Source organism: Lepidochelys kempii, chromosome 3 (assembly GCF_965140285.1).
Source record: "Lepidochelys kempii isolate rLepKem1 chromosome 3, rLepKem1.hap1, whole genome shotgun sequence".
Lineage (NCBI taxonomy): Eukaryota > Metazoa > Chordata > Testudines > Cheloniidae > Lepidochelys > Lepidochelys kempii.
The window spans coordinates 17,543,113-17,687,291 of NC_136382.1; the positions used below are offsets into that span (position 1 = coordinate 17,543,113).

Below are 144,179 nucleotides of genomic sequence, written 5' to 3' on the forward strand. Positions count from 1 at the left end.
CATAATATTATAATTAATAGTAATGTACTAAATTGAATAGTTCAGGAAATATATAGAGATTATATCAAACAGATTTTGTGTTGTACCTCCTTAAAGACAATGGGATTTTAGTTCAATATGGAGTAACTCCACTGAAGTTGATGAAGTTACTAGGGTTGCCAGGTGTCCGATTTTAAGGGGACCTGTACAGTCTCTGGTCGGAAGTATTGACTGGACACCAGAAGTCTGGTTACCACAATTCTGATGTTGCCCCCCGCCCCCCCACACACACTCAGCCAGCCCAAAGCCCCTTTAAAACCCGAGCACTGGTCCCAGAGCTGGAGGGACCCCAGCTGTTAGTCCTGGCTGGGTTGCGGAAAAGACACATCCTTTTCCCCTACATGGGCCGCTCCCAGGGCTGGGTCAGACCCACCTCCGGGAACCTCCCCCTGCTGCAGAAAGCTCCGCCCCCTGCTTCCTGCCCTCATCACTCCTTGCAAACTCTTTGCCTCTGAGCCGCTGCTGGACAGAGCAGGAGAGACATGGTCTTCCTCTTCTCTTTTTGGTGAGTTGAGCCTTTGGTTGGGGGTGGTTCAAGGAAAGAGCAAACGTAACAGCCCCTCATGTGCTGGGAAACTCCCCTTGCTAGTCCCAGCAGCTCACAGTTGTTTTGCTTTGCTGGGGGGGGGTGGATTGTTAAAGGAAGCCTCTGAACTTTCAATGTGAAGCCATTCTATCAAAGTGGCATTTCAGGGCAGGATATTGTGGAAAATGAAGGGCTGGAGCCCCTTCCAGGTGCTTGGGCTCTGCCCTGGAACACAAGTGCTGCTAAAAATGGAAGGGTTTGTTTGGTCTGAAGCGTACGCCAACAATGGCAAGTCAAAACCAGTTTCCCTTCTCCCCATGGCCCCCCTCATCCATCCCATTTGTAATTGTCTCTTGCTAGTATCTCCACTGCGGCTGGCAAGTCCATGTTGTGCCTGTTTGACAATGTATATGCTGGTAAGTATTTGGGGAAGAAAATTTTGACCACAGCTGTAGTGTCCAGTTTTGAGAGATTGGAAAGTTAGCAACCCTAGGAGTTACACCTGAGTCACACTGTGTAATTTAAGAACAGAATATGGTACTGAGATGGAAAAATAGCTGATCAAATGATACTGAACTACTGTATTGCATATACATTCCTATTTTTCCCCACTAAAGAAAATGTAAGCGTCTGGGATGCACATATAAACCCGGATAAACATAAAAGGTTGGTGGGTAATTTCCTAAAGAGAAATAGTATGGAATAAAAAGATGAGAATAATAACCCTGAAAACAGTATCTTGAAAATCTATTTAGTATCAATAAAATTATGCATGCAAAATGCCATGCATTCATACCTATTTTGGCCCTAAAAATTTTTACTCTATCAAGTAATAATTTATGAAATACCCAGTTCTGGACCTAGGGTTAATCCCGTAGTTCAAACATAAGTGATCAAGGATTAGATTAGCTGGAATGGGAAAGTGCAAGGGGTAATTACAAAATGAAAAATGTCCTCATCACAACCTCCCGAACAGTTCTGCATAAAGGCAGCAAAATGTTAAAGGCCAAAGTCTGATCTTAGCTACGCTGGAGAATTTGGCTCTATGTTTAAATGGTGGAAAGACAAATTTCCAAAGTTTTCTCCTTTTCTCTTCCACAAGGTACCTAGAAATGTTTATGAGAATGCAAAATGTTGTTCACTTTAATACAATTAATGCCTTTTTTAAAAGGAGGGAATAATTAGGACACTCTTCCTGACAGAAGGGATGAACACTTGCAGTTTTCACAGTGAGAGACCTGCATTTTTGGAGGGAACATCCAAAAATGTCCCCCAAATGTCACACTTGTTCCTTAGAGGTTCAGGTTTAGTGGGGAAAGACTGCCAGGTACTGGTGAATTTTCTTTTAAGGACTGGAAACTACACATCTTAAAGGTACAGACTGAAGTCAGTAATGCCCTGCAATTAAAGATGGGTCCAAACCAAAACCTAATATTCCCACCATCCAAACTTTAGTAGAGGTTTTTATCTGGATCTCAACTTGTGCAGATGGCCCCAATGTCTTTATATCTTGGGCCAAACCATGGGTCTAGGTGCTCCTGAACTTTGCATATGATCTCATTTGCAATTTGGACCCATCTCTTTTTTGTACCATAAGGCCCACGATTCCTCAAGTCCTGCTGCAGGCAAGAACTGCTATTGTTTTAATGGGAGTTTTGCCTATGTATAGAATATAGAGGTTGGGCCAGTGTTTAGCAAATGGTAATGGAAACCTCAGAAAAACAAAGAGGGGAAGGGAAAATTGCATTCCCTGGCCAGAGATGCAGTTAATGAACTTTCAGAACCAGGGAACAGATGGCTTTTTGAGGGTAAGTGGAATTTCCCAGATTCCCTCTAAACATAAATCAGTGCAGGAAGGGAAGACAGGCATCAGGGAACAGAGAATAAGCTTCTTGTAGAAAGCCTTCTAGAGAAATATGTGAACACATGCTCATCAGTAACTGTCTTTGCAGATCGACACTAAAATCTAGAGTAAGCCAACCATGAACACAAATATGTGCAAGTGTATCACAGTTCCAGAGGTAAACAGCTCAGACATCTTTTAAAGGAATCCTAAAGTGGACATAACAAACATTCCCTATAAACATTTCATCTATATACTGTCCAGACAGATCCCATATATTCAGGAAGCCGTCACTCATTGATGAGACAAGGTGGATGAGGTAATATCTTTTATTGAACCAACTTCTGTTGGTGAGAGAGACAGGCTTTCAAGCTTACACAGAGCTCTTAAGCTTGTCACTCTCACCAACAGAAGTTTGTTCCAACAAAGGATAGTACCTCATCACCTTGACTCTCTAATATCCTGGGACTGACACAGCTACAACAACACCGTATATCACTCCTTGACGTGAAGCTAGATTGCATTTAAGAGCGTATAAAACAAGCCCTTTTAAAACACTATTTGAGATGGGAGACATACATGACATAACTGGGTTCAGAATTTGGCCTTAAGTGTTAACTTAATAACTGGCTAAGTCTCTTTTCGTTCTTTTTCTTGAGCTTCTAAGCTGTATAGTTTACAAAGCAGGGAAGGTCATACTGTAATACTTTATGGCATAATTCTAGTGTCATGCATTAAGTGCAGATTTACTACCTTCTATTAAATTTCAACAGCCATAACAAAGCCTTATGTTGCAGACATTCAATCAGACACGCAAATATTTAGTAATAATAATAATCAACACTCCCCCAAGGGGCTGATCTGGCTCTTTACAGCTAGAAGTTCATTCAGTCTCACTCAAACATTAAAACATTCTTTTTTGAAGATTGTAAAAAGCATAGTCTACTGATCATTTTACTAACGGAAGTAGAGAACCCCATATTGCAGAGACCAGCAAATAGGTACCTTTGGACCTTGAACCAAATATAGAAGCCAATATAGTGCATGCTCCAGAACTGATTCAGCCACAGCATGATCACATCACTGAGTCTACAGTATGTGGTCTGTCGTTACATCTAAAGCTCCTGCTTGATTAATATTTGGCATTTAATGTTAACACTGAGAACTTAGGAATCTAGAGGCTAACACTGCAGTAATTTCAATTACCATTGTAGTGGTAATGGCCTGGGTTAGTTTTACAAGATCTGTTAATGGAAGGGGAATTCCAGAATTCACAGGTATCAAAATATATTTATACTAATAACCATCAGTTATGAGGTCCTTGATAACCACATTGGGAGAAAGGTCAAATGTCAGTTTTCAAGAAACCAAGCTTTGAGTTTCCAAATGGCCTACACTTATTTCCTCTTCCATATACCCATATATCCAGTACCTGTATCACATGGCAGTATAGCTTTACCATCGGAATTAATGATAATGTTTTAACTGTGGTATATAGTTACACATTGTATATGCAAGTTGGGAAGTACTTTGGCTGAGACTGATTTAAATATCTACTTCCCAAGTGCATAGGTTTACTTTAACCAACCCGCTTAAGAAAAGCAATACGAAAAATATGGCATTTTTACTCTCCCCTACATTTCTTCTTTATTTTTTCTCGTTTGAAACCCTTGTTGCTTTTTGCGGGGCAACTTTATCAAACCATCCTAGCATACACTATTTTCTTCTTGATAACTCTTCCCCTCCCCAACTTCAGTGTTACACGGGGCAGATTGAACAATTCACATTTAGAGATAGAGTTTTAAATTCAAGACCACTTGAAGGCCCATAGACTCTTCCTTAGTGGAGAATGAGAATTCAAAGACATTTTTTTAGATTATTTTCACTTTTGCTAGTTTGTTTAAACGAGTTCACCTTGATGTGTCATGAAATACCCCTTCTTGGTCTTCGTTTTCCTTGTTATACCTGGCCAGCGCAAGCAGCTGAGATCTTTTCTCTACTTTCCCTGCATCTCTGTGCAACGCTTTGTAATATATCTCTATCTGTATTATTTTTTCTAAGCCTTTCAGACTGCTGTTACATGATCAGGATTCTCCTGAATTTCTATGCATTCAATCTCTTCCCGCTCCTTCCTTTTGGCCCGTTTCTTTTTCTTGTGGTGCTTTTTGGAGGGTGGGAAAAAAGTTAGGAAGACGGGTAAAATAACAAAACAGTGCAGTAGTGTGCAACTGCTGGTGAGCAGCAAGCATTTGAACAGTGTGAAGGTCAAGTTTGAAGGCACAAAGAGAAGGGGGACCAACCCAATAAGAAAAGAAGTAACATTTTGCAAAATGGCTGTCCCGTGCTCTTGGAGGGAGTTTTTTATACACTGAGTTCGGGTGTGCTCAGTTGCTAGTACAAATGTGTAAAGCAGGGGTGCACAGTGATCTATGGCAAAATTCAAAGTGTAGATAAGGCACAGTATAGAAATACAATCCATGTCTACATTCCATAAAGTCATCAAGCCTAGGACACCCAACTCTATTGAGGTGACACTGAGAATTAACCAGAAGTTTCCCAAAGGATGAATAACCAGGAAAAAGGTCAGTATTAACACCAGCAGGATGCCGAAGCCAGAAATCAGGACAGGCATAGTTACTGATAAACCATAGTGGTCCATGAAAACAAAGGTAGGATTGAACACGATGAATTTGATGCTCTGTATTAGAGATAGTGGCCTTAACTTCTCCAGCAATTCCACCACCTCCCTTTGTGTGTTTTCACTAGTCCTGGCCACCAGATACATGCGGGAAGCAATGATGTTGTTCTCGTCTCCAGCCTTGGAGAAAATTATGTCATTTTTGAAGTGCTGGAATTCGGATTTTTTTAAAAAGGAGCTCTGGAGGATGCTGATAAAGTCACTTTTGTTGGTGGTGCTGATGTTGCCAACTCTCAGGTACTGATAGTATTGTTCAATCCAGGACACTGTATTGAAACCATGGCTCAGTGTTTTTAAGTCTTCTTGCACAGTGCCATTCCAATATTCAAGAGGTTCATAGATGTAGAATCCTATCACAGGACTGTAGTTGCTGAAATACTTCTGCTGAATGAGGGCATAGGAGACGCTTGGAGACTCACTGGCTAGGAGGTTGATGATGTTGGCCCCCTCACTGATCTGTAAGCACCCCATAAAGGAGAAAGAGGCATAAATGAGATACAGTATCACTACAAATGGCTTGACGTAGATGTTAGTAATCCATTCATTGTAATGCTCTCGTAGGAAATGCTGGATGAAGTGATTCTGGTAGGGGTCAGTCTCATGATGAGAAGTGTGCTGATGGCCGTCGCTCATCATGGTTTGGAACCACATAGGTTTCCTTTCCAGGTATTCTGCTGAAGGGATTTTACAACAGAAGATACTGTGGTAACGGTTCTGCTCCAACTGCCCAGCAAAGACCAAGCAAGAGCCAAAGAAGGAGAAGATATAGAAGTAGTTCAACAGGATGGAGATGCACATGTTCTGGCAGAAAACTTTCACAGCCTCGATGTTGGTGAAAGGACTGGCACCCATGCCAAAGGCTATGAAATACAAGGAACTCGTCATTGTATAGGAGACCATGACATCGGAATAGGTATCTGCTACCCTATCCTTGAATGGAAGGTTCTCTCTGGTTCTGCGCCATCCTGAAAGAAGTTCAAACACTCCCTTGGTTCCATGACCTAAAACAATAACAATAACAACGTATAAACACAGGGTTCCACTTTTCATTCTGCAACGTTCATGTGAACTTTTGGCAACTACGTTTTAGTAAACAGACTTTTAAAAAAAACATTTGTATCATTTTACTAGTTAAATACAAATAAAATTTTCAGATCTGTAGGTCCAAAGTTAGACACTTTAATCATAGTTAGGTACCTAAATAAGCTGTCTGATATTCAGAGGGGCTGCTTGCCCAGCATCTCAGATAGGAGCTGATCCAATGCCCTTTGCAGAGAATGCAAAGACTTGGGCTCAAAACAAAGTGAATTGTTTAGCTGCCTAAATATGGATTTAGGTTGCCTATCTTGAAGTGTCAGAGCTTAAAAATGTTTTTTCAAATAATTATATATATATATACATGCACATACATTTTCTCCTTGTCTACACTTCTTTCTTTCTCTCTCTCTGCTATTCGGGACTGACCCTGTCAGGTAACGAGTGCCCTCAGTTCCCATGGGAGCTGAGAGCACTCAGCACACAGTAGGAGGTGCTCCAAACCTCACAAGAACAGGTTCTTATTTATTGTTTAATCATGGGATGCATTTTGGGGTACATTTTGTATTGAACATGGAAGGTCATTCCAGCTATGCTCCTGGCAACCTTGGTTACTGAATATCGTCAGTGTTCTGGGATTCCCCAGCTATCAAATTTTGGCACAAATTGTTTGGCTAAGATTTAATTATTGTTTTTAAATGACATCTTTAGTGAATCAGGTTAGAAAAAGTTTTTTTTCTCTGTGGAAATTGTCAACATTTTGTTCAAAAAAGCAAAAACCTGAATGCAAATGGTTTCTTTTCTTTTCTTTTTCTTTTTTGGATGAAAAGTGATAAAAATTCCAGAGAATGTCTGAAATAAAATGTCAATTTTGGAGCTTTTGGTTTTCCAGAATTAATTAACATTTTTGGGGGAAAGCAGACACTTATTGTGAACATTTTAGTTCAGTCAAAAACTCAATATTCTGCTGAAAACAATTTTGATGGAAAATTTTTGACCAGCCCTAAATCTTTAGCTGTCACTGTAGTGAAGAGAAACTTCCACACACAAATTGAATGTGCCATTTTGAGACTGTGGAATTAACTCCCACCAGTACTGAGGACTATCACAAACCTCACCATCTTCTGCTCCAAGTGCAAGGTGGACTTCTTCAACCAGCCTTCTCTCACATAAACATACAGCAGTGTGTTAGAAAAATAACAACACAGACAAAATCAAAGTGCTATGAAAACAAAACAGTCCACTGCACACACAATTGTCCTTTGGGGAGAGCAGGAGAGAGAGAATGAATCACATGTGACAAATGTGTAATTGTAGCATAATGCACCGCTGGAAGGTGCTCAGATATTATGGTTATGAAAGCAGTGTAAGAAATTATATAGAATAGAATGTAACCCATATGGTCTCCTTGAGTCTGAAAAAACCCTAAAATAATGAATGAGCCATGTTATGATCTCACAAAACATTGGTTTCACAGCATTGTTGTGCTATTTTAGTGATTATTCAGCAAAAAACATTCACTTTGGTCAAAAAGCCACTTTTCTTTGAACTAAGATTTAGATGAACATTTTTTGACTGGTTCAAGTGTTTGCTAAGTGCTAAACCAGTGATGCCGCACCTTTTCCATAATTTGGCCTCCTGTTACAGCACACAAATATTTTGGGACTGTCTTACAACTAGTCATAAAGAAAGGGATGGTAGTTGCAACTCTGTTATGACTCGCCCCCACTCCCAGTTGAGAAGCCATGTTCTAAACTATCTTACATCAAAGCCCTAAGCCAGTGTCTGCTGATGTCAATGGAAAGTCTGTCATTGAATTTATGGGGCTTTGAATCAGTAGACTAAAGAGAATTGCAGACCACGGAAGCAGACATACCACTGGACAGAGAGAGAAAGGTGGAAATTGGAAACCAGTAGAAATAGAATGTTGATATATATATATATATATATATATATATATATATATATATATATATATATATTCACTGAGCATAGCAAAGGAATTATAAACAGCAAGACAGGAGGAAAAGCCCTTGTAATTGTATCAGAAACACGATGATAGGGAGACCCACAGTTGGTGACTGGATAACGAAGTGTGCTGAAAAGTCTGTTGGGTTTATATTTTTATTTACTTTTTTCTTATCCACACACTACTTCTGGTGCCAAAAGCAGACCCTTGACAGCTGTTCCGGGCAGGGAAAATTACAGCATAAAATGTCAGGTGCTGTGAATGTTCCCTGTTTTACTGGGGTGCACTGTAAATCAGTGTCCCCCAGCGATATGTAAACATTTGGCCTCACAGAAATTTTCTAGTTAACAAAAAATCTTAATCGAAATGCTCCCCTCCTGTTAACTTAATTTTGATAACTGGTGACTTTTACATTCCTGGGTAAGTTCATGATGAGCCAGGTCAAAGTCGCAGGCTACTTATTGCACATTATCACACAACATTCCTGGGGAATTAAAAATCCTGTGCACGATATTTTAAAATTCTGCATATTTTCTTTGTCAGAATAACACAGAATAATCACACCAGTTTCAATTATTTTTGGTAATTTATTTCACAATACCCATCAGCAGGTATGTCTGTAACAATACAGACAACAACAAAAATTCAAGAAATGCTTTTTGACAAATAGATTCCTTACTAGGCAAATTAATACGGAACTCTGAGTAATAATTCATTTAAACTACAATACAGAACCATATTTCCCACACCCCCTCAGAAGCAGTGCAAAGGCTTGGGGGAATCAGGGGTAACAGCGGAGCTGAGGGAGAGGGACATAAATTGCTGGGAACTTGGGAGCCTGGGTGGGACATCCCACATGTTTTTCCCTGCCTCACGACTACCTTTACCCCCTTATCTTTGGTACTTGATTTCTGCTATTTTCCTGATGACTAAATATGCTAATTTTATTTCCCATATGCTATCTAGCAACTATCATTTTCTGCAACACATACTTTGGACTATTCCGGTTCTTATTGCTTTCTCGCTGCTCAACTGGGGCATCATCTATACTTTATGAGATGGGTAAATGAAGCTTGACTTCTCATCAGGTGACATAGCAGAGCTAGGAGGCAAATGAGTGCGTGAGAGCTAAGATCTTTGTTAGAGCAAACATTTTGTTGTTTTGTGTGAAAACAACCAGCAAACCTTTTTCAGAGTCAATTCTTCTCTGGATTGAATCCCCCATCGTATATGTGTAACCTATATTCTTTGTTCCAAGAAGTATACATGTTTGCCTTTTCATGTCACAAAACGTGAAATTTTGATGAAATGGCTATTTTCCCATCAAAAGCAACCCCTCCCCCCCAAAAAAAAAATCCTATACTGGCTAATTTCCACATGTCATTGACACGGACCTGTGGTGGTCCAATCAGCCTCTATTATTTTTTTCTGTAAAATGGTTCATTGCCTTCCCCTGCACTTAGCAAACAGAGTCATTTTCACACACACACGTGAGTGAAAGTTCAGATGATACGAATGGCATCTGGAATTCGTAACAACATGATTCACAGCACAAATATTTCACCCTGCTCCCATAAGCCCTCCCAACTCTTTCCCCCTGCCAACTCCCAGTAGAACACTGAGAACTCATTTATGGATTCAATCCTGCAAGGTGCTGAGCACTCTGGCCTGATTCAGCAAAATACTTAAGCACACACTTATCTTTCACAGATTAATAGATTCCAGGACCAGAAGGGATCACTGTGATCTTTCTAGTCTGATCGCCTGTATAAAACAGGCCATAGAACTTCTCCAAAATAATTTGTAGGGCATATCTTTTAGAAAAGCATCCAATCTTGATTTAAAAATTGTCAGTGATGGAGAATCCGCTATGGCCTTGGTAAGTTGTTCGAATGGTTAATTATTCTCACTGTTAAAAATTTACAACTCATTTCCAGTCTGAATTTGTCTAGCTTCAACTTCTAGACATTGGATTGGGTTATATTTTTCTCTGCTGGATTAAAAGACCATTATTAAATATTTGTTCCCCATTTAGGTACTTATAGACTGTAACCAAAGCACCCCTTTCCCTTTGCTTTTTTAAGCTAACTAGGTTGCTCTTCTTGAGTCTAACACTATAAGGCATGATTTCTAATCCCTTAATCATTCTTATGGCTCTTCTCTGAACCTTCTCCAATTTACCAGCCTCCTTCTTGACACCAGAACTGGACATAGTATTCCAGAGATGGTCAAACCTTGCCAAATACAGAGTAAAGTAATCTTTCTATTCCTACTTGAGCATCTCCTGTTTATGCATCCAAGAATCTCATTCGCCCTTTTGGGCACAGCATAGTACCGGAAGCTCATGGCTAGCTGATTATCCATCACAACCAGCAAACCTTTTTCAGAGTCAATTCTTCTCTGGATTGAATCCCGCATCGTATATGTGTGACCTATATTCTTTGTTCCAAGAAGTATAAATGTGCTTTTAGCTATGTTAAAATGCATATTGTTTGCTTGAGCCCAGTTTACCAAGCAATCCAGATCACTCTCTATCAGTGACCTGTCCTCTTCCTTATTTACCGCTCCCCCCATTTTTTGTGTCATCTGCAAAGTTTATCAGTGATGATTTTATCTTATCTTCTGTGTCATTGAAAAAATGTTCAGTAGCCAAGAACCAATCCCTATGGGACCCCACTAGAAAAACATCCATCTGATGATGATTCCTGGTTTGCCATTTCATTTTGAGCCCTAACAGTTAGTCAGTTTTTACTCCATTTAATGTATGGCATGTTAATTTTAAATCTTTTTAGTTTTTTTAATCAACATGTCATGTGGCACCAAGTCAAATGCCTTACAGGAGTCTACGTGTATTACATCAACACTATTACCTTTATCAACCAAACTTGTAACCTCATAATAAAAAGATATAGTTAGGCTGACAGGATATATTTTCCATAAACTCATGGTGACTGGCATTAACTAAATTATCATCCTTTGATTCTTTATTAATTGAATCACATATCAGCTGCTCCATTATCTTGTCCGGGATCAATGCCAGACTTACAGGACTATAATTACCCAGGTCATCTTGTTTACCCTTTTGAAACATGGGCAAATTTATCTTTCTTCAAGTTTTCTGGGACTTCCTTAGGGTTCCAAGTTTTATTGAAAATCAATATTATTGGTCCAGCAAGCTCCTCAGTCAGCTGTTTTGAAACTCTTGGATGCAAGTTATCTGGACTTGCTAATTTAAAAATGTCTAACTTTAGTAGCTTCTATTTAACATTCTCCTGACATACCAGTGGAATGGAAAGAGTATTATCATATGATTTGACTACATCATTGTTTTTTTCCCCAAATACAGAACAGAAATATTTATTGAACACTCCGGTTCCTATCTTTTCTACATTATTATTGATAATTCTGCCATTTCTATCTAGTAATAAACTAATATCATTGTTGTCATTCTTTTTGTTCCTAATATACTTTAGAAACTCAATCGTATTGTCCTTAAATCTGCTGCCCATAGATTTCGCCTTGTGTCCCTTTGCTTCTAATTTATATTCATTACTATCAACTTCCCCTTTCTTCCATTTCTTTTCTGTATATTTTATAGTTACCTTCACTTCCTCTCTAAACCAGGTATGCCTTTCTTCTTCAGTTGTGGCTTTTGGGGCATCACATATTTGGGGCATCACATTTTTCTTCTTAAATTCTTCCTCTCAGCTTCTTTGGCTCATATTTTCTTTTGTTTTGTGACACTGGCCCTGTTAACGTATATATTTCAGTGGTCCGAGCTATATTCTCTTTGCACATTATAAATATGATAAAATCCGGATCACTTGGACTTAAGGTACGATTACATTTTAGTTATGTGATCAGTTCCTCTTTATCTGTCAAGACAAGGTCTAATATAGAATCCCACAGTGTTGGCTGCAATACTTTTTGAGTTAGGAAATTGTCATCTATCATATTTTGAAATTCCAGTGATGTTTTAATACATGAGACATCCAGCATATAGTATTCATATTGAAATCCCTCATGATCATACCACTTTTCCCCCTACATACTATAGAAGAAGCTATACCAGCAAAAGTTACTTGTATAGACCTGCCTTTAAGGGCTCACTTTACTATACAATCCTCTCCACTACCTATCCCCATTCCAGTGATTCTATCCCAGTTCTGCCTGGGCGGGGGTGGGGAGGGGAATGTTTTCTACATTGTGCATCCTTTTAATACTCCTTTTCCGGAAACTATGCAATTCACAGAGCCTCAGGTGTCAACTGATTGCTAAGTGGCTAATCATTCTTTTACATTTGCAGCATTTAAGACCATTTCCCTCTGTTTAAGCAGTCGCACAGACACAGCTCTTGAATACATTTCTGCATAGGTCATAACACCTCTCAGCAGACATGTCCAGGGTTTTCATCTGATAAGAAGAATTTTGTACTTATAATAGCAATTTTCAGCTCTATAATGCTTTGCAAATATAAATCCTGTAAGCCCCTTAGATCCTCCGGTTGGATAAGTATTAGTATCCTCATTTTACACGTGGGGATACTCAGGCAAGTCACTTAACCTTTGCCTCAAGTCATACAGTGAGAAAGAGGCATTGATGGGAATAAAGCCCCAAACCCACTCTGCCATAGAGTAGCTACAGGACAGGTGACATATGACATATATAGTAGTAGTGTGAGACTGGGGCCTTACAATGCTAAGCACCGTACAAACGCATAGTAAAAGACAGTCCCTGACCTTAGACTATGAATGAAAAATGAAGGTGGGCGAATGGACACATTTCTATTACCCCACCCCCATTTTACAGTTGGGAAACTGAAGCCCATTGGACTGAAGTGACTGGGGCAAGGTCACAAAGGCAGCAGTAGCTGTGAACCACAATATGCGGAAGAGTGAGGAATTGAACCTGGTTCTCCTAGAGCCATAGTGCAGTGCTTTAATCACAAGCTCAGCCTTCCTCTCTAAAGAGGGATCCTGCGCCCCGCACTGGAAACACCCACTAGCGAGTGCAGTAAAACACCTCCGTTTTATGAATGTAACGAAGGAGACATTTCGAACCACACACACACCTGGAATCATACGCGACAATATGTAAAATCCAGCCAGAGGCCCAGTGACAGCACCCTGCTGAAATCATCATCACACTATGGACACTTTCCTTTCTCTCATTTGAGATTGCTCCAGATCCTCAAAGGTATTTAGTCTCTTAATGTCCTTGGGTTTCAGTGGAATTTAGCAGCTTTTGAGGAATGGGGCCTTTGTGACACTTTCAGGACTGAATATATGCAATACTTTAAAAATACGATGAAATAGACTTGCAGGTGCATTGCCCTCTTGATGGCATTGCGTGTAGGATAACACCCACTAATGCTGATTGGATTTATACAGACACACTGAGAAAGGTGCTTGTACCCTGCTGTGTCTCTCTTTCTTGAAAAGTATGCAGTACAGAATTGCTCTTTTAAGTCACACATCCCTCTAATAATAAAATGGCTAGTTAAAAAAGCTGGCTTCTATAGCAGGAATGTTAAATGAAGCGTAGTGAAATATCATCCAGCAGAACTGCACATCTTTACTGAAGTGGCCCTGCAGGGAAATCTGTCTCAGGACATTGGTTTTTCTATAGTTTAGCACTTTGAGCAAAAAACCCCCCACCCTGAACACATTTATGCCTAAAAGGTTTTTCTCTGCCTTAACATACCTGTGCCAGCCTAATGATATTTTGCATGCCTGAATGGATGGTTTCCAGCTCCTGCATTGTATTCCACTTCCCATGTGAACCCCAATTAGAAAAAATCCTGGAATGAATTGCCTTGCACTCTCTGACAGAGGTGAGCAGTAGGGCTAGTGCTGTCATCTTTGTTTTAAATGTTTGCATTTATTTCTATTAGTGTTGATGTTTCCTGAGGTCTTTTGAATACCCCTCAGAGCCATGGAGGGGCCCAAAATCATGCAGGTCTCTTCACTGCATTTTAGGAGTTCTTCACTGATAGAGATACCATGAGCAATTCAAGTTTTAGTCCTTGGGCCAAATTCAGAAGATGGAGTAAGCTAGACTCCCCCTTACACTCACTTGAGGGTGAGATTTTCACAATTGCTCTGCTGTCGTTGGGAATTTCACTATTAGAGAGTCAGGTCAACAATGAATACTTCCAAAGAGCCTACTCTCAGTTTCCATTAAACTTATTTAAACCCAGTCTACCGCTGTGTAAGGAAGGCTGAGCTCCCACACTGAGGAGCTGGAAGAAGATGTAAGTTAAAAGAGCCCTCATGCTAATTTTACTTTCACCTACCTATGGATCCCTGGTATGTAAATTACACCCCCTCACACTGCCAGATATATCAGTAAGGCAGGTGACAAGCAGTGAGTGTCACTCTTCCCCTTCTTCCCATTTCCTGCTCTCTTACTTTCACCAGCTCCCTTTTCTTGCCAGTCCCTCCATCCTGGTTTTACCGCCAATTAAAAATAGCAACAACAAAAAAAAAACTACCAACTACAAAACGTGTGACTAAGAAAACGATGCCAATCACCACCATGTCCATTTGCTTCGGTGTTACAGCCGTGCCCCCAACCTTCCATTTGTTTGTGTTTCTCAGACTGTGTGCCCGCCAGGGGAAGGACTGCTTATATGTATATCTGCACAGAAACAACACAATGGGGCCTTGATCCTGATTGAATAATAATAGCAATAATACACAGAGACTGGGAGTGGCTGGGTCATTACACATATTGAATCTATTTCCCCATGTTAAGTATCCTCACACCTTCCTGTCAACTGTCTAAATGGGCCATCTTGATTATCACTACAAAAGTTGTTTTTCTCCTGCTGATAATAGCTCATCTTAATTAGTCTCTTACAGTTTGTATGGCTACTTCCACCTTTTCATGTTCTCTGTATGTATATATACATATCTTCTTACTATATGTTCCATTCTATGCATCCTATGAAATGGGCTGTAGCCCACGAAAGCTTATGCTCAAATAAATTTGTTCATCTCTAAGGTGCCACAAATACTCCTGTTCTTATAATGAATAAAGGAGGCCATGTCATATTAAAAACAGTTGAAATATTTACTGTAGATGTTAAAAAGCAAATGTTAAATCAAAATCTTCAAAGTCAAACCCAGCCAAGGCTTGAATGGGAAAAGCATGCAAGGAATCAAAGTGTACAAAATCTTTATGTCTTTGCAGGTAGCACAAGACTCTAGACGATAATTTAGCAACTTCGATTTCAAATCTTTCCCTAGTTATAGCATCTACAACCACTTTTTGGAACTGCACTGCCATTGGTATTGGGTATGAGATCAGGCTTTAGCGCTGGATTTGAACCAATGACCCTGCAGAGAATGTGTTACTAACAGAACCATGCTGGCATTTTTCTGTATTCAAGGTTAGCCTGGCACTTTTTGTTTTAAAGTCACATTTTGCAACCTCACAGATTTTGGATGTTCTTTCTTTCTTTGTTCAAGGAGTACTAAAATACCTAATCATAAAAACCACTCTGAGTTGGAGTAGATCGAAATGTAGAGTACAGATGCAGATGGATTTGTTTAACAATTACCTTGTCATGTGATTTACGTTTGAATTAATACATACAGCTTGAAAATTGTATATATCCCCGAATACCACTTATTTTTCTGCTGTGCCTTAGCAATGATTAAAATCCTTTTTTTCTTTTTCTTATCTATGCCTCTAGATTAACTTTGTAAATAGCGATTATACAAACAGAAATTGTCATCAGATGATGCAGCTTTAAGTGACACATAAAGAAACCTGAGATGAATTTAGATCAAATTACTAATGAATTAATTATTTATTCATTTATGCCAATACCACTGGACAGATTTGTGAAGCTGATTAGAAGACTGAAGCTGCTAGGTACAAAATGGATCTATAACTAGAAAGATCAGGAGGAAGATTGGGAATTTGAGATTACCAATGGGGTCACAGGAAATGGAAGCATTTAAGTATCAAATTGGTTAGTCCATGTAAAATAATGTGATGCAATCTATAAACTCTGATCATAATTGAAGCAATGAGTTTGGCTATTTACTGTTCTTCAGTTCTAGTAGGCGGTAGGAAAATTTGTGGTATTCAAAGAAAAGCAACAAAAATTATCAAGGGGCAGGAGGAGAGATTAAAAAGAGCAAGTCTGTAGAGCTTGGCTGAAGGATGACTGAGATATTTGTGAGTGTGACAGGAAGGAGAACAGTCCATACATTTTTGAAGGATGTATTCACAATGGAAGGGGAAGAACTGTTTAGAGCAGTAGTTCTCAACCAGGGGTATGCAAATGCCTAGGGGTACACAGAGGTCTTCCACAAGGTACATCAACTCATCTAGATATTTGCCTAGCTTTACAACAGGCTACATAAAAAGTACTAGCAAAGTCAGTACAAACTAAAATTTCATACAGACAATGACTTTTTATACTGCTCTATATATTAGACACTGAAATGTAAGTACAATATTTATATTCCAATTGATTTATTGTATAATTATATGGTAAAAATGAGCAAGTCAGCAATTTGTCAGTAACAGTGTGCTGTGACACTTGTGTATTTTTATATCTGGTTTTGTAAACAAGTAGTTTTTAAGTGAGGTGAAACTTGTGGTATGCAAGACAAATCAGACTCCTGAAAGGGGCACAGTAGTCTGGAAAGGTTGAGAACCACTGGTTTAGAGGTATCCAAAGAGGAAGGGTATAACTAGGAGCAATGGGATAAAATTAAGGGAAATGTTAACTGCTATTCAGATTAAACTTTCCAGTAATGAGATCCATTAGTCTGTGAAATAGTCTCCCTCGGGAGGCTGAGGTTATCCCATTGCTTGAATAATTTAAAGCTAGACTGATAAAGCGTTGTAGGGAACAATCTCCCATTGGCAGGGAGCTAGGTTTCCAGCTCTGACTTCTATGAGCCAGATCCTCAGCTGGTGTAAATCAGCATACCACCCTGGAGATCAATGGAGCCATGCTGATATATACCAGCTGAGGATCCGGCCCTATGACTCTATAATCATCTTGTTTTTGTGGCTTTCATAATATACCAACTAGTCTAATGAAGGCTGTCTTTGGTGCATAAAATTGGTGTGTTCTTACAATGAGATGGCCAGTTCAAGATAGCTCTCTCAATGTAAAATCCTACTGGACACAGGGCACCAGTAGTTGTTACTCCCTTGATCCAGCTAGTCAAATCAACCTCATACCCCTCACCTGGAGTCCACCTCAGGTAGCGACACTGATGTAAAATCTCCAGTGCCTTGTTTCACACTGAGATATCTATCCTGAAGTAAAACCACTCCCCCTGTGACCCCATATGCCAAGTTGCAATGCTCAGAGTGGAGAGCTGGGTCCAGCCCCATGAGGCAGGAGCTGCCGGCAGTGGGGGGTGGGCTTGCTCTCCAGCTCACAACCAATGACCCATCACCCCCCACCACCCTCCAATGCAAAACCTGGCTCCACCACTGAGTGCACCCCAGAGTAGGTGAGCTTTTCTGGGCAGCCTGGAAAGTGAGGTAATAGTTTTTGAAGTTTTAAATGATTATTTGTATTATGGGAGTGCCTATAGGCAACCACCATCAGGGACCCATTGTGCTAAGGGCTGTATATATGTAAAGCAACAGGCAGTCCTTGACTTGAAGAGTTCTAAATTGACAAGACAGACAAAGGAAAAGAAGGGAAACTGAGTCAAAGACACTCTCCCCATAGCAGAGTCAGGACTAGAACACCGCTCAGTTCAGTCCCCGCTCCACTAGACCATTATGCCTCACTAAAACACATGTACATAAATAATCATAATACTGTAGTATACATGGTATACTGAAGATTTCACCTTGATGGGTCTCAAAGTGTCATAGTACCGTGCATTACAGATAGCACAAGTAGTCAAGGGGATGGGGGACTGGGACAACTAGCTGAGTGGGAAGGTTGGGATGGATGTCTGAAGGAGGCAGGCATCCTATGGAAAAATAATATGTGATCATGTTATTAAAGACTGTATCATAATGCATATGCAAAATGCCAGAATTAAGGTCATACAGACAACCTTAAGTCTGGCATTTCCTAACTTCTGAACGCTTGATTAGCAACTTTAGTAATGTATTTTTAATGGAAGTTTTATGAGTATCCTCCTCATTCAATGTGTGGCCCTAAGTGTTATTTATTGCACACCGTTCAAATCCTGCACTCGACACAGAATTATTAATAGTCCCCTTGGTGATTCTAAGGTGGTCTCACCACGGTGTCTGTGTGCATTGCATACATCAACGAGTTTATCTTCACAATATTCCTGTGAGATTAAGTAATATGATCCTCCCCATTTTACAGCATGGGAACTGAGGCACTGAGAGATTAAGGCTAAAATTGTCAAATATCCACTAATTCTGGGAACCCAACTTGAGACATCTATGCTGTTATTTTCCAGAGTAATTAGCATTTTTATAGCACTTGATATGCTCAAAGCACAGCGCCAATCAACTTCAGCTGCAGCTTTGAGTGCTCAACCCTGTCAGGTGTCTCACCCTGGGCACCCAGAAAATGAGAAAGACACAATTAGTGACCACGTGGGAACATTTTGATTTAAGTGACTTGCCCAGCATCACACAGGAACTCTATGGCAGAGGCATGGATAGAATCTTAGCCATGAGACCATCCTATCTCTTTTTGCAAGCCTGTGCCCCATACATTACACATCTTCCAGCTTCTGCAACGAATGAGGCAGGGGTCCTACAAGTAAGAGCCTCTTTCACTACACAACCCTAAATAATCTCCAGATGACTGTTGAGTGTGCCTGGTGCAGAGCTTGGAATTATATTGAGGAGTTCCTTCCTGGAGAGTAGTCCCATGTTCAGTCCCCTGGACTCATCACGCAGCTTGATCAAATCCTCCTATGTAATATCAGTTGCATAAAACGGGCTAGTTTAGCATATACTGCAGGGCAAAACTCCCATGGATTTCAGTCATGTGCGGTGTTGGCTTTATAACCATGAGCTGTGTTGGCTTGTGTAAACCTTGAAAATCACCAGCCCTTCCCCACGCCACACACACGCTGCAGTTAGCAGCATTTAGCAGCTTATTGATAGCTTATTAATATGAATGAAACCTGACCATTAGCAGTGTGTCCCAACAGGAGATAATTAAGTTTTTGGCAGCATTCTAATAGCATCTGAAAACTGCTTCCATTTTCTCTGTGGCCTCCCTCGTTAGGGCAGTGCGTTAGGGCAGTGTCAGTCTGATGAGTTGTCCACCATTCTTACATTTTATTTTGAATGTGTCCTTTCCTTCTGAGAAACATAAGCTGGGGGTGGGGGGGGGGGTGGGGAAATGAGGGAATAAGGATTGGAGTGGGAACCCTGTCTCTGTTGTTCTGTGTTTCACAACAACCTGCAATAGAGATTCCTAAGGGCTAGTTTACACACACGTTTTGGACCAGTATAACTATTTTGGTTAGAGGTGTGACTTTTTACTGACATAATATACTGGTACAAACCTAGTGTGGATGTATTATACCAATATAAAGGTGCCTTATAGCAGTATAGCTTATTGCCCTTCCTGTACAGGAATAGCTATGTCAATATAAAACATCTTTATATTGATATAACTGTGTTCCCACTGGAGGTGCTGGTATCATTAAAAAAGTATAGTTTTCTAGCATAGGCGAAGCTTTAGGTTTAAATAATATTAAAAAATACTGACAGTTTTGCAAGCTGAACAATTGATTTTTGCTTGGGCTTGTAATATTTGAGGATGTTTGGGTCTGGAATTTTGATTCAGGCTCATCTCTTTCTTCCATTTAAAGAAACTGTCAAGCAGGAGATTTTTCCCTGTAAAAAACCCTGTACAATGAAAAAAAATGAGGGGAATAAGGAAATTGATGGACTCATAGGCTTATACACTTTATGGCCAGAAGGGACCATCATGATCATCTGGTCTGGCCTCCTGCACATTGCAGGCCACAGAACCTCACCCACCTAATCCTGCAGTAAGTCCATAACCTCTGGCTGAGTTACTCCACAAATCTTGATTTAAAGACTTCAAGTTACAGAGATCCACCATTTACTCTAGTTAAAACCAGCAAGTGACCCATGTCCCAAGTTGCAGAGGAAGGCAACCCCTCTGCCCCCAAGGTATCTGCCAATCTGACCTAAGGGAAAATTACTTCCCAATCCCAAATATGGCAGTTAGACCCTTCGCATGTGCTGAGACCCATCACCCAGACACCTGGTAAAGAATTTTCTGTAGTAATTCAGAGCTCTCCTCATCTAGTGTCCCATCTCCTGCCATTGGAAATGTTTGCAGATGCAGATGGGCTATATGCCATTGTAGGCATCCTCGTCATACTGTCCCCTTCATAAATGTATCAAGCTCAGTCTTGAAACAAGTTAGGTTTGTTTGCCCCCATTACTCCCCTTGGAAGGCTGTCCTAGAACTTCACTCTTCTGATGGTTAGAAACCATTATCTAATTTCAAGCCTAAACTTGTTGATGGCCATTTTGTACCCATTTGTTCTTGTGCCAACATTGACCCTTAACATAAATAACTCCTCTGCATCCCTGTTTGTCCTTCTAATGTATTTATATAGATCTATCATATCTCCCCTTGGCCTTCATTTTGTTAGGTTAAACAAGCCAAGCTCCTTAAGTCTCCTCTCATAAGGCAAGTTCTCCATTCCTCTGATTATCCCAGTAGCCCTTCTGTTCACCTGTTCCAGTTTGCATTCATCTTAAGCATGGGAAACCAGAACTACACACAACATTCTAAATGCGGTCTCACCAGTGCCCTGTACAATGGTAATAAAACTTCCTATCACTACTGGAAATACCGCGCTTGATACATCCTAGGATTTCATTAGCTTTTTCCCAGCTGCATCTCAATGGCAACTCATAGTCATCCTGTGATTGACCAATAGTCTTTCTCCTCTTTCGTTGCTTCCAACTGGTAAATGCCCCACATATAGCAAAATCTCTTGTTCTTAGTCCCTAAATGCATCACCTTGCACTTTCCACGATTAAATTTCATCCCATTTCTATTACTCGAGTTTACAAGGTCATCAACATCTTCTATAATATTTCAGTCCTGCTCCATATTAGCAATACCTTCCAACTTTTATCATATAGATTTTATTAGCACACTCCCACTTTTTGTGCCATCATTAAAATGTTAAATAAAATCTGTCCCAAGGCCAATCCTTGAGGAACTCCTCTAATAACCTCCCTCTAGCCTGAAACTTCACCTTTCAATATGACCCATTATACTCTCCCCTTTAGTCTTCCATTCTCATGTTAATCCCCATCTTCTCCAGTTTAACTAATGATTTCCCATCTGGCACTGTATCAAAAGCTTTACTGAAATCCAGCTAGATTAGATCTACTGCATTTCCTTTATCTAGAGAATCAGTTATCTTCTCAAAGAAAAAGATCAGTTTGGTCTGGCATGATCTACCTTTTGTAAAACCATGATGTATTTCATTCCAATTACAATTTAACTCTATACCTTTAAGTACTCTTTCAAGATTAGTTTCAAGACCTTGCATACAACTGAGGTCAAACTAACAGGCCTGTAGTTTCCCAGATCATTTTTTCCCCATTTTCTCTGCAACCTTTCCCTACAATTTTTTCTCCTTGCTTGTGATGCAGGGTTCAGATTGTTTCTGCAACTTGGACTTAAAATAATTCAAAGCCTCCTCCACGTTCAGATTCTTGAGTTCTTCAGTCTAGTCAACTTCCCTAACTAATTCTCTTAAATTTGTAAAGGTTGCCCTTTTGAAATCAGGGACCCTTATTGTAGACCTATTTTTGTTTATCCTTCTATTTAATTTAAGCTGAATTAACTCATGATCACTAGAACCAAAGTTGTCCTCTACAGCCAGTTCTTCTATAGGTCCTCGCTACTTACCAATACTTAATCTAAAATGGCATCACCTCTTGTTGGTTAGGTGACTGTCTGGTGAAGAAATCTGTCATCTCTCACATCCAGGAATATCTGGGCCCTCTCATTATCAGTAGCATTTGTCCGCCAGTCTATATCTGGGAAATTAAAGTCTCCCATAACCACACAATTCCCAGTATCATTTATTTAATTAAAATATAAGAGGTCTATATCCATTTCCAAATCAGATCCTAGGGTTCTGTAGCAAACCCCAAGCAGTATCGCAGTGGAGCTTCTGTTACCTTTCTTCCCCAAAGTGATTTAGACCGAAACAGATTCCACGTTATCCATTCTGTCACTTCATATTTATTTACAGTATGCCTCATCATTAATATACAATACTATTCCATCACCTTTCCTTTCTTTCTGTCTTTCCTGAACAGCACACACTCTTCTTTACCAGTATTCCAGTCAGGACTATTATTCCACCATGTTTCCCTTATCATATAATATCTGGTTTCACTTCCTGCACCAGTAGTTCGAGTTCCTCCATGTGGTTACCTAGGCTTCCTGCACTGGTATACACACATCTTAGTTATTTCCTCTTGGCCTCACCCAGGGTCATAGAATCATAGAATAACAGAGTTGGAAGGGACCTCTGGAGGCCATCTAGTCCAGCCCCCTGCCCAGAGCAGGACCAATCCCAACTACATCATCCCAGCCAGGGCTTTGTCAAGCCTGACCTTAAAAACTTCTAAGGAAGGGGATTCCACCACCTCCCTAGGTAACGCATTCCAGTGTTTCACCACCCTCCTAGTGAAAAAGTTTTTCCTAATATCCAACCTAAACCTCCCCCACTGCAACTTGAGACCATTACTCCTTGTCCTGTCATCTGCTATCATTGAGAATAGTCTAGATCCATCCTCTTTGGATCCACCTTTCAGGTAGTTAAAAGCAGCTATCAAATCCCCCCTCATTCTTCTCTTCTGTAGACTAAACAATCCCAGTTCCCTCAGCCTCTCCTCATAAGTCGTGTGTTCCAGTCCCCTAATCATTTTTGTTGCCCTTCGCTGGACTCTCTCCAATTTTTCCACATCCTTCTTGTAGTGTGGGGCCCAAAGCTGGACACAGTACTCCAGATGAGGCCTCACCAATGTTGAATAGAGGGAAACGATCACATCCCTCGATCTGCTGGTAATGCCCCTACTTATACACCCCAAAATGCCATTGGCTTTCTTGGCAACAAGGGCACACTGTTGACTCATATCCAACTTCTCGTCCACTGTCACCCCTAGGTCCTTCTCTGCAGAACTGCTGCCTAGCCATTCAGTCTCTAGTCTGTAGTGGTGCATGGGATTCTTCCGTCCTAAGTGCAGGACTCTGCACTTGTCCTTGTTGAACCTCATCAGATTTCTTTTGGCCCAATCCTCCAATTTGTCTAGGTCCCTCTGTATCCTATCCCTACCCTCCAGCGTATCTAGCACTCCTCCCAGTTTAGTGTCATCCGCAAACTTGCTGAGGGTTCAATCCACACCATCCTCCAGATCATTAATGAAGATATTGAACAAAACTGGCCCCAGGACAGACCCTTGGGGCACTCCGCTAGATACCGGCTGCCAATCTGACATGGAGCCATTGATCACTACCCGTTGAGCCTGACAATCTAGCCAACTTTCTACCCACCTTGTAGTGCATCCATCCAGCCCATACTTCTTTAACTTGCTGACAAGAATACTGTGGGAGACCGTGTCAAAAGCTTTGCTAAAGTCAAGGAATAACACGTCTACTGCTTTCCCTTTATCCACAGAATCAGTTATCTCATCATAGAAGGCAATTAGATTAGTCAGGCATGACTTTCCCTTGGTGAATCCATGCTGACTGTTCCTGATCACTTTCATCTCCTCTAAGTGCTTCAGAACTGATTCCTTGAGGACATGCTCCATGATTTTTCTGGGGACTGAGGTGAGGCTGACCGGCCTGTAGTTCCCAGGATCATCCTTCTTCCGTTTTTTAAAGATGGGCACTACATTAGCCTTTTTACAATCTTCTGGGACTTCCCCCGATTGCCATGAGTTTTCAAAGATAATGGCCAATGGCTCTGCAATCACATCCGCCAATTCCTTTAGCACTCTCGGATGCAACGCATCCGGCCCCATGGACTTGTGCACGTCCAGTTTTTCTAAATAGTCCTGAACCACTTCTTCCTTCACAGAGGGCTGGCCACCTCCTCCCCATGCTGTGTTGCCCAGTGCAGTAGTCTGGGAGCTGACCTTGTTCGTGAAGACAGAGGCAAAAAAAGCATTGAGTATGTTAGCTTTTTCCACATCCTCTGTCACTAGGTTGCCTCCCTCATTTGGTAAGGGGCCCACACTTTCCTTGGCTTTCTTCTTTTTGCCAACATACCTGAAGAAACCCTTCTTGTTACTCTTAACATCCCTCGCTAGCTGCAACTCCAGGTGTGATTTAGCCTTCCTGATTCCATTCCTACATGCCCGAGCAATATTTATATACTCCTCCGTGGTCATTTGTCCAATCTTCCACTTCTTGTAAGCCTCTTTTTTGTGTTTAAGAGCAGCAAGGATTTCACTGTTAAGCCAAGCTGGTCGCCTGCCATATTTACTATTCTTTCTACACATCGGGATGGTTTGTCCCTGTAACCTCAATAAGGATTCTTTAAAATACAGCCAGCTCTCCTGGACTCCTTTCCCCCTCATGTTATTCTCCCAGGGGATCTTGCCCATCAGTTCCCTGAGGGAGTCAAAGTCTGCTTTTCTGAAGTCCAGGGTCCATATTCTCCTGCTTTCCTTTCTTCCTTGTGTCAGGATCCTGAACTCGACCATTTCATGGTCACTGCCTCCCAGATTCCCATCCACTTTTGCTTCCCCTACTAATTCTTCCCAGTTTGTGAGCAGCAGGTCAAGAAGAGCTCCACCCCTAGTTGGTTCCTCCAGCACTTGCACCAGGAAATTGTCCCCTACAGTTTCCAAAAACTTCCTGGATTGTCTGTGCACCGCTGTATTGCTCTCCCAGAAGATATCAGGATGATTGAAGTCGCCCATGAGAACCAGGGTGTGCAATCTAGTAGCTTCTGCGACTTGCCGGAAGAAAGCCTCGTCCACCTCATCCCCCTGGTCCGGTGATCGATAGCAGACTCCCACCACGACATCACCCTTGTTGCTCAGGCTTCTGAACTTAATCCAGAAACTCTCAGGTTTTTCTGCAGTTTCATACTTGAGCTCTGAGCAGTCATACTGCTCCCTTACATACAGTGCAACTCCCCCACCTTTTCTGCCCTGCCTGTCCTTTCTGAACAGTTTATACCCATCCATGACAGTACTTCAGTCATGCGAGTTATCCCACCAAGTCTCCATTATTCCAATCACATCATAATTCCCTGACTTTGCCAGGACCTCCAGTTCTCCCTGCTTGTTTCCCAGGCTTTGTGCATTTGTATATAGGCACTTGAGATAACCCGCTGATAGCCCCTTGTTCTCAGTATGAGGCAGGAGCCCTCCCCTCTCACACGCTCCTGCTTGTGCTTCCTCCCGGTATCCCGCTTCCCCACTTACCTCAGGGCTTTGGTCTCCTTCCCCCGGTGAACCTAGTTTAAAGCCCTCCTCACTTGGTTAGCCAACCTGCTCGCGAAGATGCTCTTCCCTCTCTTTGTTAAGTGGAGCCTGTCTCTGCCTAGCACTCCTCCTTCTTGGAACACCATCCCATGGTCGAAGAATCCAAAGCCTTCTCTCCGACACCACCTGCGTAGCCATTCATTGACTTCCACGATTCGACGATCCCTACCCCAGCCTTTTCCTTCCACAGGGAGGATGGACGAGAACACCACTTGCGCCTCATACTCCTTTATCCTCCTTCCCAGAGCCACGTAGTCCGCAGTGATCCGCTCAAGGTCATTCTTGGCAGTATCATTGGTGCCCATGTGGAAAAGCAGGAAGGGATAGCGGTCCGAGGGTTTGATGAGTCTCGGCAGACTCTCCGTCACATCGCGAATCTTAGCCCCTGGCAAGCAGCAGACTTCTCTGTTTTCCCGGTCAGGGCGGCAGATAGATGACTCAGTCCCCCTGAGGAGAGAGTCCCCGACCACCACCACCCGCCTCCTTCTATTGGGAGTGGTGGTCGTGGAACCTCCAACCTTAGCACAGTGCATCTCATGCCTTTCAACTGGTGGAGTCTCCTTCTGCTCCCTTCCCCCAGACATATCATGTGGGCCACTCCCCGCAATGGTACCTGTGGAGAGAACATGAAAACGATTACTTACTTGTGTCTGCGTTGCTGGTACATGGACGTTCCCCCTTCTTCTTCTGGAGGTCACATGTTGCCAGATTTCTTCACTGTCCTCCTGTCCGTGCTGCGCAGCCTGCTCTGAATCTTCAGAACCTTGTGCCTGTAGAAGCATATCCTGACGTCTGTCCAGGAAATCTTCAGTTTCTCTTATGCAACGCAGGGTCGATACCTGTTGCTCCAGACCTTGAACCTTCTCTTCCAATATGGAGACCAGCTTGCACTTTGTACAGACAAAGTCGCTTCTGTCCTCTGGAAGAAAGACAAACATGGCACATCCAGTGCAGGTCACAACAGTTGAACACTCCATATTACCTTCCTACTATGAGCTTCCTCAGGAGATGCAGTAATTACTCAGAGAAGTCATTAGGGTGTAAGCCTCAGTGGGCTCACTCCAGGCGAACTCCCAGGTCCTTGCCTGATTAGGTACAGTCATTTTACTGCCAGTGTCATCGTACCTCTTGTTTGCCATTCTTCTATCTGCTATCATTCCTTTCTCCATTGCTGTATCCTCTTTTACTTGATTTTCCTCCTGCCCAATATTAGAATCAGACATAGAGATTACAAGGGCTTTTCCCAACTATCTCCCCTAAATTACTAGTTTAAAGCTCTTTTAATCAGTTGTGCAAAGCTCAATCCCAGAAATCTATTTCCTTCCCTATTCAACTGGAGTCCATCCCGTGAGAACAGTCCTCTGCCTGTGAATGTTTCCCAGTGGAAACATCCCAAAGCCCTCCTTCTAGCACCATTGCCTGAACCATTTGTTGATCATCATAACTTCGTCTTGCCTTTGCTCTCCTCCCCTAGAAACAGGTAGAATCCCACTGAAAATCATCTGAGCCTCCATTTCTTTAAGCATCTTCCCCAGCCTGGTGTAGTCTTCTTTGATGCCGTCCAATAAGAATCTACCAGTATCATTTGTTCCCACTTGAATGACAATCAGTGGATTATTTCCTGCTCCCATTAGGATCCTCTTCAGCCTTAGGTCCACATCCTGTATCTTAGCTCCCAACGGATAATACACCCTTCTGTTCTCTGAATCAGTTCTGGTGACAGGCCTGTCTGGTCTTCTTAGTAGGGACTCTAAAGTTATATAAATCTGCCTCTTCCTGGTGTTGGTGCAATTCTGCAGCCTCCCCTCTTCTGTTCTTCTTACTGGCTACAAGTCGTCTCGTCTTCTGTTCTCACATGAAATCTCCTGTGAGTCATCCTCTGTCCCCCTGGGTTCCAAACTCTGGGTATCTCCTTTGTCTCTGCTCTTCTTCTTATAGGACTAGCCACTCTTCTCTTCTTCCTTTTCTTCCCATCTTTCATTACTGCCTGCCTTTCCCTTTCAACTGTTAAAATTCCAAATGCTTTGACTGTTCTTTCTCTTTCCATGTGTTTAATACAGGTTAAAACATATTTAATGATGGTTACAATGGGAGCGAGCCAGTGATAATTTGAGGCCAAACTCCTGAGTAGAGCTGTCTGAATAAAAAGATTTATCAGTTCGTTGGCAATTCTGAACAACTGAAAGAAAAAAAATTGTTTCAAGTTGAACCAAAACCAAAATTTTTGAAAAATTCTCAGCAAATCACAAAGGAATAAGAAATTTGTTTTGGGTCAAATGAAAAATTTCATTCAACCAAAAATGAAATGTTTTGTTTTGATTTTGAGCTTTTTTTTTTTTTTAACATTTGTGAATTATTTTTTAAAGAATATTGAAGGAAATTTTAAAACAAAGAATTGTTTTGAACCAAAAAACCTTACATTTAAAAAATTTTTGAAATAGTTTCCCCCCCCAAACTTGAACAATTAGGCAAAATCAATACAAATTCACAAAATATTTTGGTATTGCTAAATCTACATTTTCTGCACAAAAAAATTTCAGCTGAATAATTTTGCCCAGCTCCACTGAGTACATTAACTGTTTGATGGCAAAGCAGTAAATAATAATTTTAAAATACTTGGGTCAGAGAACCCACTAGCTAATAATGGCTTTACTTCTGGAAGTACGCTAGGTTCAGAAGAAAGAAAATGTCAATTCACACTGAAAGCAAGGTATTGATTACCCGTATTGATCATAAACCAAGGGCATACTTCACTTTATATTACATTATGCCAGCAAACCCTTATGAGTGGTGCTTAGCAGTGTGCATTCATTGTATTGAATTTGCTCTGAAAGTTAATAATAATAAATATGAAATAAACATATGTATAAAACACCACAATTTAGATGTTTAATACACAACAAACTTGTATGTTGTTTAAAAAAAGAAATTTTAAGCTTGTCTGCCTTCTAATAGTGCCTGTATACTGGTTTATTTTAGATGATTGATTCTAAGAATACTATTTATTCATCCGAAATATTACATTGTAACAGTTTTCTTTCAATTTTAAGGAACTAAATGATGTTCAGATTTTGTCATGAGTTACCATTATGAGACTGAACCAGATATCCATATGGGTTCAATCCATAGCTTTTTAAACTGGAAGATTATTATGCCAAAAGCATTTTTCATTCATAAGGATCTCATAACACTTTACAAACTTATAGTGATACTAATTGCAAAGCACCAATGTTAAAAGAACATTATGGGTAAGGTTAAAATTTTTACAAAACTCGAAATATTAAAATTCAGGTTCTTATTGTAATATTAACTCAGTCATATTACACATTCTTTCTGTTTTATGGTATACATTTTTCAACAGAAGCACTGATATATTAATATGCAAATGTAACCAGAAAAACAGAAATAGAAAATATTGCATATGTACAAAGCAGCTGAATTAATATTGCTCTGGGAATCTGATTTACATACAACTTTATTCTTGCATTAACATACATTACATTAATTTGTTTTGTAAAATAAAAGGAGAAAAACAAGAAACTTGATGTGATTAATAATGTTCTCATTTAAACCCTAGGTATTATATACCGTTTTGCAGTTGCAATATTTTATTTAGAAACAGCCTTGTCTACTCTTGCAATTTTATGACAAGTCTCTTTAAATAAGGCACTTTTCTTAAAGCTCCATCTCTGGAACTCATGTGAGGATCTCTGCTTTCATTTAGAAACAAAAAATAAATTTCTAGCTCTCATGATTGTGGAGAGAAACATCTAAAAGTATGAACCTTAAGGACTCAAAAATTAGACGGCAAATAGAAGAACCCACATTTATAGTTTTCAGAAATCTCCTTATTTTTAAGCCAATCTCATCATTTTGGGGGGCCCGACTCATGATTTTTGAATGCTAGAGGTTGGCAATACTGGGAAGGCCATGTGGAGTATAAAATAAATCCTAGTGTTATTCTTTTAAAATGTACTTTAAAAATAGCCTCTTTTTCACCAAATGCCTATTGCTACTGCGAGGTTGCAGTCAGATAGCTCTATCCAATGCTGACGACTCTGGAACAGCAGCATAGAGAATAACTACAAATTCTGTCTTCTGCACTGGCCAGAAAGTTTTGCTGAAAGTTAGTTTCAGTTGCACTGAATTTTATATTCACTCACACAATTGTTTTTGCCCTTGGCTTGCATGCTTATCCAGTGGGGGGAATAGAAGCAGACAGTATGATTTCATCTCACCAGTCAGAACTCAGTTTAAACTGAGGTCTACCCAGTGCAATGGTCTCTGACCATTCCTAGCCTGCATCATTGTGTGTTAAGTGTCTCAAGGGTTCACAGGCTTCTGATAGGTGTGTGCATAATCTGGAAATATAGTTTGGAATAATTTGTATAGAAATATAGTTTGTATAGAAATATATAGTTACAAATTACTGGACTCCATACACATCCTTTGGTGTGGGCATTTCCTTAACAGCCCTCAGTTTCTCTGGATCTGTCTGGAGTCCAACAGATGTATGATATAGAGAACTTCAGTTCTTCTCAGCTTCAGCTTGTCTGCATTCAGCCTACTATTCTGTTCTCAGCACCTGCTTAGCAGTTGTTGCAGCTTGATATCATTGTCCTGAATTGCTGTTTTTCTTGACATCTCCTCCTACAATAAGAATGTCATCAGCTACAGTCTTTTAGCCTGGAAATTCTTCTAGTGTCTGGTTCAGTGTAGACTGGAACATATCTGTGATGGGCTAATGCGCATAGGCATCTGTACCCAGCAATATCTGAGAAAAGATGTGGCAAAGGTTGCCATGTGGCTGGATAACTCAACTTGCTTTATGCGCCAGAACCCATTCGTGATATCACAGACACTGAACACTTTTGCCATAGATAAATCAGGTAGTATGTCCTCAATTGTTGGTAATGGGTAGTGACTTCTTTTCAATGCTCTGTTAAGTGGCTTTGGATCAGTGCAGATTCCCAGTTCATCTGACAGTTTTCTTATCACTACTAGGCTGTTGATCCACTCTCTACCAGTTTTAGCATGTGTAATGATACCTCTTTTGTGCACAGTTGCCAATTTCTTCTTCTGTGGCTCCACTAGGGTTAATGGAATTCTACAACTCATTAGCTTCACATGGGCGGGGGAGTCTATTTCTAACCTCAGCTTGCCCTCTAGGTATCCATCTCCTTGAAATATGTCCTTCTATACTGTTAGAATGCTGGAGAGGCCCTATCATGACTGTTCTTCCACTTGTCTCACATTGAGGATATTCTGGTGTTCTACTGAAATCGAATCTGTTGCTTGCAGTGCCCTGCTACCCAGCAGTCTTTGGTACTCCTGTGTACTTGTTCTGCACTAGTGGCTGTCATTGTTTTGATCCTTTCCCTGCACAGTTCGGCTGCCCTAGCTGTTTGGGAGGCATTTCTTTAGGGCTAGATCTGCTTCTCTAAACAGGTTGTCCTCTAAGTTGGAAACCCATGCCTCAGAAATGATCCTGTCTCCAACTAGCAAATCTTTAAAGTCTTCAAAGTTACAGGTGGATGCCAGAGTTCTCAGCTCTGTAATGTAAGTGCTTCTTAGATGCTGGGTTTTTTTGCCCAGAACCATCTATAGTCTGTCTCTTTAGTCATGGTACTCATCAGACTCTTTTATCAGCTGTTCCAGTGTTACAGGCATAATTCCCTGCCACAGTGCCTCAATCGCTTCTCATCCTTTTTCCCCAATGAAAGAGTAAAACTATCTTTACCTTCATTTTCTCATCTTTATCCGCTATGGTCATCTCTGTATATAGATTCAGTCCTTGCTTCCATGCTTGTGCAAACTTTTTGTTTGGAAATCTAGCATTCCCAGTGGTCTGAGTCCCTCCATGCAGCCTGCCTGCTCTGTCTCTAGATGCCGCTTTGTTTTCCAGTTAATCACGCTCTCTTTGTTGCTGGAGGTCTCATTAGACTTACCACTGCCATCACATGGCATGTGCCACATGCTGGGTAGTAACATAGAGGATGCTATGTTATAAAAGTAAACACAACTGAAGTTAGCATTCAAATCATGTGCACCTCAACGGACTTCGTGGTGCCTCCTCCAAACTCTTCCCTCCTTCAACTTGTGCTCCTTCCTACAAGTTCCACGCAGGTTGCTACAGTTGCCACAGTGTCATGGTACTTATTTTGATATATAGAGAACTGTGGGTTCACTGATGTCTGTTCTGCTCAGTTGATTGTACGGGGCAATCTAACTCTATTTATCTCTTCCTTTCTGCAGACTCCATCATAAGAGGCAAAGAAGAGGCATTAGGGTGGGGAGGAGAGGAAGAGGTAGCCTCACAGGAGATGGAAACAGGACAAGGAAGGAAAAGAAGGGGAATCCCCACAAGGAGGTAGAGGGACCCATTAAAGATGGGACGGGAGAATAGAAGAGGCCACTGTAGAGAGGGATTTGGGAGGAGGGGGACTGAGTGGGGGGAATAGATCCCACGGAATGGGGCTAGCAGGCCACTAGCCACACTGCTATCAACATGACTCAGTAGGGCACAACTGAGCCATGAAAATGACAAAGGGGAGAGGGAAGGCAGGGAGAGTTTGTGGCTTGGGGAGCATCGTGAAGCCTCACGGTCATCTTCATAGATATCTGATTTCAAAGCAGTGTTGCCACAAATCATGAGCTTTTGAAGACTGTGGAGCCAAGAAGTTCCAGCCATCACAACACAGACAGCCAAGGGGAAAGAACAGCCAATCACAGCTGCTGCAGGAGGTGGCAGAACTCTTCCCTCTTCTTTCAGGAGCTGCAAGAAGTTTTGTGGACTGTGTGTGTGTGTGGGGGGGGGGGCATGTGCAAGAGGGAGCAGCCAAAATGATTTTCACAAGAGGGAAGGGAAGCAGGGAGCAGAAAGAATCCAGCAATACAGGGCAGCCCGGGTCCCTCCTCCCTGTGTGCCCTCCTGTGAAAAATGGCTTGGAGAGATCTTTTTTGCTCCTTCCCCTTCTGCTCTCTAATGCTTCACCACCGGGCCTGGGAAGGTGGAGAGGAAAACTCCCGATGAGCCATTCTCCCCTCAGGCAGGGTTTGTGTGTGTGAAGATCCCGTTGGAGCTGCCAGGCCTGGGAAGAGGTGCAGGTGAAGGAAATATGGGCTTGGGTGGGAGGAGCAAGGGGAAGATCTAGGGCTGATGGTGTATGGGGAAGAGGTGTACAATTATTGTATGGCTGGGTGTGTAGATTTGATGTGGGACTAGGGCAGATGTGGGGGCTGGGGCACAAACTTAATTTATTATTATTTCTCCCCCTTTCCTGGAGTAGTTGCAGCAGAGAGACAAAGTGATTTTTCCCCACAGCCCTGGCACCGTTGCCCATAGGCTGGGCTTTTTTCTTTCTGTCCCTCATGTCGAGCCTTCAAAATGAAAAGATGTTACTTAGCACAATATTATTTTATTGGGATTATACAGCAGCTAAACCTGAACTTCTATTATTACTGAACAGCAGAAAAAGCACGTTTCTTTTTCTAAGTATGTCCATTGATTATGATCAGTTTTTTGGGGGGGAGGTTGTCTCCTGTTTCCTTCCTTCCTTTCTTTTGATAGTTTCCTGAGAATCTGATACATGAGGGCTAAATTGTGCCCTTGTGTCTAAAGAGGTGGGGGAGTAGGTAGCCTACCCAACCCTCTGCTTAGCTGAATAGGACCCACCGTGACTTTGGGTCTGGGTCTGGAGCCTGGGCCAAAGCCCACTGAAGTCAATGGGCTTTGGAGAAGGCCTCTCCTCTTCTCTGGATATTGCTTCTCCAAGCAAGTGGATGGGGAATGGGTGGGAAAAGCCTGGGCTCCACCTCTCCCATTAGATGGACAGAGCTGAGACCAGGCATGAAGGCAAGGAAGCTGTATCCTCTCAAGGGATGAAGTGACCTACAAGCAATTTAAGCCCATTGCTTCTCATCCTATCCTCAGAGATTAAGAAGAACAATTTTTCTCCCTCCTCCTTGTAACAACATTTTATGTACTTGAAGACTGTTATCATGTCTCCTCTCAGTCTTCTCTTCTCCAGACTAAACAAACCCAATTTTTTCAATCTTCCCTCACAGGTCATGTTTTTTAGACCTTTTATCATTTTTGTCACTCTTCTCTGGACTTTCTCCAATTTGTCCACATCTGTCCTGAAATGTGGTGCCCAGAACTGGACACAATACTCCAGCAGGAGCCTAATTAGCACAGAATAGAGCAGAAGAATTACTTCTGGTGTCTTGCTTACAATATTCCTGCTAATAGATCCCAGAATAACGTTTGCTTTTTTTGCAACAGTGTTACACTGTTGACTCATATTTAGCTTGTGATTCACTATGATCCCCAGATCCCTTTCCGCAGTAGTCCTTCCTTGGTGGTCATTTCCCATTTTGTATGTGTGCAACTGATTGTTCCTTCCTAAATGGAGTACTTTGACTTTATCCTTATTGAATTTTATCCAATTTACTTCAGACCATTTCTTCAATTTGTCCAGATCATTTTGAATTTTAATCCTATCCACCAAAGCTCTTGCAACCCCTACCAGCTTGGTATCATCCGCAAACTTTATAAGTGTACTCTCTATGCCATTATCTAAATCATTGATGAAGATATTGAACAGAATATTGTGTTTATAGTTTGTTTTTAATGAATATATGATTTCCAATGGGACTTAAGGGGTATAAGGGATTTAGGCCAGATTATTAAAGGTATATAGGTGCCTAAAGATGCAGAGAAGAGGCTAGTGGGATTTTAAAAAGTACCTACATGCCTAAAGCCCATTGATATCAAAAGCAGTTCGGTACCTAGGTGCTTTTGAAAATCCCACTAGGTGTCTGTCTTCATCTTTAGGTACCTAAATATCTTTGTAAATCTGTCTCTTAGACACTTTGAAAATGGGACTTAGGCTCCTAAGTCAGTGAAGCATTTTTTGGAAATGATACCCTGAGAACTTTTGTCAGAGTAAAAGCTGAGAAGGTGATAGGAATCCATATGCTGACTAAAAAGAATATGCCAAAAAAGTTCCCAGCAGTTAATATTTCCATATCTTCCTAGCTGCTGAGTTTCTCACTGGAAGCCTGATTGTAATTCAGTGCGGGCTTCATCTAATGAAGAACTCCTGCTTAGGACAGTGATTAACAGTCCATATTGAAAAGTCCACAGTGATAATTCTGTGGCAAAAACTAATCAAAGGCCATAGAGTTTTATCTCATACACTTTTTAAAAGAAATGCATTAAGAATGTAGCCTAAGGCTCTTGGAATACTAGTCAATATGGATTTGAAAGTTAGTATTGAATCTTAAGGGCCCTCTCTATGCTATAAAATGTAGCCAATGTTCTTTCTATTAACTGAGAGAGCCTGATTCATTTCTTACTTATATCTGTGTAACTCAGAAATTCTCCTGAGGTCAATGGAGTTTCATTGACCGGTATAATCAGGCCAGGATGCTGATTTGGAGTGCAATTAAAAACTAAATATCTGCCATGGAGTAGACACATGTGGCAGGGCGAATCTCTCAAGGATGCAAGCAAATTCTCATGTTGAGAAAATATGCAATACTTTAACCATACATTTTGAAGAAGGCTCATTGGCACTGAACATCACATATCCTTTTTTTTTTTTTTTTTATGCCGAGGCAAGACAGTTACTGGAGAGTGATAACTAAGGGTGTGACATCTTTCCAGGAAAAGTACCGTGTGTTAAAGAGAAGTACTATATCACCATGTGTAAGACATAAAAAAAAACAATCTATGCAGATAGGCTAATCACCTGCCTTAGACATCCATTACCTATGGGGAAGTGAAAGTAAAAATAAGAGGCATCAGATAGAAATCACTCTAACGGCCTTGTATTTTCTTCCGCTCATTAAAATTTGCATTTCTACCATAGGGGGAAATTCACTTCTGTGTTACAGCCCAGCACAATGACTCTGCACCACCTAGTTACCACTTAAGCCCTATCTTGAGGGCTTGCAGAGAACTTGCAAGGTGCATAGGCCCTCTGCCTAAGGGTTAATGTCCAACATAATCAGCATCTTCAAAGGGGTTTCTGAAAGATGAGGAGGCCAAGTCCTCAGTAAGGAAAGACCTATTTAGTCCTTTAACCCTTGCTCTGACACCTCAGAATTATTCCCTACAGAACATTATCTCATGCTTCTCCAGTCTCCTTTTAAATGCCTAAAATAATGTATCTTTCCCTATATATCTTTGCACAGTCAACCTAAATTTACCTTTATTTAATTTTATCCCATCCATTATATCATCGGTATGGTAGAAGAACCTACACAGAACAGAATAGGTATGAGTGATTACTTTTTAACTATGAGTTACGCCTTTTACCACAGTAAACAATTCCTCTCTCTCCTTGGTGTTTACATCCTAAATGTGTGTTTCATTCTGTTTTTAATTTTACTTTTGATTACAGATGGCCTAGTAGTTTGCAGAGGATGGAGATGAGCCAGTACTTTTGGTCTATGTCAAAATCAATCTCAGACATAAACAGACTAGTGATTCGTGTATTTGTAGATTTTAAGGCAAGAAGAGACCATTAGAACATCTAGCCTGACGTCCTGTATAATTTAGGTCATAGAAGTTCACCTACTGATTCCTATATTGAGCCCAATAACTTGTGTTTTGCTAAAACACATCATCTAGAATGTCATCCAGCCTTGACTTGAAGGGTTCAAGAGATGGCGAATCCACCAATTTCCTTGGTATTGTGTTCCAGTGGTTAATCACCTCACTGTTAAAAATGTGTGCCTTTTTTCTCATTTGAATTTATTTGGCTTCAACTTCCAGCCTTTGGTTCTTGTGGCTTTTCACCCTACATTAAATTGCCTTTTAGTAGCTGATATTTTCTCCCTTGGATGATATTTGGACACTGGAGTCTAATCTGTAAAGTTCTGCAACCAAGCAAACACAGGTAGCATAGGGAAAAATATGGTGATAAAATCTATTAAATATTTCTGCTGATCAACTTGATGCAAGTGTAGTCCAATGGGTAAGGCACAGGTCTGAGTCTCTGAAGACCTGAGTGCTATATCTAGCTCCATCACAGTCCTGCTGTGTGACCTTGGGCAAATTATTTCAGATCCCCATGCCTTTGTCTTGTGTAATTAGATCGTAAACTCTAAGACTGTCTCTTAGTAGGAGCTTTTACAGTGCCTGGCAAAATGGGACCGTGATCTGGGGGCCTCTGGGTGTTACTATAATGTAAATAATAATAGGGTATACCGTGGTAGGGAAAAAGCTGTATGGATGAACATTGTTGCAGACAGGTTTGAGAGGCACTCTTAGTTTGAGAGGCACAACTGTTTCCTTGTGGAACAGATGGGACTTATAGAGCTCAGATGGGATACATCAAACCAAAAGCAACATCAGAGTTCTGGCTGAGTTGCATAAGAGCTAGAGTATGTTATTATTTTTTATGAGCTCTTTATGGTCATGGTAACAATTTGTTCAATGAAGTGAGATGAGAAGGTGAAGTGGGTGGTTGGTGATGTTAAATATCATCCCTCTGTGCTCTTGGTGGAGGTATGCCATTACCCCCCCATTAATGCTACCGCACATCACTAGTTTCCAGAGTCTGGCAATCACTACCTCCTCCTTGCTCACCCAGGAAGACATTTACTTCTCAGTGCAGTGTTCTTCCGCATACACCATTTAAGCCCAAACTTATATCAAAGAAAGCAGCCAGTTTGGTCTGGCCTGAGCTGTCATTCGTTGGGAGCTCACGCTGTCCCTGTGCTGTTCTCTCCTACATTATATACTTTCAGAGGGATTCTTTTATTATTTGTGGTCATATTTTTTCCAGTTTTGGGCCCGATGATGTACTCATTCCATATATACAGCTTGCATTGAGATCAATGGCAGTTGTCAGGATAGATTGATTATGGGATCAGGCCCATTGACTTTCAACTACATGATGATATTGCATGGAAATCCATTTTTTAAAAACTATATTTACTCTTTAAATGAAGACTACACGCTGTTAGTTCAGACACAAATTGTTGGGATTGATGCAGGAATTACTGGGTGAAATTGTATGGCCTGTATTATGTAGGAGAATAGAATAAATGATCATAGTGGTCAGGCTTTTAAATCCATTCACTTACTCTTTTTTAGTCATCTGAGACCTCATCTGTTCTCCTTCTTACTGGTTCTTTAAATTCACCTGCCAATGGATTATATCTCATGCACACACATATGCTCAGGTTATCCAGGTACTCTGTCTGCAACCAACTGTCATTCATTCACTCTATTATCCTATCCCTCCTTAGCTTGCAGCTTTCTCCTTACATTTTGTTGAAAATCGAGACAAAGCAACAAGGGGCCTAATCCAAACCTCACAGAAATCAGTAGGTAGAAGCTTTCCATTGACTTCAATGAGCTTTGGGCCAGGCCCCAAGATACGACTGTTTGTTCTCCTTCCTGATTGTGTAGTGATCCTTCCTTTTCCCTGGTATCCTAGCTCTAGTGCATTTATAAAACTTCTTGTTTCCTTTGACTTCTTTAACTCACCCTACAGTATTACCATTTCGCCTCTCTAAAATGGTCTCCACAAAGCTTTCAATGACACCAAATCCTCAGCTGTTATAAGCTGGTGTAACTGTCTGAAAGCCAATGGAGCTACACCAGCAGAGGATCTGGCCCAGCTAGTCATTTTGCTTTGTCATGCTGATACATGCTACATCCTGTATAATTCTCTTTTGCCCCTCTTTTATTATACATAGTCCTTCAAATAGTCACCTTAGTTTGTTGTTGTTCCTTGTGTTTTTCTGCTGCAGTGGAATTGATTTCTGTTGTGCATCTTTTATATTATACCTTGGAAACCTTCCTCTACATTTTTGCTCTCTTAATAATTTTATACTTAGGAACCTGTCTATTGGTTCTCTGTCTCTGGCAGATTGTCCTTTTGGTGCAACTGAGTACTAATAAACCTCCCTTTTGAATTTACTACACAATCATATGTTAATGATCACTCCCTCCAAGTTTCCGTTCACCTCCAAGCTCTTAATTACTTCCTCCCAATTAGTCAATAACAGCTCCAAAATTGTCTCAAGTCATCTGCTTGCTCAATTTGTTGAAACAAGTAATTAGCAAAGTTTGGTAATTTTCTTTGATTGACTGAATTTCAATGTATTTTTTCTCCCAACAACTGTCTGTGTAATTGAAATTTCTTGTGACTTCCTCATCTCTGATCATATTTTCCAGTACAAACTGAGCAGCACCTTCATTCTGACTTTCAGGTCTGGAAAATATGTTGTCTTTATTTGTATGTTGCCTAATGGAAAAACAGTAGCTAGGTTGCAGGCTTTAAGAAGGTTTCTGGGCAGAGTTCAAAAGTCTAGTAAACTTTTTTGCAAAGATGTTATAGCACTAGATGTTTGGTTGCAGGAAGGGATTTCACGGCATTATGCTTATGGGACTGCTGCTCAACTTTGCCCTGAGTTGAAATAAAAGACATACGCAGAGAGAGAGACTATCTTTTTTTTTCTTTTAGGGAGGAAGGATGGTTCTGTGGTTAAAGCACTGAACTGCAACTTTGGTGATCTAGCAAATCAGCTAGATCAATCAGCAGCTCTGACAACAACTGCCTTTGTGACCTAGTGTCCTGTTTGAAAGGGGACTATGTTAATGCCCCAACTAGGTACCTTGTAGTTCATGCTAGCAGTGTTTACATGAGACAGTGGCAGCACAAGAGTTTATTGCACACTGCAACTCACACCTCCTTGGTCTGCAGTGTGGGGGCCATGGAGACAAGCCCTTAATCTCTATGCAGTAACAGAGAAGAATATTGGAACATGTGGGGCTTCTGGTGAGTGGTTGCAAGTTCAAATTCCCATCTAATGTGTCACACAGATGGTGAATATTCTCTTCTCTTTGAGTACCTCTGTAGGACACTGGACTTCTAGAGCAGGGAGGATATTTTTAAAGGTTGTAGGTCTGAGTCTCTCTTACAGTCAAGGAAGGAGAATTCCCTTGGCCTAGGAAAGGCGGTGGGAGTCAGAGGAAAACATGAGTACTTGTCTCTGCTCTTCGTCACCCAAGGAAGCACAATGAATAGACAGTACCATTGTGATGACTCTTGAAGCACCTTTGTATCTAAAGAAAAGTAGTTGAAGAATGTACCCACATACGCTGAGTGCATATTGTACAAATATGCTCAATAGCATGTAGAAAGTGACAAGCTGTTTTGAATACCTAACTCCAAATCGTGCACACATTGTAATGATCAGAGCCTAATTGCTGTGGTAGCTTGTGTGAATTTGGGAACAGAAGTTAGGATGGCCCTTCCCATCAAACATTACTGATGATAGTCCAAACATCATTATTCAGATTTTAAGATCCTCACGGCAGGAACTATCATTCTGTGTATTATGTGCAGGGCTAAGCACACTATCCAGGGGTAACATGTAATAATGTGGTTAAGAAATATAGTCAAAGATGAGACAAGAAGTAAATCTCATGTTAAGAAAACATGGACCAAAGGCCCATAATCTACTGGTTGACTACTGCTAGGAATTCACTCTCGTTAGAATTAGCAGACAACAGTGAGTTCTACTGCTGAATTTCTGATTGGCCTTCTAAAACATTGCGTTACACTTTTTTTTCTTGTGTAACACATTCTTTTCTTGTGTTATACTTTTTTTCTTGTGTACACTGATGTGAATCTGCAGAAACCAATGGAATCATGCTGGTGTAAAATCAGAATAGCGCATTAGCAAATTAGGCCCATTTTTCTCAAAATCCAACTAGGAATTTCCCATTACTTCTGTTTTTCTGGATCTTACCTTGAAGCTTGCATAATTAAGTTATTGTAGTGCAGTACTGAATCTCCCTAGGTGATTGTTTTTTTTACAAGCTTTGTATACATTATTATAAAAATTACCTCTCTCCTAACTGAAATGACTGGAAGCCAAGTTTTTCAATCAATATTAAGCAAGCATTTTCCTGAGAGTTCAGTGGACATTGACAGCAACTTGCACAGAACAGGAATATCAGGAAGAATAAAAATGAACGGAAAAGTTTAACTCAACAAACTTGGATGTGCTTTGATTTGTAACCGATGAAAAAGAACTATAGAGGCTCCCCCGTCCCCCCTCCCCCGACCCATTCTTTCCAATTATGAGATGAGAGAGAAGACCGAATGTAGTTTTTTCACCTCCTTGGTCAGCATTTCCTTCGCTCTAATTCTATAGCTCAGCAGAAATACAGATTTGTAGCATCTCCTACCCTTTGTATATTTAGAATGCATACAAGTCACGAAATATTGCCAAAGCACTTTTAAAAGAGGACCTATGTAAAATGAATGTCTCAATATTGGACTTTATACCAGAAAAATACATCGTAAATAGTGAGGACTGGTCTAGAAAACCTGCATTTTAGATTTAAATCTCTCTCTCTTTTACTGCACATATCAACGGTAATACAGAAGCCCTTAAGAGGCAAATCATGTTCCATAATACTGTCTTGTGATGCTGAAATCCACAGAAGAGAACATTCCTATTCCAATTCTTCTTTCTCCTGTTGAAGTTTTTCTACTGAATAATATTAAATGATGTTCTAATTATGCATAGACTTAATATAAGAGGTTAAATCACCATATGTGTCATTTTTAACATAATGGAAGCGTAGCTTTCACAAGTGACCTGGCAATAATTCTTATTTAATATTTATATTAAAGTGGTGTCTAGAGAACCTAATTAGGATAGGCGCCCCATCATGTTAGGTGCTGTACAGACATATATGAAGGCAAGGGTCCCACGCTAAAGAGCTTACAGTGAATTAAAATCTTTTTTTGCATACATGGAGAAAAATAAAGCATTTGACCTAGTAAATGAAGCCACTGACAGAGAAGAAAAAGGCTACGTCTACGCCTATGGTAGCCTACAGAGTACAGACGCTACATGTTTACTAGCTATATCCTACAGTGAAAGGCTCTGGCAGCGGGGAGGCCACAGGGAAAGTCTCCAGCAGCTCCACCTTTCCTCACTGCCAGAGCCTTTCCATACAGCCGGAGCCTTTCACTACAGGGGAAAGGCTCTGGCAGCGGGTAGGCAGCAAGACACAATATTGCTCAAACAGCAGTGTAGACATGGGAGGCACTGCTGGGGTGTGTAGAGAGCCTATGTAGGGTATATACACCTAGGGGTTCAGACGTGTGGGGCACTCTATTCTAATCACCTGAGCCGTTCTTCACTGTCTACCCATGATAGCTTGGCAGGCAGTGGGTGTACTCTATATGTCACCATAAGTTTAGATGTACCTAAAGAGATACTTGCATCACAACAATGAGTTGAATAGGCTCTAAAGTGCATGAAAAGGTGCAAAGTTACAAGAAGGGAAGAGATTACTTTATATGACCTGGAGGATGGCATGGGCTGCACCCTCAGCAAGTTTGCAGATGATACTAAACTGGGACGAGTGGTAGATATGCTGGAGGGTAGGGATAGGATACAGGAGGGCCCTAGACAAATTAGAGGATTGGGCCAAAAGAAATCTGATAAGGTTCAACAAAGACAAGTGCAGAATCCTGTACTTAGGACGGAAGAATCCCATGCACCGCTACAGACTAGGGACCGAATGGCTAGGCAGCAGTTCTTCAGAAAAGGACCTAGGGGTTACAGTGGATGAGAAGCTGGATATGAGTCAACAGTGTGCCCTTGCTGCCAGGAAAGCTAACGGCATTTTGGGCTGTATAAGTAGGGGCATTGCCAGCAGATCGAGGGGAGTGATCGTTCCCCTCTATTCAACATTGCTGAGGCCTCACCTGGAGTACTGTGCTCAGTTTTGGGCCCCACAAGAAGGATGTGGAAAAATTGGAAAGTGTCCAGCGGAGGGCAACAAAAATAATTAGGGGACTGGAATGAGGAGAGGCTGAGGGAACTGGGATTGTTTAGGCTGCAGAAGAGAAGAATGAGGGGGGATGTGATAGCTGCTTTCAACTACCTGAAAGGGGGTTCCAAAGACAATGGATCTAGACTGTTCTCAGTGGTACCAGATGACAGAACAAGGAGTAATGGTCTCAAGTTGCAATGGTGTAAGTTTAGGTTGGATATTAGGAAAAACTTTTTCACGACGAGGGTGATGAAGCACTGGAATGCGTTACCTAGAGAGATGGTGGAATCTCCTTTCTTTGAGATTTTTAAGGTCAGGCTTGACAAAGCCCTGGCTGGGATGATTTAGTTGGGGATTGGTCCTGCTTTGAGCAGGGGGTTGGACTAGGTGACCTCCTGAGGTCCCTTCCAACCCTTATATTCTATGCTTCTATGATATGCAAAAGGCCTAAACAAAAAATCCAATGTGAAAACATCTCACTAAGTTCACAAGTTTCCCCTGCAATACTAGAGTATTGGTATCAATTCATAGGCAAGAAAATGCACAGGACATCAAGAGCTAGAGAATCATCACCCTGTTTTCAGCCTTACACAAGATAGTCAAAAGAGTTGGTCAAGTTATTACAGATATTTCTCAACAACTCACCATACGTGCACAATAAATTACATCTTAATAAGACTGAATACTTCAAGACAATGTGGATGGTTTTATGGGCTATGACAGGGAAAAGGAGAGTTCAAGGTCTGGACTAGATGGGGTATTTCCAACTGAAAATTTCCAACTGAAATTTTTTAAAAATTCATTTTTGTTGAATTTTGCAGCAGAAAATTTTGACTTTTTTAGAAAAATTACTCACTGAATATTTTCATTTTTTGGCAACTGAAAACCAAAGATTCATGCCAAAACCCAGAAAATTTTGGCCTAAAAAATTGTGATCATTTGAGAGTGAAATTTCTTTTTCTTTTTTTGAAGAAAATTTCACAAAATTCTCGAGAAATCAGACACTTTCCACACAACATTTTCATTTAATTGAAGGTGCAATTTTCCATTGAAAAACACTTTCAGCAGACAATTTTTGACGAGCCCTAGCCTGGAATGAGAAGGCGAGGAACTGTAAAATCCACAAAACACATATGTCTGAATAATTGAATGAGGAGTGGTTTAAACAGCAAACTTCACGGTAGTATCCAAACTCATAGCTGAACAGCAGTTTCATAAGCTGGGAGCCTCAAAATTCCTTTCTGCCAAATGGCATCAGCCTGCTTGCAGAAAACCATTCACTAGATTAGGAATCCAATTTAAAGGAGGGCTGCAACCTGAATATTGCATTTGTGTAATACTGATGTTTGCACGTGCAAATTACATTTGTGAGTGTGGGAAATGGGAACATATACAAAAACTGCATGTGTAAGAGAACAAGCAAACGAAGAACCAAGTTCAACTCTTGGGCTTTGCCAGCGTAAAGTGATGGACCCGAGGCTACACTCATAGTTATTCCTGCAATAACAGAAGTAATTGCACAATCACGACAAAAGGAAACCAAAAAAATAAAGTAAAAGCAAGCAAAACTAACAAAAGCCTCTGAGAAAAGAGTTGCCTAACCTTGGAGAGATGAAGAGCAGAGACCACTATCAAATACTCTACAGACATCTCTTTTGTGAATCTTACTTCTTCATGTGGCACTCAGCTATAACTGTAATGAGCATCCTAGTTATCCCATAGGGATAAGACAGACATAATAGACAGTTTTGCCTTGCAGAATCTATGCTGGTTTGACATTGTTTGGCTGGTTATTGGACCAAATTTTGGTGTAAATCTAGTGATATCAATGGATTCCTAAAAAAGAGCAATAGCTCCTTCCCTTCTCCACTCCCAATGACTGATTTAAAAAAAATTAGTCTATGACGGTGATCGAACGAAGAGCAATTTGTGTATGTAACCCTTCTACTCGTCAGAGTTGGCAGCAACAAGGGCCGGGTTCAGTGTCTAGGGGTTCCATTCCAATAACATAATGCAAAACTGGTTCGAGCCCCCACCCAGTGACCTGGGACAAATATATACCACCCCCACTGGGCGCCTCTAAGAGGCAATACTTCCCCTCTCGCAAACACAGAGTCTGAGTGTAGCAAAAGCCTTTTAATAACAGAGAGAAACAATGTGGTATTACATTGGGGGAACACCACCAACAGGATTCATAACACAACCCATGAGCAAAAACCCATCCCAAGCAAATTGGGCTGTGTCCTTTCCCTTTGGTTCTTGAGACCAGCAACCCAAAAGTCACCCAAAGTCCCAGAAGTCCAACAACGCAAAAGTCTCTGCCCCTGGTCAGTGCAGCCCCGGAGTTCGAAAATTTATCTGCAGAGTTTTACCTCCCAACCTGGGTGGAGGTGGGAGGGTTAAGGGGCACCTTACATGGTCCGAAGCCAATTGCCTCTCCATGGGGCTCCGCTCCGCTCTACCAGCCATCACACGAATTGCTCTGCTCTGCCAGCCCCCACCCATGAGCTGTTCCAGCCATCCCGCAAACTGCTCCACTCCACTCTGTCAGCTGCCCCAGAAACTGCTCCACAACATATCTTCAGGCTCCCCAACTACTTAACACAACACTCAGTGATTTCAGCTTGTAGGAGGGGAGCTTCAGTGCTGGTGTACTATTAGCCCAAAGTGAAATCAGCTCAACAGCCTGTAACTAGACTCCTAATGGAATCAAAATTAGCTCTGACTTTCTACAGTGGAGGGAAAAGGCAATACAATTAGGATGTGAGGCCCTCACCACAAGTCCATCCCACCATGCACTAATACCTACCCCAGCCTCTCTCAGTTTTGGAACCCATGTCCTTTGCCTAGCAAGTGCTACTTAGTTGATGGCGAGTCCCTCCATCATAACAAAAGCCAAGTACAGTTCCACTGTCCTTGATTCACATAATCAGGATAATAACAATTTATTCTTCCTGCCATGATAACAGAGAAACTGGGGATCCCACAGCAGCCAAAGTGACCATTTGGGCAGCTATGGGCTCATGCTAGGTGGGGTGGGTGTGCCTATGCAAATGAGATCAACCCATGAAGTTCTTTTCCACAACTTACCACCAGATGTCAGGGTGGAGCTCATCCTGACTCTGCTTACATGTATGAAACCTGAAATTTCTGTTGTGAATTTTATACTAGAATGTTCCAGAAAAAAATTAGACAAAGAGTGCTAAATTTCAATGGAGAGTGATTTTTAATTGTTTAGAACAGGAACAATATTGACTAACTCAGCGGTTCGCAAACAGTGAGTCGGGAGCCCCCAAAGTGGGTCAAACCCTATTTTAATGGGGTCGCCAGGGCTAGCTGAGACTTGCCGGGGCCTAGGACCAAAGCCCAAGCCCAAGCCTCACCAACCAGGGTTGAAGCTGAAGCCTGAGGGCTTCAGCCCTGGGCATTGAGGCTCAGATTACAGGCCCCCCTGCCAGGGACTGAAGCCTTTGGGCTTTGACTTTGGACTTCCACCCGGGCGGGTGGGGGCCTCTGGCTTTGGTCTCCACACCTGGGGTCATGTCCTAATTTTTGTTGTCAGAAGGGAGTGGCAGTGCAATGAAGTTTGAGAACCCCTGAACTGAATCTAATAATTGTGTAAGAAAAATTCAGTCTGGAGTGGCTGAGTGTTGTAAACTTGGTGATGAAATATATTAATTTCCATGAGAAAATGAAGGAATTTAAATCTCATTTTGAGTGAAAAAACTACTTCCATAATAATCTATATAGCTGTTAAAACATCATCCATTCCATTCGGTTAAGTTTACCGGTACAATTGTCCATTAAGTGCACATCTTAACATTTGAAGATTGGGCTAGATTCTGCTCTTGGACCCAAGTTCAGGAAAGCATCCCTATACAAGAAAGCACTTAAACATGTAGTGCTTAAAGTTAAGCTAAAGAGCTTCCCTGAACAGGGATGGAGTTAAGACTGTGCCTAAGTGCTTCCCTAAATTGAGATTTAGGTTACACTGGCCAAAAGCCAGAGTAAATCTTCTGAAATCAATGGAGTTAATCTGGATTTACACCAGTGTAAATGAGAACAGAAACTGGCTGCATGGATCCAGCTTTATACCTGGTGTCAATCCTTTGTTGTCAAAGGGGATGTCTATACTGCAAAGAAAAACCTGCAGCACTAAGTCTCAGAGTCTGGATCAACTGACTTGGGCTGACGGGGCTTGGGCTGTGGAGTGAAAATAGTAGTGTAGAAGTTCAGGCTCAGGCTAGAGTCTGGGTTTTGAGACCTTCACCTCTTTGCCTAGCTGCAAAGCCGAGGCTGCAGCCCAAACCCAACATCCACACTGCTGTTGTTAGCCCCTCAACCCATCAATTTACTCGGGTTCTGAGACTCAGTGTCATGGGTCTTTTATTTCAGTGTAGACATACCCAAGAAGCTATACCAGGGTTGGAATTGGCTCATGGTCTTTGAAGGGCTGAGAGAGATTCACTGTTTTGCTGAAAATGCTTTTTCCTCCACTGTTCCAGTAAAATTAAACATAGTCACTTTTATTAAGAATTCATAGAATTCTTCATGCATTTCTTTGGTGAAGGCCTGAAGTAAAACATTTATGAGCACTATTTAGAGACCTAAAGTGATTTTCAAACATCTGAAATCACTGGGAATCAAGTCAGTATCCTTAAGTTACATGGTTTGACTACTGGAAGAATTTTTCCTTTTCCTTTGCAAGTATATTGAATTTAGTGTACTTATAAAATGTTTATTAGGTTCCTTGCTGTTCTTTTCAGTCTTTTGGGACTTTAATATCTTCTTAAGATGTGCCACCTGCCAGATACATCCATTGTTTGTAAAATTTATGCATTTCTTTCTTCCTGGGAAGCATAAAAACATGTTGAATTTACAGCAACTATTAAAGATATTTCTGCATTTGAAGATGTTGCTTTCTTTTCTTCTTGGCTCCTCCTCCTTCATTAAGATTTAGAAAGAAGACAAGTCCTCACTCACATGGACAAGGAGAAATTTGATTGTAAAGGTAATTGAGGCAGCACTGTCACTAGTTTATGGCTTTTTCTTTAAAGTCGGAAACAGGTGGGTTTTCTGTTTGACAGCTCAAAGAACTCAGAAAGGTATAAATGCAGCAAGTAAAGAAACTAGATCTTCTCAGCTGAAGAAGGGATGGTAATGCCATTTGATTAGTTTATATCAAAATGCTAATATTGTTTAGTACTAGAATTAAGTTCCATCTAGAAGTAAATCTTTGGCCAATTCATTGTATACAACATGGAGCTCAGACATGCTGAAAAAATTCTCATTTTTAATCACTTTTATATAGTCTACTGAATAGGAACATAGGGCCAAATTCACCACTTCTTCTTCTTATTATTATTAACAATTTGTATTATTCTACCACCTAGGAGCCTTAGTCATGGTCCAGACTCCTTTGTGCTAGGTGCTATAAAACACAGAACAAAAAGACAGTCCCTGCCCCCAAAAGCTTACAACTTAAGTATAAGACAAGAGACAACAGATGGATGCAGACAGATGGGGAAGCACCAGGAAACAAAGACACAATAAATGTGTATAAATGGCCATGGCCCTATTGATTCCGGTGGAGTTGTACCTGTCCATGCCAGTGGAAAATCTGACCTATAAATTCTTCCTTCTGTCATCAAATGACATTAAATTAATAGATCTAAGAAGCAAGCCATCGGATGTTCCCCAATAGAGCTGAATGTTCAGTGCAATGACAGGAAGATATGGATGCAGCTACCAAAAAATGGTCTATTACAATACTTGTATGGGCTTTTGTTCTGGGATTTTAGCCCTGGATTTTCAAACTTGGGTGCCTAAAGTTGTGCACATGAACCAGTAATTAGGAACTTAATCCGTCCCTGAGCACTATTTAACTTCACTGGAATTGGTGAGCGCTCAGCACCTTTTAAAAATCAGGATATTTGTTTTTAACTTGTGTTCACTTCAGTAAAAGGGAATTATGCCCTCAACCTACTTAACTGTCAAAAACTTTTGTAAAAACCCAGCTCAATTACTATCAGTGGTAGCAGGAAAGTAAAGAAGCATTTTTTTTCCAGCTAAATCTTCATGCTCATGAAACTGAGCTATTGATAACAACAGGGGAAATAATTGGACTCCCACATATTCAATGAGAGAGAGAAATCTGAGAAATGGAAACGGTGAAAGGGACCTAAGGGTGATAAGAGAAAGCAAAGCAAGCAGGCATTTGTAGTATGATATGGCTGCAAACAAGGTAAATGCCATTTTGGGTTGCATATGCAAAAGCTCCAGAGTGCCTAGATCCCCTTTGAAAATGAGACTTAGGCTCCTAAATCATTTAGGCATTGTGATGCTGCAGGCAGCAACCTCTATATACCTTACCAATCTTGGCCCAAGTGATGGGACAAGGAAGTAATACTCTGTCTGGTGAGATTGCACCTGCAATATGGCATTCAGCTCTAGACACGGCATTATCAGAAAAAAAGAAACCAGTTGGAGGGAGTTCAGAAAAAAAGCATCACCAGACAGAGGGACTGACTGATGAGTAAACATTAAGTTTGAGATTTCTATAGGGGCCCACTCAATTGAAGATGCATGCCTAACTTCCTTAAGTCCCCTGGGAAATCCCAGTCTAAAAGTAAGTATGTGTAGCATGCTTAAGAGAAAACAAGGGTGAGGTGTGGAGGGGGGTGGTTTTAGAAAAGCAGCCTATAGATATCTGAATGGCATAAACACCAAGGAGAGAGCAGGACCCAATTATGCAATCCTGACATTGGAGTAATCCCATGAATTTCTACCCCATGTTTCAATGGAATATTTGTGCTTTTCAGTTTAAGGGCTGCACAGACAGGCCTAGAGTGGATGTAACTAGGAGAAACGGGGTGACATTATGAAAGGAAGGGGACAAAGCTTCCTGGCAGTAAGCTGTAGTATGCTATAATTCTATGGTGGCACTTAGCCAGACCCACACACAGAGCTGTGTTATAGGGCATTGGAGCCCTCGCAAGAATCGGCCACTCATTATGCACCAAAAGGGCTGCAGGAGAAGGCCTCGATAATAAAAACTGTTATGATAATAATGGCATGTCTTGCTTGGGGTGGTTGTAGAAACACCTACTTGAAGCATGGAAATACCTGGAAAGGACCCATTTTGAGATTATTATTATTTGAAAAGTGGTTTGTTTGTTTTAAAAGGGTTTTAGGAATAAGAAGAGTATGGCCTGAATTTTCTAAAATGTTCACTGATTTTTGCTTGCTTGCCCTGAGACACCTTGGACCCGACTTTCAGAGGTGCTCAGTGCCTGCACTTCCCATTGAAGTCAATGGAGTTACACCAAAGGAAGATCGGACCCATTATGTTTCTAGTTCTTTTCTTGTATCATTGAGATGGTGCCATGAACTCGGGAAAGTTCTATGGCCGTGTAATGCAGGAAGTCAGACTAGATCATCTCAATCTTAAAATCTATGTATAATATTTTCCGAAAAAGCCCACAGTTTCTGCAGCTTTTCTTTGGCAGCCCGTGGAAACGACCATTTTCAATTCTCTTCTCAACACATCATCCAAAACTGTAAAACATTATAACCTTCACAGATGAAACAAACCCAAACAAAGCTAAACCAAATTAATTCTATCACCCCGTGCTGTGCAGTTTTGCAGATTAATGCTTCTGGATGCTAGAATTTATAGGTGCTGTTGTGCAGCTTAGTTAGTGTTGTTACCCCAGAGAACTTGCTCCAACTTTACCTGATCTCATATTCAACCACTGGGAAAACTGCAGTGTTCTTCAAATGAGACAATATATTCCACTGAATAGTGAGAAATGTATTTTTTATTGTGTTTTTAAAATTGTTTTGCCTTCTTATTTGGTAGGGTAACTATATACAAGCCTGCGTGTGGAGCGTAAATTATCCATGTCTAGCTGCACTAAGTGTGTAAAGTTTATTGCTGTTTGAAAGGAACTGAACTGTTTTGCTATCAAGCAGAACTCAAATTCAGGGACACCCAGGATAGTATTCCCAGTGGTGACTTTTACAGTAAATTTAAGATTCATAGATTCCAAGGCCGGAAGGGACCAGAGTGATCATCTAGTCTGACTTCCTGTGTCACATAGAAAATAGAACTTCCCCAAAAAAATTCCTAGAGCAGATTTTCTAGCAAAACATAATTTAAAAAATTGTCAGTGACTAAGAATTCACCATGACCCTTAGTAAATTGTTCCAGTGGTTAATTACGCTCACTGTTAAAAATGTATACCTTATTTCCAGTCTGAATTTGTCTAGCTTTAATTTCTAGCCAGTGAAAGATGTTTTTCTGACACAAAACCATTAAACAAACAAAAAAGTGCAATGGCTGAACATATATTTTGTGTGTGTTTACCAATGGTAATCCTCATAACACACCCAGCTCATTATCTGCAAAGTACAAGGCACAAAATAACAGCTTGCCTGCCACCTGCCTTTTCTAGGACATTTGCTGATGTCACTGTCCAAAATTAAACCCATCAATACTGAGAGATCATGGGCCAGGGTCCCTGACTGTGTAAAATGACATAGCTCCATCATTAACTTCAGTGGAGTGACGATTTATACCACCTGTGCATCTGGCCCTAAGGTGCTACTCTAATAGACTGGAGGATTTATGTCATTCATCATCATAATCATCAGAGATTTCAGTTTGGAAGGAGTGTCTGAACAAAACCCAAAATAAATCTGGCAGGGGAGCAGACTTTTGACTCCCAAATCCCCATCATTGGCTGGGGGGGGGGGGAGGGGAGAAGGCACATGACCATGTTTTATTTTCTTTTTATTCTTGACCTAATTCTTCTTCGTTATTTATGTGACTGCCCAAACAGTTTGACTCAGAGTCTGAAAGCTGGGGGCTAGATTCACAAAGAAATGTAGGTGTGCCAATGCTCTGAGTCACCACACCTAAACTTTCACTTTTCAACTTTTCAGGTAGAAAAATCACTGGGATTCACAAAGCCTGAGTTCACCACTAAGGGCTTGTCTACATTGCTGAGCGTGGGGTCGATCTAAGATACACAACTTCAACTATGTGAATAGCGCAGCTGAAGTCGACGTACTTAGATCTACTCACCGCGGTGTCTTCACTGCAGTAAGTCGACAGCTGACGCTCTCCGGTCGACTCCACTTGCCCTTCTCGTTCTGGTGGAGTACCGGAGTCAATGGGAGAGCTCTCAGCGGTCGATTTATTGCATCTAGTCTAAATAAATCGACCCCCGCTGGATCGATCGCTGCCTGCCAATCCAGCGGGTAGTGTAGACAAGCCCTCAGGCTCTCTCTATACTAACTGGGGGGAGACAGGCACCTTAGAATGGGAGCCACAAAAGCCAGAATACAGGTAGCTCCTCACCTAAAATAGCCAATGGGATTTGCCAAGCCAAGGGTTTTGTCCTAAGTCCTGCCCCTCTCCTGGAGATAGGCACCTAATGGTAAACTGCAGGGAGGTGGCTCCCATGGGCGGCCAGTGACCCAATTACTGGGGAACGCTAGCCCCTGGCCCCTCCCCTTGTGCCTAAGGCCCCTCCCCTCTCCCTTCCCTTGTGCCCTCCCTCCCCCGCAGGAGCCTAGAGCACCCCCACCATGGCCCACAGCCCCAGCCCCAGCACACCAGGCAGCATGGCTGTAGTGTCCCCAGTGCTGGTGTACTAGGCAGCACGCCCTGGAGCGCCAGGCAGCTGGGCAGCACGGTCTGAGTGCCAGGCATGCAGCACGGTCCAAGTCTCCGCAGCAGACCCCCCAGCCCCAGCCAGCCTGGGCCAGCAGAGCTCAGGGAACTGCAGGAGGGGGACTGGGAGTGGAGTGTGGGCAGGGCCACACCAGGCTGTTTGGGGAGGCACAGCCTCCCCCAGCCTATGATACCCACCACCCATGGCATCTCCCTCTTATATGGATTCTCAGTTACAAACCCTATCTTGGCATCTATGCTCCCTCATATCTTTTAGCCCTATGAATAGGGTACTCACCTGGAAATTGGGAGATTCCCTGGTTCAAGTCCCCCTTCCACCTGAGGTAGAGAAGGGATGTGAACTGGGATCTGCCACTTCTGAGGTTTGTGTTCAAGCCACTGGGCTATGGGACAGTCTGATAGGGGCTGGGCTGGGGGGGTCCCTGAATCTGTCCTGTTGAAGCTGTTCCACTGTGTGTAAGTAGTTAAGAAAAAGCCATTGACATAGGAGTACTGGATCCTGGGTCTTCTGCCCTTGAGGTAGGTTCTCTAACACTGGGCTACAGAGCCGTTCTCATGCTTCTGCTCTTCCTTTCTCTCTCCCCCATCTCCACTCAATGATTGTTTTATTATTAAACCCACATTGCAACAGTTTCAACAGGAGGGACTGAGGGAGTCCACATCAGAATAGCCCAAAGGTTAGGGCACGCCCATAAGAGGCAGCAGATCCCAGCTCAGATCCCTTTCCCCTGTCAGGCAAAACAGGGACTTGAACTGTGTGGTCTCCCTGTCTCCTGCCGAGTACCCAAACCACTGGCTAAAAGTTATGAGGAAAGGCCTCGTCCCCTCCTCACATGCTCTTTTGTATAAACTCACCTATAGGCACATGCCCTGCAGGTGAGTTAGGTGAGGAATGCCCATCTTCCGCTTCTTTGTGGATCACACTAGGGCTTAGGCATCCAGATGCCTGGCATGGGGCTGCAGGGTGCATGCTCAGAGGCAGAAACTTAGATGCCTAGAGAACTTTCACTGCAAAACCTTAGGTACCAAGTGAATTTAGCCACCTAAAGTGCTTGGGGGCGGCTGTGCTGTGGTTTTTGTGAATCCAGGCGAGGCCTGTGTCTGGGATTTCGGCATTAAAGTGGCAGTTAGGCGCCTAAGCCCTTTGGTGACTCTAGCCCCAGGTGACGACAGCTATTACTGAACGGAAGATGGCATTTAAAAAAATAGGCAAAGGTGGTGATTATGCTTCAAACTGAGTCAGGCCCTTTCTTGTGCTGGTCTCGTGCAATGTAGGCAGACAGCATTTGTCCTCCCTGACCCTGTGCTAGCGGGACGAAGGCTTCTGGTACATCTGTCCTTGGAAGCTGACAATATTTAGGACCACTTCTGGAAGTTTCTTTCTTATAAATTACATACCATCACCTGTACGTTGTATGGCATAGGAATATTAGCTCATTAACCTGAGTGCTACAACAATCTTATATTGTAATCACAGACATCCTAGGTTAATAATGACCTTGCCTTTGCCAGATTATCTAGTTTCTGTCCCTGCCAATAGCAACCAAGGGTTAAAACATGTTTATGACACATAGTTAAAATATTGTGGGGAGGGAATGTGTTCATCCAGACAACATAGAAAAGGTACAAGCAAAAGGTAGACAGTTGGAGTACTGTGACTGCTACTTATTAAACTGGGCAAAATCCATTCATTGTTACTTTGTCCTTCCCCTAAGACTCTCAGAGTGTTGTATCCATGTGCCATCCTAGAGGCCTCTATTCAGTAAGAGACTTAAGTATATGCTTAACTCCATTCCTATTCAGGAAAGCACTTAAAGGCATACTTAACTTTAAGCATGTGGTTATATCCCCTTGACTTCAGTGCATAAAGTTACACATGTGCTTAAGTGTTTTCCTGAATAGAGATGCTTTCCTCAATGGAACCCATACTTAGGGCCTGATCCAACATGCACTAAAGTCAATAGTAGCCTTTCCACTGATGTCAATAGGCATTGGATCAGGCACTTCGATTGTAAGCAATTTGGGGCCAAGACTGTCCTTTTAATTACGTTACATTTATGTTGACCTACACAGCAGGGCTCTGATTCATGACTGCGGCCACCAGCGGATACTACAATACAAAGAAATAATAAATAATAATAATAATACAAGTTATACAAACATTCATTCTTAAAGTCATAGGGTGAAATCTCTACTCCACTGACTCTCTCAGACTTCCCGTGTAATACAGGTTATGTTTGTATTGTGGAAAGTGCTTTAGTCTCCCATCCTGGGTCACACACAGTGATGCATATGTACCCACTTCTTCCGTAAAAGCCCAGGTGTACTCCTCTTCCAGCTTTGCTGCTATTGGTCGTGAGAGCTGCAGAGTATAGGAGCAAGAGTGAGCTATGTCAAACCAAGCAGGATGCACCCTTTGGTTTCCCTCATTGTGTAAGTTATGTCCAGGTCAAGTTGCAAATTGAGAAAATGCAAGCTGTTTTTGTTGATAAAACAAAACGGCACCAGCAAGAGGCGAAGGCCTGAATGGTTTTCCTTCTCCTTTCACAAATCTGTTTTTTTTAAAAAAAGAGACAAGCTTCGCTAATTTTGCTTTATGTGCAAAACTTTTCACACAGAAATGCTGGTGACTCGGAACCTAAATCACCACATTCCAGTACATGACCACAGATAATCAGCAAAAAAAATTTTTAGGTGGTTGTTACTTTTTATGCAGTATTTGACTCTCTAAGGATAGTAATTTATCCTAAATGTTAAGAATCTGCCCCTAAATTTGTTTTCCAGTATTAAACGTATCACAGAGCAGAGTGCTCTCATGAAACAGCACATATTGAATGAAAAGCTCTTTAGAGAGTTTCCCCATCCTGCAAATCTCCTGCACTTTCAGATGTTTGTATTTTAAGAGCTACTTTATTTAATGAGCCTCTGTTTTTAATGATGCTTGCTTTATACTGGCATAGAGTATATGTGGAAGGTTTTTCAAAACTGCCTAACTGACTTAAGACAACAAGTCAAGGAAATGTGCTCCTAAATCCTTTAGACACCTTTGAAAGTCTCTCCCTACGTGGCCAAGACAGACCCTCTGATACATGTGAACGAGCAGCTCCTCATAGAAACTTTATGAACCTAGCCAAGGTGAAAATGAAGCATATATAAGGAAATCTTGTCCCATCCCAACACATGCTGCCTCTCCATGGATGAAGAGGTTTCCAGATGCACTGGACTAGTGTAACTCCTCTACAGAAGCATGGAAAGATATCAGGATATAGAGCATGGCTAGGCACAGATAACTCTTGCCGCACTAGGGGCAGTGATGAGCCATGAGAAAAATGGGAGGGGGGAAGGAAGCATGGATCTGCAACTGTAGATACATGTAATTATTTCATCTCTACAACAATTTGTGGGCCAACCCAGACAATCTGAAAAGTTAATTGGTTCATCGAAAGTGTACTAGAAGCTTTTCTCCTAAGTTCATACCCAGGTCTATTTGGACACAAAACATTATACTAGGTTATTATTAAGTTTTACTTTGTTTATAGATACATGAACAGTGCAACAAGAGTTTTCCTACATTCTGACTGTGCATGTCTCCAAAAATAAATAGGACCTTTTGCCAGTGATTACAGAAACACAGAGCACAGAAAACATAGATGGAATTAAGTTAAATTTGCTTGTTCTTATCAGGGCGGGTACCCTACGTTCCCCATCCCATTTGGTTTCAATTAGATCGTAATAGTAATGCTCCTTTTCTAAGTCAAGTAAGACCGTGATTCAGTAAAATGGTTCAAGAGACACTCATAGAATCATAGAATCATAGAATGTCAGGGTTGGAAGGGACCCCAGAAGGTCATCTAGTCCAACCCCCTGCTCGAAGCAGGACCAATTCCCAGTTAAATCATCCCAGCCAGGGCTTTGTCAAGCCTGACCTTAAAAACCTCTAAGGAAGGAGATTCTACCACCTCCCTAGGTAACGCATTCCAGTGTTTCACCACCCTCTTAGTGAAAAAGTTTTTCCTAATATCCAATCTAAACCTCCCCCACTGCAACTTGAGACCATTACTCCTCGTTCTGTCATCTGCAAACGTTGAGAACAGTCTAGAGCCATCCTCTTTGGAACCCCCTTCCAGGTAGTTGAAAGCAGCTATCAAATCCCCCCTCATTCTTCTCTTCTGCAGGCTAAACAATCCCAGCTCCCTCAGCCTCTCCTCATAAGTCATGTGTTCTAGACCCCTAATCATTTTTGTTGCCCTTCACTGGACTCTCTCCAATTTATCCACATCCTTCTTGAAGTGTGGGGCCCAAAACTGGACACAGTACTCCAGATGAGGCCTCACCAATGTTGAATAGAGGGGAACGATCACGTCCCTCGATCTGCTCGCTATGCCCCTACTTATACATCCCAAAATGCCATTGGCCTTCTTGGCAACAAGGGCACACTGCTGACTCATATTGAGCTTCTCGTCCACTGTCACCCCTAGGTCTTTTTCCGCAGAACTGCTGCCTAGCCATTTGGTCCCTAGTCTGTAGCTGTGCATTGGGTTCTTCTGTCCTAAGTGCAGGACCCTGCACTTATCCTTATTGAACCTCATCAGATTTCTTTTGGCCCAATCCTCCAATTTGTCTAGGTCCTTCTGTATCCTATCCCTCCCCTCCAGCGTATCTACCACTCCTCCCAGTTTAGTATCATCCACACTCACCTTACATTTGTTTCTGGTGTTACAGGTATTTATGGGCATGTTAAAATAGCAGGGAATTAGGATTGAGATTACTTTTTAAAATCAGGCCAACAGATTGGTCTAGACGGCCTATCATTATTTGTAAAATGTATGATTTTTAAAACCAAAAATCTCATAATGTCAGCAAAGCTGTGGCCAATGAGTGAAAGAAGTAGCTTCTTTGGAAGAGTTGATATCCTGATTGAATGATAATCTGGCAAAACTTTGGGAAATATCTATCTTCTTTCTCATACCATGCCTACCGCCATGATAATATACATAATTAAAGGTGTAATTAGAGAGAAATATCACTATTTCCATATAATTAAAGTTTATGTGATAAGGTTGTGTACTAGTTACATGTAGCAAACAGTGTAACTTCAGTTATTACAGTGAAATCTATTAAGTATGAATCAAGAGGGGTAATGATTAATTATTCAGTCACATAGTTGACCTTCCAGTTTTGTGAAATAGTGGTAACAGGAAGGTAAAGATAACCACAGTGTAGTTACATTAATGTTCCAGCAGAATTACAATGTAATTACAGTAATTGTTTTATAAAGTGTAAATCTTTTCCAGTCTTAGGGACTTTACGTTTTCTTCGTTATGAGCTGGGGTTTATGGTATTGGAAGAATTTCTGGAAATGAAAAAGAAAAGGAGTACTTGTGGCACCTTAGAGACTAACCAATTTATTTGAGCATAAGCTTTCGTGAGCTACAGCTCAGCTTATGCTCAAATAAATTGGTTAGTCTCTAAGGTGCCACAAGTGCTCCTTTTCTTTTTGGGGATACAGACTAACACGGCTGCTACTCTGAAACCTGGAAATGAAAAGAAACTAACATGAGGAAGAACTATAAATACATTTAATTACACAGAAGTAGAGTCAGCATTGATATTACTTTTTTTCTGCATTTGTTTCATTTTCAAGGGCTCCCTTTGATCTCTATTTATCCCTCACCCCCATTTTCTCTACACTAGATGAATGTTCCATTTAAGTCCCGGTAGATATTATTGGCAGAGCCATTTAAAGCTGCTTACTGCTGCTTCTTCTATTCCAAGCTTGGTTTTCAGATCAAAGAACGTTTGGTCAGTATTTTTCCAAGGTTAAACCTTCATACCTATTCAGCCAAAAATGTTTAAAGGAGAAAATCTGTTTTAAAGTAATCTATATTTTAATGGTAGATCATTGTTTTTGCTTACTAATACACAACAGTGCAGGTGCCAAATTGGATAAAGCCGTATTAAAAGCCATTCAAACACTGTTGCTGCATACATCTATACAAGATGGGCTTGCAGCCATTGCGACAAAAGATATGAAGGGCTCTTAAAAAGTAAGTGACAAAACCCAGTAACAGTTGTGTCAAACTGCCTGGTAATGTTTGGGGAAGGAGGGCCTTATTTTCTGGTGTAAAAGTGCATGAGAACTGTAATATTTATTAAACAAGCACTCAGGAGTCAGTTTAATTGAAGAGAAACCACGGCACATTTATTAACCATGAAAGCACTCCACTCAGTCTAATCCTGCTCAGGAATCTAGTTCATTCTGGCTATGCTCAGGAGCTTGACAAAGAGATCAGCATACTCCTTTCCATACTAGCAAATTGATGCCTAGCCCTTTTGTCCTGCTTTTTAACTACTTTAATTCCCCTAAAATGACACAATTAATTTTGAAATAATATAGCACAGAATGGTCAACAGATCTTGAAATGATTTTCAAAGCGGTATTTATAGGCATTGTATTTTATTTCAGTGCTGGTTTCCCCAGGACACTGCCTCTAACATATCAGAGTCAAGGCTAATTATGCTGAAGCTTTAGTTGGGGGTTATTTAAACAGAATGGGGCAGTGCTGAGCATCAGAACATAGGACTGGAAGGGACCTCTTGGTTCATCAAGTCCTGTCTCCTACTATCTAAGGCAACCCCATCATATAATCCCATTCATAATCTGCAATATATTAGAGCTAGGTGTTGATATTGTTTACTATTACTGTACTGCTTTACGGGGGATACTAATGCTTGTAGCAACTGGCACGGATACCTATGCTCTTGTTCCTGTATCTTTTCATTGAGCAATGGAATTTTCATCTTGCCTCCTGTATCAGTCTGTGGCTGGGATGTTGGAGGTCTTTCAAGGAAACATCTGACCTTCCATTTCCACAATATGGTCATGGCTCCGCTATGGGGATGGTGCCTCTTGCTGCCTTCCAGCTGTTATCACAAGCTGGGCATGTTGGGATGGGGAAGTGGCAGGTCAATGGCCCCATGCAGCTTTGTGCAGAAGCTAGCACCTGTAGGGAAGCCTTGCACAGCAGGTTGGTGCTCTCCTCAGTGTTCCTAAAGCCACTAGTATACCGGCTGCTGTCCTGTGATGGCATTGTGCAGCCAGCTACCCCCCCCCCCCCCCCCGGGAGCGATGTACATCCTCCCATTGCAAAGTGGTACCAGCTGTCGGAGCTATAAGAAAGCCCTTCTTAAGCAAATCACTAGCTAGCCAGTTGTCCTTGAGTTTGGTTGTATCCATCATAAACGAGGACTGTGTAGTGAACTATGGTATTTTAATAATTGAAAATTTCCACAGAAAACGGCAGGAACAGCACATCTTACAAAGCCAGTTTTAACTTCCCCTCCGCACAGAGCCTGGGAGCCCCTGCCCCACTTCCCAGGCAGAACACTGGCCTCTCTACTCCACCTCTACATTCCACTTCATGTTAAATCAGTTATCTATCAGACAAGTAGTATGGGCTAGCAGCTAGGCCTCTGGACTAGGATCTCAGTTTTATTCCCAACTCTTACATTTGACATTGGGCAAGTCACCTCTTGGTGCCCCTGTTTCCTTTCCCTTCCTGCCTATTTGAACTGTAAGTTCTTCAGGGCAGATATTGTCTTCTACTATGCATTTATACAGCACCTAGCACAATAGGGCCTTAATTTTGTACTGTAATAAAAATAAAAGCAATACAGAACAACAGTATATCTGCTGTAAATAATCCAGGCCAATTTTGCCCCTGGTACAATTCCACTAACTATGGTAGGCTTCTCCCAGTGATAAATTTGGTCCATGGGGTTTTAGTTTCTATCATTTATAAAAACAATAAGGAGATGCATCTGAAGAAGTGAGGTTTTTACTCACGAAAGGTTATGCTCAAATAAATCTGTTAGTCTTTAAGGTGCCACCGGACTCCTTGTTGTTTTTGTGGATACAGACTAACACAGCTACCCCCTGATACTTATCATTTACAAAGGGTTAATTGAAAAGGTTTCTGGAAAAAAAGGATCACACACATAGAGATTTCTCTCTGTTGACAAGCAATATGTCTCATCACAAAGCCATTATTATCTTTTCTAACATAGAGAAATATAGATACCTCTCAGCCATGCATTCAGAAATGTAAGGGGCAAGAATCTCAGAGAGTTCTTCTGTATTTCTGTTAGGACCAAATTGCTGAGTCTATCAAGATCCAGACAGCACATGGCAAAAATGGTGTGTGCATCATCAAAACATTCACAGAACCTAAAGCTTAATCCAAAGCCCAGTGAAGTCAGTGAAGATCTTGGCTATAGTTGTTTCACTACTTGTTAGAGGCCTAGTGCTGTACTGCTGGTACAGAGGGATAAATAATATCCAAGGGCCATGTCATACCCTCAATGCACATGTAACACCCATTAAGTCAATGACAATGGCACCTGTGTTTCCAATGGCAGAATCTGACTCATAGGAATTAGAATCATCTCATCAAGGTCCTTACTCATCGTGGTCTTACCAATGCAGTATTGTTCCTTGCAGTACAGCAGATGACGTCAGAAGCTGGAGAACTCTGAAGGAGCTGTCAAGGCACTGGAAGTGCTGAAGTTCTGCTCCAGCGGGTTCTACTTCTACTTCTTGTCCATCCTGGGGAACTGGAACCTTTAATAGGCCACCCCTATGGCAAAGCTGTGCTCCTCCAGATGGTGAGGGACAGTGGGAAAGAGGAAGCAGGAAGCTTATTTAGTGGGGGTAGAGGTTAGGAATATGGGAGGAGAGAGATGGTATGCCCCGTCCATCCTGTTTTTGAGTGCTGACTGGATACTGCTGCATCTCCTGTGGGAGCAGCTGAGGCCTTAGTTGTCATTTAGAAGATTATTTGTGTTTGACTGTTTAAAGAACAGAATTAGCAAATGCAAAGAGGCAACCAGGAGAGTATGAATTATGATTGAACAATGTCACCTCATTTGGTGATTCTCTACACACGGCATTTCTATAGGAACATGATGCACAAAGAAATTTACAAAAACACCATCTCTAATAAGAGAGAATAATGGGAAACTATTATCCTGGGCACCTTGGCAATTAAAGGGGATATTTTCAAAGTGAGGAACCACAAGGCTTCTACTGATGGAAATGGGAATTGTGCGGCTAAAACACCACCCTGTGCTTTGAAATTAGAGAAACAGCTAAGAAACGAGAAAATTCTTCAGATTTTGCCAGTGGAATCAGACACTGAACTGAAATTTATGCTCCACATCTTTCTTCCTTTAATGTTAATCCTTTGTCTTTTCCTTCCATTACAACCAGCCTTTACTACCTCCTTGTTATGAGCAAGACTGTAACCTTCTAATATGCCCTGAGTAAAGAGCAGTGCATAGCTGCCCCATCCCCGGAATACAGCAAGAACAGATTGTAACTCACAGCATTACAGGACTGATAAATAAAAGATATATATGTATGTAGTAGTTAATAACTGTTCTCAAGTGTGGCACCAACGGACACACAAGAATATGTAGCATTGTTCATAAAGTAGAATGTCTAATAAAGTTGTTTTTATGAACTACAAATGGCTTCCTAAGTGTAGCTCTTAACACAGGCATGTTCCTTCCCTCACACACACAGAGGGGTGGAGAGGAGACACTGAGATAGACCAAGTTAGAAAAGATCATGCTGAAGATGAGCATGGACAGAGGAAAAAAGACGTATACAGAAACACATTAGAAGGGCTGTAAAGTAGTCTGAAGTAAACATGGTGCAGAAGGAATAGGAAGAAAATGAAGGCCATCAGCCTTGGCAAGACTGAATTTGAAATGGCAAAGAGCTCACCCTGAGAGAGGGTTCATAGTGTGAGAATGAGCAAAGAGAGAGAGGCTGGGCTGGAGGCAGATTTTGGAATCAGCTGCATAAAAATAACAGTTGAAATCATTGGCAAGGACGAATTTGCCCAGGGCAATGTACCGAAACCAGAGGCCTGCGGGACAGAGGCATACAAGGTAGGGAGAGAGGGAAGAGGATTATCCAAAAAAGATGGGGGAAGGATTATCCAGCAAGGCAGGAGGGGAATCCAAGAAGCAAAGAAATGGAGGCGGGAATGATGAGATGTATTAAAGGCAGCAGAGAAAATTAGCTAAGCTGAGCTGTGACTTAGGGCATGTCTACACTAGAAAGGTACGTTGACTTACTGTGGTGACTGATTTCCACACTACCCTCTTGTTGGTGGTGCGCATCGTCACCAGGAATGCTCCCACTGACTTAAAAGGGGCAATGTGGGGGAGGGGGGGGGGGGCTCAGAGCCCAGGCTCTCAGCTCCACACACAGCTCCCTGTCAGGAGCCTGGCTGCTCCCCGGACGCTCAGCTCCCGGCTCCACATGGGTGGCCTAGTGGCTGCCCTGAAACTCCTGATTTCCCACTCCCTTCGGGGGGGCAGCCGGGATCCCGGCAGTGTAGAGCGGGAAACTGAGAGCCTGGGGAGGGGTTGCGGGGGCAGTCAGGGAATTATAATGATGAATGGACTTACTGAATCACTGCCAGTTCTGAAAAAGTCATGGAGAAATGGGGAGGTCAGAAAACTGGGGAGAGAGGGAGAAAGGAAATGTGATGAGGATTTAAAAAAGAGAGAGAGAGGGAATTACCGACTCCCTAAATCTAACTTCAATGTCCAGACAAAGGGAAGGGTATAATATTAAGGGGGAAAATCATTAGACAGCTAGAAGATAAGGGAACTGGGTAGAATTCATCCCTATGCAGAGAGACAACACAGGGCCCATATCCCACTCAAGTCCTCAAACTAGGCTTAAGTGATGCATAGGCCTTTTGCTGGCTCCCTGCATAGGGGCGAATTTCACCAACCATGATCTACAAATAGCATGGGTTTATAAAAGGGAAATCATGCTAAACATGATGTCTCTTTTGATGCGATTACAAAATTAAGAGAACAAAGTAGCTAATAATAGCAGATCCAATATGTCTTGATTTGAGTAAAGCACACAATGAGATGTCTTGCACCATCTTACTGCACTGATGAGTGCAAATTGGCTTGGGTGTGCGTCACCAGGAGTGAAATCCAGCTGAAGGAAAAGGGATAATCAAATGCCAATGACTCACATGGGCAATGATTAATTATTTATACACAATAGCGCTGAAAGCGAACACAGAACTGTAGATCAAGGAGGCTGTGCCTGATGAACCACAGTTGCTCTGGAGGGCTTAAACGCTCAGGGTACTACAGGAAAATGGACCAAAACAATACGGAAGTGCTCACTGGAGTTGGAATGCAGCTGAGAACACCTGGGGTTTGAGGAGGGATAACTCAGTGATTTGAGCATTGGCCTGTTAAACCCATGGTTGTGAGTTCAATCCTTGAGGGGCTGATCTGGGGCAGAAATCGGGGATTGGGTCCTGCTTTGAGCAGGGGGCTGGACTAGATGACCTCCTGAGGTCCCTTCCAACCTGGAGATCCTATGAATCTTAGGAGGAGTGTGAGAGAGTTTCTTGTACATTGCTGGGAGGCTATTCCAGGGCAACATTAAACCACAGGCACTTTTTATCTGCAGAGATTTGTACAAACGTTAACTACTTAAACACTCACTGGGACCCCCTTGGAGGATAGGAATTGCACAAGGGGGGGATTAAATAGCAATAATAGTATGACACTGAGCGGAGGGAAATTGAGGCTGAGTCTCACGGCAGCGCGAGCAAAGCTATTCATCTGACCCTTCACTGAGAGGAACGAGAGAAAATTTACCCCTTTTGTTTTTCCATAGCCCAAAGGTTCATGAAGTCATAGAGTTTAAGGCCAGAAGGAATCATAGGCTTATGTCGTTTGATCTCTGATATAACACAGGCCAAAGAACATCACCCAGTAATTTCTGCACCAAACCCATAACTTCTGTTTGACCTATAGCATATCTTTAGAAAGACATCCAAACTTAATCTGAAGACTTCATAGTACAGAAATCCACCATGTCCTTAGGTAAATTGTTCTAATGATTAGTTACCTGCAAACTATTAAACATTTCCTTTACGTCTGGTCTGAATTTATTTAGCTTCAGCTTCCAACCATTGGATCTTGTTATTCCTTTTCCTGCTAGATTAAAGAGCTGTTGACTATCATAGATCTCTTCCTAAGTGTTTGTAGACTGAGCTCAAGTAATCTCTTAACCTTCTCGTGGATAAACTAAGTAGATTGAGCTGTAAGGCAGGGTTTCCAGACATCACGTCATTTTTGTCGTCCTTTTCTGAATCCTTTCCAATTCGTCAATATCTTTTTGAATTGTAGACACCAGAAGTAGACATAGTATTTCAGTAATAGTCTCACCAATGCCATATACAGAGCTAATACACGCCCTACTCGTCAGGAGTTGTATTTGCCCCCTGAGCTAAAGCATCAAATCACACTGGAAGCTCATGTTCAATTGGTTATCTACTATGACCCCAAAGCCCTTTTTAGAGCCACTGTTTTCCCAGATACAGTCCCCCATCTTTTAAGATCTACATTCCTTGTTCCTAGATCTATGATCTAGCATGTTAAAACACATGTAGTTTGAAATGGGTGATACCAAGGGATCCAGGTCAACCTCTCCTCATATTATTTACCACTCAACCAATTTTTGTATCATCTCCACATTTTACAAGAAATGATTTTATATTGTCTGCCCAATTCTTGATAAAGATATTGAATAGCATGGGATCAGAACAGATTCCTGCTGGACCCCAATAGAAAAATCCCCACTGGATGATTCCCCATTTACAATTACTGTTTTTAATCCATTTAATAGGGGCTTCATTGATTTTGTATAATGATAATATTTTTTATCAGAATACCATGCAGGCCTAAGCCAAATCTCTTACAGAAGTTAAAATATATTATGTCAACACAGTTACTTTTATCATCAAATTTGGGATCTCATTAAAAATATCAGATTTGTCTGACTTATTTTCCATAAAAGCATGGTGATCCGCATTGATTATCCTGCCATCTTTTAATTCTTCACTGAAAGCATCCCAGATCAACCTTTCCATGATTTTGCCTGGGATTGATATCAGTCTAACCAGCTTAGAGTTTCCCAGGTCATCTGGTTTACACTCAGCACTGTTTTTTTCCAGTCTTCTGGAACATCCCCCGAGTTGTTAAAAATCGGCATTGATGGTTCAGAGCACTCTTCAGCCAATTCCTTTCATACTCCTGGGTGCAAGATGTCTGGTCCTGCAGACTTAAAAATGTAGAAATGTAATAGTTCCTGTTTAACATCCTCCCTTGTTACTGGTGGAATAGAAAATATTTCATTATCACTGTACAGTGTGAATAAATCAGCCTGCTTCTTTCCGCATACTGAATAGAAATATTTGTCCAGTACATTTTCTACATCATAAGAGAGAATGTTATCATTCTTGTCTAGTATCAGTTGTAGTCGACTCCGAGGGTTTTGTTTGTTCCTGATATAGTTCAAACATTCCTTCATATTGTCCTTAACTCGCCATCAAGAAGGCGAATAGTAGTCCTCAAATGGCTAAATCAACTCCCAGTTCTCAGTGAATTCAAAATGAAGTTCCTGAGGTCCAGGGTCAGCCACAGTGGAGACTGGAGAATTTCTAATGTTGAATGATCCTCACAAGGTCATTCTCCAGTCTCACCAGCAGTACTTGAACATAGAAATTCACACCCACTACTGTAGTCCCCCCTCTCCTTCAGCCTGGATTTAGTCCCATATCACACTCATTATTCCATATTGACCAAGAATATGGTCCCTTTCCTCCCTCTTTTCATCCTCCAAGAAAATACTGCATTGCAGCTTCTGTAGCAATTAGTCAATCTGCAGCTGTGGCTCTGAGGAACCATACCTTCTCTTAGCCTAGCAAGGCATTGCACACTGCTAATTAGTGCCCATTGGTCCAGACTTTTGAATGGATCAGGAACACACGGAGCCCTTTACTCTACTTTTAGCTCAGATATGGATGCCATCCTGAGCTGTTAGTTATCTCCACTGGATTGGACTGATGGTTGAAAAGTTTAATTAAGTTAATAAATGTTAGGCCAGAAGGGATCATCAGATCATCCAGTCTGACCCCCTGTATTAAGCCCATTAAAGATCACCCAGTTGCCCCAGTATTAAGCCCAATAACTCATGTTTGTCTTCCAGAAAGGCATCTTATCTCAAGACAAAGTTAGGCTGAGTCTTCTGTGGAAGAACATAACTGATTATTCCTGCTTAAATCGTGCCACTAAGGGAAACTTTAGTTTCAGCTGACAAGCCCATCGGCCTATAGAAGTGATCAATGGAGGCCCAATGATCCACACTGGTAAATGGAAAGGTCATGCATAAATTTGATTTATAGTTAAGGAGAATCTCTCTCTTTCATCCCCACTTTCTATTATTCTTATTTTCACAATACTGCCAGACCGAATGCTCCCACTTTCAATTGTAAAATGTGCAGTATGTCCCCCATACACTGCAATACTAAATGGTGGCAAATGTTGCTTTATGCCATCAATGAAGGAAGCCAAAGACACTGATCTTTTCGCATGTTCATTGAGTAAACACCAAGGAAGTGGTAGCAGTAGCTAAAATAAAATATCTTAGGGGACTGAATTGTTTAGATGAGTGTTATTCAACCAGTAGGCTGTGGCCCCCACAGGGGCCACCAAGGACAATCGGGGAAGTTGGAAGGCAGTGAAAAATTTTATCACAAATCTAAAGTAAAGAAAGTAAAATTTCCAGAATAACTTCAGGGTGGCCAAAACCTTCAGAGTTAATGAAGTCAACTGTAGAGATATAGTAGTTGTTTTCTGACAGGTTTCAGAGGAGTAGCCATGTCTGTATCCGCAAAAAGAAAAGGAGGACTTGTGGCACCTTAGAGACTAACAAATGTATTTGAGCATAAACTTTTGTGAGCTACAGCTCACTTCATCGGATGCATGTAGTGGAAAATACAGTGGGGAGATTTTATATACACAGAGAACATGAAACAATGGGTGTTACCATACACACTGTAACAAGAGTGATCAGGTAAGGTGAGCTATTACTAGCAGGAGAGCGGGGGGGAAAAACATTTTGTAGTGATAATCAAGGTGGGCCATTTCCAGCAGTTGACAAGAACATGTGAGGAACAGTGTGTGTGTGTGTGGGGGAGAAATAAACATGGGGAAATAGTTTTACTTTGTGTAATGACACATCCACTCCCAGTCTTTATTCAAGCCTAATTTAATGGTGTCCAGTTTGCAAATTAATTCCAATTTAGCAGTCTCTCATTGGAGTCTGTTTTTGAAGTTTTTTTGTTGTAATATTGCAACTTTTAGGTCTGTAATCAAGTGACCAGAGAGATTGAAGTGTTCTCCGACTGGTTTTTGAATGTTATAATTCTGGATGTCTGATTTGTGTCCATTTATTCTTTACGTAGAGACTGTCCAGTTTGGCCAATATACATGGCAGAGGAGCATTGCTGGTACATGATGGCACATCCTTGCTTACAGACAGCCCCCCAACCTGAAGCAAATACTCACCAGCATCCACATTCCACACAACAAAAACATTAACCCAGGAACCTGTCCTTACAACAAAGCCCGTTGCCAACTGTGTCCACGTATTTATTCAGGGGACACCATCATAGGGCCTAATCACATAAGCCACACTATCAGAGGCTCGTTCACCTGCACATCTACCAATGTAATATATGCCATCATGTGCCAGCAATGCCCCTCTGCCATGTACTTTGGCCAAACCGGACAGTCTCTACCTAAAAGAAAAACTTCAAAAACAGACTCCAATGAGAAACTGCTAAATTGGAATTAATTTGCAAACTGGACACCATAAACTTAGGCTTGAATAAATACTGGGATTGGATGTGTCTTTACATAAAGTAAAACTATTTCCCCATGTATATTCCCCCCCCCCACACACACACACACTGTTCCTCACACGTTCTTGTCAACTGCTGGAAATGGCCCACCTTGATTATCACTACAAAAGTTTTTTTTTTTTCTCTCCTGCTGGTAATAGCTCACCTTACCTGATCACTCTTGTTACAGTGTGTATGGTAACACCCATTGTTTCATGTTTTCTGTGTATATAAAATCTCCCCACTTTATTTTCTACTGCATGCATCTGATAAAGTGAGCTGTAGCTCACGAAAGCTTATGGTCAAATAAATTTGTTAGTCTCTACGGTGCCGCAAGTACTCCTTTTCTTTTTACAAATATTTTTTACTTCAAATAAGGGTCACCAACCCAAGAAACACTGGTTTAAGTGACTGGTAAAGCCCTCAGACTCTTTACCTCTGCACAACAAGGTAAGCCAGGTAGTCCATAAAGATAGTGCATCCAACTGAAACTGCAGGGGGAATTGGAGGTAGCGGGAATGCATTTGTCCAAACTGGAATTTGGCCAAGACACTGAGGGTAAGAGCTATTCTTGCAAAAAAGTGAAATGGTTCAGATCTGACTCAGAGGGAGGACTATAACTTTATGAATCATCAAATGGCATTTCCCGCCGCACCTAGGAAACCCAGCCAACTACCAACAATACCTGACCATGCTTAGCTTACAAAATCTACCAGGATTGCAGCAGAGCATTTCATGACTGCAGCAGTCAAGTACTTTTGCTTAGAAACAGAGAGGTTTGTAACACAGAGCTACCACAGCAATATGGAGGGACATGGGAAGAACCACTCAGTACTGCAGATGGCTAATATTACTGCCAAGTGTCCATGACAGGTCAACTAAATGCACTTGGAGCCAGTTTGGCTCCAGCATGCACTATATTAATGCAGGCTGTTATCCCACCAGCGAATGGACGTCAATGCACAGGAAAGAAATGGAGTGAAAAAAGGTTGGAAATGGAAAGATTCAGTTGAATTATTAGAAAATCCCACTGGCTTGTGGTTGAACAGAGGCAAGATGTCATAGAGTTTAAAGCCAGAAGGGACCACTAGATTATCTACTCTGAGCTCCTGTATGGCTCAGGCCACCAACTGCAACCAGAACCCGCACCCTAATCCAGCAACTGAAGTGAGCCCAAAGTATTCTAACCCACAGGAGACTAGACTGTTGTGTGTCACAAGCCAAGAAAGGAGGGCCAAGGTGCACCAGTGTCTGAGGCCACCACAATGCCAGGGAAATGATCAAGTGAGATGTACTCAGATAATCCTGGCAAGTGACCTGCACCTGGTGCTGCAGAGGAAAAGGGGGGGGGAGGTCACTCCCAATATAAAATACTCCAATTTCAAGGCATGGAAAAACCTGCCCACAAGGGAATTTTTTTTCCTAACCATTTTAGAAGCTGACTTATGCTCTGAAGCATGAGTTGATATCCCTGCCTAACTGGTGGATTTTACTTTTGTAATCTTATCCAATATGAAAACATGCTCATTTATTATCTATGAAAATGCCCAAACCCTTTTTGATTTCTGCTAAGCTTGTGACATAATGATATCTTGTGGCAGTGAGTTCCGCGGGCTATTTCTTTTTATTATTAATACATTTCCTGCTTTTCAGTTTAATCAAAAGCCAAAGGCAGAAAGCACAAAATCCCTCCCAGCCTCTGCTTTTCTTGTATAAAAACTAAGGACAATCACAGTTTCTGTGCTTGACAGAGTACAGGCTTGTTTAAGCCACTCATCTCCCAGGGCACTATTTACCTGAGAGGTGGCATGGAGGAATCCAGACCATCGCCCCACCTTGCTTTCAACAGCAGCATACAGAGGAATGTTGCGAAGCTGCACATTCCCTTCATGTGCTGAGGAGGAAAGGACATGATCTTTTGAGGCACAATCCCTCCCAGTACTCCCCTTGGGGAAGGATGGTGCAGCTCTGCACTGCCCCCACACATGACAGAAGCTAGATGCCACAATCTAGCCCCAAATCTAGATGGAGTTAAGAAGAGAGTATGAAATACACTAAAGGAGGTGGAAAATGAGATCTGTATGGAAAGGTTAAGCAAAATGCACCAGGCAACTTGTGGAACTCCTTGCCAGAGGATGTTGTGAAGGCCAAGACTATAACAGAGTTCAAAAAAGAACTAGGTAAGTTCATGGAGGGTAGGTCCATCAATGTCTATTAGCCAGGATGGGCAAGGATGGTATTCCTAGCCTCTGATTGCCAGAAGCTGGGAATGGGCAACAGGGTTGGATCACTTGATGAGTACCTGTTCTGTTCATTCCCTCTGGGGCACCTGGCGTTGGCCACTGTCAGAAGACAGTATACTGGGCTAGATGGACCTTTAGTCTGACCCAGTATGGCCGTTCTTACATTCAGTCCACATATAAAATTCTCCATAAATGTCTTCAAATACATACAGAGATGTTCTAAAGAGAACAGGGAACAGTTAATCTCTTTAGTCAAGCCACACAGATCCTGAAATTATTTGGGCAGAAGCTGCAGCAGGGAAAATATTAGGAAACATTTAAAAATGTAAGGACATTTAGGCACTGGAACAAGCTGTCAGTGCAGTTTGTGGAATCACCAGCGATGAAGCTATTCATGCTGGATTTGACATCCTTCTATTAGAGATGATATATACGGAGTTAAATCATTCCTGCCATGATGCAACTTTCTCCTACCCCAAATGAGCCCATGTTAAATGTGATGTTTAACCAAGTGACACACTTTGTAACTTAAAACAATATATACTGTAGTATAACTGGTAAGGCATCCTAAAACAGACATGCCAAAGACCATTGCTAGCATGGGAGAAAAAGTATCTCTGAGTAACCTAAGCAGACAACAGTGATAAGCGCCTGCATAACAAAGCAAGCTCAGACAATAAATATTGTCTTTCATGTAGTCCCTTTCATTATGAATCATCCCAAAGCCCTCTGCAAACTGATATGCATGCTATACACAGAGATCACCACATTCACCACTAAAAAGCAGCTGCTGAAAAGTCAATGGGAGTTCATTGCCTAACTGCCCTTTGTGCCTTTAAAAACCAGCCCCTCAGACCCACCTCACAGAGAGAAGTAACTGGATCTCTGAGCTGATTAAAAACAAGGGGCTGTGAGGAGAAGCAGAGCTGGTCTCCACTTGCTAAGAACTGAAGTAGGCTTCACGACTCTAGAATCCTCTTCTGTGGGAATGGGAAGGCCCAATGGACCCAGGCAGCAGTGTACCCTCCAGATACATATATAACAGTGGAGCCTCCAGGCCCTGCTCTCTCTCCTTGTGCAGGACCCCTGAGTATGACTGCCCCAGGACTGCCTACAGAGACAAGCTGCATGGTAGAATGTCACTGCCAGACTCCTCATATACTGCCCACATGCATCCAACTGAGTTGCTTTCAGTTAGTCCACATAGGCCATACAAATACATTCTGATGCCCTTTAATCCTGCTGAAGAGCACCTCACTCTGCAATAGGGTTGCCAGGTGTCCAGTTTTCGACCGGAACGCCTGGTCAAAAAGGGACCGTGGTGGCTCCCGTCAGCACTTCTGTTAAAAGTCCGGTCAATGGCGCAGCGGGGCTAAGGCGGGCTCCTTCCCTGCCATGGCTCTGAGCAGCGGCATATCCCCCCTCCAACTCCTACACCTAGGCGCAGCCAGGGGGCTCTTCATGCTGCCCCCACCCCAAGTGCCAGTTCAGCAGCTCCCATTGGCCAGGAACCATGGCCAAAGGGAGCTGTGGATGCAGCGCCTGCAGATGGGGCGGCACCTGAGGTCGAGGTGGCGTGCAGAGCTGCCTGACCGTGCCTCTGCATAGGAGCCGGAGCATGGACATGCTGCTGCTTCCAGGAGCTGCTTGAGGTAAGCGCCACCCAGAGCAAGGACCCCTGACCCCTTTCTGCGCTCCAACCCCCCAACCCAGCCCTGATCCCCCTCCCACCTCCAAACCCCTTGGACCCAGCCTGTAGCTCCTCTTGCACCCCAAACCCCTCATCCCTAGCCCCACCCCAGAGTCTGCACCCTGAGCTAGAGCCCCCCTCCCCTGCACCCCAGCCCCCTGCCTCAGCACTGATCCCCTCCAGCCCTCCAAACCCCTCAGCCCCAGCCTGGAGCCCCCTCCTTCAGCCCAACCCCCTCATTCATGGCTCTATCCCAGAGCCTATATCCCTAGATGGCACACTCACTCCTCCCGCACCCCAAACCCCTGCTCCAGCCTGCTCCTGTACCCCAAATCCCTCATCCTCAGCCCCACACCAGAGCCCACACCTCCAGCTGGAACCCTCACTCCCCCATGAACAGCAACTCCCTGTCCCAGCCCGGAGCCCCCCCTCTGCACCCTGAACCCCTCATTTCTGGCCCCACCCTGGAACCTGCACCCACAGCCCAGAACCCGTGCCCCCTCCCACACCCCAACCCCCTGCCTCAGTCTGGAGCCCCCTCCCGTACTCCAAACTCCTCAGCTCCACCCCCCAGCTCCACCCTCCTACACCCCAAGTCCCTCCTCTCCAGGCCCACCCCAGAGTCTGCACCTCCAGCTGGAGCCCTCAAAACGCCCCACACCCCAGCCACCTGCCCCAGCCCAGAGCCCCCTCCTGCACTCCGAACCCCATTGGGTTGAAAAAGTCCAAAGTGGACAGACATGCTGCTAGCCACGTCACTCCCTTGTGTGCCATTGGCTACAGAAACTGACGTGCCTTAACTACATCAGCCTGATGAACCGAATGCAGTTCAGTGTGGTCTTCAACACTGCCTAAGAACCAGTGATACTTTCTAGTACAGTGAGTGTAATTACACTTTCTACAAGCCATTACCCTCTGATCCCACTGAGGGTTACCAAAAGAAAATACACCATTTGCTCTAGAAAATCCCTGAAAAAGCACAAGAACAAATCTGCACAGACACACCCCTGGAACCCCAACCTGAGGTATTCTTGCTACCCAAGATCCATAAACCTGGAAATCATCTCAGGCATTGGCACCCTGACAGCAGGATTGTCTGGCTATGTAGACTCCCTTCTCAGGCCCTATGCTACCAGCACTCCCAGCTATCTTCGAGACACCACTGACTTCCTGAGGAAACTACAATCCACCCTGAAAACACCATCCTGGCCACTATGGATGTAGAAGCCCTCTACACCAACATTCCACACAAAGATGGACTACAAGCTGTCAGAAACAGTATCCCCGATAATGTCACTGCAAACCTGGTGGCTGAACTTTGTGACTTTGTCCTTACCCATAACTATTTCACATTTGGGGACAATGCATACCTTCAAATCAGTGGCACTGCTATGGGTACCCACATGGCCCCACAGTATGCCAACATTTTTATGGCTGACTTTGAACAACGCTTCCTCAGCTCTTGTCCCCTAATGTCCCTACTCTACTTGCACTACATTGATGACATCTTTATCATCTGGACCCATAGAAAAGAAGCCCTTGAGGAATTCCACCATGATTTCAAAAATTTCCATCCCACCATCAACCTCAGCCTGGACCAGTTCACACAAGAGATCCACTTCCTGGACACTATGGTGCTAATAAGCGATGGTCACATAAACACCACCCTATACCAGAAACCTACTGACCGCTATTCCTACCTACATGCCTCCAGCTTTCATCCAGACCACACCGCATGATCCATTGTCTACAGCCAAGCTCGACGATACAATCACATTTGCTCCAACCCCTCAGACAGAGACAAACACCTACGAGATCTCTATCAAGCTTTCTTACAACTACAATACCCACCTGCTGAAGTGAAGAAACAGATTGACAGAGCCAGAAGATTACCCAGAAGTTACCTACTACAGGACAGGCCCAACAAAGAAAATAACAGAACGCCACTAGCCATCACCTTCAGTCCCCAACTAAAACCTCTCCAGCGCATCATCAAGGATCTACAACCTATCCTGAAGGATGACCCATCACTCTCACAAATCTTGGGAGACAGGCCAGTCCTTGCTTACAGACAGCCCCCCAACCTGAAGCAAATACTCACCAGCAACCACACACCACACAACAAAAACATTAATCCAGGAACCTATCCTTGCAACAAAGCCCATTGCCAACTGTGTCCACATATCTATTCAGGGGACACCATCATAGGGTCTAATCACATCAGCCACACTATCAGAGGCTCGTTCACCTGCACATCTACCAGTGTGATATATGCCATCATGTGCCAGCAATGCCCCTCTGCCATGTACATTGGCCAAACTGGACAGTCTCTACGTAAAAGAATAAATGGACACAAATCAGATGTCAAGAATTATATCATTCAAAAATCAATTAGAGAACACTTCAATCTCTTTGGTCACTTGATTACAGACCTAAAAGTTGCAATGCTTCAACAAAAAAACTTCAAAAACAGACTCCAACAAGAGACTGCTGAATTGGAATTAATTTGCAAACTGGATACAATTAACTTAGGCTTGAATAGAGACTGGGAGTGGATGGGTCATTACATAGAGTAAAACTATTTCCCCATGTTTATTCCCCCCCGCCACTGTTCCTCAGACGTTCTTGTGAATTGCTGGAAATGACCCACCTTGCTTATCACTACAAAAGGTTTCCCCTCCCCGCCCACCCCCTTGCTGGTAATAGCTCACCTTAAGTGATCACTCTCGTTATAGTGTGTATGGTAACACCCATTGTTTCATGTTCTCTATGTATATAAATCTCCCCACTGTATTTTCCACTGAATGCATCCGATGAAGTGAGCTGTAGCTCATGAAAGCTTATGCTCAAATAAATTTGTTAGTCTCTAAGGTGCACAAGTACTCCTTTTCTTTTTGAGAATACAGACTAGCACGGCTGCTATTCTGAAACTGTTATTACATTGCAGTTATAGGTTTTGATACCTATAATTGCCAATAATCCATATAACACTATATGACTGAGAATAAGTACCCTGTAAAACAATACAGTTAATATATGTGAATTTCAAAAATACAGGGTGAAATCCGGAGCTGCCGCAAATTGGTATAGCTTCGTTAGAGCAATCTGGTCCATATGCATTAAGACCAACAAGAGGGAGGTAAAATGACTCAATCGTGTCCTTAACCATCTGGTTATGTTAATTTGTGATAATTAGACGTGGAAAAGAATACCTCTGGCATGCATATAACAATTCTGAAATTGTGTTGTGAGTTATGACCCTAAATCCTAAAAGGAAAATATGAAAAGCTAACTGAACATTTTTTAGGCACACCGATGTTTTGACTACCTAGCCCTAAATACCCATCTATTAGGGATTTTCTGGTGCAACGGTCCATAACAAAATCAGCCTCATGACAAGCTATACTCCAGATTTGTAGAAAATTGATAAAATGAGAGACAATCCAGAATCCTGACTATTGGGAAAGCTCTTCTGGTGCCTTCTCCCCAAGAGTTCAACATTCAGTCAAACTTCTGCTAGTCCCCTGCAGAACCAGTAATTGATTGTCCCAAAAGTCAAGTCATAATCACATCCAAGGCAGAGCTGTCCCAAATTCTGGATTCACAAAACTGTGTGTTTCTGGTGGTACAGCAGTTAACAAAACCCAGTGAACATCAACAACAACAAAAGAGCTCTCACCCTGGGGAGGTCTGTCCAATAAACCCAATATTTTAGCAGTGCCTTTTTGTTATAGGGGGAGCTGGTGGTGACTCCTCTATCTAGGTTGCCTACCACTTTCCGTTACAAGAGTCTTGCAATGCTTTTTGCAATGCTCACTAAACACAAACATTCTAAAGAGTCCTGTCTAGGCTGCCTCCGAAGAAGCAGCAGCAGATACTGCCCAGATGGCAGGAAGTGCTGGGGGGAAGAGTCAGGCTGTACAGGGCTTCTTCCATCAGACCTGTCATATGGCCCCAATGTCCCAATTTCCTCCCCTGATGGCTTGGGGAAGGAGCTGCCCACCTCCAGGGGGAGTGAAGAAGAGAGCCAGGCTGGGCCAGCCCTCCACTCCCATCACTTGGACACTACATGTGGCCTCAATGGCGCATTCCCCCCTCCAGGATAACAACCATTCCTGCTAACCATTAATGTTGGTAGTCCTGCAGCTCAAGTGATGGTCTGTTCTGCAGGTTCAGGGCTGAAACCTTGCAGATGGTGCAGTATATACATAATATAATTTCTTTGTACCTTTTTCCTTTAAAAACATCTTAGTAAATTGCATTTAAAAGATCTGTTCATAAAATATTATCTAACTGACACAGTGAAACCCTTAAACATTAAGAAATGTCATGCAACCTTTAATTCAGCCCCCTTGTGATTAATTACATGTTCACATGCCTTTATAAATATATATCAACATACAGGACCCTGGCCTCATTCAGTGCACAAGGTAGATGAGTGAGGGGTGCAAATGAAAGTTTTACAGGGAAGCATAAATCCAGCATTCCTGAATTCTCAAATCCTTGACTTTGCAACCTGAATAACATTATTTTCATGTAGCTGTTTGTCTGTATTATTCATTTGTATTATGTTAGCACCCAAAGGCTCCAATCTGGAGCAAAAGCCTATTATGCTGGGTGCTGTTCAAACAATACGATAGAGGACCGTTCCTCTCCCAAGGAATTTACAGTCTAAGTGCTTGACCCAAACCCACTGTAATCAATGGGAGTGTTTCCATACCAGTGGGCTTCAGATATGGCTCTTAATAGGTGAATGCAGAACACAACAGAAAAGGAGGAGGGCATGAGGAGGCAAAATTGATGGTAGGAGCTGCTAGTAGTGAGAACAGGAGCATCCTGAAGTGGCCAAAGCACAGGCAGGACTAATGCTCTGTACAGACATACAGCTCTGTGGAAGCACAATTTGGGACACTCTTCTACCTAAGAGACCATATAGGACCAGATCTAAATGGTTAGAGCTCAGGACTGTGAACTGCAATTGCTGGGTTCTGTTCAAAGCTCTGCTATTGGTTTATTATGTGCCCAATCCTGTGTGGTCCTGGGTACCTGATGACAAGTATTTTGTATCATCAACTGGCTCTGTTATTAATGGGAGTAGAAGGCACCTGACTGCAGGAGAAGGCCTCCATGTGTCCTTGGGTAAGTCACAATTCTTGTCTTTCAGTTTATCCCTCTGGAAAAAATAAAACTTACCTACTATAGCTCTCGGGGACATGTGAACATTCATCTAATCATGTCTACAAATCAGTTGGAAATTATTGGATGAAATATACATAAAAAGGTTATTTATTTAGTTCCTCCAAACCCAAAGCAAGTACAATGTAATCCTATGGAATATTTCCTTGCAATTTCATAAAGAGCCCTTTTCTGGTAGATGTGAGCTCCAGAAAACTGCAAATAAACATAAAATTACATTTAATCTCTGGCTAGCAAACTAACAGAGTTCTGTCCTCCACCCTAAATGGTAAACTAAGGCACCCCAATCCATTTTATAACACAGTTTCATTCCAGTGTCAGACTCTGTCCCCCTCTTGTGGCTGCATCATGTAAAGCAACGTATGAGCCCGCCTAAAGCTCAAGCAGTCTCTTGGTTTTAGATCCAGAGAGCTACCAGGCACCTCAAATTCCTGTACGTGCCTTGACGTGTGTTATGATTCCTTGGGCAGGCCCATTGCCAGGACCGAGCCTGGGAGCTCTACATCAAAAGCATGAATGCAGGACCGAAGAGCTCTGGAGCTATGGATGGGGAAATTGGCAGAATAGTAAAAAACTGCAGGGAGGTGCCTTTCAACCCCCCGGTGGATGCACACTGTGGATGTAGCTAACCCTAACCCTCTGTAATCTGCCTCTTGATTTTGAGTACAGACACGCAAACAGCATAAGATGATGTAGTCTGTCAGCAGTTCTTATCCTCTTCCCTCCCCTCTGGCTCTGCACTTGTTCCCCCCGCCAGCTCAGCCTCCCACCCTCACTCCACAGACAATCACAGACATGATTGTCTCTCTCATAACGCTGCCCCTTCTGTGTTGGTCCTCTCCTGGCTCCCCGCCCCCCTCCCAGTTCTACACTCTCTCCACCCAAAAGTCTACTCCAATTCCCCTGTCAAGCAGCCTTGACTCTGTCCCACCTCCCACACACATCCCTAAGTCACTCTCCTGATCCTGTCTCTTCTGCTCTCCCCCTCCGACAGGAATGCAATGGGGGAAGAACTTTGCCTATGCTGTAGGGCTACACTCACACTGCACAGCAGTTGGGTGACCAGGAAAAACCGCATGGCTTCCCCTCCTACTGGGTCCCTCTAGTCTGTGATGTGTCCACACATGGACTTTCACCCAGAGGAGCACTGGGTGCTCAGACAACATCAGAATGGGCACAGCTTAAGAAACTAACAGGAAGAGAATGGGACAGAGCATTCTGCCCACAGGCAAGATTTCCTTCAGATCCAAAAGGCAGAATGGAGCCTTTCAAGTTGGGCCGCTCTCCTTCCACTGAGACCTAGGATGAATGGGAACACAAATGTTCAAAGGTACTGTGCAGTGGGACTACAATGTTTCACCTTGTTGACTGCACAGAGAAATGAGGTGGCAGCATCTTTGTGGATACTGCTTTATCTCCCTCTTCAGCTTACTTCCCTCGCCTGGAATCTTGCAATCAAAGAGTTAAACGAATGCAATTGAGATACGCTTAAAATACTGCACTAAAACAAACAATTTCCTTCAAAAATGGGTCCAGACATTTGCTCTTTAGCTGAAACTTCTGCCTCATGGTGTGTCGCAAGCAAATCACTGCAGAGGGTCTCTAAATTTCACAAGCCAGGGGATTATGCTCTACAGACAGTGACAGGCCCTGTGCTTACAGCCAGGCAGACACGAGGGCTGTCATCGCCTCTCTCTCAATCCCACTCATGAACCAAACTATTCCTCCACCTCCCACACAAATGAAAGAGAAAGCCTCACCAAAGAGGATGCTACATATTATTTTCTCTGCCACTCCCTACAGTCGCTTCTTACTCTTCCCACTGGCCCTCCGTCAAACACACATCAACAAATATCCATTTTCTATGCTGAGCTGACAAGTTTTTAATAACAAGGTCCCCCTTTGTTTTGTAACAGGGATTGATACAACTGCTGCTCTCCTATTGGCTGAGGTTCCAACAATGTCATTCACTCTTTTTTTTTTTTGTCTCTTACTTTGTTTTGTTTGGGATTTTCATTTAATTTTTAATTGTTTTGGTAAGGGATGGGTCAGTTTAACAAGGTGAAAAGGACCTGGACTTTCACTGAAGGTGAATTCTGCACTTTATACCCTGGGATGTAATTTACAATCCTCTCATTAAATTGCATTAATCCCATTATTATGAAGATAAAGAATTACCCATAGCGAAGAAGGGGATTCCCAGCAGGGTAGAGTTATATTTTCCGTCAGTAATGAAAAATATCCCTGCCGCAGTGACGCTGGAGATGCAGATTGTCAGTACCCCCAGTAGTCCCAGGAAAGGTTTGCCGCGCAGGCAGTCCTTCATGGAGCTCGAGAGTGTAGCAGTCAGTAGCATGAGCATCAGGCTCACCAAGATCTTGCCCCTGGCCAGGAGGCTGGTCTTGTGGAAGTCCTTCCAGAGACTAAAGGATGCCAGCGAGTAGAGCTGCAGATCTTGGTGATCCAGCTGCAGCTTGCGCATCAGTTTACAGAATTCACTCTCCCATTTTTCACCAATGAGGCCCTGGGTGACAGAGCCATAGGTCTGGAGGTAGTAGGTGATCTGGATGGCTCTGGCTGTCTTCACTCTCTGGTCCTTGCTGTTTGGCACCTCCATGACCCCTCCAAGCTGGTGTCCAATAAAACTGCTCCTTCCATCCTGAAGAGAAAAGTGAAAGAGAAGTATGTGGTTATTAAGAGCTAAAGGGACATCTTTTTTTCTTGGTTTTATAAATATACACACTGAGGGCCAGAACAAAGCCCATTTAAGTCAATAGGAGGCTCTCCATTTGCTTCATTGGGCTTTGGGTCAGGCCCCTGCTCTCTGCAACGACTCTATGTTATTTAATTTTAGTAGACCCATTTGCTATTCCATGCAGCCATTAAGGGGCTGCCAGAATATTCATCAGAGACTCAGATATTTGAGGACTAAAATGTGACATGCAAGCTCCTCACTCACTGAAGCTGATGATAGCTTTTCCAGATTTAAAACAACCAGGGGCGGCTCTATCAATTTTGCCGCCCCAAGCAGTCGCCGCCAAATTGCCACGGCCGTTGAATTGCTGCCGAGGGAAATGGACAGCCGCCCCAATCTGAATGCCGCCCCAAGCACCTGCTTGGAAAGCTGGCCCCTGGAGACGGCCCTGAAAACAACCAACAACTAAATTTCCAGTCACTGGAGTATGACAAATTTGAACAGTTAAACTTCTGGGACCTTTGTGATGTCCTGCTACTGTGACATTGCTTTTAAAAAATAAATAGAAATGTTTACAGAAAATTAGGTCCTGATTCTGATCTTAGTTACCCAGATGTACATCTGGAGTGACTCCACTGAGCTTAGTACAATTACTCTAGGTTTACACTCATGTAATTGCGATCAGAATCTGTGAATTGATCTACATCGGTGTAACCCAAATCAGAATCTCGGCTTTAGTCCATAATGTTGGAGATTCTCCTTTTGTGTTTTGTAGGAATGGGCCTTATTCTGGTCTCTTATTCCAGTGTAAATCAGGTCAGTGGAGTCACAGTACTGTAAAACTGGTGTAAGTGTGATCAGAATTAGGTCCCATGTATTGAAAACTGATTTATTTCATCAAGCTTGCCAAGCTCAAATGCTTCAATTCTTAGCATCAAAGACTTTTGAAAGATCTCTAGTGGTGGGTAATTCCAAAGGTCCCTCTTCCTGCACAATGGGAAACTTCCATTGACTTCACTGGGGAATGGATACAGTCCTAAATGCAGACTCAGGATGCATCAGAAGGGTGGATTTAAAAAGGTCCCAGCATTAATAACCTAGTTAATCAAGAAGACGCTAAATTGCTGCTAGGTACCAAATAACACTTTTTAAAAAGTGCCGACACATTTATAAACTGAGTGAGAGATTTTTAATTTTGTTTCTATCATATCTAAAACAAATATAAAAATCTAAAGCCACTCAGATACAAGACAAGTTAGAATTATAGCAGTCAGAACTGCAAGCTATATAACTATTATCTGGATGCTTCAGAGCATGAACTGATCAATAGCTTAATTTAGGAATCTACTCCTTCCCACCCACCTATGCAGCAGCAAATGGCCAGGTACATTCTGAGGGATTTTCAGCTTCTAAAGCATCCAATAGAAGCCACTTCCAGAAGCAATTGGGCGACATAGAGGAGTCACTGAGTGAGATTCTGTGGCCTGTTCTATGCAGAAGGGCAGACTAGATTAGCATAATAGTTCTCTCTGTCCCTTATAAAAATCAATCACTGAAGAAAGAGAGCAGACTTTCTGAACCAAAGGTGTGTTCCAGGATGGCTGCTCCCACGTTCAATAAATATCAGGAACTCAGAGATAAGGCTGAAACTCAGCTTCTTTTGCCTGTGGTCTGCAGAGGACGTAGTCCTGCAGCAGAGAACCTCTTACAGGGCGTGGCCAGGTGGCAGGGACTCAAATTGCAATCACCAGCCAGCTTTTAAAATCACCCAAGGCCATCCTTACAAATGTCACATGAGCAGGGATGGCAGGACACGAAGGAGCAAGATAAGGCAGCTGTTTCAGTCTTGACTCTGAACATCGTTGTTCGTATCATTTCAGATCAAATGTTTAATGCTATTTTACTTTTACTTTTTTGAGGCAGATGATACTCAGTACTCACAAACAACCACATTGGGTAAAAAGAAAAGGAGTACTTGTGGCACCTTAGAGACTAACAAATTTATTTGAGCATAAGCTTTCGTGAGCTGTAGCTACAAATAAATTTGTTTGTCTCTAAGGTGCCACAAGTCCTCCTGTTCTTTTTGCGGTTACAGACTAACACGGCTGTTACTCTGAAACACATTGGGTAAGTTTCCAAAGTGATATTTAAGGAGTTAGCAAAGCAGATCCCATTAACATCAGATGGGCCAGAACACTTAAAATCTTTCTTGCACCACTTAAAAAAATTGGGACAAATGTCATACATGATCATATATATGCTGTGTTGATAGCCAAATGTTTTCTGTCACAGCAGGACACTCCAGCAGCACAGCCTAAAACAGCTACCAAAGACAGTGTATTGTAATTCAGATTCCATTGATTTACTATGCAGAATGCACTGCAAGGTTACTGGAAACTTTTGGATAGCCATCTTTCAGTGAAAGGTAGCATTTTGAAAGAAGAAACAGAACAGGCACAAATATATCATGCTGTACAGTATCTTCCATAAAATGGAAGATAATGGCTATTTGTTACATTAATGTACTATAGGATATCCCAGCCCTTATGTCATCAAAATATAGTGAGATCCTTCAGACAGAATCATAGAAATTAGAGATGGTGAACACCTTTAAAGGCATCTTGTCCACCTCCTCCTTGACAATGCAAGACTGTTTCATACAGAATCAAGTGTTTGACCCTGTCTACTTTTAAACAATGCAAACAATGAGGCTTCCATCATTGCCCTTGGGAAATGGTTCCATAATTTAATACACTTCATTATTATTATTTATTTGTATTCTGGTACTGCCTACATGCTCCAGGTGAGATCAGGGTTCCATCGAGCTAGGCACTGTTTGAACACATAGTAAGAGAGAGTCACTGCTTACAGTCTCAAGCAAAGGTGGGTGGAGGGGGAAGGCAATATTGTTATCCCCATTTTACAGATGGTGAACAGAGGCATAGAGTTTAAGCGACTCGCCCAAATTTATACAGGAAGTATAAGTATATGGCAAAGATAGGTCTTGAACCCAGGTCTCTTGAGTCTCACACCAATTCTTTAACCAAAAGACCATCCTTCCAAAAGCCATTGCTATTATATATTTCTGACATGCAACTACATTATGCTATTCCTAATTTCATACCAGCTGTTTCTAGTTTCAGACTATAATTCCCCCCACATAGATTATATTACATTTATCAGGACACAGTTAATTGCTATTTCTTGCTCATGTTTCTCATGAAAATAAAAATAATACTAAGTGGTTGTGTAGCACTTTCTACCCAGGGATCTCCAAGTGCTTTACAGAGGGACATAAGTATTATTAGCCCTGCTTTACTGACGGGGAAAGAGGCACAGAGGTTCAGCGTGTCTTTCCCAAGATCACTGGCAGGGCTGGAAATAGAACCCAGATCTCCTGACTCCCAGGCCAGGGCCCTGTCCACTTTCCTCTGATCTTTTGACCTTCTTTAGGCATTGTTTCCACTTTCTCCTCTGAAGCCCTTCTGAAGCTGAGGAGGGGGAACGCTGGAGGAGTGAGACAGGGGTGATGGACACATTCTCTGGCTTTGTCCCCCTCCACCTCCAAACCCATGGGACTTTAACCGGTAGGTTTATGCTGATCCTGTCTCAGAGGTGTCTGTGGGTCAGAACTCCCTGCTTGATCTTCGGGGGAAATCACTCATGCCCCTAAAGCAAGAATTCAAAGGAAACTCCACAAATACAATGAGAGAGATAATGGAGCATTTTGTAAGTAATTAAAATATAGGATGGGCTCAAGAATTATTTTAAATGATTTCACTGTTATCTTCTATGTAGGTCATGTTGTCTGTGTTGAAGTTTTGAAGAGAAACCAGTTCAGGGCATCTTTTATAAATTTATTAAAAAGACTAAGTAAGCAGTTCTAGAACAAGCAAAATAGGTCACTAGCTAATCTAACAGTTTTCCTAACCTAATTTACAATGGCACAATGCAACAGTCAAATTAAGGTTTAATTAAAATACAATCAATAAGTCAATGGTTCAATTTATCTGTCTCACCAATTACTACAATTAGTAACTAAATCAAATTGTAATGAACAAGTTAAGAAAACCAATTCTCTTAAGGTCTTACAGGAATGCTAAGGGGAAAAGCATTTCCCTTTGATTTAAGTTATTTAGCTACGAGTCTTGTTAAATGCAGATGCTATTCCTTGCCTTAGCTTTGGGGAATCACAGCTCTGAAAATGATTTCCTGGTAACTTCCTCCTCTAGCTGATTTGTCCCATTAAGCTCACCAGTCACAGAAATCACATGAAAGTTTTGTTTATCTAGCCCAGTGGTTCTCAACCAGGGGTACGTGAACCCCTTGAGGTATGCAGAGGTCTTCCAGGCGGTACATCAACTCATCTAGATATTTGCCTAGTTTTACAACAGACCACATAAAAACCACTAGTGAAGTCAGTAGAAACTATAATTTCATACGGACAATGACTTGTTTATACCGCTCTATATACTATCCACTGAAATGTAAGTACAATATTTATATTCCAGTTGATTTATTTTATAATTATATGGTAAAAATGAGAAAGTCAGCAATTTTTCAGTAATAGTGTGCTGTGACACTTCTGTATTTTTGTGTCTGATTTTTTAAGCAAGGAGTTTTTGAGTGAAGTGAAACTTGGGTTATGCAAAACAAATCAGACTCCTGAAAGGGGAACAGTAGCCTGGAAAGGCTGATCTACTGATCTAGCCTATTCCCTCTCCACAATTTAACACAGTGACTGCATCTTTCTGGCAGTCTGGCATAGACACAGAATGATTTCTAGAGTCCTACACTTTTAGCAGCTTTAGAATGACACTGCTTTAACACAGAGATCTCTTCCTGTTCACAGACTTAGGGGTTTTAGTGTCAACTCTGAGAAGCACTTAGTGTGACACAGAAAGACACACAACACACATGCACACACACTAGTGGACACTGGAGTGATCTGATCCTTACACTGCTCTACAAAGGGATTTTCACATCTTCTTCTCAAAGTTTTAAGTTTATCTGACTGGCCTTGGAAGTAGATTGATATTTACCATTATCTTTATTGATAAGATGTAGTTTGGAGCTGTTGCACATGTGGTGGGGAAAAGTTCAGCTTTTTCCTCTCTCTTTGTTATAGGCTCCAGGCTTGGCTTTGCCAGTCGTCAGAGTCTTTCATATCTCCTTCTCTGGATGGCCGGTCCAAGAAAGAGAGCAGAACACAACTTCAGGTTGATGCGAAAGAGTCTCCCCACCCGCTTCCCTTCCTTCTTGCACAGTTGGCATCTTTGGTAGGAATCAGTGACTCCTCTGCTCCACCCCAGGGGACCCTTGTCCAGTTAGGGGTTCCAGCATGTTGCCTACAGTTCAGTGTGGACCAATGACTTGGCATCTGGACCTTGAAGTCATATTGAAGATTCCAGGTTAGAATGTACATGTCTGAGAGCAGTTTACTGCGAAGGGCAACCAAAAACAGGATGCAAGAAGATACCATGTAATAAGGAGATGGTAGGCAAACTTCCGCTTAGGCCCAAGACATAAATGTCTTCATTGTTTAAATATAACTAATGACTGTTCGCATTCCACATTCACTCATTCCCACACGCCCTCGTAACAGTGAGTTAAGTACAAAACTGGGGAAGAAACTCAGAGGCAGGGGCAGAGTCTAGGGCCAGTAAGTGACCTTACCCTAACACCCATTTTACTATAAGCCAGAAAGCTGCTCTGGACATCTCCTAGTTTCTAAATGCAACTTTCAGATACTTTTGGCCAACTACAGTGACTCAGGCCTAAATCCAAATACGACCTATGTTCCCTACAACAATCTCATAGTGTTTCCTGTCTCCTTACCTGTGAGCAGCCTCTGTAATAGACAATATGGACCTTAATATACTTTTTAATCCTCTGTTCAGTAAAATGTACTGCACATCTATTTAAAAGACACCTGACCCTATAGAAAATACATATTAGAAATGCTTCAGAAATAACCTTGCAACTTTTTATCTTGTTAGTCAGTGTTTTTCTCAGCCATCTCCTGTGTTTCTTTAACTGAGTCAGTAGTTCTTCCTTTGAGGCAGATATTTTTACATACCTAGTGTACGTTTCTACATGTGCTGAGCTTTGGAGTTTGAGCCAGCAGAGAACAGCTATGGTGGGTTCCAGCATAAACCCAACACATAAAAGCGATGAGCAACACAAGGAGCCCAGAGACACTCAATCCTGCATTAATGGCATTTGCTGCTCCACAGACACCAAATGCTAAATTCACAAAGAAACATAGGTGTGGCATCAGCTACAACTAACTTTTAGGCACCTAGAAAAAATCCCTGGGATTCAAATAGCCCGGGGTAGATGCCTAAGCTTCCTGTACAATGAATGGGGAGAGACAAGCACCTCAGAATGGGATTCACAAAAGGGGATTCACAAAAGCCACGATGCTATCCAGCTCCCTGCCCAAGCTAGCCAATAGGAGATGCCAGCCAGAAGAGTGGATGCTAAGCCCCACTCTCTCAGAGAGTTTGGCACCTAAATCCAGGCTGCATGGAGGTGCCGCCTTCTTCTTGGGATTCTCAGCTGCAAACCCTCTCTTGGCACTAAGCACCTATGCCACTTTCACAATAAGCTAGGGGGTTGTTAAGGGAAGCTTCAGAAGCAGCTCCTTAATAACTTATCCCAGTGAGTAGGATATTCAGCTGGGATGTGGCACACCTCTGCTTCCAAGTCTCTCTTCCTCAGGCAACAGGGTTTGATCAGGGATCTGCCACCTCTCAGGTGATTGCTCTAACCACAGGAGCCCCTACTCCCATTGCCTGTGCTAGCCCTCAGGCTACGGAGTCATTCTCATTCTTGTGCTCTCTCCCTCTCTCTCCAGCCCAATGACTTTTGCAATTATTTATCCGCAGTGGAACAGCTTCCACAGGAGAGACTGAGGAAGGCTCCAGACTAGAACGTCCTGTAGGTCAGCCATCAGAGTACTCGCCTGAGAGGTCGCAAATGCCTGTTCAAGTTCCTTCTCAGATGGAGGCGGGACTTGAACCAGGGATCTCGCACACACCACAGGACACTAAGTGCTAGGATAAAAGTGACAAGGGAGGTCCAGCTGCTGTGCATGAGTTTGCACGTGGGGTCCAGTCTGGTTCTGAGTTCTGAGCATGTTTACCAGGTCAGGCCCCATAGGCAGAAGAATGCAGAACTTCCCCTAGTTGGTGCATCACTCTAGGACTTAAATAACCAGATGCAGTGCACATGCTAAGAGGCAGAAACAGGTGCCTAGGGAACCTTTACTGCAAAACCTTAAGCGTTGGGTGAGATTAGGAACCTGCATGGTTCAGCAGCAGCTGACGTGGGATTTGTGAACCCCAATAGGGCCTGAGTCTGGGATTTAGGCCTCTAACTGTGACAGGTACTTAAAACTTTTTGTGAATCTAGCCCCAAGTTACCCCTGCTTAATAGTGGGAGAGGTAAGGTCTAAGAGGAGAACTTGTAACCAAGTCCCATTGGCTTGCTCAAGACCCTGCTTACACCCCAGTGACACCTGATCCTTTATTACCCTAAACTCTTGAAAGTAAAGGAGAGTCCAAGCAAAGGGCTCACCATAGACATCTACATCTGGGGAGCTGTGACTTCTCAAAGCTGCCTGTGGAATTTGGATGGACAATTCCCATTGAAATCTCAGTCTTGGTACCTCCACTCATGCTTGCAACCCTGGGCTGCCTGCTGTGGCCTGTGTTAGTGCGATGTCTATCATCTTAGCCAACACATGCGGATTGAACTGAGGACTTCAAGTTAAAAAGCACAAGCTGCTACAGCTTGAGCTAAAGCATCCAGGTGCCCTATCTAGGGCTGTAAGAGACTCAAAACCTCTGAGGAATGAGCAAATAGGGGGCCTTGTCTCACACACATTCACCAGTGGATTCCACTAGGATCAAGATCTCTGTGCTTTCTTAACGATGCAGCATTACAGTTTGAATCATGAGACTGCACCTATATCAGCAGCACTAACTTCTAGTGGTCAATATCAGCTTGCCCTATTCTTCCCTCAGTGGAAGTCCCCCAGGGACAGTATGATCACTTTCAGCCTTTAGTGGGTCTGTTTTGCCTTCCTCCCTGTTAGATGACACCAGCCTCCACTGGTTTCCATCTCAAGGAAATGCCAGAAGATTCAACCTATTTTCAAGCAATGTAAAAAAAAAAAAAAGAAAAAAAAAGAAAGGAAAAGAATCAATCTTGTCTGCAACCTTTTTGTCATCCACGTCACTGAAACCAAGAGGTTGCAAGATGTTCAAGATTCACTTCAGTTTCCTGACAGAAGAAAGAGAACCCCTTGGAATCACAATTATCTGCAAAGAGAATACAAACATATCCCGGGAAACTTTGTAAGCACTGTGGACTTTTTGTAAAGTATCAGCCAGAGTGAAAGTTAAGATCAGGCAGCATCAATGACAGGATGATATAAAGCATGTGATTCTTGGTAAAAAATATTACAAAAGGTAGACCGGATTGTCTGCTAAATATATTAAGCGAGAGACATTTTAATGAGATTAGTTCAGTTATTTTTATCACCATCACAAAGACGTACCAAATTAAGCTAGTGTTCAGTGTTAGGCTAAAGTCAACAAAAAGAGAAAATACACAGTAAAGGTGAAGTAACTGGTTTGAGCTCATCTCAATTTTTTTTTGTGCTTGAAACTAGCAATAACAACAGACCCATCTTCACCCATCACTTGAAACAGATTTTTAGGCTCAAACTGTGACCTTTTTTTCTTCCCTTTTAGCCTAACCATCCTCATTTTTGGGTGCTTATCCGAACTGAACTGAATCTCCAAACCTTTTGTGGGTTCCCCATCACTAGATAAATCACCAAAGGCCTCCTAGGAGTCTATCCGCATTACAAAGCCAACCATGATTTTGTAACCTGTTCACAGCGTGGCTGTCATATATATAAAGGAAAGGATAAACACCTTTAAATCCCTCCTGGCCAGAGGAAAAACCCTTTCACCTGTAAAGGGTTAAAAAGCTAAGATAACCTTGCTGGCACCTGACCAAAATGACCAATGAGGAGACAAGATACTTTCAAAGCTGGAGCGGGGGAAACAAAGGGTCCTCTCTGTCTGTGTGATGCTTTTGCTGGGACCAGAGCAGGAATCCAGGTCAGAACTCCTGGAGTTACTAGAGTTACTAAGCAATCTAGTTAGATATGCGTTAGATTCTGTTTTGTTTAAATGGCTGATAAAATAAGTTGTGCTGAATGGAATGTATATTCCTGTTTTTGTGTCTTTTTGTAACTTAAGGTTTTGCCAAGAGGGATTCTCTATGTTTTGAATCTGATTACCCTGTAAGGTATTTACCATCCTGATTTTACAGAGGTGATTCTTTTACTTTTTCTTTAGTTAAAATTCTTCTTTTAAGAACCTGATTGCTTTTTTCATTGTTCTTAAGATCCAAGGGTTTGGGTCTGTGGTCACCTATGCAAATTGGTGAGGATTTTTATCAAGCCTTCCCCAGGAAAGGGGGTGTAGTGCTTGGAGGGATATTTGGGGTGGGGGGGAAGACGTTTCCAAGTGGGCACTTCCCCTGTTCTTTGTGTAACACTTTGGTGGTGGCAGCTTTTAACCTAAGCTGGTAAGAATAAGCTTAGGGGGTCTTTCATTCAGGTCCCCACATCTGTACCCTAGAGTTCAGAGTGCGGAAGGAACCTTGACAGTGGCCATTTTGCAAGCACCACTGTTTGATCTATGTCCGCAGAACAGCTTTCCTGCCATTCAGACCATGTGGATGCAGCCACACTGTTTACCTGTATTTTATCAGTGCATTCTAGGAAAATCTACATTCATTCTGCATTGCCTCCTCAGGGGATAGAGCGTTCAGAGGACACGTACACAGAGCAGCATTAGCAGCACATTCTGGGATATCGTGCCACACAGAACTGAGAGGTTAAACCAGTTATACAGGAATGACCATGGGTCTGGTTATTATAGGGCATGGCTGCCCCCTAGTTGCTCATGCTATCCAAACTTGGCAAAGCTGGCACCTCCTGCCACAGTTTCCTTCCTGGAAGTTGGTCCTCTCAACTTTCTAGACATCAGTCTGTGCTGGAGATGTGGCTAAGCCTTAGGGCCAAGTGCTAAACACACATAACCAAAAACCCTTTTGGGAGGAGCAAAAGTCCAACTAAGGCATCCCAAACAAACCAAAAGGTTCTTCTGCCCTTTTATAGTGTTTCTTCAGCCTGCCCTCTGGGCCCTGTTCCCAGCCTTTGCTGGGTTGCCTTTGAGACTCTTTTCCTTGTTCTGGTGTAGTCCTCAAGCTGGTTCTACAGAGCCCTAGCTCAGGGCCTTCCACAGGACCCTACCTACTCTCTGTGGTTCCATACCCAGACTGATCTCTCTGTCCTTGTATAAGGCCCAGCTGTCCATTAAGGTATCACCTGACCCTCCTAAGTCCAGTCCCCTCAGCTGGAACCAGCTACTTAATTATGGCACAGGTGTGGCTGGACCCATCTCCAGCACTTATATTTGGAAAGCTAGTCCATGCTGCAGGCCTCTGATACAACCAAGCAGCTACAGCCAAGTGCTACCCATCCTGCGTGCAGGCAAAAGCCATGTCTAGAGCCAACCATGGCAGCAACTATTACAAACTTAAGCAAAAATTGGAGGGTGAACAGGCCCTTAAAGAGCACCTTCTTATTGTTACTACCTAAGCACTTCTGGCGGAGTCCCTCTCTGAAGATGTGAGACTGAGTACCCTGGTAAATAACAGGTGGAGACCCAAAAAGTTCATATTCAGATCCAAACTTTCCTGAAGTCTGGGGTGTTTAAATCAAGGATTTTGGTTTGGCCAATTATAGAGACAGGAAATAGCTTCAAAGTTCAGATCCAGATCCAAATTTTCTCCAACATCACAAGTGTTCCATTCTGGAGTTTGGGTTCAGGCCAATCAAAGTTTCAAAATTTTCCAGTGGCAAAAGTGGACAATATTTCATGAAAGCTTTTGCAAAGAATGTTCCTGTGCTTCCACCAACTCTATCCAGGGTTGGAATTCCAAACCTGAAGAAGGGAGCTAGCCACTGAAATGAATGGCAGTTATGTTGCTAAATCCACTAGGCAGCTTTGAAAAACAAAATCTCAGCCAGGAATTGTATGTGCTCGGATAAGGATGATTTTTTTAAAACAAAACAAGCAAAATCAGCCACAAGCTCAAGTGGCCATCACTCTCTCTAGGAGCTACAAGAGTCCCATTAGAATGAAAGGGAGTACTTGTGGCACCTTAGAGACTAACAAATTTATTTGAGCATAAGCTTTCGCGAGCTACAGCTCACTTCATCGGATGCATGTAGTGGAAAATACAGTGGGGAGATTTATATACACAGAGAACATGAAACAATGGGTGTTACCGTACACACTGTAACGAGAGTGATCAGGTAAGGTGAGCTATTACCAGCAGGAGAGAAAAAAAACCTTTTGTAGTGATAATCAAGATGGGCCATTTCCAGCAGTTGACAAGAACGTGTGAGGAACAGTAGGGGCAAAAATAAACATGGGGAAATAGTTTTACTTTGTGTAATGACACATCCACTCCCAAGCCTAATTTAATGGTGTCCAGTTTGCAAATTAATTCCAATTCAGCAGTCTCTCCTTGGAGTCTGTTTTTGAAGTTTTTTTGTTGAAGAATTGCTACTTTTAGGTCTGTAATCGAGTAACCAGAGAGACTGAAGTGTTCTCCGACTGGTTTTTGAATGTTATAATTCTTGACATCTGATTTGTGTCCATTTATTCTTTTGCGTAGAGACTGTTCAGTTTGGCCAATGTACATGGCAGAGGGGCATTGCTGGCACATGATGGCATATATCACATTGGTAGAGGCACAGGTGAACGAGCCTCTGATAGTGTGGCTGATGTGATTAGACCCTATGATGGTGTCCCCTGAATAGATATGTGGAGACAGTTGGCAATGGGCTCCCAAGGATTTACTGGCTCCCTGTACAGGAAAGACAGGAAGTATGGCAAAAGATGACCTTGGCTTAACCGGAAGATCTTCAATGATCTGAAACTCAAAAAAGAGTCCTACAAAAAGTGGAAACTAAGTCAAATTATGAAGGAACTGAATATAAATAAATAACACAAGCATGTAGGGATAAAATTAGAAAGGCCAAGGCACTAAATGTGATTAAACTAGCTAGAGACATAAAGAGTAACCAGAAAACTTTCTTCAAATACATTAGAAGCAAGAGGAAGGCCAAGGACAGCATTAGCTCTTTACTCAATGAGAGGGCAAAGACAATAACAGAAAATGTGGAAATGGCATACTTTTTTGTTTGTTTTCACCAAAGAGGTTAGAAGCAATCAGATGTCTAACAGCAAATGCCGGTGAAAATCAAGTAGGATCTGAGGCTAAAATAGGGAGAGAACAAGTTATAAATTACTTAGACAAGTTAGATGTCTTCAAGTCAGCAGGGCCTCAAGAAATACCTACTAACACGCTCTAAGAGCTGTCTGAGCAGATATCTGAGCCATTAGCGATTATCTTCAAAAAATCATGGAAGACAGAAGAGATTACAGAAGACTGGCATTATATTTGCCCTCTTCCAATTTATAAAAAGGGAAATAAGGCGTATTACAGACCAGTCAATTTAACTTCAGTACCCAGAAAGAAAATGTAGCAAATAACCAGGCAATCAGTTGGCAAACACCAAGAAGATGATAAGGTGATAAGTAAGAGTCAACATGCATTTGTCAAGAACAAATCATGTCAAACCAACCTAATAGCTTTCTTTGACAGAGGAACCAGACTTGAGAATGGGGGAAGCAGTAGATGTGGTGTATCTTGATTTTAGTAAGGCTTTTGATACTTTCTCACATGACATTCTCATAAACAAACTAGGGAAACATAGCTTGGATGGAACTACTATAAGGTGGGTGCACAACTGATTGGAAAACTGTTTCCAGAGAGTAGTTATCAGTGGTTCACAGTCAAGCTGGAAAGGCATAACGAGTGGGGTCCCACAGGGACAGGTCCTGGGTCTGGTTCTGTTCTATATCTTCATCAATGCTTTAGATAAAATGTATAAAGGGCACACTTATAAAGTTTGTGGACGATACCAAGCTGGGAGGGGTTGCAAGTGGTTTGGAGGATAAGATTAAAATTCAAAATGATCTGGACAAACTGGAGAAATGGTCTGAAGTAAATAGGATGAAATTCAATAAGGAAAAATGTGGAGTACTACACTTAGGAAGAAACAATCAAATGTGAAATGAACTGCCCAGGAGGGAGTACTGCAGAAAGGGATCTGGGGGTCATAGTGGATCCAAGCTAAATATGAGTCAACAGTGTAACACTGGAACTAGAATGGGAACTGGAAATTTGCTGGTGTCTCTCAGCAATATAATTCAGGAGTGGCTGACTGGAGCACTCATATAACTCAGCTTACTTTCTAAAGTCTATGTGTGAGCAGACCTGGAGTGGTTGCTCTGACAGTGAAGTGTGTAAAAGGCACCTTAGGTTGGAGAATTGAGGGGACACAGCTGTGCAGTAGTCTAGATTGTACACTGGGCAACGTCACACCGCCACTGGAGGTTTTTAAGAACAGGATAGACAAGCACCTTTCAGGAATGGTCTAGTTATTACTTAGTCCTGCCTTGAGCGCAGGAGACTAGACGAGATCACCTCTTGAGGACTCTTCCAGTCCTGCACTTCTTTGTCTCATTACTTTGGGGGCTCTGGTGCGCCACCAGAGGATTAAAACAGAATTGGAACAGGAGTGATACACGTCCAGGTAGAGAGGGACTTGCTCCTGAATATTTATCTACCTTCGGGACAGAGAGAAACGTTTCTCACTCAGGCCATCCTCCAAATCAAACAAGGTATCAGCGTGTTCACTGTCCACTCCTGTGCCATAGCTGAGTGAAATGCAATCATTCCTATTGTTCTTTGTGGAGAGGCCTCAGTGCACATGACCCTGTACACAACGCAGGCAGAGGCCCAGCATTCTATATGCCAGACATATAGGACTCCCAGTGGGCAGGGTCTTTACCTCTTTGGGACACCCTGTCCTCCCCGAGGGTGACCAGATTTTTAAAGGAGACAGGGGATGGCTTTGGAGGTTGGGTTAGGGAGGTGGGGAAGGGAGGGAGGAGAGGAAAGAGAAAAGGGTCCCCCTCCTGCCTCTTCCCCTCCTTAGCCAAGCAAAACCCCACCCCCTTTTATAATTAGAAAACAGGACATATTAGTTTCCCCCTTCCCACCCCTTTCCCAGACCCTTCCCCCACAATGCCAGATTTTTCTTTCTATCCTGCAGCTGCAGTTCCCGCTCCTTTTCAGTTCCTCTGCTCCATGTCCTATCTTTCTCCATGCACTCCTGCTTTTGTCCCTGCAGTTTCTTCCCCTCCTTGTCCCTGGGGTTTTCTGTCCACATTCAGTCTCACCCTTCCTATCACACTCACTCACCCACCCCCTGAATCTTTGGGCCAGTTCAGAGTCCATCACAGGCACCCAGCTTTGGGGCTACCCCTCCACCTGATTCTGGGGCTGCTGTAGGCCAGGCGAGTCCCCAGCACTGCTTTGAGCAGCCTTAAATTGCACACAGGTCACTGAGGCCCCAGTGGTCCTTGTGGCAGCTGGGGAATAGCCAGGCAGGTATGACCACAGGCCCCCCCCAGCCCCCCACATCTGACATGTCCCCTGTACTGGGCACTCTTGTGTGATGGGGCTGGGGATTACAGAATTGGTTCCAAGAGGGCTTCTAGCATCAGGAGTATTGCCGGGGGGGGAGGGGGGCACAAGGCAACTGTGAATTGACCCTCTGACCTTTGTGTCCACTTCCTCTCTCCCCAAAACAGGCTCTTCTACTCCCTCCATACTCTGCCACACTCTGGCACTTCCCTCTGCTGCAGGACAGTGAGGTGTAGCGGTCATTGGCCAAGGCCAGAGCAGTGGCCATCTGCACATGGTGGCAATGCTTGCTGACCTGGCTGTCACACCACTGCCTGGAGGGACAGTGAGACCCTGGTACCCCCTGGAGCTGGGTGAACATGTGGGGCAGAGCAGAGGCATGGGGGAAGACAGGAAGCTTTGCTGGACAGACAGTAGGCTTCATCGAGGCCACACTCCTGATTTACAAGGACATACAGCCACTCTGTCCTGCATCCCGCCCCACCGCGGTCTGTTGTGCTTCGATGGTGAGTTCTGTCTAAGTTCGGATTGTCGGCCCTTTGTGGCAGAGACCTTGGCTTGGGTTGTCCACCCTGTGACACCAATGTAACTGCACAGGTGTTACAGAGTGGATGATCAGGCCCCTTCTCTTTATCTTTGCCCGTGAAGCAAGAGGCACATTTATGACACTCTAGAAATAATCACCAGAAAGGGGTGGAGGTGCCCCCCCCACTACAGATGCACCCACACTCACTTGTCTCTGAGGAATATGCTCAGTGGATCAGGTGTCTTTTGAGGAGGGATTTGAGCAGAGGGAGGATAGTTGCCAGGTGTGAAAGAGGAAGGGAGTCCCGACCACAAGGGGTGGTGTGGGAAAGGCGGCACACCGAGGAGAATGCAAGAGGAGATAGGAAGAGTGTTGGAGCAGGAACATACATGAAGGGTGGGGGGGGGGGGAGAGAAGGCAACAAGGGCTGCAATAATCATTGCAATAGGCTCTGAAAGTCCTGAGACACCTGTGGAAACGATGAGGTGGGCGGTGATGAAAAGTTGTAGGGAAGAACATTAAGTTGCTTATATTTCCTCCTGCAAATAAAAGGACCCCCCACCCCCTCTGGTTCTTGCGGCAGCTGTGCTGGGCAGATAGGAACCACACTAGCACAATCCTGCTAACGAGCTCACTGTGGTGCAGTCAGTGCTCCCTCTCTCCCCTCCCGCAACAGCTTAGGGCTCACTTCTCACCACCTCCCAGAAGCTGCTGGGGTCCAATTCCCCAAGAAGCCAGCACCAGATGGAATTACAGGAACTAAGAGCCAGGTTAGCCTCTTCTGTATGTGTTACTGAGCCCTTGCCCTTGGGCGGGAGGGAGGGAGGAGGCATTTAAGGCAGCTAGCATTAAGTTTCAGTCCCTTCAGGCTTTTCCCTATCTATGAGTGGCATATATTTCCCTGCTGCCTGTAATTTACCTGCTCACAGATCTCTGGCTTCCAGTCCATTAACACCATGTACCCCATCCCTCCATAGCAATGGTAAACCTGCTAGTATCAGCCCTGCAACCTACTGTGTACAATGTGTACACGGCAGGGTGTGTACCCCAGATGTACTGGTTGTATAAGCCTGTCACCTGAACCCACACAGGAGGGAGTTGGAGAAGGATGTAGGCAGAAGCTTTACAGTGGAACAAAAAATGGGACAGAGTGGCTTTAGGGATAATACTGTTTTCCTTATTCTAATGCAGTTCCTTTAGTCAATATTAGAAGAAAGTGACTTTCTATGATTCGTTACCAGGGTGAGTGGATTTCAGCAAGGACTTTCCCTCCATCACAACATTCACACACTTCCAAATGCCCAAGGTAACAAGAAATTCTCACCCAAATACTATGGGTTTGTGCTAGTTTTTTTATTCCTGTGCATTCACATCCTTATTACACTGTTTGTGCAAAATCATGAAAACCCAGCTCCCAGCTACACCCAAGCCCCCAAATAAAAAAAGTTTATTCTTCCAGCCTCTTACATATGTAATTCCCCCTGACGTCCAGGGGACTTTGTTTATTTGGCTAAGAATATAGGATGACATCTCTAAAAGGGGTGATTATAACACTGGCTTTGTCTACACAGGGTAGAATCCTGGCCCCAACTGGAATCAATGGGAGTTCTGTCATTTAAAATTTGATCCCCAGAGTGAAGATGTAAGATTGTAACTCATTTGTGTAGGTATGTTTACCTGCTTTAACCCCATCAATAACTTTCATTCCCTTTTCCTATTTAATAAATCTTTAGTTTATGATAGGATTGTCTCTGGTGTGAGATCTAAATTGCAATTGACGTGGGGTAAGTGACTGGTCTTTTGGTACTGAGAGTAACCTGTGGATTGCTCTCATGCATGGTGTAAGGGACCATCTGTCACAAAGATTGGCTTACCTGGGTGGCGAGATAGACCGGGGTATCCAAGGGGACTGTCTGTGACTCCACGTTAAGACTGTGATAGTACCTGAAGAGTTTATACTTGATAACTGGTTAGTGAAGTCTAAATATAGAACTCACAACCAGTTTGGCATGTGTGCCCTGCTTCCGAAGAGTCTGCACTGAGGTTGATACTCATGCTTTCTTGGGCCACTGCAGGACAACTTGACACTGGCATAGTTGGCAGGATTTGCATACGACAAGTCAATTAAGTTTATAGAGCACAACCCCAGTGCTGTTAAAGTTCAAACTTGATACTGAGAGTTTTAAAGGTTAAGAGTGAACCACGGTTGTACAATGATTTTGTGAGACAAGACCTTGAAGAGTTATGTCTGCACAGGGGAATATCCTGTGAAAGAAAGCCGCACTTCAGGAGCTGAGAGCTTTGCTCATACGTTCTGATCAGGTGCCAAGGGAAGGAGGGAACCCTCCTGCCCCAGACACCACAAAGGAACTGGCCCGACTGTAGCACTAAAAGGCCAGGAAAAACATAAGCCCCAGAGACTGAAGGCAGAACTGCAGACCAGGGAGGCTGACACAGCCCAGGCTGTAGTCAAGACCAATGAAGAAGCGGAGGAGAGAGCTCACTAAAGATGCATGGAACAGACAGCAGCAGTCAAGGCCAATGAAGAAGCTGAGAGGAAGGCACACAGGAGGCAGATGGAAGCTCAAACGCTGCAGCTTAAATTACTGGAGCAGCAAATTAAATTACATGGAGCTACACCCCTCAAAACCCAAGGGAGTGGAGAAAGTCTGTCCAATTTGTAAAGAAACTGCCTGTAGAAAAGAGTTCCTGTCCACCTTTGAGAGACTATGTGGGAAGCACAATATTACAGCCACTAAATGGGTGACTATCCTCTTCACCACATTAAGGGGGAGAGCCAGAGAAGTTTTTAATGATATGGAGAAGGGTGATGCTAAGGTGTATAAAAAAACTAAAGAAAATGTATAGCAAAGATTTAAGATAACCCTGAGCCCTGTCAACTGAAGTACAGAAAGCTCAGAATGTCTGACAGTGTCACTCATGTTGAATATTTAACTAGAAATATGTAATTTTTTTGAGAAAACAGATAATGGGGGTGGGGTGGGCGGGCTGAAGGTGATTATGAAAAACTGTTTGATCTGATGGCTCAAGAGCAATTATGGATAGTTACAGATGAGGTAAAGGCAGCCATTTGTGACAGAAAACCTTCCACAGTTTTAGAGGCTGCAGAAATTGCTGATGAATATGTTGAATCCAGGGTGGCGCAAATCCCAGGGGAAGGGAAATCCCCATGTCACCCAGGTGAAGAGGGAAGAGGGGACTGGAAATAAACCTATCCCCAACTTTGATAGAAAACCCAAATGGAACCTAGGTTCTAAAACTCCCTTCCAAAAGGGAAGGGAAGGAACCTGATATCCCTGTGGGGCTCGCAGCCATATAAAATCAAATTGCCCAAAACTTAAGGTAACCCACTATCCACACCCACACCTGCCACCATGAATGTCACTACCATTGCTCCAGAGGCAGTGACAGGGCTGGAGAAAACCCTAGTAAACTATATCAGGACTGACTCTTGAGATGGTAATGAAGAATGTATTAAAAATGCTAAGGAAAATGGCACAGATTGTAGGGGCTGGAGAAACACAGGGTCCCAAGTCTCTTTGGTCAAGGAAAGTTTTGTAAGGGAAGAGGACAGACTTCCTAATAAAAGCCTAAATAAATTAGCTTTGGCCAAATTCCCTGTAACTAATCAAGGTCTACCTTGAGTGTGAGGCTTTCAAAGAAGATATTGTTTTGGGCATTAGGAATCTCCTTCCCATTGATGTTTTAATAGGTAATAATATCTAAGCAGGTTAATTTTATAACCTGTAGCCAGAAAGAGTATGGCTCTGCTGCACCTGGTTTGTCTATAAACAGCCAGGAGCATTGCAATGGAGGGGGAGAGGGGAATGCCCTCAGTCCTTTGTCAGCTGAAAGTAACAGTTTGTCCCCAGAGGAGGGGTTTGGAGATTCCATTGCTGTGCTAATGTCTGCTCCTAAGCGAGACTCAAATCACATTTATTGAGGTTCAACAGGCTGATCATTCCCTAGACCAGTGGTTTTCAAACTTTGGGTCATGGAATGCAAGGCACTGGGTCGCCCTGCGCAGCATCCAGGGAGCCTGGCGGCTGGCCAGTAAACTCTAGTAGTCCCTACCTTTTCTGACACTGTGCTGCACCCCAGAAGCAGCCAGCAGCAGGTCCGGCTCTTAGGTGGGGGGCCCACGGGGTTCCGCACGCTGCCCCCACCCCGAGCACTGGCTCTGCACTCCCATTGGCTGAGAACCGACCAATGGGAGGTAGGGGGGCGGTGCCTGTGAGCGAGAGCCGCGCAGAGCCACTTGTGCACCTCTGCCTAGGAGCCAGACCTGTTGCTGGCCACTTCTGGGGCACAGAGCGGTCTGCGGTTCCAGGACAGGCGGGAAGCCTGCCTCTGCACCCTGGCTGTGCTGCTGACTGGGAGCCACCGGAGGTAACCCTGTGCCCCAATCCCCAGCCCTGAGCCCCCCCAAACCCAGAGCCCGCTCCTGCACCTCAAACCCCTTATCCCCGGCCCCACTCCAGAGCCCTCACCCCCACACTCTAACTCTCTGCCCCAGCCCTGAGCCCCCTCCCACACCCCAAACGCCTCATCCCCAGCTCCATTGAATCGTAGGCATCAACAATTTTCTTCAACTGGGTCACCGGAAAAAAAGTTTGAAAACCACTGCCCTAATAATACCCTGGCTGGGGAAGGAAAGGGAAGATTTTTTCTAGAAGGAGGTTTGTTGTACAGGGAGGCTCCCACAGGGAAAAAGAGGCACCTTTATGAGGTTTGCAAGCAGGTGCTGATGCCTGATAAGTACAGGAGAGAGTTGCTGCAGATTGCTCTTGATTGTCCCCTTGCTGGACATGTAGCAATGGAGAGAACCTGTGATAGGGCCAAACAGAATTTCTCTTGGCCTCACATGTTTGAGGCAGGAAAGAAATACTGTGAGAGCTGTGTCTTATGCCAGAAGCCTAAGAAGTGAAAGGGACATTTGAAAGGCAGCTTTGCAGCCATTGCCCATCATTAAGGAGGTGTTTGCCAAGTGCATACAGCAACTGTGAGACCCCTACTTAGACCTTCTAGAAACTGAAAGAAGTATATACTGGGTGTGGTGGAGTCTGTCACCAGGTACCCTGAGGCCAATGCTCTGTCTAATATTGAAGCTGAAACTGTGGCTACTGTCCTAATTACCATTTTTAGCAAAGTAGGTTTTCCTAGGAAAATCTTGTCAGACCGTGGTGCAAACTTCATGCAGAGCCTCTTTCTAGAGGCATATGCCATGGCAATAGTCCATTTCAAGCAAAAAGAAAATGTAGTGTCATATCCCTTATCAAGAATAGGAAACCCTGAGGTAAATTCAGGAGGGTTGGGGACACCCCTTCCTACACCATGTTTGTACTGGGGCTGTGATGCTGCCAGACCAGGTGCCAGCTCTGTCTCACTGAACACTGTCCCTCTGTCTCAACTGAACACTGACAACTGCATGTCAGGAATCAGTCTGGCTCACCTGTGTATTGTTAAAATAGTTATCAATTCTAAGACTGTTTAGACTTCATTAATCTCACCTATGGCATCTGTGCCCTCTATTTTAAGGTAATATTTAAGCATTTGTATTGAAAGCCTCTGTCACTGTGTAATTCACGAGCCAGGAATGAGTTTGAAATTTAAGATTGTAATTCATTTGTGTACATATGTTTACCTGCTTTAACCTAGTAAATAACTCTTGTTGCCTTTTTCTATTTAATAAATCTGCATCTAGCTTACTATAGGATTGGCTACAAGTGTTGTCTTTGGTGTGAGTTCTAAAGTGCATTTGACCTGGGGTAAGTGACTGGTCTTTTGGGCCCAGGAGTAACCTGAGTATTCCTGTGATTCTTGGTGTAAAGGACCACCTATCACATAGGTATGCTCGCCTGGTTGGCAAGACAGACTGGAGTACCCAAGGGGGCTGTCTGTGACTCTGTGTTAAGGCTGTTTAGTACCTGAGGAGTTTATACTTGATAATTGGTCGGTGAAATTTAAGTATAGCACTCACAACTAGTTTGGGGGTTGTGCCCTGCTTTCCAACAGTCTGACCTGAAGTTGGTACTCATGCTCTTGGGCCACTGCAGGACAGCTCGACACGTAGTTCCACCAGAAATCTATTTCTTGTGATGTCGAAGCTCTCCAGATGCCCACAGAGTTAGGAGCTAAACAAGATCCAAATTTCTGCTATAAAACCTCTTTGCAAGACTTCTTGAAATACCACAAAGGAGAAAAAGGCATGACCCTATTTTTTAAACTTTCCAGTTTATCTTTAAATCCCAGATGAAGTTATAGGGGTGGGGTGAGAGTAGGGGAAGGAAGTATACAAATCTTTGTCTACATATTAAAGATGTTCTCTTTTTAAATTATTATAAGTAAGTAAACTTGGTTTAATTGAAAGGTTTTCCTGCAGTTCAGTGAAGCCAAACAAGCCCAAGAACCGGGAAGAAAAATGTACCAGAAACAAAAGGGAAATAGGCCCCTGGTTTTATTACTCAGTCCCAGTGAAATGTAAAAGTAAACAAAAGGAGAGTAAATGATGACGAATATATTAGATTGATAATCATTTCAGTTCTTCCAGTCTAAGGTATCAATAACACAGGGAACCACTTCTTTTTAAAATTGTGTTTTATGTTGGCATGTGTCCCCTCAATTTTCACTTGGCTCTGCTCTTCCTGGTTTCTCCTGGAAGCTGAAGCAGAAATACTAAAATACCATGATAATGCTTTATCAAAAGGTGAGAAAAAAACCAAGGAAATACTGAGAGTCAGGCAGGAAAGCATAATACGTAAGATTTCCAGAAAAAAGAGGTTTTGAGGTTAACTTTCAGCTAAGCATTGGAAAGTGTAGATGCTTATCCAAACCCAACCTTTGAACCCTCACTATAGACTCTATTAGCCTGTACTTTTTGCAGGGAGCCATCTTTTTCATGTTACCTCAGAAAGCAGCAACAGGAAATGGGCAAGGCAGCTATAATTAAGGCTGTTAACACTTCCAGCAGAAAATCTCTTTTTTAGGGGATAATTAATCAGCTGTTCATTTTCTTCTTCTATTTTTTTGGTCTCAAACTTGGCATAGCAATACGGGTTCTCTACCCAGGAGTATTTCCCGTCCCCACACACACTGGTTTTTAATGAGTTTGGCCACTTTATAATCAGAGATAGCCAAATAAAAGTCTCATTTCAGATGCCTGTTTTCACTTTCTTAACATGTATCTTGAACATTTTGGGGGGGCATTTAGACAAGTTATGGATTGTCAGAAATGTAACCAAGGCCTGATCCTGCAGTTGGATCACCACTGCTACTCTTGCAAAGCCCTCTTAAATTCATTGAGGTCTGTGTGTATGCAAAGGTCCCTCATGTGACTCTGATTTCAGGCTTGGGGCTTTTGCTTGTACATAACCTCTTTTCAGATCACTTTTTAAGGACACACACCCTCTCTTATAAAGCCAACTATCAGCATTGTCCCTAAGGTCTGAATGGGGTGTTGTGTATCATTCTTCTACTACGTGTTTTGTGTTTGTAACCAAACAACTCACAATGTCACCCCCACCTCTGAATTTCTGAGCATTTCCCATCTTTTCTCTGGATCAAATCCTGGCTCCAACAGGAGTTTTTCCATTCACTAAACAGAGCAGGATTTCACCCTGTATCTTTCTTGTAGTGTGTAAGCTCTTTGGAGCAGGGGCCATCTTTAGTTTTGTGTTTGAGCACTGAACACGTTGCTGGTGATGAATGGTGAATGATAACATTCATTGTGTCAGGGATGGGCTCCCAAATGGAAAAGTGTGGATTGGATCTATATCCTACAGTCTATGAAATGTTCCAATCTGGAAGTTTTGTTTCAGCCCATCTCTAAGGGCCAATGCTCCGTAGGACTCAATGCACACAGGGTGATTTTGACTCCTGTAAAACAGCCAGCACAAGATCTATGCACCGCTTAAAGAAAGAGTTTTCTAGTGTTAAGGCACGACTATAGGACACAGGAGACCTGGCTTTAACACCTGCTCTTCCACAGACTTCCTGAGTGATGTGGGGAAAACCACATAGGGCCAGCTGTTTAGGTGCCTAACTTCCAACGAATCAATGGGAGTTCGGCACCGACAGACCTTTGAGGATTTGGGCCTTAACCTCTCAGTGCCTCAGTTCTCCATGTGTAAAAGGGGAATGTAAGATGGGAGCCTTTCTCTGTTAGCGCCTCCCCTTGTGATGAGGTAGAGCCACACCATCCCCTTGAGTCCAGATTCTGAGTTTGTCCAGTCCTTGTTCTGACCCAAGCCCTTCTGGCTCCATGGATTCTATGATAGCTTATATTATTAGAGTGCTAGGCACTGCACAGAGACTAAATAAGAGACACTCCCTGCCCCAAAGTTCTCACATTCTAAACAGACAAAGGAGGATGGAAGCAGAAACAGAAAAGTGAAGTGGTCTGGGTCCACAGCACTCCTGTGTCAGAGTCCAAAACAGAACCAAGGTCTCCTTGTCATAGTCCCAAGCCTAATCCACTGGACTACAGCATTTTAGCTTTAATATAGATTCTCTTGCTGTCCTTTGTCAAGTTACCGACACTTTCTGTCGTGGTTTCTCCATCTGAATAATTGGGATAATACTACTCTGCTTCACAGTGGGGTTGTGAAGACTAACTCGTTATAAGAAAAGTTGTTCCCTCTTGCCACAGAGGGCAGGACAAGAGGCAGGGGGCTCAAACTACAGCATAGGAGATTTAGATTCAATCTCAGGAAAAACTTCCTAACTGTAAGAACAGTAGGACAATGAAACACACTGCCTTGGGAAGGTGTGGAAGCTCCTTCAGTGGAGGATTTCAAAAAGAGGTTGGATAGCCATATGTTTTGGATAGTTTAGACACAACAAATCCTGACCCTTGCGGTCCCTTCTAACCCTATAGTTCTAGGATAATGTTTGGCGAGAGCTCTGTCAGAGCAAACACTCACCAGTGGGCAGACAAAGCCCTTCAGTGAATTTTGTTATTTTCTGTCCAGGTTCCTAATCACTCCAAGCTCCTTTGTATAAGTTCTCTGACCCAGCTGGTGTTCCCAACTCCTCCCATTTTAATGCCATCTGTTAATTTCATTAATGTGCTATTCACTTCCACTTCCAGATAATCAATGAAGATATTAAATACGACCAGACATAACACGGATCCCTTAGGTACCCCGCTAGATCATAGAATCATAGAATATCAGGGTTGGAAGGGACCTCAGGAGGTCACCTAGTCCAACCCCCTGCTCAAAGCAGGACCAATCCCCACAAACTCCCCACAAACTTGATCCAGTGCCCTTTATCATGATTCTTTGTTTAGGAGTCTTTTATCCAGTTTCCAATCCACATGACAGGCTTCCTGTGCAAGCCAATTTGAATTAATTTTTCAATTAGGATTTCCTCGCAGTTTTGTATTGGCTAGGGAACTTCGTAGGCCTTTTATGTCTCTGACTTCTTTGGTGATATGATAAAAAGGCAGGAGATGGTAATTGAAAACAGAAAAAATCTGGAACCCACTAGGACTGGATTTATCAAGCTTTTCCAGAACATTCCTCCTTCAAGTTAGGAGAATACATCCAGAGCTCCCCTTAAGAGGAACAAAGAAATTGCCTTACATTATTTTTTAAGAGTTATTTTGTTGTCAGAGTAAACAAGTGGGGCCAATTCCTGACTCCCTGGAGGTTCTCCCTTAACTGTTGCTTTCACAGATTAATTTTGCATCCATATCCTGGCAGGCTACAGAACCTCCATGCACCCCCACCTACTTACTCAGGATGATTAATGTACTCTGCCAGGATCAGGAGTAATCAGCATGAGGGAAGGGTGCATGTGGGTCACAGGCAGAATAGGAAGGTCCATTCTAAAACCCATACACCACATCTTCTGACCCTAAACCCCACTATCGGGCTCCCCTCCACAGCTCAATACATGCAATGACTGTTGTTCCTCAACTCCATGGGGTATGCAGGAGCCCTGCTGCATACATGTTTCCCCCCACATGGGTACAGAGAAGAGACAGGTGGAATTGGCCCCACAGACAGGATAGTTTAAGGATGTAAGCCAAGATCCAGTTCACCTCAAAGGATCCCTGGAAATATGTGTTAACTACTTATGCTAAACAATCTGTTCCACCCTTGTATTTAGCTGTGACACTGAGTTAGTTTCCCACACCTGAAGAAGAGCTCCATGTAAGCTCAAAAGCTTGTCTCTCTCACTAACAGAAGTTGTGCCAATAAAAAATATTACCTCACCTACCTTTCTCTCTCAGATCCTCAAAGGTTTTTATGTGTGCAGCTCCCTTTGAAATCAATTGATTTCTCAAGCTTTGCCACTCTACAAAGTTAAGAGAATGTGTTCTCCTGAGCCATACTTCATTGCACAAATTTCAGCAAAAGCAAAATCATCAACTGTCCATTCTGGGCCATTTGCTACATCCTATTTGACCATAATGCAGCAAGAGAAAATGTGTTCCCTGTTCCATATCTATTTTCCCTTCGCTCGTTATTGCCTCCTCAGGGAAAGGTTGGGGCCTCCACAAAGAAGCCAGACTCACAGTTTAAGAATGACAATTCTAAGTATATTCAGGGCTGGTAAGAAATGACAAAAGACTCATTTCAGCCATCCTTTCTCAATGAACCTGCTGTGACAAGAACATTATGCCTATGCAATTATAAGATTTGGAATTTACACAACACTTTTTACCTTCTGGGATCCCCTCCCTCAGATGAAGAAAATGCACACAAAGAGAAAAGGTGGTAGAAGTTATAATGTAACAAACCTGATTCTCCTAGGAGAAGTGTCTATAATTACATTCCCTTTGAAACTGAAACATAATGTAATAGCTGAGGACAGTGGGGCATCCTAAGCTTGGAAAACGCCTGAATTTTCTGTGATAAATGTAAAGCTTAATGCTTGAACTAATCTTGGAGCCTAGGGAAAGAACGGGCCAGGGAGACATTCGTAAATAACCTGAAATGTTCTTGTCTCTATGCTTCTGATGGCAGCTTCTGATGTAATTTACAATGCTAAATCTGTTGTGTTCCAACTGATTCACTAGTTCCTATGTGATAGACGGAGAATCAGTAACATACAGGAATATTAATGCTAGTGAAGGAATAAATACCAGTGGGGAAACATTAATGCTCCCAAAGAATAACACACAAATATTCCTAACAAGCAACAGCTTTTCCATATGGACACAAAAGCATGATGTGAACAACCGTTCCTGAGCATATTTCATATTTATGATCCTTTTGCCTTTTGTGAATGTCCTTCGGAACAAAATTTCACTCAGCAGAACGTTTGTGAATGAAGGAAGTCGAGGACACAAGCAAAGCCAATTATGGCTTCTATTAGCAAAACTATAAATGAATGTTCTGTGCGCTGCTGCTCAGCTCTCCTTTGATAAAGTATTTAATTAATCAGTCACAACCCACTCTAAGAAACCATTCTGGAAAATGAAGACATGCTACGGACTTACTGCCATTAATACTTCGTTGCTAAGTGACCAGTTGAGGTTATTTGGGGTGCAGGAAAGGGTGCTGTAGGGTGAAGTCTCTGGCACCTTCCTGCCTGGGGAAGTTGGATAATGAGAATGAAATGACATTAACAGCACCTTTTGTCTCAAAGGGACTACAGAGTGCTTTACAACCATTAATTCATACAGAAACTATATGCTGGGATCACACAGCACAACAGGAAATGCAGCCACCTTTTTTGGAGGGAAAACAATAATAATATGCAACTGATAGCATGGTCCAGAGGCCAGGTTGTTCGAGTCTGAGGCACGAGTCTCAGGTTCCATTCTTGGCTCTAGTATGTGGAGCGGGGCAAGACCCTTCACTTCTCTGCACTCTTGTTTCCCCTTTTATCTGTCTTGTCTATTTATACTGTTAAGTTGTTCAGGGCAGGGATGGACTCTTACACTGTGTTTGCACAGCTCCTAGCTGTGCAAACACCTCTAGGCAGCCCTGTAATTAGAGCTGGGCAGAGGATAGAAATTCTGTTTGCTGAAAGATTTTGAAATTTGGCTTCATTTCGAATCAGAGCATTTCAAAATTCTCCACAAGGGAAAATGCTGGAAAACAACATACATTTCTGATCCATCAACATGTTTCAGTTTAGACTTTTTTATTAGGGCTGTCGATTAATCACAGTTTTGATCGTACTGTTAAACAATACAATACCAATTGAAATGTATTCAATATTTTGGACCGTTTCTTTTCCATTTTCATATATATTGTATTCTGTGTTGTAACTGAAATCAAAGTGTATATTATTTTTGCTTACAAATATTTGCACTGTAAAAATGATAAACAAAAGAAATAGCTTTCAGAGTAGCAGCCGTGTTAGTCTGTATCCGTAAAAAGAAAAGGAGGACTTGTGGCACCTTAGAATCATAGACTATCAGGGTTGGAAAGGACCTCAAGAGGTCATCTAGTCCAACCCCCTGCTCAAAGCAGGACCAATCCCCAATTTTTGCCCCAGATCCCTAAATGGCCCCCTCAAGGATTGAGCTCACAACCCTGGGTTTAGCAGACCAATGCTCAAACCACTGAGCTATCCCTCCCCTTAGCAACTAACAAATTTATTTGAGCATAAGCCTTCGTGAGCTACAGCTCACTTCATTGGACGCATACAGTGGAAAAATACAGTGGGGAGATTTTATATACACAGAGAACATGAAACAATGAGTGTTACCATACAGACTGTAATGAGAGTGATCAGGAAAGGTGAGCTATTGCCAGCAGGAGAGCGGGGGTTAGGGGGGCAGGGAACCTTTTGTAGTGATAATCAAGGTGGGCCATTTCCAGCACTTTATAAGAATAGTGGGAGGGAAAATAAACAAGGGGAAATAGTTTTACTTTGTGTAATGACACATCCACTCCCAGTCTTTATTCAAGCCTAAGTTAATTGAATCCAGTTTGCAAATTAGTTCCAATTCAGCAGTCTCTCCTTGGAGTCTGTTTCTGAAGTTTTTGTTGAAGAATTGCCACTTTAAGGTCTGTAATCGAGTGACCAAAGAGATGCCCCATCATCTCAGGTATTGGCACCCTGACAGCAGGATTGTCTGGCTATGTAGACTCCCTCCTCAGGCCCTACGCTACCAGCACTCCCAGCTATCTTCGAGATGCCACTGACTTTCTGAGGAAACTACAATCCATCGGAGATCTTCCTGAAAACACCATCCTAGCCACTATGGATGTAGAAGCCCTCTACACCACTATGGCTGTAGAAGCCCTCTAGAAGACAAAGATGGACTACAAGCTGCCAGGAACAGTATCCCCAATAATGTCACTGCAAACATGGTGGCTGAACTTTGTGACTTTGTCCTCACCCATAACTATTTCACATTTGGGGACAATGTATACCTTCAAATCAGCGGCACTGCTATGGGTACCCACATGGCCCCACAGTCAATTTTTCCACTGTATGCATCCAATGAAGTGAGCTGTAGCTCACGAAAGCTTATGCTCTAATAAATTTGTTAGTCTCTAAGGTGCCACAAGTACTCCTTTTCTTTTTAAAAGAAATAGTATTTTTCAATCCACCTCATACAAGTACTGTCGTGCAATCTCTTTGTCCTGAAAGTGCAACTTACAAATGTAGATTTTTTTGTTACATGACTGCATTCTAAAACAAAACAATGTAAAACTTCAGAGCCTACAAGTCTACTCAGTCCTTCTTCTTGTTCAGCCAGTCGCTAAGACAAACAAGTTTGTTTACATTTAAGGGAGATAATGCTGCCCTCCTCTTATTTACAATGTCACCAGAAAGTGAGAACAGGCATTTTCATGGCACTTTTATAGCCAGCATTGCAAAGTATTTACTTGCCAGATATGCTAAACATTCCTATGCCCCTTCATGCTTTGGCCACCATTCCAGAGGACATGCTTCCATGCTGATGACTCTCATTAAAAAAAAGTGTTAATTAAATTTCAGACTGAATGCCTTGGGGGAGAATTGTATGTCCCCTGCTCTGTTTTACCTGCATTCTGGTATATATTTCCTGTTATAGCAGTCTCGGATGATGACTCAGCACATTGTTCATTTTAAGAACACTTTCACTGAAGATTTGACAAAATGCAAAGGAGGTACCAATGTGAGATTTCTAAAGATAGCTACAGCACTCGACCCAAGGTTTAAAAATCTTAAGTGCCTTCCAAAATCTGAGAGGGATGAGGTGTGGAGCAGGCTTTCTGAAGTCTTAAAAGAGCAACACTCTAATGCAGAAACTACAGAACCTGAACCACCAAAAAAGAAAATCAACCTTCTGCTGGTGGCATCTGACTCAGATAATGAAAAGGAACATGCAGCGGGCTGCACTGCTTTGGATTGTTATCAAGCAGAATCCGTCATCAGCATGGACGCATATCTTCTGGAATGGTGGTTGAAGCATGAAGGGACATGTGAATCTTTAGCGCATCTGGCAGGTAAACAACTTGCGATGCCGGCTACAACAGTGCCATGAGAACACCTGTTCTCACTTTCATGTGACCTTGTAAACAAGAAGCGGGTAGCATTGTCTCCTGAAAATGTAAACAAACTTGTTTGTCTGAGCATTTAGCTGAACAAGAAGTAGGACTGAGTGAACTTGCAGGCTCTAAAATTTTACATTGTTTTATTTTTGAATGCAAGTTTTTTTGTACATAATTCTACATTTGTAAGTTCAACTTTCATGATAAAGAGATTGCGCTACAGTACTCATATTAGGTGAATTGAAAAATACTACTTCTTCTGGTTTTTTTTACAGTGCAGATACTTGTAATCAAACATAAATATTAAGTGAGCACTGTACACTTTGTATTCTGTGTTGTAATTGAAATAAATATATTTCAAAATGTAGAAAACATCCAAAAATATTTAAATAAATGATACTCTATTATTGTTTAACAGTGCGATTAATCACGATTAATTTTTTTAATTGCGCAGTTAATCATGATTGATTTTTTAATTGCTTGACAGCGATAATTTTTATACTACATTATCAGATATAATATGAAACTACATTTCAAAAATCTAAATGAGACATCATTGGAAATTAAACAATGACAATGTTTCTTTCATAAAATGTTCAAATGGGATGTTTTGACATTGTCAAAACTTTTCTGAGGTAGAAGGGGTGGTTCTGCTAAAACAAAATGTGGGCATAAATTGACATGATTTGACGAAGAGTTTCAAGTTCAGCAGAACTGAATTTTCTGACAGAAAATGTTTTTGCCCAAGTGTTTCTGACCAGCTCTATCAGTAATATAAATATAGCATGGTCCAGTCTTCAATGTTCCAGCCAATGCCCTTCCCAATCACAGCCTCCCACATACCAGCCATTACTAATGCTCTCTAGCTTTACACCCTGCACACTAGATATCTTTATATTGCTTTGGGGGAGGCTTACCCTTTTGTACCCATCTCATTCACAGGCATTTTCTGGTTCTCATTTGTATTTGTGCAGCATTACGGAGAACTTGGGCTGGCTGCATTTGTTAATCTCCGCTACGAGTACAAAGACATTTTTCTTTGTAATTCACGCAACTGCATAGCCTCAGTGTGAGTGGAGCTGCAAGCTAACCCCCTTGAGCCACTCCTGAGCTGGTTCCTCAACAGGGCGTGCTCTCTGAGGTCCCATTTTGGGATGAGATGTAAAATTGATGTCCTGATGCCTCAGTATCATTAAAGACCTCGAAGCACTTTTCATGAGGCACCTAGTCCTGTTCCCCAATGTCCTAATCCGATATTAACTTGAGGGTCATTCAGGCCTAGTAGACATTGGCCTGCATTGGGACCACTTCAGAGACACCTCACCTCAGGAACATGTCAAAAAGAAATTCTGCAAGCTAGAGTTCCTTAGGGCTCAGGCACAGTGCTTTCCCTGCTCCCTCCTCAGCATGCTGAATTCCACCCCCACATGCCTGCCCAGATGCTTCTTCCTTGTCCATGATCCTCATGGTGTGAGCCTTGCACACCAGAGTGCAATAAGAAGGAGAACACAGGGGACTTCAATAGTGTCTAGCTGCTAGGCAGAGATATAAGGGGAGCAGGAACTTCTTAGTCATAGAATTTAAGGCTAGAAGGGACCAGTAGATCATCTACTCTGACCTCCTGTATATCACAGACCACCAATACCATCCTCCCAGGAAGTGACCCGTCCATTTGTACTCTCCCTGTCTACATAAGCTCCTCCTTTCATTTCTGTTACACATGGCACTTTCACTTCATGTCCGAAGCTGTTGTGTAGCTTTTTGCTATCTGTTGTTTAAAACAAGAGCTGCTTTTCAGCCCTGAAGGTGCAACCTTTCTGAAGTGCACAGAGTGACTCTCGCTGTTCGCTCAATTGGTGTGCACGGGGGTTTGGGATTCATTGGGATAAAAGGTGCTGTGTACAAACGCAAGACCATGGTCTGAAATGAGCTTTTTCCTCCTCTAAGAAAAACAGATGTTGGGCTCATTCTCTTCCACTTCTGCAACTGTAATGGTGCAGTGCCTCTCTCTTACTACATGGTAAGACAGGTTTCAGAGTAGCAGCCGTGTTAGTCTGTATTCGCAAAAAGAAAAGGAGGACTTGTGGCACCTTAGAGACTAACCAATTCGCAAAAAGAAAAGGAGTACTTGTGGCACCGGTTAGTCTCTAAGGTGCCACAAGAACTCCTTTTCTAGATGGTAAGACTAATGCATCTTTTGTTCTTAGCACAGTACTTTTTAAATGCCCGGCACACATCATAGAGCGAGACAGGTGGGTGAGGGCATATCTTTTATTGGCCCAACTCAAAGCGGAACCAGATCCTACCAGAACAACAGATGCAAAACCTGCAGCCATATCTCCACAGCTGTAATGATCAACGTCCCCGGGAGCTCCCCGTCGACAATGAGTGGGGGTAGGTCTCCCACTGACAGAGCACTGTGCACACTACCCCTTATGCCAGCAAAATGTATGTCGCTCAGGGGTGTGTTTTTTCACACCCTTGAGTGATGTAAGTTTTGCCAACATAAGTGACAGTGTCAACATGGCCTGACTTAGCTCCCCAGACTTGAAAGAGAGCTCTGTGTAAGCTGAACTGCTTGTCTCTCTCACCAACAGAAGTTGGGCCAATAAAAGGTATCACCTCACCCACTTTATCGCTCTAATATCCTGGGAGCAACATGGCTACCACAACACTGCCTACGGCCCATGGCTTATCAACTATTTCTTAATTAAGCAAGATGCGCATGATCTCACACGCACACACAGAATAATCAGAAACAGAAGACTATTTATATGAGTATTCTTTTTTTTTTCCTAGCTCCCTTCCCCCAGCTGCCCCTTATCCCCTCAGCGTACACACCATACATCCAAGTATCAGCTAACGTCCATTTTCCACGCTCGCGGTCAACTCTTCTTATCCTTGGTCTGAGCTGCTAAAGCACCTTTCCTCTGGCTGGCAGGTTCAGACACATGGCCTCCACTAAGACTCATGGTTAGTGTTTTCTATAGATTTACCAGCAAGGTGTTTTTTGGAATCAGTTCTCAGTCCCACCACCGGAGAGCAAATCCATCAACTCCGCAGTGTGTCCCACCTCCACCGGCATAGAAAAGGGAATCCTGGAGCTTTCACTCTTCTGCATGGCAACACCATGCACTCCGCTCCTGGATGATTAACCCAGACACCACTAGGCAGGACTTTGAAATGGATTTGAAATACTGGTATATACCACACCCATGCTTACACAGTAACACATCTGCCTTCCTTTCAGCCTGACAATGGTTTTACCTTGCCAATAGCTTACCAGAGCACATACTTTTTATGCTTAAAGGCAGGGTAAGGAGAACTATAACCCTATAAGTATAAGCAGAGTTACTCTCATACTTATAGAGTGTACAAGTCACTAGGCTAATGCTTGCATTACCAATGCCCAATGTGAAACAGCTCTTTGCAGAATCCTGAGCAGGATCAAACCAAGCACTTAAATCTGGTGTTTACTAAACATTACAGACAAGAGTCTACTGTCTATGGAGGAGCAGTGGGACCAGGGATCTAGTCATGTGCACACAGCTTTCCATTTCTAGTCACTGGCTCAAATCCAGCCCAGTCCGGGTTGTTGTTCCTTTTTTGTAACCTGTGGCACTCATTATTATAGCATATTATTATGAATAATAATACCTGGCTCTTATATGGTACTTTTCATCAGTAGCTCTCAAAGCAGGTCACTATCATTATCCCTATTTTACAGATAGGGAAAGTGAGACACTGAACAGTGAAGTGACTTTCCCAAGGTCACTCAGCAGGCTAGTGGATGAGCTAGGATGAGAACTGAGGTCTCCTGAATCCCAATCTAGTACTTTATCCACTAGGCCACACTCCCTCCCCATTACAGACCCTCCCTGCCACAAAGAGATTACTGGCTAAAGAGATAATACAATAGATGGAAAGGGAAACTGAGGCCTAAAGAGGTGAAGTAACTTGCCCAAGGTCACATAATAAGTCAGTGGCAGAGATGGGACTTGAACACGTCTCCAAGGCCAGTGGCCAAACCACTAGAGCACACAGCCTTGCACTGCCCGGTGCTATATTATTTGTCAGATACCAGTAAGACCTTTGAGACAAGGTCCTTTTTTCCTACATACCTGCAAAGCACATATTGTATTTAAAAAACAATAATAAGGTGAACTATTGTCATAATATATTTGGCATCAGTTAGCATCCTGGTTGCCAGACACAGAAAGACCAAGGACTGAGTCAACATGAAGACTAAAATGGTCCCAAAAGTTTGTCCTTCCAGAACAGGGCTAACATATTCCAGCAGGTCTTGCATTGCCACAACCCATGCTATCAATAAACAGAGAATTTTAGTCTTCACAGCTGTCACTCTAGCAACTAATTTGAACTTTAAAAGGAAAGAAATGAGTCATAAATACACGGAGCAGGTGAAATACGGCCATGGTATGACAACAATGAAATTCACTCCAGAGATGTGATGGAAACAACATGTTTGTAACAAAACAGTTCTGTCTGGAAAAAGCTCTGGTTAAAAGAAAACGCTGGAAACTACGCTCCACTCTGTGTGTTTCTCTCTAGTACAACAGTGCTACTTTATTTTGTACAGCTCCTTTCGTACACTACTAAGCAGTGACAATTAATGCAATCAAGACACGGGAACGCTCATTATCCAGTACACAGAGTTATGAGCAAGAAAAGCACTTGCTAAAGCACTTAGAGTGTGAGTATCAAAATGCCACATCCTCCCTCGCACTGAATTTGATAAAAATACTAAAATTATGGGCCTAATTCTTGGGTCCATTTCAGTGGCTTAACCAGTTTCTTCAGGATTCCCTATGCATAAAGGGGAACCCTGGGTGGTGCACTACCAGTGTAGGGTCTCTATGGCATCCCTCCTCCTGGCCCCTGGCATAGGTGGCCTCCCTGAGAGAAAGGGGGTATGTCTGGAGCATCCCTTTACCCCAAAAATGGAACAGCCCCTTGGAGTCTCATTTAGAGCAGCCCCGGGATTGCCGGAGCACAATTGTTACCTTTGATCCAGGTTACATTTCTCCATGTTGGATCTCAGTCAGCATTGCGTATCTGGTCTCTCTCTCTTCTAGGGCATGAAGCTGGACTAACCTACCCAAGAAAAAGGCCCGGCCTAATCTATGATCCTGTGATGTCTTGAAACAGGTAGGGAATTTCATAAATTAGGGGTTTGTTACAGGAGTTGGTGGGTGAGATTCCATGGCCTGCGTTGTGCAGGAGGTCAGACTAGACAATCATAATGGTCCCTTCTGACCTTAAAGTCTATGATTCTATGATTCATCTTTGTATCTGTTTTGTTGCACAGACTGACCCCTATCCTATCCTCCCCGGCTTCCCCCCAGAAATGCTTATTACCTGAATCCAGCAGTAAGGCTGCTTGACCATTTGGCACTATTGCACTCCAGGATTTGTAACTGCCGTAGCATCTACCAACAGGGGCAGAATTAACCTGCTACAGACACCACCACTGCCAAACTGAGCTGCCCTCACATGCCAGCAGGTTCTAACATTGTGGGAAGTGTGGACATTCTCAGCCTCTTTGATCAAATACCGGAGGGGTTAAAGTTAGTGCTGCAAACATGCCGAAAGGCAGGTTGAAGAGCAGGTGTGGGTTTTTTTTAAGTTTTCCCAATCTCTAGAGTCTAAGGAGAACTTAAGTGAAGTTACTTGCTGTTGCCAGCAAACGGTCCACCTCCCACTTTCATGCCCTTCCTCGAAACACCTTGATCCAAAAGGATGAGATTAAAACTGTCCCCTGCCTCTGTCCTTCCTCTTCTGAGCCCAGGATCCCCTCCCAACTCAGATTTTGTTGTGATGATTTGATTTATACAGCAGCTGCCACGAGCCTCAAAGCATTCGAAGGTGTGGGGCTCAGCTGAGCCTGAGGGTACCAGGCACACTATGCAGCTGCACTGCCCCAGGGGAACTGTTGGGGGAGGGACAGTGCCTTGGGGAAGCCCAATGCTTGGAGCTCCCAGGCAACCAGGAGAAGCCTGCAAGTTGTACCATTCCTTAGGATGGAGCAACGTGTTCAGCTCTTTTTGCCTGGGGCCATGCTCTCCTCTCCACCCCTTCGCAGTGGCTTGGGCCCCCGGAATCACAGGAAGTCCTTGGGAAACAGCAGGCAAGGGAGATTCCTGGTACACAGTTGGAGCTGAGCTCTTTTCACAGGATGGCGATTAGCGGTGCCTCGGGAGCTGCTGAGTGCTGAGCATGTGGAAATCTGGCTCCACAGCAGGACCCGTAGCATTTTGAAACCATTTAGGGTTATGAAGTGAGCACTGTCTTGAGCAATGGAGGAGATAGGGATGTTGAACACAATCTCCCATACAACACTCCACTTAACTGAGTTTACAGTTATCAGAATGGCTGCTTTATGGGGAACTAATCTAGCCTAGTGTTCAGAAATGACTAATACATAACTGAGGGCAGGGTTGCCAAAAATCTGTTTAATGAGGAACCATTTGACCAGTGCCAAGTAGTTAAATGATGTTTAATCTGGTGTTAAATAGGTAAGAAATTCTAAGACAGAGTCTTTTGATAGAGAAATTGGAAAACAAAGATACAAAGAAAACAACGAAGTAACATTCCATGCTTGTATTTCTATCCAGTTTAATATTTTATTTCATTTTAAATATTCTCATTTTTAATTGCTCCTTCTCCTAATTGGGAAAGGAAGTTAATTGGGACAATGGAAGCTTACTGTGGGAGTCAGGGGATCCAGGTTGGATTTCCTGCTCTGCCACAGAGTTCCTGTGTGAGCTTGGGCAACTCACTTATACCCAGATCCTCAAAGGGATGTAGGCACCCAAGTCCCACTGGGACCTGGGCCTTAGTCTCTCAGTGACTCCGTTCTCCCTTTGTAAAATGGGGATGATAGCACTGCCCTATCTGCCAGAAGTGTTGTGAAGAGAATAAATATGGTAAAGAATGTGAAGCCCTCAAATACTACAGTAGGGGTGTGGACACGTAAAAACGACTTCATGCAAGTGACTGAATAGGAAAATCCCAGCTCTTTGGTTGTACCTCCCAGGCTGCCTGGTGCTGCTTCTTAACAATTTTACCCAGCTGCTTCCAGAACAGACAGACCATACCACTGAGACTGTTCACTGAAATGGAGCAAAATCCCGCTCAAATTATTCACACAAAACGACCACTGAAGCCCATGGATTTGGCAAGAGTTGACTCATTGTCAACCCTTAACTCAGACTGAAAAAGCAAGGCCCGCTGGTGGCTGGACTCATCAGTAGAAAGGGATGGAAATTTGTGCTGTTCACAAGGGTCTGTTTGACAGAGATTACAGGGACCACCGACAAAACCAAACCCTGCTTGCATCTGAGGAAGATCATCATTCAAGTTCTCAGGCAAACTCGGGCTGGCACACACCTATTGGCCGCAACAGAATAAAGACACTGGGGACATCTTTCCAGTTCACAGACAAGTGGTATAATTTTTACAAGCATTCTGGCCAATCTGAGGAGTGATCACAGAGCCCTACCTGTAATCACTGCCCAGGGAAAAGTCCATTGGCACAAACAGGCTAAAACCTAATGTCCTTTCTCCGGTTGGCTTCAGCTTCGTTGGCTGCTCTGGAGGTTTACAGGAGTAGGAGGCTGGGCTGTGAGTACAACAGGGGAGCAGGATCCAGTTTGGTGTGGGGGGTTTAGCTCTCCATTGTTCAGTATTCGGTAAACTGGGTCACATCACAGCCTGCTTACTTCACTGTTTCATTGAAAAGCAAAAAAAAAAATAGAAACCCCCCCAGCCCTCTGACAATGTGCTAGATAATCATGTTGGGACCAGGCTCCTCGGGCGTTGTTCTCCCATGCTGAACATCCAGGCAGTGATCTAGCTAAGTGGACAAGTATACAAAGTGTTTGTTTGTAAACACACACTGACCACTCAAGAGCTATCCTCACAGGGCTAGATTGTCCCAGCCCTTCCTCCTATGTGCCCGGGAGTCTGAGGAAGCAAAGGCACTGCTGGTCCCAAATCAGCCTTGCTCAGATTGTGACTCTGGGGCAGCAGTGGCTACTCAGTCCATACTCTCCCACTGCAAGCCAGTGAGTAGGGAGGGTGGAAAGGAGGCAGAGGGAGTAGCAGCTGGCTTTTCTCCCATCTTACCAGCAGGCCAAAGTAACTGGGCAGCCAGTCGTAGAGTCAGTTGCTCCATGAAAGGGGGTGAAGTGCCTACTATAGAACAAGGTGGCAGAGGAGGAATTATGGCTCTGAGTCCACCAGCTCCCTAGTTTGCTCCTGGGATGGCACAGCGATGCAGCACCCATCACTCAGGGCAGGCTGGCAGTTACAACCCAGCCCTTGATGAGAAAGAGAACCAGCACCGACAAACTGCACTTCTGAGGGATCATGAACTTTGCCCACGAAGGATTGTTTAAAGCTGTCTCAGAAACACTAGGAACACTCTTCTTCCACAGTAGTTAGCCCAGTGGGTTTTTTCAGCGTTTCATTAATACAAATAACAAGCAATTACAATAATTAATTCACTTTATTCTAATACAATCAGTCAGGGATTCTGGTTTCTCACAGCCAAGTACTGACGAGTGAATAGAAAGCTCCTGCCCCCTGCCCTGTCCAAGTTTAAAGCTAGAGACTAAGGAGCATAAATTCCTTCTCCTGAGAAATGCTGAGCACCTGGCAACTTCCTTGGAGTTAAAGATGCTTGGCAGGTAGGGAGCGTCTCTCAGGGTCAGGCCTTTCGGCTCTGCGAAAGTCCTTACCAGTGTTTAGAATTCATTCATTACATGTATTTGGCTCAGTCACTAGCAGATGGCAATTTTTATTTTTTTCCTTATTTATTTTTAGAGCAGGAACTCTGGACATCTTCTGGGAAAGAGAGACAGCAGATCACCCTGACCTCCTTTTGCCAAGCTCAGTTAGATATCCCTAGGGTTCTCTCAGAGCAGCGCTTACACAAATAAGGACATTTTTTCAACTTCACACAACCCTAATTCAACTCCAGCGACCACCTCTCTCCTGTTACGAAACGGTTTTTTGACACAGGAGACAGTGTTGAACCAAATTCTTAGATAGTTTTTACTGAAACAAAACACCCAATAAGGTACTCTCTTTCAGACTGTAAACTCTTTGGGGCAAGGACTGGTCTTACCTTGGTGTCTTGTATAGTTATCAATAATTAAGAAATAAAAAGTAAGGGCAGAGTAATAACTTCAGGGTCTGGCCAGTAGTTACAAAAATCTCTACCATCCTCCACACCCCAGGATGCGTGTCTTCCAACGAAAGGCAGAAACAAAAATCCACTAGAAGCCTCAACGTCTTAGAAGAAAGACTGTAAGACATTTTTTTCCCTTTGTGGGATTACACCTGACCCATGAGTAACTATGCGCTAGGTAATTCTGTGACACTTGACGAGGTAACTCCTGCAGATAATGCAATGCCTCCTGGAGGAGTCACATTGGCAGTAATCCCTGAAACTTCTCTCACCAGCCTCCTGAAGACCTTACGTCTTATTTGCTCTGAGCAGACAAGTTCTACTAATCAACAACCAGCCTAGAAAACCCACCAGAGGTGAAAACACTATGTAGGGGGAGGTAGCGTTAAAATGGGCAGGTGTTTTGGGCTGAGTGTATATTACTTCCATTGGCGAGACTGAAACTTAGTTAGCCTTTTGCCTTGTTTTGCCTTTGCTGGAAACCTCTTGTTGATGGGATCCGTCCAGTACTCCAGCCCAGCAGTCAGTGGCAGTGCTAATTATTTTCACACTGGGAGAAAATGTCCACCCCCTCCTATGCATGCAGGTAAAGAAGAAAAAGAAAAGCCAGGGCACCTGGAATCAATACAGTACAAATCCTCTGCTGTTCCTACCACACCTTCAGAGTCAGTGAGAGACAAGAGCTTACTATGTATTTGAGGAAACCCTTCTCTGGCCATGTTAAAGGTGGATGATTCTGGCATGCCAGCTGGGGACTGTAGATAGGGAATCAAGATACATTTGCACCCCAGCTCTCAATGATCAATCCCCACAAACTGTGATCGATCTCCCATCCCCACACACACCCCATCCCCTGCTCTGATGGATTAACCCTTAAAGATACTAGGGCAGTGTCTCACGCTGGTTCCTTCCTTGAATGCTTCTCATCATTAGTTCCCCTCAACCCACAGCCTCCCCGCCCCTGAAAGGAAATGCATCCCTTTTAATGCTTCATATTTTGGTTCCCTGGTTGCTGTTTAGGACAAGAAATGAACTGCTGCCTCTTTAATTGGCAAAAGCATGCAGCAAGAGCATACCTTTAATTTAGTGTTGGGATAGCTCACTTGCACCCTGGCTGTTGTCTTATTGGAGAGGGCAGCCTGCCTCAGATCCTCTAGCACTGAAATAATATCATCCAGCACGCATTTCTTATCCTGATTGCTCAACACACACAGATGGGGAAAAGTATAATTATAGCCTTTGTAGTTCACCTTCATTTCCAGCACGGCTCGGTGGATCTGCAGGATCACATCAGCCTGATGCAAAATATTGCCTCCTGGTTTGGAGAGGAGGATCACCCTGCCATACCTCCCCGGGGTGTGCAAGTCCGAATAGAGCTGGCTTTTGGACTGCTCCAGGGGGAAAAGGCTACTGGCTAAGCTCCGCTCGATCTTGGCCAGGCTGTGGCTGGGGGCTACCAGCGTCTCCAGGTCCCTTTCCGCCTGGAAGCGGTTGAGCAGGCTGAAGCCGAAGATGATGGTCAGGACTGCGGGCAGGGTGAGGAAAAACACCGGGTGCCTGCTCACGAACAAGCCCAGCTTGTAGCAAAACGACTGAAGCCCTCTGTGGATCACCTGCCGCAGCATCCTCCACCACATCCAGCTTGCAGATGCTCCCGGGCGCCTTCGAAAGCACATGTGACATGTGTGGCTCCTTGCCCCCCCTTCCCGCCCGGTTCCCCCTTCCTCCCCCTCCCGCCCCCCACTCCCACTACTCCTTTGCAGGACTGCAGCAAGGCAGCCCGCGATCGATCCGTGGGGCGCGCGCGCGCGCGCGCGCGCGTGGAGGGGCGCGGGGGGGGGGGGTGGCAGGGTGGCGCCCGGGTTATTTCCCCCCTCTCGCTCCCCCAGCTAAGCAGCATCGCCCCCCTTCCCGGCCCCCTTCTCGCCACGGAGGCTCTGGCATTGTGCTGGGGTCGGCGCTGGCTCTGCAGTACCGGAGCGCTCCCCTCCACCCCGAGGGAGAGCCTCGCTCGCCATGTGCCCCGGCGGTGGAACTGGGGGGGGGGGGGTGGCTACGGGCGGGCGGGGAGGGGGGGGTCTATTTTTAGTGCGTTTTCCAGCAGGGTCACACGAGGCAGGGGACTGGGGGGGGTGTGAGAGAGAGAGAGCGGGAGGGATCCCAGGGAAATGAATGATCCTCGGGAATTAATAGCAGAGGGGGGAGGGCGTGGGGGGGGGTGCCTGGGATCCCCCATTCACCTCTAGGGAATTGCGCTCTGGTGGCAAGAGGCGGCTGCGGCTGCATTTGAAGGTCTCCCGGGCCACGCCAGGCTGGGGGGCACGCTCCGCTTCTCGCCCCGCGGCTTGCCGGGGATGCGGTGCCGGGGAGCCGCAGCTGCGGGCTGGCTGCCGGGACTTCTGCTTGGGACAGCGGGGCCTCTCTGGGGGACACGGTGAGCGGAGAGGGCGAGGTCCGAGGGGCTCCGGGTTCCCAGTTTGGGAAGTGATGGCGGGGGCATGCCCCGCCCTGCCCATTGTGCCCGGTGAAAGCCGGTCCCATCGCTGCTCTGTCCCGCAACACCCTGCGCTCGAACCCTGACCCGCAGTTGCTTTGTTTCCAATGTGTGTGTGTGTGTGTGTGTGGGGGGGTGTTAAACAGAGTATCTCCCCCCCCCCCTCGCCATTTGCACTAATATAAATGTAGCTTCCCAAGCAGGGGCTGCCCCACAGATCAGCTGAGGAAAGCCACAACTGGGGGAGAGGGGAAACAGATCCCGGCTGCAATCACCTGAAACAGAGCGCACGAGTGCAGTGTTTGTCAACCTCGGCGATACCAGGGACTGGCTTGCAGCCTTCCTAAACTCTGTCAGGGACCAGCGCAGGTCCATCGACCGGTTGTTGAGAGACACTGGACTAGAAGATCCATACACCTAACAAGGGAATTTCCTAAAACTAGACACTAATTACCAGCCCCTTCAAGAATAACAACCCAACCGAGGCTATAGGAAGGACAATACCACAGAAAAAAAACTCTCCAAAATATAGCCACAGACAAGACATTGCATAAGAGCAGAGGATTCGTTTATCCTGTTTCTGAGGCCAAGAGAAAGGTGCCTAATATCCAGGTGGTTGTTTGAGGACAAGAGTTCTCTGGCTCATCCTCTGAGTGAAAGTTTCTAAGCAGGAGGAATTGTTTTTAGGGTGCTTTAGCCAGGGATGCTTGGGACAGCAGGTCTTCAGTGTTAGCAGTGGTGATAACACCTGACAGAAGAGAGGAAGGATTTCCCCTCTAGTATAATCTAAACCATAGGTTTATTGATCTCTAATTTAAGTCTTAAGGGGAAAAACAAAACAAAACCCAGAATAGCTACTTAATGGATTAACACCTTAAAAATTCCAATAGACTGTATAGCCAGTTTTGTCAACAAAAGCTGATTGATCCTGGTAGGGTATCGGTGACATTGTGAAAAGCTTAGCATATTGTGAGTTGCTTTCGTAACAAGCTAATGTTGCAACACAAGGAGATCAAGAGAGAAAAAAAACAAAAACAAAAAAACAAAAACAAAAAAACAGAAAGCTTGAGCCCATTGGTTAAGAGATTTGACTCACACCAAGAATTACTAACAGGGGCTAGACAGAGCTTCCTCATTCATCCAAATAATATACCACAGACCTTGCAGAGAAGAGGTGTCACTGAATTATCCCTAAGCACTCAGGAGACTTGCAGTTATGGATCTTGCATGGCATTGCAACAGCTAATCACTTTGTGAGCCACATCCCCCCAGGTGTCTGCACAGTGACCATTTTGTCTGGCCTCAGATAGGGGGGTTCAATTTTTCCCCCATTTGATTCCTCTTTTTGATTTTTTGTGGCAGCTATTCATTGCCTTCTGCAGGGTTTTCTCCAGGCCCCAGTATTCTGGCAGGGACATACAGTGCTTGCCCACAGCCTGGCTTCTGCTTGACCAATTTTTTTACCTAGGCAGGCTAAACTGGCAGTTTTGAAATCTCACAAGCACAGAGTGGAGGGGCAGAAGGGAGTGGTGCGCTGGGGCTGTTCCACACATCGATTGGGGCCTGGCTGCAGATTGACTATTCCCTTTCATAAACTGACAATCTGGATGTGTTTCAGCTGACCTGATACATTGTTACTGTTTTGGGTGAACTTGATGATGGTGATGCCTTAGTGATCTATGTGCATAACAGTTAATATTTTTATAACACAGGTCTATGTTTTATATGTAATTTCACAGTGTATAAAGGTGTTTTTCCCATCACTAAATTCTCTCTCTCTCTCTCTCTCTCTCTCTCTCTCTCTCTCTCTCTCTCTCTCACACACACACACACACTTACTTTCCAATCTGATTGGACACACAAAAGGGGGTTTGTCAGAATCTTTGCAATTGTTCTTTGTTATAGTTATTGCTTTTACTTCTATATCTGACAACACAGATCACAGACATGAGGTTACTGTGGTTTTGAAGGAGACAGACATCTGACTCTGACATAAGGGAAGAAAAGGCAGGAATGCAAACCCAAATTTGTGCAGCTAGGTGCCTGAGTTAGCTTCCTCAATCTACATTTAGGTGCTGCATTATGTTTAGGTACCTAAAGATAAATGGCCTGATTTTCAAAAGCTCTGATCAATGAGTGCTGCAGGTGCTCAGTGTCCTTAAAAAAATAATCAGGCTCTTTTTAGATCAGTGCCTAAATATGGATTTAGAAGCCTATATTCAGGCACCTGCATTTGTAAATACTGGGCATAGTCCTTACGGGGAAGGGTACTAACATGGGTACTCAAAGAAAAGCAACAAAATCACAATACCAGATTCTCTGCGCTGGGAATTAGCCTCAATTTCAGCTATCGGCATTGCTGTACCATTGCAAACTGAGTGCTGGAAAGGAAAGGAAGTTTAATCCTTTCTTGGTTCCAGGCAGGGTTAAACTCCACCAGTGCAAAGTGCGGCTTTCCTTGTTCACTGTACCAACAACTGAAATCAGGTCTAATACCCACTTGGGTCAAGGTCTAAATGTAAAGGTCCTTCTGTCATCTTCTGAACTTACACATGAGCTGGTCTTCTACATGTCATAATCTATCTCCATGTTATTACAGAGGTGAGTACATAATGACATGGGGGCCTTGAGCACTGGTGCACCGTGGTGCCTCCTATTCTCTGCCTGTGGCACAGAACAGTCTAGTCTCCTGTGGGCTGTAATACTTCGGTCATCTCATTTCGGTTGTTGGATTTAGTGTGTGGGTGTTGGTGGCCTGCAGTATACAAGAGGTCAGACTAGATGATCTAGTTGGTCCTTCTGGCCTTAAACTCTATGACATAGAGGAGAAGTTCACATCAGAGTATGTTTTACTCTGTAATGTTTCCTTCAGTGAGGGAAAGGTGAACACACACACATATCCCATTCACTATACACAGGTTGTAGCTCTGATAAATGTTGTATTTCACAGTACCTGGCATGTGGCAGTGTGCCATTGGAAGCGGTCAGCCATGTATGAATGAGGCATGAAAGTGCCTTTCATTCTGAGGCATTCAGAGTAAAAAAAAAAAAACCCCAAGATTGTACACAGAGGTACTTTTTGAGCCTGACAGTTCTTTGCCTTGCATCTCATTTGGTCATTTACAGCAGTACAAAGTCACTGCAAAAAAGGTGTAAATGCCCTCCCTCCACAAATTCGGGTAATGTTTTACACTGAATTTGCACATGTGTAAGTTACTCCACAACATGTAAGGTAATTAACAGCAGGGCTCATTTGAATCTTGCTGTAACCCATGGCATGTGGTTCCCTGATGTGATTCACCAGTGACGCATTGCAATGAATATTGCCTGTACTGGGACCAGTGCTATTCAACATACTCAAATGATCTAGAAAGGGTAAGTAGTGAGGTGGCAAAGTTTGCAGATGATAAAAAATGACTCAAGATAGTTAAGTCCAAAGCAGACTGTGAAGAGTAAAAAGGGATCTCACAAAACTGGGCAACAAAATGGCAGATGAAATTCAATGTTGATAAATGCAAAGTAATGCACATTGGAAAACATAATCCCAACTATACATATGAAATGATGGGGCGTAAATTAGCTGTTACCACTCAAGAAAGTGATCTTGGAGTCATTGTGGATAGTTCTCTGAAAACATCTGCTCAATGTGCAGCGGCAGTCAAAAAAGTTACAGAATGTTAGGAATCATTTCCAAAGGAAAAGATAATAAGACAGGAACTATCACAATGTCGCTATACAAATCCATGGTACACCCACATGGAATCATAGAACTGGAAGGAACGTCAAGAGGTCATCTAGTCCAGTCCCCTGCTCTCAAGGCAGGACTAAGTATTATCTTGAATGTTGCCCACAGTTCTAGTTGGCCCATCTCAAAGAAGATATATTAGAATTGCAAAAGATATGGAGAAGGGTAACAAAAATGATTAGGGGTATGGAACACCGTCCAAATAAGGGGAGATTAAGACAACAGACTATCCAGCTTGGAAAAGAGATGAGTAAGAGGGGAAATGATAGAGGTCTATAAAATCATGACTGGTGTGGAGAAAGTGAATAGAGAAGTGTTATTTTCTCCTTCATATAACACGAGAACCGGGGGACACCCAATTAAATTAATAGACTATAGGTTTAAAAACAAACAAAAAAAAAGTATTCACACAATGCACAGTCAACCTGTGGAACTCATTGCCAGGGGATGTTGTGAAGGTCAGAAGTATAACTGGGTTCAAAAAATAAGTTCATGAAGGCTGGGTCCATCAATGGCTATCAGCCAGGATGACTAATCCTCTGACTGTCAGATGCTAGGACTGGACAATAGCATATAAATCACTTAATAATTGCCCTGTTCTGTTCATTCCCCCTGAAGCATCTGGCATTAACCACTGTCAGAAGAAAGGACACAGGGCTAGATTGAGCACTGGTATGACCCAATATGGCCATTCTTATGCTTATGTGATTTATTTATTTTTCATTATCACATTTCAGGGTGCATGGAAAAGCAACATGGCACTGGACTGTGAGTCAGGAGAGCTGGATTTTATTCCTACCCATGCCATTGTCTTGCTACATGACCTAACTCAACCTCTTTGTTGCTTAGTCTCCCAGTTGTTACAATGGAGCTAATACGTACCCACCTTTGTAAAATTCGTTGAGATGTATGGATAAAAATTGTTGTTTACATGGTCAGTAAAATTGTTAAGAATTTCTGAATCCTTGAATGTACAGAAATCATGGAATTAGGATTCAGTGAGTCCAGAGGAAAGTCAGGGACAGGGGGATGTCTTTTGAAAATGCAATGTAGCCTTCTAAATCATTTAGGTGCTTTCCAAAATTGAGTCAGGCACTTTGGGCCAGATTTTAGGTACCTAAAGATGTAGATACGATTTTTTTTTAAATCCAACTAATAAAATACTTAGCTCTTATATAATGCTAGGCACCTGTGTGCATCGCTAAGTACCTAAAGATGCCTTTACATATCTGACCCTTTGGAGCCCGTCTCACTAATGTTCCTAAGTTAAGTTTGAAAATGGGCTTTAGGCTCCTAAGTCACTGAGGTATTTTTGAAAATTTTACCCCTCCCTGTTCCTTTTGGCCAGATCATTCTATGTACATTTTCTATCCCTTTCTTGGAATTCACCTTCCCTGCCCCATTTCTTCACCTAATTAGAGCCACATTACTCACTTCAGTCCCAGAGCTCTATGAAAATACCTACCGCACACTGGATAACTGATATTTTCATTAGTGCTTGTACATTTCATCCAGGGGAAAATGTTCCACCAGGAAATGCAGTCTTCCCACTGTTATTTGCAAAGTTCAGCTTCTCAGATCGAAATCATGACTGTTTGTGAATTTGCCGTTTTTACAATGTAAACAGATTTTTCTGGGGAAAATGAGCCTCACACTGCCTGAAGCATTTCAGACTACCATTGGAACCCCACCAAGAGGAATCCATTTTTGTTTGACCAAACTTGATACAGTATATTGGGACCCTGAAGGGGTTACATCTAAGTAGCTGTTCTGCTTTTTCAAAACCCTTCACTTTATGGGGGAAAGAGATGAAAATGAAACAAACAAAAACATTTTTAAACAAAAAAAAATGTGATTTTGCTGGGGTTCCATAAAGCACTGAGAATTTTCATACAGCTTCAGCGAATCACTTATGTAACAAAAAATCAAAGACACATGGTGCTTGTATAATGGAAAATTATGGCCAAAAGAAAAGTATCTGCTCCTTAGCACACAGCTTGTTCTTTTATCAAAATCAGGCAGCTGTCGCTTGTCTTGCCTTTCTGGGTCATGTTGTTGTAGCTGTGTTGATCCCAGGACACTAGAGACACAGGGTGGGGGAGGTAATATCTTTTATTGGATCAGCATCTGTGGGTGAGAGACAAGCTTTCGAGCTTGGGAGCTCGGAAGGGATAGAGCTTAAGATATTAAATAAAAGATAAAATAAAATCTTCAATAAAAGATATCACCTCACATGTCTTTCTGGGTCAGGTTATTAAGACATTGGTAGCAAAGCAAACTCCAGCAACAGTTGATCTAAGGTAATGTCCCACATTCTTCCTAAGCAGTTTTCCGACTAGGGAACAGCAAGCAATGGGTGCTGGTAGTGCAGATGGATTATTATTTAACGTTTTCTTGTGGTGGGCCAAGAGGCCTTAAGCAGGTCAGGACTGCATTGCGCTAGGTGCTGTACTCTCATATAGTAAATGACAATCCTTGTCCCCCAAAGAGCGTGTATTCTGAAAGGCAAGACATAGCAGATGGTTGAGACAAATGCAGACTAAGGGAAGACAGAACAACAAAAACAGGATATTGTCATAAATTCTTGAAGGCCAGGAAGGGCCATTAGACCATCTCATCTGACCTCCTGCATGACACAAGCCATAGAATTTCACCCAGTTACTCCTGTATTGAATCAAATAAGTTGAATTTCACTAAAGTATGTCTTCCAAAAAGGAATCTAGTTCTGATTTTAGCACACACTAGCTATATAAAATAATAGCTAGCCAATCAGGTGCAGTCACCATAACTTGCCACAGCCTAGTGGTTATCAGCTTGCAGTTTCCTTACTGCAGAGATGAGTTTTGAGGAGACACTTGAAGGAGGATGAGATGTTGTTGCCCTTATAGATGGATTAGGTTTCCTTATACATATGGAGAGAGGACAAATGGCTATTCTGATAATATTAAAGTTATCATCGACCTACAGTACTTGGAGTGCAGGGGACAGAGTCACATTACATTGGCTGCATACATTCTTCTCTGAGAATTCCCACAAGATTAAGATAGGCAGTTCCTCCTCCTTGTCCTCACTGGTGGAGCCCTGAAGAGCCTAGGCCTATGCCAGTACTCTTGATCAGTGTATATACTAGACCACTAGAAAGACTGAGAAATGCTACAGGTAACAGTGCCAATAATGCACTGACAACACCCAGCTCTGTCTCACAAAACTCTATCAGCATCGACATGGAAGCTAGGTAGGATGGATGGCCCACTGATTAGAGCACTAACCTAGTGCCTTGGAGACTGTGTTCAATGGCCTGCAGGTTCAATTTCCTGTGTGATTTTGGGCAAGTCACTTAGTCTCTCTCCACCTTAGCTCCCCACAGTAAAATGGGATAAGAACATAAGAATCCCTACTTTGCAGTGGTTGTGAGGGTAAGTTTATTAAAGATTGTGAGGCACTCAGATACAGTAGTAAGGGGGCCAGGCAAGTAAGTAAAATACAATAGATACTGATGAAAATATGCATATTTAGAGACATGGCTCATCACACATTAATTTCCCCCCAGTGTAGAAAAATAGAGAAGATGGAAAAGAGCTTGCTTATTATCTATGTAATACCCGATAGTGGAGTGAAAAAGTTGTACTAGTGTGAGTCACATTACTCACACATCACATTGCCACACGTGAATTATACAAGGCATCTCAAATGACAAAAAGCAGATAAGGCTTTAGAAGTCAATATTAACAATATGAAGGAAGTGCTCCAAAGAGTGAATAAGGGGTCAATATTTTGAACCCAGTGAAGTAATATGTTCCCTGTGGTTAATACCAATGAATGGCATCAGCGGCGTCATTTAATGATTCCATCGAGATGTTAATGAAATTTGCTGAGGAAGAAAAAAATGCCAAATGCAGACCCGCAAAGCAACGTATGACAGCGCACAGCAGATTAGATGGGAGTTTGAAAGAAGATCTGGCAGCAGCAAAAGGCAATACAGCGCTGGGTTGCTTACACAGAGATCTCGTATCATGAAACAGCAGAGTAATAGCCTCTCTCTCTATTTCTGATGTGTCTGCACCTGGACTAGTGTGTTCAGTTCTGGGCATCCATTGTATCAGAAAGATATTAGAACACTGTAGAGAGTATAGCAAGAATTATCAGGGGGCTGCATGGCCTGGCTTATCTGGAATGACCAAAAAGGGCTGGAAAAAAGTCGAGTTTGGCTCTAAGTGATGTCTAAGGGCCAGACTGCCATATGCGTATTCACAAGGATAGTACCATAAATAGCGTTGTAGACTTCAGAGTGACTAGTCAATGAGAATGAGGGTATCACAGTCTGGCCTTTGGGTGGACATAACAGTTAATAACTATTTAAAGACTATTACAGCAAGGAGGGAGAGTTGTTATTTAGGGTGGCCATAGAGGATGTAACTAGAGACCTGTCTATATGAGAAAGTTGCACCAATTTAACTTGGGCCTGGTCTACGCTACATGTTTAGGTCAACATAAGCTGCCTTGCATTGACCTATCTGTGGAAGTATCTTCACTTAATTTGGCTCCCACCAATGTAAGTGCCGTTCTATGCTGATTTAGTAACACCCCCTCCTCAAGCAGCGTAGAGTCACAGTCAATGTAATTAGGTTGGCTGTAATTGGCTGTTACTCTGAAACCTGTAATTAGGTTGAGGCAATGCCAGTGTAGACACTGCATTGCTTACATCGACTGTTACTGGCTTTCAGGAGCCATTCCACAAAGCCCCACACTGACAATACAATCGATACAAACACACCGGGTGAGGACACGCACCGTGGACACAAAAAGCCAAGTGTGCACACACAGAAGCAATTTAATAACCACAGTGGCTGTATGCCAACAAAAATTAGGTTGACGTAATATTGTAGAGTAGACATGGGCTTAGTGCAGTGGACGGGGAGCCAGGGGCCATTGTCGGTGGCCGGGGCCAGAAACGGAACCATGAGCTAGGGACCAAGGCCATGTCTGGGGCTGGGAGCAGAACTGCAGCTGAGGCCGGGAGTGGAGCTGTGGCCCAAGCTGCGGCTGGGGGCAGGAGTAGGGCCGTGGCCCGAGCTGGGGGCAGAGTGGGGCTGGGTGGCACTCCCTCCCCACTTCCCCATTGGGGCTGTCCCAGGCCCCTATCGTGCCCCCACAACATTCCTTTGTGCCCCCCCAAGGGGGACACACCCTACAGTTTGGGGGCCACTGCGTTAGTGTGTGATTTTGAAACTGATATAATTAAACTGGTGCAAAAAGTCTGTGTTGACACTTCTTTTAAATTATGCTTATTTTGTCTTAGTTTAAACTGATGTGGAGTAGGTTTAGTTTAAACTAATATAAGACACTTCTAAAAAGAAATATGAGCACTCACAAAGCCTTTTGTACTGTTTAACTAAAAATCAGTATAAAAAATCAGTATAAAATCCCCACTTAATTTAAACCAATGCATGTTCCTTGTGTAAATAAGATCTATGTGCATTGGAATGAAATTAAGTAAGGGAAAAATTAGGGTGAATGAGGAAAAGCTTCCTAATAATGAGGTCTTTGAGACAGTGGACTAGTCCTCTTTGCAAATGGCGGGACCCCTGAGATGTGGACGTTGGCAGGGTAGATGGGAACGATGGATATTTTCTTACCCGTTGTTAAGCATGAAGGTGTTATATTAATTGGGGTGCCAGCATATTTAAAGAAAAAATTGCCAAGCTTTATAAATCTAATACATTTTGTTTGTTATCAATCCCATTAGGGTTTAGCACATGGGTACTATCACTACAACATGGGGTTCTTCTCTTTAATGTTTTCTGAAGGGAAAAGTCATTCTTTATAGAGGAGACTTTACACCCGATTGCTGTAAATTGGGGGCAGCACTACTGAAGTCAGCAGAACTAGACTCATTTTCAGCCCTTTGAGGATTGTCTTTCCCAGCTCAGGGTCAGATTCTCAAGTCTTTTTCTGTCCCCTTTGCACCACCCAAACATTACAAAGGTGCTGCAATCTTGCTATCACTGCAAAATTATGAGGAAAATTCTTGATGAAATTCAATAAAGTCGAGCGTAAAGTACTTCACTTAGGAAGGAAAAATCAAAATGGGGAATAATGAGCTGCTGAAAAGGATGTGGGGGTTAGAGTGGATCACAAATTGGATATAAGTCAACAATGTGATGCAGTTGCAAAAAAAAAAGTCTAATATTGTGGGGTGTATTAACAGGAATTCTGCATGTAAGACATGCGAGTTAATTGTCCCACTCTGCTCAGCACTGGAATACTGTGTCCAATTCTGTGCACCACACTTTAGGACAGATGTGGACAAATCGGAAAGAGTCCAGAGGAGAGCAACAAAAATGATAAAAGGTTTAGAAAACTGGACCTATGATGAAAGGTTAAAAAACCTGGGCATGTTTAGTCTTGAGAAAAGGAGACTGAGGGGGGACCCGATAACATTCTTCAAATATGTTAATAGCTGTTATAAAGAGGAGAGCGATCAATTGTTCTCCATATCAGCTGAAGGTAGGACAAGAAGTAATGGTCATAATCTGCAGCAAGGGAGATCTAGGTTAGATATTAGGAAAAACTTTCTTACTATAAGGATAGCTAGGCTCTGGAATAGTCTTCTAAGGGAGGTTGTGGAATCCTCATCATTGGAGGTTTTCACAAACAGGTTGGACAAACACCTGTCAGGGATGATCTAGGTTTACTTGGTTCTGCCTCAGTTCAGACGGCTGGACCTGATAACTTCTCAAGGTCCCTTCCAGCTCTACATTTCTATGAGTCTTCTGGGAGAATTCATAGTTTTCATAGAGAAGAATTCTCAGCTATCTCCTATGCCAACCACCTAAGGGGATGTAGGGTATATGTTGGGGGAGGGGATAGGGCATGACATGGGCAAGGAGGGGTAAGGAAGGAACTATAGCTGGTTGGGAACTAGAATGTCCATTCTTCAGGAAATTTCAACATTAAAGAAGTCATTCTGAATCAGAACAAAAAGCTAAAAATTCAAAAAATTTCCCTGAAAATGAAAATTCTGGAAAAAAAAATTGATTCAGGACCATTCAAATATTTTGTTTCCAGTGTCAAAAAGTTTCATTTCAACAGTGTTGATTCAATTAATTTCATTTTGTGTTCTAACTTATAGTGAACTATTATCTATATAATATTGTCACAGGGCTCACCGCTAGCAATGCCTCCTGCTGGCCATTCTGGGAATCAGCTCTTCCAGGCTTGTGCTCTCGCTCTGGTGATGTCTTCCCCCATCCTGTCTCACTCTGCGGCCCAGCTTACTCTCAGATCTGCAGTCTGTCCTTCATGGCTTGGCCCTCCAGCCAGGTCACTAAGGTCCTCTCCTTCCAGAGAATCTAAAGTCCTTCCAGCCCCACTGGCCGGCTGGCATCTCCAACACCTTGCCACTTCCAAGTGGCTGGCAGGGGAACCCTGACCTACCCTCTACACTGGGTTCCAGCCCAGGGACCCTATAACAAGCAGTAAAGATCTCTGCACAGTTTGACCCCTTTGCTGCTGTTTCCCTGGGCTTTTTCCTATTTATCTAGTTTCCTCCCTCTCTGGGCTTGCCAGCCTCCCTATTTCCTCCACTCAGGAAGTAACTACAGCCTGCCTTCCTACCTTGCTTCGCACTGCTCCTGGGCTTTATACTGGCTCCGCCTATTCCTGCCCAGCTGAGCCTACTTCTAATTAGTGGCATATGCCCTGGCTCCTCCTCCAGGTGCACCTGTGCAGTTAATTGGCCCATCTGGCCACCTTATCCCCTTTCAACTCTGTATGGAGCAGATTCCCCATTACAAATATACATAATCTTATATATAAACTATATAAAATTTAAATTAGTTTCAATGTGATATAAAAGTCAAACCAAAATGAATCAAAACAATGATTTGGGGGGAGGGATAGGTCAGTGGTTTGAGCATTGGCTCAACCCAGGGTTGTGAGTTCAATCCTTGAGGGGGTCATTTAGGGATCTGGGGCAAATATTGGGGATTGGTCCTGCTTTGAGCAGGGGGTTGGACTAGGTGACCTCCTGAGGTCCCTTCCAACCCTGAGATTCTATGATTCTATGAATGCTATTGAAAGGCAACATTTTGACTTTTTCCTGTTGAAAAATTTCACCAAAATTGACATATCCCCGTGAAACTCTTCCATTTCAGTGAAATTGAATATTCTGATGCAAAAATAGTCCACATCCAGGGACAGTGTGGAACGACATCAATTCCCAGCTGTTATACAGTCCCTTTTAGCGACCATAACTAGTTGACATAAGACTAAGGGCTGCTCTACCTTATGTCAGAGCTGGGACAGGGCCTTTTGTTGTTTGCAGAATTCTCTGTGATATTTTTAACCACAACTTTCTACCAAAAATAAACTTTCTGAAAAATTCATCAGCCTATTTGGTTCAGATGAAAAATGGCCATCTTAACAATTTGCATTTCATTCAACATTTCCAGGTTTTTCTTTTTTGTTTGTTTTACAAAAAAAAAAAAAAGAACATTTTGGGTTTTCAGAAAAACCTGAATATTTTCTCTGTTTTCAAAAACCAGGGTTTCAGTTTTTCATAATAAAAAACTGGGAAGTCTCTGAAAAATTTAGAAAAAAAGAAAAAGTTCTCATTTCTTTCCTTTTTTTTTTTTTTTTTTTACAATTTTCCAATCAACTCTAGTTATTACGCCCTATAATACACCCTGTGTAATAAAAGCCTGGTTCTTTTTCTGAGTTGTTGAGAATGATGTGTGATATTTGTGACAAATATATTTCCTGAAAGGATTAAGGAATGAAACATTAAAAGAACACGACTTGCAAAGATCAACTCTGGGAGCAGCGTGCAGTAAAACTCTTAAGTAATATGTGTGTGTGTGTTTGGGGGTGGGGGGTAGTTTAAGTTCAGGGTTTGATTTCTTTCCAAATGAGAAAATATCGATTCAGCTGAAAAAAGTAGAAATGACTGAGGAAGCCATTTCAGATGAGCGAAAATCAAACAAAGCCTCTCCCGCACCATGTGTTTATCGCTTCTGCAAAAATTAAAACTCATCTCTTCAGCTGTTGTTACTGTGCTTCTGATTGCTATAAAAGACCAACTGTGAACTTTCCGTTCTTCAAACGTGTCTTTATTTTGAGTTCCTGCATATTCTGAAAATAGAAGCATGTTGCACTCTCAAAATACGGTTTTCTGTAATAACACACTCTTTGATGCAAAGCTACAGAATTGTAAATTAAAACTGGTTATAATGGTGCTTGCTATGGGCCCCATCCAAAGCCTTTGGAAGTCCATTGGAATCTTTCCATTTAATTCAATGAGCTTTAGATGATGCACTCTGACAGTATTACATTATGTTTTTTAAAGCATATAGACCCAGAAAAAGGTGGGTGAGAAAGGCCTGGTGTAGTGGTCGGAGCAAACGAATGACTGTCAGAACTGGTTCAGACCCAGTATACCTGCATCAAAGAGTTCACTTGGAGGGGTGGAAATGGGGGAAATAATGGTTCTGAGTACATAAATTTTAGCCTACCATGCTGTAGGCATATAAAAGGTTAAATTAGGTTGGTTAAACATGTGCTTTGAAGTTTAAATAAAATGTAGGTGGTTAGGAAAATGTACTGAGGCCTTGAAAAATAGGTTCAGGAGGTATGTGGCATCTAGCAAGACAAGTTTTGGGAGGATGCTAAGCTTGAAATGTGAATAATAAGATAAACAGAAGGTTTCTGGGAAGAGAGGCCTCTAAAATTTTGAAGAACCATTACATACTTGTTCTAACTGACAAAGGTGTGACACACTTATAGTGACCTAACATATCTATGTTATATTGGAAAAGGGCTCCCTTGTTTACTTCAGCCCAAAGTAAAGGGTCAATCTCAGACTACCCTAGACTGTTTCTTAGCTGAAGTCAGCAACTGGCAATGATATCACTTATTTATTAATGGGTATAAGAAGGTGAGCTCTTAGAGAGTTCATTACTAGAACCTGCCTGTCCAAATGGGAGCACCCCAGTCTAGTTCATTGGTAAGTATTTTGATCAAATACTTTTGAAAGTTGGTTCATGTATGGATGTAGTAACTGCTTATATTTTAGGCTTTTTTAGACATATTTAGAGCAACTGTACAAATATCTTATGGCCTTTGGATTTAATAAAGGAATTTATGGTGAATTGGTGTCATGGTAATACCACATATTAATTATAAGAATTGCAACACATGCAATCCAAATTCACACACACATGCACATACTCATAATTACACAGCTGAACAATGTCTATATATCATGGAAGCTCCAGAACAAACTGTACTGACAGAATGGCAGAATGATATGGCAACCTGGAGCATTTGTGCCTTTTCACCCTAGATATTACCTTTTCAGGCTAAGGGACATTAAAAAAATCAATGTGCAGTTTTATTATTAACTTTGTTAGAACAATGTAACATTGTTACATTCTCTTTTCATTTGCTCTTGCTGATCAGCCTTGCTGTATGTTGGCCTATAAACAGGTTTTACAATATTTCAGAACTCCTGTAAAAAGTTAGTAAGCGATCGAGCTAGAAATGCATTAGATTTTTTTTTGTTTAATGGCTGATAAAATAGCTGTGCTGAATGGAATGTATATTCCTGGTTTTGTGTCTTTTTGTGACTTAAGGTTTTGCCTAGAGAGATTCTCTGTGTTTTGAATCGGATTACTCTGTATGGTATTTACCATCCTGATGTTACAGAGGTGATTCTTTTACTTTTTCTTTAATTAAAATTCTTCTTTTAAGAACCTGATTGTTTTTTCATTGTTCTTAAGATCCAAGGGTGTGGGTTTGTATTCACCTTTGTGAATTGGTGAGGATTTTTATCAAGCCTTCCCCAGGAAAGGGAGTGTAGGGCTTGGGGGGATATTTTGGGGGAAGATGTCTCCAAGTGGGCTCTTTCCCTGTTCTTTGTTTAACACGCTTGGTGGTGGCAGCATAGGGTTCAAGGACAAGGCAAAGTTTGTACCTTGAGGAAGATTTTAACCTACGCTGGTAAAAATAAGCTTAGGGGGTCTTTCATTCAGGTCCCCACATCTGGAACCTAGAGTTCAGGGAAGGAACCTTGACACCGGAAACCTACTGACCGCTATGCCTACCTACATGCCTCCAGCTTGCATACAGACCACACCACACGATCCATTGTCTACAGCCAAGCTCTACGATACAACCACATTTGCTCCAACCCCTCAGACAGAGACAAACACCTACAAGATCTCTATCAAGCATTCTTACAACTATAAAACCCACCTGCTGAAGTGAAAGAAACAGATTGACAGAGCCAGAAGAGTACCCAGAAGTTACCTACTAAAGGACAGGCCCAACAAAGAAAATAACAGAATGCCACTAGCCATCACGTTCAGTCCCCAACTAAAACCTCTCCAGTGCATCATCAAGGATCTACAATCTATCCTGAAGGACGACCCATCACTCTCACAGATCTTGGGAGACAGGCCACTCCTTGCCTACAGACAGCCCCGCAACCTGAAGCAAATACTCACCAGCAACCACACACCACACAACAAAAACACTAACCCAGGAACCTACCCTTGCAATAAAACCCGTTGCCAACTGTGTCCACATATCTATTCAGGGGACACCATCATAGGGCCTAATCACATCAGCCACACTATCAGAGGCTCGTTCACCTGCACATCTACCAATGTGATATATGCCATCATGTGCCAGCAATGCCCCTCTGCCATGTACATTGGCCAAACTGGACAGTCTCTACGTAAAAGAATAAATGGACACAAATCAGACGTCAAGAATTATAACATTCAAAAACCAGTTGGAGAACACTTCAATCTCTTTGGTCACTCGATTACAGACCTAAAAGTGGCAATTCTTCAACAAAAAACCTTCAAAAACAGACTCCAACGAGAGACTGCTGAATTGGAATTAATTTGCAAACTGGATACAATTAACTTAGGCTTGAATAAAGACTGGGAGTGGATGTGTCATCACACAAAGTAAAACTATTTCCCCATTTTTATCCCCCCCCACTGTTCCTCAAACGTTCTTGTCAACTGCTTGAAATGGCCCACCTTGATTATCACTACAAAAGTTTTTTTTCTCTCCTGCTGGTAATAGCTCACCTTAAGTGATCACTCTCATTACAGTGTGTATGGTAACACCCATTGTCTCATGTTCTCTGTGTATATAAATCTCTCCACTGTATTTTCCACTGAATTCATCCGATGAAGTGAGCTGTAGCTCACGAAAGCTTATGCACAAATAAATTTGTTAGTCTCTAAGGTGCCACAAATATTTCCTTTTTTTTTGTAGTTTAAGACTGTTCCTTTGCTGCTGAACAATAATTTGTAAGATCGAGCAGTAAGCCAGGTCTGGCAATCTGATCTAACAGACTTGATTTCCATCTTCCCAGAAGAATACTTATCTAGGAGGATCATTTAGATAAGTGTAATCTGAGTCTATTTTCATATAGCTGAGAACGGTCATAAAAGGGATTTACCTGAGTACAACACCAGAAACTTGGTTAATAATAGTCGAGGTTGCCCTTTACCAGCACAGAAATTGTCCTACTGGATCAGAGTTCTGGTCCATTGAAGCAAGTATCCTGTTTCGAACAATAATCATGCCCAGGCATTTCAGAGGAAGGTGTAAAGAAGCCCTGTAATGGATCATTCTGGAATGATTTAGCTGAAGTGGAATTTTGTTCCCAACCCCTGTCGGTTCATGGTTGGCTTGAGCCTTTAAAACCTTCATAGAATATTACAGGCCATGTCTATACCACATTCCAGTCACAGAACTAGCTTTATTATCTGGCTAGCTCAGGTACTCGAGCTAGCCACATGAATAATTACCCAGTGGTTAAGGTGGACTTATACAGCCCATACTGAAGCAGGTGCTGCCTTGGCCTCAAGAGTACTGAAGGAACGTAAATGTGAAATTGCAGAACTACTAACTAAGGTATGTAACTTATCATTTAAATCAGCTTCTGTACCAGATGACTGGAGGATAACTAATGTGACACCAATTTTTAAAAAAAGGTTCTAGAGAAGATTCTGGCAATTACAGACTGATAAGCCTAACTTCAGTACCAGTCAAATTGGTTGAAACTAGAGTAAAAAACAGAATTATCAGACACACAGATAAACATGATATGCTGGGGAAGAGTCAAAACGGCTCTTGTAAAGTGAAATAATACCTCACCAAACAATTAGAATTCTCTGAAGGGGTCAACAAACATGTGGACAAGGCTGATCCAGTGGATATGGTGTACTTGGACTTTCAGAAAGCCTTTGATGAGGTCTCTCACCAAAGGCTCTTAAGCAAAGTAAGCAGCCATGGAATAAGAGAGAAGATCCCCTCAGGGACCAGTAGCTGGAAAAAAGACAGGAAACAAAGGGTAGAAATAAAGGGTCAGTTTTCACAGTGGATAGCGGTAAAGAGCGGAGTCCTCAGAGATCTGTACTGGGGCCAGTGCTGTTCAACATATTCATAAATGATCTGGGAAAGGGGTAAACAATGAGGTGGCAAAATTTGCAGATGATACAAAACTACTCAAGATAGTTAAGTCCAAAGCTGACTGTGAAGAGTTACGAAAGGATCTCGCAAAACTGGGTGACTGGGCAACAAAATTGCAGAGTAAACTCAATGCTGATAGATGGATAGTAATGCACATTGTAAAACATAACCCCAACTGTACATACAAAATGATGGGGTTTAAATTAGCTGTTATCGCTCAAGCAAGACATCTCGGAGTCATTGTGGATAGTTCTCCGAAAACATCTTCTCAATGTGCGGCGGCAGTCAAAAAAGCTACAGAATGTTACGAATCATTAGGAAAGGGATAGATAAGAAGACATAAAATATCATAATGCCACGATATAAATCCGTGGTATGCCACTTTCTGAATACTGCATGCAGTTCTGGTCACCCATCTCAAAAAAGATATATTAGAATTGGAAAAGGTATAGAGAAGAGTAACAAAAATGATATGAGGTATGGAACAGCTTCCGTATGAGGAGAGATTAAAAAGACTGGGACTGTTCAGCTTGGAAAAGAGACTACTGAGGGGGGTTTGCTAGAGGTCTATAAAATCATGAATTGTATGGAGAAAATAAATAAGGAAGTGTTATTTTCCCCTTCATATAACATGAGAACCAGGGGACACCCGATGAAATTAATAGACTATAGGTTTAAAACAAACAAAAGAAAGTATTCACACAATGTACAGTCAACCTGTGGAACTCATTGCCGGGGGATGTTGTGAAAGCCAAAAGTATAACTGGGTTCAAAAAATAAATTAGATAAATTCATGCAGCTATTAGCCAAGATGGTCAGGGATACAACCCCATGCTAGGGGTGTCCCTAAAGCTCCAACTGCCCGAAGCTGGGACTGGATTACAGGAAATTCAATAGGTCATGTAGTCTTGTCCCCTGCACTGAGGCAGGACTAAGTATTATCTAGACCATCCCTGACAGGTGTTTGTCTAATCTGTTCTTAAAAACCTCCAATGACAGAGATTCCACAACCGCCCTTGGTAATTTGTTTCAGTACTTAACTACCCTTATACTTAAGAAGCTTTTCGTAATATCTAACTTAAATCTCCCTTACTCCAATTTAAACACATTATTTCTTGTCCTGTCCTCAGTGGTTAAGGAAAACAATTTATCACCCTCCTCTTTATAACAACCTTTAACGTACTTGAAGATTGTTATGTCCATCCTCAGTCTTCTCTTCTCTATACTAAACAAACCTATTTTTTCAATCTTTTCTCATAGGTCATGTTTTCTAGCCCTTTAATAATATTTGTTGCTGTCCTCTGGACTTTCTCCAATTTGTCAACATCTGTCCTGAATGCGATGCCCAAAACTGGACACAATACTCCAGTTGAGTTCTTATCAGTGCTTAAAAGAGTGGAAAAATTACTTGTCTTAGAATCATAGAATCATAGAATATCAGGGTTGGAAGGGACCTCAGGAGGTCATCTAGTCCAACCCCCTGCTCAAAGCAGGACCAATCCCCAACTAAATCATCCCAGACAGGGCTTTGTCAAGCCTGACCTTAAAAACTTCTAAGGAAGGAGATTCCACCACCTCTCTAGGTAACGCATTCCAGTGTTTCACCACCCTCCTAGTGAAAAAGTTTTTCCTAATATCCAACCTAAACCTCCCCCACTGCAACTTGAGACCATTACTCCTTGTTCTGTCATCTGCTACCACTGAGAACAGTCTAGAGCCATCCTCTTTGGAACCCCCTTTCAGGTAGTTGAAAGCAGTTATCAAATCCCCCCTCATTCTTCTCTTCCGCAGACTAAACAATCCCAGTTCCCTCAGCCTCTCCTCATAAGTCATGTGTTCCAGTCCCCTAATCATTTTTGTTGCCCTCCATTGGATGTTTTCCAATTTTTCCACATCCTTCTTGTAGTGTGGCGCCCAAAACTGGACACAGTACTCCAGATGAGGTCTCACCAATGTCGAATAGAGGGGAACGATCACATCCCTGGATCTATTCGCAATGACCCTACTTATACATCCCAAAATGCCATTGGCCTTCTTGGCAACAAGGGCACACTGTTGACTCATATCCAGCTTCTCGTCCACTGTAACCCAATTTTTCCACATCCTTCTTGCTTTGAAGACTCCTGCTAATATATCCCAGAATGATGTTTGTGTTTTTGCAACAGAGTTACATTGCTTACTCATACTTAGTTTGTGATCTATTATAACCCCCAGATCCTTTTCTGCAGTACTCTTTTCTAGGCAGTTATTTGCCATTTTGTATGTGTGCTACTGATTGTTCCTTCCTAAGTGTAGTACTTTGCATTTGCCCTTATTGAATTTCATCTTATTTACTTCAGACAATTTCTCCACTTTATGAAGATCATTTTGAATTCCAGTCCTATCCTCCAACGCACTTGCAACCCCTCCCAGCTGGTATTATCTACAAACTTTATAAGTATATTCTTTATGCCATTATCCAAATCATTTATTAAGATATTGAATAGAATTGGACACAGGACAAATCTCCGTGGGACCCCACTCAATATGCCCTTCCAGCTTGACTGTGAACCATTGATAACTACTCTCCAAGTCTGGTTTTCCAACCAGATGTACACCCTCCATATAGTAGGCTATATTTCCCTAATTTATTCATGAGAATGTCATATGAGACTACAGTTAGGAAGGAAAAATCAAATGCCCAACTACAAAATGTGGAATAGCTGGCTAGGCAGTAGTATTGCTGAAAAGGATCGGGGGGTTATAATGGGTCACAAATTGAATATGAGTCAACAATGTGATGCAGTTGCTGAAACAGCTAATATCATTCTTTGGTGTAAAAAGAAAAGGAGTACTTGCGGCACTTTAGAGACTAACCAATTTATTTGAGCATAAGCTTTCGTGAGCTACAGCTCACTTCATCAGATGCATTACATTTTGTTTGTAACCCTTTCATATCTCTTTCATTCTAGCTTGAAATGATTTAAATCTATGTTCTTTGTTAATACACTTATTCTTGGTTTTACTACAAACCATCTCAGTGCTGTGTATGAAGGTGGGGTGTTTTACCCCAGCTCAGCTAACAAACTGTTGTGTATATTGGCAATTTGGAGGAGTGAACTTGGTGTTACCTCTCTGAGTGTCCAGTACGAGGAACTGGACACTGCAGAAAAGGTGGTATTTGGGACATGAAGGGGTTTTGGGGTCACTCTGTACAGAGTAACAAGGCTGGTGGAAGCCAGGATGAGACCATCATGCTGTGAGCAGGTTGCTGGTGTCAGGGCTCTGAGCCAAAGCTGCACAGCACAGAGACACCCAGGATTACAGGGCAAGTAGTGACAGAACTCCTTACTGGTCTGGGTGAAACCCCAGACCATCACATTGGTGTACGGTTTACAGAGAGCTTGCTGTTTGACTAAGGTTTACACATCAAACACTTGTATACTAGATTTTTAAGTGATTCTTACACGAGAAGGCTGGGAACAGTCAAAGGAAGGTTACACTTTTATTTATTTTCTGGTTATTTGGGGTAAGTGAAATAGCACACAAGGACGTGTAGAAATGAGCAGACAGACTCAAGTAATAAAAGAAACCGAGGGCAAAGACATTGCCCACAGCGAGGCAGGCAGCCATGCAACTCAAGAGGTACAGAAACTGGAGAGAGCAGAGCTGACCTTCTGGGCCCCCATGGGGTCAATGATACAGAGTCCTGCACTGTTGACTTCCCCCAGACAGCTGAAGGGAATGGGGGTATCATGAGCCCCCAATCACCATGGCAATCCTCCTTCTTCAACCAGTGGGAAGACAACAGCAGTCACCAGCAGCCAATCAGAGAGCAGAAGAGAGCTGGGAAGCATTGCAAGTAGTATCTGATCCTGCGAAACAGCCCCTGATGCCTGGGAAAGCAGGAAGGAAGGCTGTGAATAGCCCTACTTTGCCTCCACATGGCATTGACTAGCTGGGGAGCAGAGAGGGAAGGTCTGCCTAAAACCTGACCACATGGCATTTTCAGGCCCTACACCTGGCCTAACTTCAGTACTTCCAAGCCCAGCAAATGGCATGTCTTTTCCCTCAGCCTGCCAAAAAGCCACAGTAGGAAACAATCCATTTCTCCTGCAGCCTGCCTGCCAGAAACAGGAGGAGACAACACTTCCCTTTTGCCATCACCTGCAGTCTGCTTACCTTGCAGCCAGCATACACCAGATTCTGGACCCAGAGATTCTGACCTGTTTGCATCTGAACCCGCAGGTTCCATTCTTTGAAGACTGTCAGCACAGTTACAGAAGGGAACAGATGGTTAATCTCTGTCCAACAATACCGAGGGAGGACCTGCTTCCTTGTGCCAGTCTCCTGGTCACCTCAGCCAGAAAAGGAACCTGAGTGAGTATCCTGTATTATACTTAGAAAGTCAGTGGTTCAGTTTGGATTATTAAGGCACATTGCATCTGTGCAAGGGCTTTCAGCCACCTGGATCATCAAGACCTGTGTTTTCAGTTCCCAGTATAATAAAGTGTGTTTCTAGAAGCGTCTCCTTACAAGCCTGCGTTGTATCTCCATGTGCACCACCCAAGTACCTAAGATGTGGGGGAGAGATGGAACTGAGCGGGGGGGAGACACTTTTGTTTAAGAATACCAGGGAGCATGTGGATACAGGGCCTCGTGTGCGTGTGCCAACATAGATTTTGGTAAAAAAAAAAAAAAAAAAGAAAAAGGTAGTATTAATATCTCCAATTATTTTAATCATTTATTCTTATTGGGTGTATATTTTTTCCGTAATCAAATCTTCATATAAAGTTTACAGCTACTGTTTTAAATTGTTTGTTTGGGTGAGCCTTGAATTATGTGTGAGTTCAAGTGCGGTAGCCAGTGCATTAGTGTGGTTAAGCCCTTGTCTTACTGGAACCACGGCCAAATAGATTTATTCTTTAGCACAGCAGGAGAAGGAATTGGGCACCTACCAGCAGCACCACGAAACCAGCACTGGTGACAGAAACTTTGGAACCATTCAAAGACTGTGCAGGTTCCCCTCTTCTGTTTGCACATCATACAAGTACTAGGCCAGAGCCGAAAGGGGGATTCAGGTGTATTAATAGGAGTGTCACCTGTAAGACATGGGAGGTCATTGTTCTACTCTACTACTCAGCACTGGTGAGGCCTCAGCTAAATTATTGTGTCCAGTTCTGTGTGCCACACTTTAGGAATGATTTGGGGAACTGGAGGGAGTCCAGAGGATAGCAACAAAAATGGTAAATGGGTTAGAAAACCTGACCTGTGATGAAAGGTTAAAAAATTGGGTACATTTAGTCTTGAGGAAAGAAAACGGAGGTGGGACCCATTAGTCTTCAAATGTATTAAGGGCTGTTATAGAGAGGATGGTTCTCTATGTCCAGTGAAGGTAGGACGGCTTAATCAGCAGTAAGAGAAATGTAGGTCTGATATTAGGAAAAACTTCCTAACTATAAGGGTAGTTTAGTAGCATAGATTTGAAGGGAGGTTGTGGAATCCCAATCACTGGCGGTGTTTAAGAACAGGTAGACAAACACCTGTCAGGGATGGTGTAGGTATACTTTGCCCTGCCTCAGTACAGGGGGGCTGGACTAGAGGATCTCTCAAGGTTCCTTCCAGCTCTACGTTTCTATTGTACTGTTAAGCACCATTCTTGTCCAATGAATATCAATATTTCACATAGTTATGAAGTACATTTATATTTATAGTAATATACATACATATAGTTATGAAGTACTGAATGTATAGATCTCCAGTTTTATGTCACTTATCACCATTCCCTTCAGTCACTGCCACAAGCAAATCCATAGTTGCACCATGGATGGAATCCAAGTTGAGAAGGA

General features: G+C 42.9%; 1 protein-coding gene across 2 annotated transcripts; it reads right to left on the minus strand.

Moving 5' to 3' along the window:
• Nucleotides 1-4,473: 4,473 nt before the first annotated feature.
• PTCHD4 (patched domain containing 4) lies at nucleotides 4,474-120,294 on the minus strand. 2 transcript variants are annotated; one of them, XM_073335093.1, is made up of 3 exons: nucleotides 119,869-120,294; nucleotides 79,239-79,719; nucleotides 4,474-6,107 (listed from the first exon to the last, which is right to left on the minus strand). In XM_073335093.1, the coding sequence occupies exons 1-3, from the start codon at nucleotides 120,292-120,294 to the stop codon at nucleotides 4,474-4,476; spliced, it is 2,541 nt and encodes an 846-aa protein (XP_073191194.1). The 2 variants fall into 2 exon arrangements, with proteins under 2 accessions (XP_073191194.1, XP_073191192.1); XM_073335091.1 differs by having other exon boundaries at nucleotides 119,695-120,294.
• Between the last annotated feature and the right edge of the window lie 23,885 nt (nucleotides 120,295-144,179).

Coding starts and splice junctions, on each gene's coding strand:
- PTCHD4 (XM_073335091.1), bottom strand. CDS start 120,294: ATGTGCTTTCGAAGGCGCCCGGGAGCATCTGCAAGCTGGATGTGGTGG. Junction 79,720..119,694: donor ATCCCAACACTAAATTAAAG/GTATGCTCTTGC, acceptor TTTTCTCTTCAG/GATGGAAGGAGCAGTTTTAT. Junction 6,108..79,238: donor AATCCCCTTCTTCGCTATGG/GTAATTCTTTAT, acceptor TTATTGTTTTAG/GTCATGGAACCAAGGGAGTG.